This window comes from Staurois parvus, unplaced genomic scaffold, assembly GCF_062004578.1.
Source record: "Staurois parvus isolate SC_StPar_1 unplaced genomic scaffold, SC_StPar_1.0 ptg000132l, whole genome shotgun sequence".
Lineage (NCBI taxonomy): Eukaryota > Metazoa > Chordata > Amphibia > Anura > Ranidae > Staurois > Staurois parvus.
Window position 1 is genome coordinate 7,232,264 of NW_028317928.1, and position 144,179 is coordinate 7,376,442.

The 144,179-nt window shown below is 45.1% G+C and overlaps 4 protein-coding genes across 4 annotated transcripts; all 4 read right to left on the bottom strand.

Moving 5' to 3' along the window:
• Positions 1 to 5,582: 5,582 nt before the first annotated feature.
• On the bottom strand, positions 5,583 to 74,149 carry LOC149466264 (uncharacterized). Its single transcript, XM_089672722.1, is given in 20 exon segments — positions 5,583 to 8,415; positions 25,590 to 25,636; positions 30,337 to 31,227; positions 40,859 to 40,954; positions 41,238 to 41,342; positions 41,617 to 41,731; positions 41,937 to 42,034; positions 42,483 to 42,606; positions 42,693 to 42,848; positions 43,128 to 43,219; positions 52,619 to 52,795; positions 59,918 to 60,044; positions 62,449 to 63,539; positions 69,482 to 69,580; positions 71,736 to 71,856; positions 72,151 to 72,248; positions 72,358 to 72,481; positions 72,568 to 72,723; positions 73,164 to 73,308; positions 73,855 to 74,149. Coding segments are annotated over 19 exon segments (4,449 nt in total). The 5' UTR covers positions 73,242 to 73,308; positions 73,855 to 74,149; the 3' UTR covers positions 5,583 to 7,761.
• Positions 74,150 to 93,341: 19,192 nt separating this feature from the next.
• Positions 93,342 to 100,449, bottom strand: LOC149466265 (uncharacterized). Its single transcript, XM_089672963.1, has 8 exons — positions 100,238 to 100,449; positions 99,612 to 99,748; positions 98,264 to 98,419; positions 98,054 to 98,177; positions 97,853 to 97,950; positions 97,396 to 97,507; positions 97,022 to 97,120; positions 93,342 to 95,683 (listed from the first exon to the last, which is right to left on the bottom strand). The coding sequence occupies exons 2-8, from the start codon at positions 99,687 to 99,689 to the stop codon at positions 94,851 to 94,853; spliced, it is 1,500 nt and encodes a 499-aa protein (XP_089529089.1). The 5' UTR covers positions 99,690 to 99,748; positions 100,238 to 100,449; the 3' UTR covers positions 93,342 to 94,850.
• A 5,855-nt stretch (positions 100,450 to 106,304) lies between these two features.
• Positions 106,305 to 118,246, bottom strand: LOC149466266 (uncharacterized). The gene is made up of 8 exons (XM_089672956.1): positions 118,189 to 118,246; positions 116,749 to 116,909; positions 115,305 to 115,460; positions 115,095 to 115,218; positions 114,772 to 114,869; positions 112,164 to 112,284; positions 111,759 to 111,878; positions 106,305 to 108,689 (listed from the first exon to the last, which is right to left on the bottom strand). The coding sequence occupies exons 2-8, from the start codon at positions 116,824 to 116,826 to the stop codon at positions 107,806 to 107,808; spliced, it is 1,581 nt and encodes a 526-aa protein (XP_089529082.1). The 5' UTR covers positions 116,827 to 116,909; positions 118,189 to 118,246; the 3' UTR covers positions 106,305 to 107,805.
• A 4,152-nt stretch (positions 118,247 to 122,398) lies between these two features.
• On the bottom strand, positions 122,399 to 134,402 carry LOC149466267 (uncharacterized). Its single transcript, XM_089672977.1, has 6 exons — positions 134,353 to 134,402; positions 131,907 to 132,068; positions 131,185 to 131,340; positions 130,825 to 130,942; positions 130,453 to 130,548; positions 122,399 to 123,622 (listed from the first exon to the last, which is right to left on the bottom strand). Exons 2-6 carry the CDS (start codon positions 131,982 to 131,984, stop codon positions 122,685 to 122,687), a joined length of 1,386 nt encoding a protein of 461 aa, XP_089529103.1. The 5' UTR covers positions 131,985 to 132,068; positions 134,353 to 134,402; the 3' UTR covers positions 122,399 to 122,684.
• Positions 134,403 to 144,179: the final 9,777 nt, after the last annotated feature.

The window sequence follows — 144,179 nt, forward strand, 5'->3', positions numbered from 1 at the left end:
AGGGTCTATTTAAAAAAATTTTTCATGGGCAGTCTACTTGGTGTCAGGTTTATATAGTAGTGAGTGCTCATAGACAGCCAACTCGGGGTTCCATGAGGTACCAAGTCTAAGCCCCAGCCTGCTTCTCCACCAGGGCCCCTAATGGTGGGGATAGACTTGCAGCAAATCTGGAACCAGGTCATGCTCCCCCAGGTAAGCCCAGCTGATGATGCAGAGACCACTCACATGTTCAGAGTATAGATGGCAGGAGACAGAAGAAGATCCAGAAAACAAGTTATGGCGGGTGGCAGGTAGTCGAAAATGGTAGATGAAGCCAGGGTTGGTACACGGGAAGTCAGACACAGAATACAAGTAACAAGCAAGAGCATAGAGAAACTAGGATGTTCCTTAGGCAATGCAGGCTGCACTGAGCGTGTCTATATGTAGAGAAGAAGACTGGGAGGCAGGCCAGGAAGTGATAGAAGGGAAAGGGATATACAGGTGAAACTCAAAAAATTAGAATATCGTGCAAAAGTTCATTTATTTCAGTAATGCAACTTGAAAGGTGAAACTAATATATTAGATAGACTCATTACATGCAAAGTAAGATAGTTCAAGCCGTGATTTGTCATAATTGTGATGATTATGGCTTACAGCTCTTGAATACCCCAAATCCACAATCTCAGAAAATGAGAATATTGTGAAAAGGTGCAATATTATCGGCTCAAAGTGTCCCACTCTAATCAGCTAATTAAGCCATAACACCTGCAAAGGGTTCCTGAGCCTTTAAATGGTCTCTCAGTTTGGTTCAGTAGGAATCACAATCATGGGAAAGACTGCTGACCTGACACTTGTGAAGAAAACCATCATTGACACCCTCCATAAGGAGGGAAAGCCTCAAAAGGTAATTGCAAAAGAAGTTGGATGCTCCCAAAGTGCTGTATAAAAGCACATTAATAGAAAGTTATGTGGAAGGGAAAAGTGTGGAAGAAAAAGGTGCACAAGCAGCAGGGATGACGGCAGCCTGGAGAGGATTGTCAGAGGATTGGAGAGGAGTCAGTGCATCAAGAGCCACCACACACAGACGGATCCTGGACATGGGCTTCAAATGTCGTATTCCTCTTGTCAAGCCGCTCCTGAACAACAAACAGCGTCAGAAGCGTCTTACCTGGGCTAAAGAAAAACAGACCTGGTCTGTTGCTCAGCGGTCCAAAGTCCTCTTTTCTGATGAGAGCAACTTTTGCATCCCATTTGGAAACCAAGGACCCCGAGTATGGAGGAAGAATGGAGAGGCACACACTGCAAGATGCTTGAAGTCCAGTGTGAAGTTTCCACAGTCTGTGTTGATTTGGGGAGCCATGTCATCTGCTGGTGTTGGTCCACTGTGCTTCATTAAGTCCAGGGTCAACGCAGCCGTCTACCAGGAGATTTTGGAGCACTTCATGCTTCCTTCTGCAGACGAGCTTTATGGGGATGCTGACTTCATTTTCCAGCAGGACTTGGCACCTGCCCACAAAGCACCAAAACCTGGTTCAATGACCGTGGGATTACTGTGCTTGATTGGCCAGCAAACTCGCCTGACCTGAACCCCATAGAGAATCTATGGGGTATTGCCAAGAGAAAGATGAGAGACATGAGACCGAACAATGCAGAAGAGCTGAAGGCCACTATTGAAGCATCCTGGTCTTCCATAACACCTCAGCAGTGCCACAGGCTGATAGCTTCCACGCCACGCCACATTGAGGCAGTCATTGCTGCAAAAGGAACCCAAACCAAGTACTGAGTACATATGCATGCTTATACTTTTCAGAGGTCCGATATTGTTCTATGTACAATCCTTGTTTTATTGATTGTATGTAATATTCTCATTTTTTGAGATTGTGGATTTGGGGTTTTCATGAGCTGTAAGCCATAATCATCACAATTATGACAAATCATGGCTTGAAATATCTTGCTTTTCATGTAATGAGTCTATCTCATATATTAGTTTCACCTTTTAAGTTGCATTACTGAAATAAATGAACTTTTGTACGATATTCTAATTTTTTGAGTTTCACCTGTAAGTCCACAGTAGACCAGACAACGCCTATAGGTAAACACAGAAGCCAGCATCACATGTGAGTGCAATCACAGGTCTAGCAGAACCACTACCAAACCGCTGGCTTGGAGAGAAAAATCCTTTTCTTGGAGACCATGTCTTATTAGATACCAGAATATTCTCATGTCAATCTTTATAGGTGACAAATGATTTTACCACGGTTGCAGTGTAACATGCTGAATGTTGTGCAAAATCAGGTCTTTGGAATGCCCTGTCCCAATCAGTTCGGCTATCTGATTGCCGAAACATTGTAATTATGATTTGTGACTCACCGTGGGTTCACTAGGGCTTCAGCTTGTGGGAAAGCAGTGTGTACAGCAAGTTTTTGCTCAGCATTTATAAGCACCCTAAGTCAAAGCCTTCAAAGCACTATTGAGCCCCAGTTGGGGGGGGGGGGGGGGGGGGTTAACCACAAATGACCACAAACAAGCTTCTAGCAGGCTTCAGTAGGTTCCAGTGTTTTCTCCTATTAAGATCTATGATTAACATCCCTATACTAGAACTGAAAGTTTCTTCAAAGGCTTTTCCAAAACTGCTCAAAGCTTGCCGAAAACATCACCAAAGTTTTGCAAAAGCGAGCTGTACCCACTGCTCTGGTAAATACTGAAGCATTTGAGAACAAGGCCAAACAGCCCTGGAGGACTGTTTAGGAGATGACCAGGCAATCTATAATAGGTAATGTCTTGCTGGAAGATGACTAAAGTTGACCACAAGCTTAACGGGAGTTGAGTTGCTTCCTTAGCAGCTATATAAAATTTGCCGTTTTTTATCAGAAAAGTGGCTAGCAAATTTTTTGTCCAGTCCTAGCTCCCCTATGTGACGCTTTTATTCTTCGACACTATGTCATGTACCAGAATACATGCCATTTTATGCAAAGTACTCCTTAACCATTTCACTGCTGTACGATGTACAGATCTGACAGCGGGGCGTTTTACACACAATGCAGTGGCTGCAGCCACCGGGATTGTGACTAAAGCTCACAGGCAGACTCCTGCCTGTCAGGTGGAAGCAGTCAGGTAGGTGTGCTGCCGCCCGATTGCTGCCACAGTCCCCAGTAAAACCCCCCCCCACGCTCCCACAATGTATTCTGGGCTCCACTTGCCCATCTGTGAGCCGGGGCCGACATGCCGGTTGCAGGATACTTTAAGTAAACCCTAAAGTTAGTACCATTGGTGTCAATGCCTACCCGGTGCATAATTTAGCAGACACAAATACCCCATTATCAGAGGTTCCTTCAGAGGTACCTTCATCCAAGGTTGAGAATTTCTGCCCTATCAAGTAAAAAATTGGGCTTTGAAGCACTTTGTCTTATGGGTATGTCAGAATGCAGTGATGCTTCCTGGGTTTCTTTAAAGGGAACATATACATTCACCGGCCACTTTATTAGGTCCACCTTGCTAGTGCCAAGAAAATCTCCCCCACAACATGACACCACCACCAGCCTGAACCGTTAATACAAGGCAGGATGGATCCACCACACCATGACACCACCACCACCACCAGTCTGAACCATTGATACAAGGCAGGATGGATCCCCCACACCATGACACCACCACCACCAGCCTGAACCATTGATACAAGGCAGGATGGATCCACCACACCATGACACCACCACCAGTCTGAACCATTGATACAAGGAAGGATGGATCCATGCTTTCATGTTCTTTACGCTAAATTCTGACCCTACCATCTGAATGTTGCAGCAACCAGTCTTCCCATTCTCCTCTGACCTCCGACATCAACAAGGCATTTTCCTCCACATAACTACAGCTCACTGGATATTTTCTCTTTTTTGGACCATTCTCTTTAAACCCTAGAGATGGTTGTGCGTGAAAATCCCAGTAGATCATCGTTTTTTGAAATACTCAGACCAGCCCGTCTGCCACCAACAAACACGCCATGTTCAAAATCACTTCAATCCCTTTTCTTCCCCATTCTGATGCTCGGTTTGAACTTCAGCAAGTCATTATCACCACGTCAACATGTCTAAATGCACTGAGTTGCTGCCATGTGATTGGCTGATTAGCAATTTGTGTTACCAAGAAATTGAACAGGTGTACCTAATAAAGTGGTCGGTGAGTGTAATTGGTTTTGGTCATTTTTATTATTTGACGTTTATAAACTTTTTTTTATTTGATACAGTTTACAGAATATGCTGATGCTGGACTTTTAGTAAAAATAAGAAATCTCAGCATTGCCTACACATTTGTTGGCAGCCAATGTGTGACTAATTCAGGTGGTAATATAATTGCTAGAGGAGGGGGCCCCAGAAGCCAGTGTCTTCCTTTCCTAAGTGCTCACTCAGACCCGATGACAGTCCTCGGCCTAACTGAACACCTGTGGGATGGATCGGAACCCCAACTACAAACCAGGCCTAAATGGTCAACATCAGATCCAGTCAAACTAATGCTATTTTAGTTGTATGGAAGCCAATCCCACCTACAGTCTTGCTACATCTAATGAAAAGCCTTCCCTTACATCATCTCCCATAGTTCTGTCCTGACATGCGTGCAACTGATGCCAATATTTCTGCAAACAAGTTTATCCTGTAATATTATAATGATGCATTTGGGACCACAAGTCAATGCGCCAAAAAATTTATATTGTTAAAGAATGCTAACTTTCATTAAGTTATAGAGTGGCGTGCACTGCGAGTTGAGTTTGTTGCTGAATGCTGATCTAAGAGCTGGAAGTTGATATTTGCATATTGAGAACCCCAGGATCAGAAGCACTCCGGAGGATAAATTATGGTACATGTGAACATCACTTGGTGGATCTCCATCTCTCCTTACCTCTGCTGATGGTCTGCTTCTTTCTGTTCTGGGGACAGGTTGGGGAAACGTGAGGCCATGATGGACCCTGAAGGTCACCAAGGTCCTGCACATTTATTGTTTTTAATATCAGTAGGCTGGATTTATACAGCAATACCAGTAAGCAGGATGTATGTAGCACCAACAGTTACAAAAGGTAATAACTGCAAGGAATGAGTGGATGTAGAATGCAAGGGTTCGTCTTTTAGGAGGTGGGATAGGCTTCGCTGTACAGGTGAGTTTTCTAGGATCACCTAAAGGCAGACAGAACTGGAGATAGCCGGACCGATTGGGGCAGGGCATTCCAGAGGCTTTGAAAGATTCTGGAGAAGTCCTGTAAGTGAGCCAGGAGGAGGTGAGAAGAGGGTTAGAGAGCTGGAGGTCCTGGGAGGAGGAAAGAGGAAGTTTTGGTGATATTTTGAGATGATATTGGTGATGTAACTCAGGGAAGAGTTGTGGATGGGGTATGGAGTTCCAGAGTATGGAATAGGCTCTGGAGAAGTTCTGGAGGTCAGCATGGGAGGAGGTGATAAGGAAGCTAAAAAGCAGGAAGTCTCTAAAGGAGCAACAAAGGGCAGTTTGGGTGATATTTTGGGATAAGTTTGGGTACGTAGCTCTGGGCAGAGTTTTGGATGGCTCTGAAGGTTGTTGTTAGTAGTGCAGATTGGCAGAGAGGGGTGGTGGACACTGAGTAGTTTGTTTTCCATTCATTTTTATTGAGTTCTTGTTTTTTCATTCTTCAACACAGTAATACAAGTTGGTACAAAGCAGTTGCTAAGGTGGATAGGTCTGGCATCAACCTTCGTAACAGACTGAAGAGGGAATAGCCTGTGTGGAGGCAGGCCAATGAGGAGGGAGTTACAACAGTCAAGGGGAGAGATAACAAGTGAGTGAGATAGTAGCTTTGTGTTGTCATTGGTGAAGAAAGTTTGACATTTTATTGGAAACCATTGAAAGGAAGCATTAGATAGTTTTATTATACAAAATAAAACAAAAACCACAGCAAGACCTACATATGTAATAACCAAATACAATATAAGGCCAAAAGTCTTATGGGTTTCCTCTAAATTGGCAAAGAAAACACAACAAAATAAAGCCATATTTCTATTATGTATGTAGATTAAAGAATCGATTTACCACAAAGCATTTTTTTAGGTGGAGCCTTGTGGATTGAGCCAGGTCCTGTTTCCCTTGTTTTTTTGAATACTCCCTTCCATAATTCCAAACTCTTCCTCACCACCTGCAAGTTTTGGGTGTTCCTGCCCAGCCTTGTGTGTTCCACATTCTCCTGTTACATTTTCCCTAACATAAAATATGGAATTTCCACTTCCATACATTTTCCATAAAATAAATACAAATCCAGCAGGGATGGAGGGATCTCTCATAATGGGCAGAACAGGTGTGAAGACCTGGGAATTGGAAACTCAACGCAGAGATCACACCAATAGGATCCCCAAAAAGTATAAGAAACTGTGAGGGGTTTACTTTTCCAGCATCAACCAAACACTAAAATATTTATTCCAGGAAGACTGACCCTTTAATTGTTAAACCCAAGCTTCTTGAAGACCTAAAACATACACATCAACTTATTTTCTGTTGCCCCAAGTTACATAGATATTGGAGTGAGGTTCTCTAATTTATTTCTCTAGTATCTCAATATTCTGTTCCCCAGGATCCCTTGCATTGTCTGTTGGGGGCACTGGACCAAGAACTATTCCAACCAGGAGGGTATATTATATTATCCAGACTTTTATATCTGGCTAGGAATATAAAAGTCTATATAAACGATAACCAGTACCTTGATAGCAAGGTACTGGTTATTGTTGGCTCCTCCAACTAGTAAGCAATGGATAGATTATGTTAATTCTTTACTCCCGCAGGAGAAACTCACGTTCCAACATCACAATGCCTATCATAAGTTCCAGCAAGTATGGTGGGGTTGGCTGGGTACACCTGGGCTCGCCCCTCCTCAATTGATAGAGGACCGACTTTTGCAGGTGTGACATTTTATATCAGGTGCGTGGCTCCACTCCTCCCCCTGGGGGAGTTCATGTGCATCTCCCATTCTTTTGATGAGACGTCTTGGGTGAACCAGTGGTTGTTGTTGATGTGGTTTTTTTTTATTGTTTGAAGACATGTTTTGGGTTTTGTTCCTTTTCCCTATTTCTGTTTACATCTGGTCGGGAAGGAATAAGACATAAAAAGGAAAAATCATGAAATTGTCAAGAAAGTTTTGGATCCTTGTGGTCTCTGTTTTGTTTGATTAACTTTTCTGTTATTCTGTTTATTACGGGATCTGCGTATCCACGTTGTTCTATTTATGTGTAATCCTGCTGTTGCAGTAATGTCATTGTGGATTCTGCAAGTTCTGTTCCATTTTCTCTATTATCTTGACAATAAATGTAGTTTGGATTAAAACTTAATTTCTGAACTTATTTGTTTTGGTTTCTTTGTATGCATGGATTGCATGGGTTGTTACTGACATGTGGTGAAAATTTCATGTCAATAGCACCTTTAGAACTACTGAGAAAAATGGTGACGTGTTCCATACTTATTTTACCACCCGCTGTATATAGCTAACGTACAATCTAAGGTCTCACATTCATACATACAGATACTATGGACAATTTAGAGCTATCAGCATGTCTTTTGAAGTGTGGGAGGAAACCCACGCAGGCACAGGGAGAACATGCAAACTCCAGGCAAGTAGTGCCATGGTTGGGATTTGAACCAACAACCCTAGTGCTGCCAGGTGGAAGTGCCACTGTGTTGTCCAGATTTCATTTGTTTATTTAGCTGTTTGTCTGTAGTTCAGCTTAATAAAAACTGATTGCATGCTTTTCTTTCTCCATATAAGCATGCATATAAACCATTTCACTGAGCCCATGCATGAGGCTCCAAGCTTAGGTGAACCTGCTGATGTTTGATAAGTCTGGCATTGGTGATGAAACCTCTCCCGCACACAGAACAGGAAAATGGATGGATACCGGTGTGAACAACTTGATGTGTGACAAGCCTTGCCCTTTCATTAAAGCGTTTTCCGCATTCGGCACATGAGTACGGCTTCTCCCCGGTGTGAGTCCTCTGATGTATCAAAAGATGGTCACTGCGAGTGAAATGCCTTCCACATTCGGCACATGAATACGGCTTCTCTCCCGTGTGGATCTTCTGGTGCTTACTAAAAGCCGAATACAGCGAAAAACACTTTCCGCATTCCGAGCACGTATATGGTCTTACTCCAGTGTGCGATCTCTGATGCTCAATAAAAGTGGTTCTCCAGGTAAAACATTTCCCGCATTCTGGACACGAGTATGGCTTCACCCCTGTGTGAGTCCTCTGGTGGTTGGTAAGGCTGGTTCTCCGGGTAAAACATTTGCCGCATTCGGAGCATGAAAACGGCGTCAAACCAACATGAATCCTTTGATGTTTGGCGAGGTAGGCTCTTCGGGTGAAACATTTCCCACATTGGGAACAGGAAAAGGGCTTCTCTTCTGTGTGCAGTCTCAGGTTGGAGGTGAGGTCTTCCTTCTGGCTAGGATGTTCACCACAATCAAAAGATGGCAATGCATCATCCCCGCTACAAAACATTTGGTGGGTGATGGGAGGACAGAAATCGGGAAAACTGCCCTCATGTGTAAAACGATCGGATAACAGATCTGTACTTGGAAGCATCAGATTTGGGTTAATGCTGTTTACTTCACACCTTATCACCTCATCATCTTCTGTTTTACCATCTTCAGTGATAAAGGGGAATTTCGCTACTTGATTTCTGTTGTATTGTCCATCTGGAGGAAATAGGAAAATAGAAGTTAAGTCATAAACATTGGCTTATAAAAAAGGGTTTTCAATAGTGTTCAAAAAACGTTTCTATATCTTAAAAAGAGATATTATGGTGGACATGATATTGTTTTCTGACATACAGATGACTTCTGAAGCAATGTATGTCTTTATAGCAGAATATTTCATGTCCTAAGGGGAGAAGGGGCCAAGCTTGTGGAGTAGTCAAAGGATGACGCAAGTGCAGTTTCCCTAGTGTATACATATTGACCATACGTAAATATATGTAACCTTGTATATTCCAATAAAGAGATGAAATAACATCGTCTGAGTTGTACAATGTATTTTCCAGCTTTTCCAGGGACTAAGCTGGACCAATGTAACCATGCAAAAATAGCTATATCAGGAATTCAGCTTTAATGAGATACATTTCAGATGCTAGGACTGTTAAGAGGAAAGATGAAACTCTGATAGTTTCATCTTTGGGGCAATTGGGAAATAAAGCCTGTTTATGACTTTAATAAGATGTGAAATGAGTCTTATTGACAAATAATTACATATGCAAGAGCGCACTCTTCAGCAGTGGTTCTCAAAAATAAAGCATCACAGCTCCCTTAGTGCACTCCACCTCCCATAGTAGCCCACAGTGCTCCCATGCCCCAAGAGCCCTCAGCCTCCACAGTGCCCTCCAACCTCCCACAAGGTCACAGCCTCCCAAAGTACCCCAATCTGTTGCAGAGACTCTAGCCTTCTTTAGTGCCCCAAAACTCCTACAGTGCCCCCCAGCCCTCTCAAGAAACCTCATTGCTAATGGGTCACCAAGTTTGCTACAGAGTGCCCTAACTCATTCGACAACTCCTATCTACCCCACAGAAACACCCGACTCCAACCAGAGCCTTCCAGCATTTCTGGTACCAAAAATAAACCTTATTGCAACAGTAATTACATAATTAGTCTGGCTGAAAAAAAAGACAAAAGTCCATCCAGTTCAACCATTAAAAAAAGAGTTATAATCCTATACCCACAGTTGATCCAGAGGAAGGCAGAAAACCCAGCAAAGCATGATCCAATTTGCTCCTGCAGGGGAACAAATTCCTTCCTGATCCCCTGAGAGGCAATCGGATATTCCCTGGATCAACTTTACCTATACATGTTAATATCCAGTTATATTCTGTATATGCCGATGTTAGTGCATCAATCTCCCCGCTGAGGTATTGTGTTCTGTCAGGGGGACTTCCCCTCCCACCAGAACACAGTGATCAGTGCTGACCGCCATTGGCTGCCAGCACTGATCACATGCTGGTTTGCCAGCATGCTTGTTCGACATAGGCCGGTCATGAGACCTGCTTCCGTCAGTTGAGGAGTTGTACACTCGGGCCAAAAGGTAAGCGGTTCCTGCTGAACCTTTATGGCCCATGTGTACCCAGCCTTAGTCACAGATGTAATCTGACAAAATTGGGTACAGGGTGATTGAGAACTTAACAAGATAGAATGAGCATCACATCCATGCAGGAGCTTTGCACCGTAAACCAAAAGATATAGAATGATAACGTACAGGCCTGTACTAGTCAAGAGTCAAGAGTAATACAGAGAGAAGTTGTGCATGAAGCTTCGTATAATGTTGTCCTTTATGGTCCATAGTAAATTGTGGTCAGTGATGATTGCTTTTAATGGCCTGAGGGTTGAGGAATAAAACAGGTTAAGTTTCAGTCAGGTGGAGTAAGAGGATAGGTTACACAAAGAAAGCCAAAAGTCAGAGAGTTAAGTATAGAATAATGGGGAACTGGAAAAGAAATAGGGAAGAAAGAGATAAGGCAGAAAGTGATGGGGGTCTACCACAGGGGCCACTCTGACACATCCCTAGGAAGGAGGTGAGTAGATGAGTAGAAAGTCTCCTCATGGGTCAGAGTTGGTCTAGTCGCAGAGTAAACCATGAGGTTCGTAATCCAACCAAAAGGACCATATTTAAAAGAACCTATCAAGGTTCCTTTATCTTCCAAGTTTATGACTTTTATAAGACGTGAAATGGGTCTTATAGACAAATAATTACATATGCAAAAGCGCACTCTTCAGTAGTGGTTCTCCATAATGCTTCACAGCTCTCAGAGTGCACCCCACCTCCCATAGTAGCTCACAAGCCCTCTGAGAGCCCTCAGCCTCCACAGTGCCCTCCAACCTCCCACAAGGTCACTCAGCCTCCCAAAGTGCCCCATTCTGCTACAGAGCCTCTAGCCCTCTATAGTGCCCTGAATCTCCTACTCACTCCACAACCCCCATCTACCCCACTGCAACACCCAACTCCAACCAGAGCCTTCCAGCATTTCTGGTACCAAAAATAAACCTTATTGCAACAGTAATTGCATAGTTAGTCTGGCTGAAAAAAAGACAAAAGTCCATCCAGTTCAACCATTAAAAACAAAAGTTATAATCCTACACCCACAGTTGATCCAGAGGAAGGCAAAAAATCCAGCAAAGCATAATCCAATTTGCTCCTGCAGGGGACAAAATTCCTTCCCGATCTCCCAAGAGGCAAGCTGGTCTGGTCGTGGAGTAAACAATGAGGTTTGTAGTCCAACCAAGGGGACCATATTTAAAAGAACCTATCAAGGTTCCTTTATCTTCCAAGACCGCAGTCAGTTTTGCATTAACAAAGGTGCCCTGAAGTCTCAACTTTTCTTCTTCAAGGTTAAGGGACGGTGATCTCCGTGCAGGTGTTATGGTTTGTTTTGTAGCCATGAATATGTGGATAATCAAAAGGGATGTCTTTTATTGGTCCCTGGAGGGGAGCTTCCCATGGATTTTTGTGGATGGAGGTCGATCTGTGTTATTGAATAGTATACAGTGGGGCAAAAAAGTATTTAGTCAGCCACCAATTGTGCAAGTTCTCCCACTTAAAAAGATGAGAGAGGCCTGTACTTGGCATCATAGGTAGACCTCAACTATGAGAGACAAAATGAGAAAAAAAATCCAGACAATCACATTGGCTGATTTGGAAAGAATTTATTTGCAAATTATGTTGGAACATAAGTATTTGGTCAATATCAAAAGTTCATCTCAATACTTTGTTATATATCCTTTGTTGGCAATGACAGAGGTCAAACGTTTCCTGTAAGTCTTCACAAGGTTGGCACACACTGTTCCTGGTATGTTGGCCCATTCCTCCATGCAGATCTCCTCTAGAGCAATGATGTTTTGGGGCTGTCGCTGGGCAACACGGACTTTCAACTCCCTCCAAAGGTTTTCTATGGGGTTGAGATCTGGAGACTGGCTAGGCCACTCCAGGACCTTGAAATGCTTCTTACGAAGCCAATCCTTCGTTGCCCGGGCGGTATGTTTCGGATCATTGTAATGTTGGAAGACCCAGCCACGTTTCATCTTCAATGCCCTTGCTGATGGAAGGAGGTTTGCACTCAAAATCTCACGATACATGGCCCCATTCATTCTGTCCTGTACATGGATCAGTCATCCTGGTCCCTTTGCAGAGAAACAGCCCCAAAGCATGATGTTGCCACCCCCATGCTTCACAGTAGGTATGGTGTTCTTTGGATGCAACTCAGCATTCTCTCTCCTCCAAACACGACGAGTTGTGTTTCTACCAAACAGTTCTATTTTGGTTTCATCTGACCATATGACATTCTCCCAATCCTCTTCTGGATCATCCAAATGCTCTCTAGCAAACTTCAGACGGGCCCAGACATGTACTGGCTTAAGCAGGGGGACACGTCTGGCACTGCAGGATCTGAGTCCCTGGCGGCGTAGTGTGTTACTGATGGTAGCCTTTGTTACGTTGGTCCCAGCTCTCTGCAGGTCATTCACTAGGTCCCCCCGTGTGGTCCTGGGATTTTTGCTCACCGTTCTTGTGATCATTTTGACCCCACGGGGTGAGATCATGCGTGGAGCCCCAGATCGAGGGAGATTATCAGTGGTCTTGTATGTCTTCCATTTTCTAATTATTGCTCCCACAGTTGATTTGTTCACACCAAGCTGCTTGCCTATTGCAGATTCAGTCTTCTCAGCCTGGTGCAGGTCTACAATTTTGTTTCTGGTGTCCTTCGACAGCTCTTTGGTCTTCACCATAGTGGAGTTTGGAGTATGACTGTTTGAGGTTGTGGACAGGTGTGTTTTATACTGATAACAAGTTCAAACAGGTGCCATTGATACAGGTAATGAGTGCAGGACAGAGGAGTCTCTTAAAGAAGAAGGTACAGGTCTGAGAGAGCCAGAAATCTTGCTTGTTTGTAGGTGACCATATACTTATTTTCCACCATAATTTGCAAATAAATTCTTTCCAAATCAGCCAATGTGATTGTCTGGATTTTTTTTCTCATTTTGTCTCTCATAGTTGAGGTCTACCTATGATGCCAATTACAGGGCTCTCTCATCTTTTTAAGTGGAAGAACTTGCACAATTGGTGGCTGACTAAATACTTTTTTGCCCCACTGTATACTCTTATCCATAGACTCAACCTCCGCAACATCTCTAAATTACGCCCCTCCCTAACCTCTTCAGAGAGGCCTACCCTCCCCTCACCTAACAACTGTACTTCTACTTTCTCCATCAGCTCATCTCCCACATTTTTAACCTTTTGTATCTCTTAACCCTCCATTTTAGATTGTAAGCTCTAACGAGTAAGGCTCTTACTGTATTAAATTGGATTGCAAGTGCACTGTCTGCCCTTATGTTGTAAATTGCTGCATAAATTATTAGCACTATATAAATCCTGTATAATAATAATATTAGGAGGGGTTCCTTTGAGCACGACCACCAAATGTAGACCATAGTGATCTCCAAAACACGATGACGGATAGGTGGGCCTTCCAGCATTTTAATACATGTTTTGCATTCCCAAACTTTTATTGTGTGAATCTAAACTTTTATTTGTACTGTTGGGACATGGAAGGTTTTGGAAGGATTTACTGGGCTCTGGATTCAAAAAGGTTGGGAACCACTGGCAGAATCCAAAAGATGATTATCGGTGCTTATAATTTTTTTTCTTTTGGACTGGACTCCTCTTTCTGAAGAGGCTGAACAAAGGGAATCCAAGGACTCTTTTCTGGAGTTAGCATTTATTATTCACCTGTGCTGATTTCTGGAGGAATTTCCTCCACTTTAATCCTCAAATGTTCATCTTCCTCCTCCTCAGCTTTGACATCTCGCTCAGTGTCTCTGGTGTCTGTGAATAAAGATGAGAGTGAAGTTCATTGTACTGAGATGTATGAGAAACCCCAGAGAGTGTGTGTGGGAGGAGACTGGTCACGTCTCAATGACATGATGTGAGGAGGAGAGCCGGAGTCTAATAGAGGCTGATGGCTCCTGACCCCCCCACTGGGCACATACTGTCTGCCCATTACTGTCTACTGACAGAGGAGGGGGGAGAAGAAGAGATGGTTGTAGTGACTGAACAAGGAGGATCTGGGACTCTTCTCTGGATTTAGTGTTTATTCCTCACCTGTGCTGATCTCTGGAGGAAGTTCCTTCTCCTTACATGGATCATAACTCATCACATACTGCTCTTCTGCTTCCTCAGAAAATTCCGTTCTACGATCAGTCAGGTTCACATCCACTGCCACCTATACAAGAACAAGAATGCTGTGTGTAAAAAAAACAGAATACTTACCGAAACTTTAGAGTGTCCTGACACACAAAATGATACAGTCACCATCCAGACACATCCCTTGTCTGTTACTGTAGAATGTCCCAGAATTCCCGGCACCGCTCACCTCTCCCATCAGCAGCTTAATAATCTTGCTGGTGACTTCTTGAACTTTTTTTCTGTTCTTACTCTGCAGGTGAGATAAAGGCTCCACAACAGGGCTTGGGGTCTTCATCACACTCGATGCCACCATGCCATCGGATAACTTGAAAGCTATATAATTCTATATTTAAAGAAGGAATACCAGTTATGATGCTCTAGCAAACAAACATACCAAAGTGAATTTTAATAAATGTCAGGTCTGTGTTTTATTACTAGAGATAAGAGTGATGTCATGTGACCTCCCAGAATCCTCCTCACCTCTCCAGTCAACAGGTAGACGATCTCCAGGGTGAGGTTTAATATCCTTTCCGTCATTTGACTCTGCTCCTTCTCCATCTTTAGTCAGGTGATCTGTCTAGTAATGGTTCTTAGTAAATGTCCATATTGCCTGAATCAACAAAAATACAATTTAAAAATTGCAGACTATCTACCTCCTGAGTGATAATGGGACTCAAATGTCAGATGGTAACAGGTACCCACATTGTTCACACTTGGTGCATCTTACAATTCTGGAAGTGCACCTCAGACAGGGATGGTGGTAAATGAGACTTAACAGCAACCATCACCAACAGGCATAGGGCTTTCATCCAACTTTATAACACTTGAGATGTATTAGTTGCTTCAAGCTGCCATGGCGTTCACAGTACATGCATAAGAAGCTCTATATATCTTGTTATTTATATCCAGTGTTGTGAATTACATAAACAAAACGACCAGTTACAGTAACTGATTACACAATACAATGTCCAGGACTTCTCCAGAGCCTCCCCCATCCTCTGGAACTCTCTACCCAAATCTATCAGACTATCGCCTACTCTGCCCACTTTTAGGCGATCTCTGAAAACTTCCGGAAAGCCTATCCTGCCCTCAGCTAATAACGAAATCTTCTACTCCTCCTACCAGTGCATAACCCACAGTTATTACCTTTTCTACCACCAGCCCCTCCCTCTTAGATTGTAAGCTCCAAGGATCAGGCCCTCCTAACCCTCTTGTATTGAACTGTATTGTTGCTGTATTGTCTCCCTTTATATTGTAAAACGCTGAGCAAACTGTTGGCGCTATATAAATCCTGTATAATAATAATATAATAATGTGTGTTGCTAGCCCCGAGGAAGGGGATCCATGCAACCCCTGAAACAAGTAGGCTCTCTCATTCCCTTATTCCTTTAATTTAAAAAAAATGGCATTCACAGTGACTCTTATGGTGAAGAGTAGCAAAAAGACTACATACAGAGTTGAAGGTATTTGGGGTTCACATACTAAAAAATGGTGAACAGCAAAAGGTCTTCTAGAATAGCTTACTGTTCTAATGCTTGGCAAGTTAGTTCTACCTTCACTTTACCAGGACAGAAGTGATCTTTACAAATGGTCCCACTAGTGTTCAGAAGATGTAAAACAACCTTTTCAACATGGAGGAACCCTTGAAAATACTTTCTGGTATCAGGAAACCCTTGCTAAAAATTTACTATATCAACTCATAATACATTAGTGTAATGGTCAGTGGGAAGAATGCTCCTTACACTTGTGGTCATTGGGACAAGGTTATCTAGCACCCAGGATGAAGATGCCAGGTTTCACCCCCCTTCCCCAAAATGTATGAGCATTGTATTTCAGCAACCCCCCCCAAAAAAAAACAAAAAAACAAGCACTAATCTCCATGATGAGCAATAGGCATATATTCTCCCCAAACACAAATTCCCCCTGCTCCCAGTACAAATCCCTCCTCCCAGCACAGATCTTTGACCCCCAGGGTGGTTTACCTACCCGACCCCATCACCTCTTTGCTAGGAAAAGATGGGGGCAGGTAAGAAAACACTGCACAGTTCCAACCTGACAGTCCCAATGCAAGAGCACTTCAGTGACAGGAGGAGTAGCTGGAGGGGAGAGAGAGCACAGCCTGCACCTCCTCCCAGCTCTTCTGATTCTTCTTGTCACTTACCATGCTAAGCTGACAGGAGTAGTGATGCTGCTGTGCTGTCAATACTCCTGTCAGCTTGTACAGCAGGGACTTTTTAAGTGGCGCCCCCAAACCTAGCAGGATACAACAGTGTCTAGGGCAGCTGCAACTCCTGACACCCCCTGTCCCATCCATGGGAAGTACTACTCCTTTACAGATAGCACAAAGATCGATGGTATCAGTGGGAACCTATTTGAGATACAGAAATTGCTCAATGTACCCCTAGCAACCTCTGGAGGAACCTTAGTTGAGAAACTCTGATCTAAAGCATAAATGAGTAAAGTGGTTATCTACATATTGACAGCTAAGGTTCTCTGCAACTCGACAAGATGGTCCCACAAATCTGAGGTTCATGTACAGTCTATATTTGCAACACCAACTCCCCACCCCGGTCGTCTTTCCCGGTGACCTCTGTCATGGCATATCGTTGTCAAATCAAGGCAGGAGGTCTCTTCTGTCATGGACAGAGCCATCCCTACCACTCTAATGTATTAGGAGCCCCTTACATATCCAAAAGGTCCCATGACTCCTCCACCATTTTAAGAGAGTGCTGAGATTCCCCTGCCTCTCATAATAAGAAGACATTATTACCTCCTCCTCACTGGGCACACACTTTGCATCCTTACACCCCCAAGAGGAGATCCTTTTTTTTCCTTTTGACTACAAGAAAATGGCTGCTGTGCTCACACCCAGAGCAACACCTTTCCTTTATTCAATTCTACTCATAACTAATTTTCTGCAATAAAAAAATTACTTTGGATATTGTTCAGAAAGATTTGACATATTTTAGTCACATATTTTTGCAAATGAGATTTTGAATTGATTAGCCACCCTACAACAAAATGGCTGCCACCTATCCAGCATTGAGGACACTTCCTTCTCCAACAGAGCAATCATTTCCCTCTAGTGTTGGCTTTGGTCCACAGTGGGATAGATGGCTCTGTTATCTACGTGACGATACAGCTTTGTTTGTTGTATCAAAAGGAATACAATTCAGCTCTGTATCTATTGTCCTTGTCACTTGCATTGTGTGTGAGCACTGTGGGGTTTCCACAGCTATTCAGATACTACCTGGTCATTATAGCAAGCAATCTTCTTTTAAAAAGTGCTATAATCCAATGCTTATAAAGGGTGCTTCGTGTTCTTCATGAAATTGTGCAAAAAAAAAATTCTCTCTTTACAGTACAAAAAAGTGTTTCTTCAACATGTTTATATCTCCAATAGCAGCCACAATCCAGAGATTAACCTGGCAGCATGCAGTGGTGAATTGTTAGCAGATTAACGCAGAGTACAGATCTCTTTACCCAGTACCGATCTGTCCCCCCCAGTACAGATCTCTGCCCAATACTTCCAATACAGATCTGTCCCCCCCAGTACAGATCTCTCCCCAATACCTCCAGTACAGATCTGTCCCCCCAGTACAGATATCTCCCCAATACCTCCAATACAGATCTGTCCGTCCCCCCCCCCCCAGTACAGATATCTCCCCATTACCTCCAATACAGATCTGCCCCCCCCCCCCAGTACAGATCTCTCCCCAATACTTCCAATACAGATCTCTCCCCGGTACAGATCTCAACCCATTACCTCCAGTACAGATCTGTCCCCCCCAGTACAGATATCTCCCCAATACCTCCAGTACAGATCTGTCCCCCAAGTACAGATATCTCCCCAATACCTCCAATACAAATCTGTCCCCCCCCTCCAGTACAGATATCTCCCCATTACCTCCAATACAGATCTGTCCCCCCCCCCCAGTACAGATCTCTCCCCAATACTTCCAATACAGATCTCTCCCCAGTACAGATCTCTACCCAATACCTCCAGTACAGATCTGTCCCCCCCAGTACAGATATCTCCCCAATACCTCCAATACAGATCTGCCCCCCCCCCCAGTACAGATCTCTCCCCAATACTTCCAAATACATAAGGGGGAATATGATCTCCATGTATAATACATAAGGGGGGATATGATCTCCATGTATAATACATAAGGGGGAATATGATCTCCATGTATAATACATAAGGGGGGGATATGATCACCTTGTATAATACATAAGGGGGGGATATGATCTCCATGTATAATACATAAGGGGGATATGATCTCCATGTATAATACATAAGGGGGGATATGATCTCCATGCATAATACATAAGGGGGGATATGAGTGTCACGACCCGCGGTCGCCGCCACCAACAGGCGACAATCGCACAGCCGCGACTAACAGTAATACGTCACGCCCACGGCGTCAGACCCCAGACTGGCTGAAGGGCCAGCCGATCCAAAACCGCGGTGTGACGCGCGTAACAAGGCCCCACCCAGCTGCACCCTACACGGCGATTGCCCAGCTAATGGACTACAATCGGTGCCTGCAGCCTGAATGCGCTTGTTACTGGGTCGGGTCAGTTACGCAACTAACCCTCTACTGCCACCACCACTTTTGTCGGAGACTGGGAAACTCCCGTTACCAAATATACACTATAATGATTGAAATATTGATATATATAGCACGGCCCGCAGACCTACTATACAGAGATATATAACAAACAGTAGCGTCTCTTCAAAGGCAGGGATTCGTGAATTGCAAGTAAGCGCTTAGAAACAGTTTAACACTTTCAGAAAGAAAGATTTATTACTAAAAGCGTTGGATGCAAAATAAATATGAACAAAGAGATATCACAAGAATATATATACAGTTGCAAGAAAAAGTATGTGAACCCCTTGGGATTACGTGGAGTTTTGCATGAATTGGGCATAAAATGTGCTCTGAACGTCATCTAAGTCACAACAATAGAAGAACACAGTCTGCTGAACATAATACTACACAAACATTAGATGTTGCCATGGGTTAATTGCACATAACATGTAAACATTCACAGTGCAGGGAGGAAAAAGTATGTGAGGCCCTAGCTTAATGACGTCTCCCAGAGCTAATTGGAGCCAGGAGTGAGCCAACCTTGACTCCAATCAGTGTGATGATATTGGATGTGTTGCTGACAGCTGTCCTGCCCTTAAAAAACACACACCTGTTTTGGGTTTACTGGTTTCAAGAAGCACTGTCTGATGTGAACCATGCCTCGCAGAAAAGAGCTCTCAGAAGACCTACAATCAAGAATTGTTGACTTGCATGAAGCTGGAAAGGGTTACAAAAGTATCTCCAAAAGCCTTGATGTTCATGTGTCCATGGTAAGACAGACTGCCTACAAATGGAGAAAGTTTAGCACTGTTGCTACTCTCCCTAGGCGTGGTCGTCCTGTAAAACTGACTGCAAGAGCACAGCGCAGAATGCTGCATGAGGTAAAGAAGAATCCCAGAGTGTCAGCTAAAGACCTACAGAAATCTCTGGCACATGCTAACATTTTTGTTGACAATCTACAATAAGGAAAACATTAAACAAGAATGGAGTACATGGGAGGACACCACGGAGGAAGCCATTACTGTCCAAAAAGAATATTGCAGCACGTTTGAAATTTGCAAAAGAGCACCTGGATGTTCCACAGCACTACTGGCAAAATATACTGTGGACAGATGAAACCAAGATTGAGTTGTTTGGGAAGAACACACAACACTATGTGTGGAGAAAAAAAGGCACAGCACACCAACATCAAAACCTCATCCCCACTGTAAAACATGGCGGAGGGAACATCATGGTTTGGGGCTGCTTTGCTGCCTCAGGGCTTGGACGGATTGTTGTCATTGATGGGAAAATGAATTCCAGAGTTTATCAAGACATTTTGCAGGAAAACGTACGACCATCTGTCCGCCAACTGAAGCTCCGCAGAGGATGGGTGATGCAACAGGACAATGACCCAAAGCATACAAGTAATTCAACAAAACAATGGCTGCAACAGCACAGAATACACCTTCTGGAGTGGCCCAGTCAGAGTCCTGACCTCAACCCGATTGAAATGCCGTGGCATGACCTTAAGAGAGCGATTCACACCAGACATCCCAAGAATATTGCTACACGGAAACAGTTTTGTGAAGAGGAGTGGTCCAACATGACTCCAGATTGTTGTGCAGGTCTGATCTGCAACTACAGGAAACGTTTGGTTGAGGTTATTGCTGCCAAAGGAGGGTCAACCAGTTATTAAGTCCAAAGGTTCACATACTTTTTCCTCCCTGCACTGTGAATGTTTACATGTTATGTGCAATTAAACCATGGCAACATCTAATGTTTGTGTAGTATTATGTTCAGCAGATTGTGTTCTTCTATTGTTGTGACTTAGATGACGTTCAGAGCACATTTTATGCCCAATTCATGCAAAACTCCACGTAATCCCAAGGGGTTCACATACTTTTTCTTGCAACTGTATATGTATATAAAGACACAGCAAACATAGAATAGCGAGAAAATACAGGGTAAGTTACTTGCCTTGCCTGGTTTTAGCAAATTCAAGTTGTGAGCCGAAAGGTTCTTTGATCTCCTCTGTTACGATGTTGCTCGGAGATCCCTGTGTGTGTGTGTGTGACAGACTCTAACTCTCTTAATAGGTCTCTCAGGGGAAGGGAAGGGGCTCTGACTTGGGAGTGGTCATTGGGAAACCCTACACTAAACTACCAGCTCATATCCCATGATATGAACCATACATTTGATCTGAGGACTGTGCACTTATTCTGGTTGGTTTGATAATGAGTAGGCCTACATAGTTTTGGGTGATAAAAGTGACACCTTTGTAGACTGGCTGGCTCCACTTCTCATGTCTTCCTGGTTGTCCCCCACACCATCTGCCAGAAGATAACCTTTGCCTCACAGGAATGCAGGGGGGATGTGAGGAGTGATTTGAGAAATGCCTCAGATAAACAGATAGAACACGAAAACGAGGGTTGAGGGGGAACTCCGCTCCAATTCTGATGAGCAAGTTTGCCACAATGAGCACCATGTATAATACATAAGGGGGATATAACCTCCATGTATAATACATAAGGGGGGATATGATCTCCATGTATAATACATAAGGGGGGATATGATCTCCATGTATAATGCATAAGGGGGGATATAACCTCCATGTATAATACATAAGGGGGGATATGATCTCCATGTATAATACATAAGGGGGGACATGATCACCATGCATAATACATAAGGGGGGGATATGATCTTCATGTATAATACATAAGGGGGGATATGATCTCCATGTATAATACATAAGGGGGATATGATCACCATGTATAATACATAAGGGGGGATATGATCTCCATGTATGATACATAAGGGGAATATGATCACCATGTATAATACATAAGGAGGGATATGATCACCATGTATAATACATAAGGGGGGATATGATCTCCATGTATAATACATAAGGGGGGATATGATCTCCATGTATAATACATAAGGGGGATATGATCTCCATGTATAATACATAAGGGGGGATATGATGTCCATGTATAATACATAAGGGGGATATGATCACCATGTATAATACATAAGGGGGGATATGATCTCCATGTATAAATACATCAGTGGTTCATATAGTGAACTCGGTGTAGAGTTATTCACCCTGAGGTCATCACAGAGGACAAGGTGGCACTCTTTACATCTGGAGGAAAAGAGATTTAATCTCCAAACACGGAAAGGTTTCTTCACAGTAAGAGCTGTGAAAATGTGGAATAGACTCCCTCAAGAGTTGGTTCTGGCCAGCTCAGTGGATTGCTTTAAAAAAGTCCTGGATTCTTTCTTGGATACACAGAATATAACTGGATACTAACATTTATAGGTAAAGTTGATCCAGGGAATATCCGATTGCCTCTTGGAGGATCAGGAAGGAATTTCTTTTCCCCTGCAGGAGCAAATTGGATCATGCTTTGCTGGGTTTTTTTGCCTTCCTCTGGATCAACTGTGGGTGTAGGATTATAACTTTATTTTTTTTTTTTAATGGTCGAACTGGATGGACTTTTGTCTTTTTTCATCCAGACTAATGCAGGCCATAGACGGGACATTTATCGGCCAAATTGTCGGCCGATAAATGAAAAATTGGTCGGCGCCGTTGCCGATGCTGCCACCATGGTCCACAAAAACGGCCATTTTTCGTGGATTTTGCAGCATGACCGATAAAAGTAAATGAGACGATCCATGAAAAATGACCGACGGGCGGACACCACTAAGGGCATGAATATCGGCTGATTTTTCGTGCGGACGAACAATGGGACAATAAACGACCCGTCTATGGCCTGCATAACTATGTAACTAAGTGTATAAATGTAGCAGGGGAGTATGTTGAAATATAAATGCAGTTTCCACTTCTTGAAATTTGTTCTTTTATTATATAAACACAAAAGTCCTGGTTTGACTTGAACGCCCCTCGTGTAACAGAAAATGGTCTTCCCCAAACTGCTATCAGATGGTTGGAAATTGCACAATTGTCAAAAACGTCTTTGTATACTGTAGCATTAACAGTACACTCCGCGGTACCTTCACTTGTTCATTTGATGGGGTATCTACATACTTTTGGCCATAAAGTTGGTGTGATGGTTAGGTGTCCACAAACTTTTGACTATATAGTGTGTGAGAAACAATTAGGCAACGTTTCAGCCTTTATCAGAAACTATATCAACTTTGGTTTGACTGACCCTTCAAGACTGGAAATAATAGACACTTGAGTGCCCAAACATTTATTAAAGTGGTTATAAAGCCTAAACATTTTTTTTTACCTTAATACATCTCTTGCATTAAGGTAAAAAATGTTTAGGCATCGCTATTGCCCCCTCAGCACCCTTTTATACTGACCTGAGCCCTCATTCGATCCAGTGCTCTGCACATCTGCAGGTCTTCTCGCCCCTCACTCCCTGGTCTTTGCTGAGGCAGTGGGAGCCATTGGCTCCCACTGCTGTCAATCAAGGCCAGTGATGAGGGAGTGGGGGGCGGGGCAGAGTCCCGCTGTCTGTGTCTAAAGACATAGGCAGCGGGGCTCGGGAGCCAGCTCGCTCAAGTTCCCCCATAGGAAGCAACTTCCTATGGGGGCACTCGCTGAAAAGAAGGAGCAGGAAGTGCCAGTGGGGGACCCAAGAAGAAGAGTTTCAAGGCACAAAGCAGGTAAGTATAAACCTGTTTTTTTTTTCAAATTGCATTTACAATCACTTTAATCTTCTACATCCTGACATTGGAAGCCAGTACTGTGAGTAGAGCTGTGGGTAGAACGCAACAGGTCTCCCCCCCACCACTAACACCACTACAAGCTGCCAACAGAAAAACACAGGGGGGCAGATACTAGACCAATTACTCTGCACAAGGTCTGTATTACAGGAGGCTCCTACACCGCTAGGATTGCTTCATGCTGGGATTGCTGCACAAATATGGAAAACAAGACACAATCATCATCAAGATTTATAGAAGATTACACATGACTCATTTAATAAGACAATATTGATTTAGCCTTGGGTTCAGCTTGAAGTAGAACATTTCCTACATTACAAAAGTATTATGGCTACGCCCTCGTCTGACTCTTTTAAAATAGAATAGCTTCTTTGTTTAAAACGTTTCCCATATTCCAAACACGAAAATAGCTTCTCCTTCACAGGGATTCTCTGGTCAACAGAAAGTTCAACTCATGCCAAAACATTTCCCCCGAACGTGGACATGGATTCTCCCTCATGTGCATTCCTTCGTGGTTGGAAAGAACCCATCTCAAAGCACAACGATTCCTGGATTTGGAACAAGAAAATGGCCTTTCCCAATGCGAGTTTACTGAAATGAAATGTTCCTCGTATTGTATCACCTTGTAGAAGCTCACGTGACTCGGTGAGCGAAACGTGTTGACGTCACAGCGCGGTGAAGAACGTGCTTCCGGGTCTATCCACATGGTGAACACCATCTCACCACCTGTGGGATTATCGGGTAGAACAGACACAGACCTACTGACTCATGTTTGCATCATTTGCCAGACTTGGCACTATTGAGCGAATAGCGAGAGTAGACCATCTTGGATGACAGTGAACGGTTGGGTTAGAGGACTCTGTCCAGCACATATGGATAACGGCTCGGTTGAGTCACTGTGATTCATGCTGATATTGCCTTTCTATTGGCTGATGGTGCCACTTCACCATCTCTTTCCTAGCTCACCCACCCGTCGGGACTTTCATGCTACTATCTCAACCCATCTTTGCTACACTTTGAATACTGTTCCTTCTATTCTCCACTGAAGATATTATTCCTGGTGTATTCCTGCATGGGTCATACCCTGGTCTGCTGGGTCACCAACATTTATGTCTACTATTGGTCAATGGACCTAGATTCGATCTGCACGCTATAAGAGCACTGACACTGACTGTTTTTCTCTGCTAAATGGCTGAAGCCGGGTTGTGCTACAAATATAGCCGATTGGGCTGTCATACTGCCCTATACAAGATTATTGTACACTAATACATACCCACTGCCAGAAGTGCCTGTCCTGGGCCATTTGAGGACCATTCCACACATTATTCTGGATCTATTTTTGTATACTGTACCTCTGAATTGGGGACACTTTGGTTTTTGATTTCCTTTTGATTTTTTTGCAATCCAGTTTTTTTCTGTTGATCCTGCCATTTATATTTACCCGGTCCTCTTATGTTATGCCAGTTTCTCTCATTATTTCATGATTACATGACCTTCATGGTCTTTTGCTATTCCATTGTGGCCTGTCTGTTCAGTGTGACTGTGTGTATGTGCACGGATTAACCGGGACCCCAGTACGGGTGTTTTAATTCTCATGGCAACGTTGTCATTGTTTTTACAAGTATCAGGTGGAGGGTGCTCTAGCTGTGTGTTATTTGTTATACAATTTCAATAAACATGATGTTTTAAGCCGCAGCATGCTCTCTTGAGGACTTCTTTTCCACTGGGTTCTATTCACTGGTCATTTTTCTATTGCATGGTTCTAGTCCTGAGAGCACCACCTTCAACTTATGGTGAGTCGGCATTATTAAGGGAACTGGTATTCCTTGTACTTGGGGATCCCAATTTTAGCCGTTTTGTTATTACGTTCCTTGTATTGTACCTGCTTGGCGAGTGTCTTGTTCACCCCTTTTCCTGTTTATCCATGCCAATAAAGGATTTTATCTGCTACATCATTGCAAGTGCGGCCAACCTTTGTTTCTTCACATTGTTCCTGCGATCACGGATCGGGCCGGCACCAATGTGTATGTAGAAGGGCTATATACAGTATCTTCAGCACTCACCTGGAGCGGTCTTGTCTGTCTTCTTCACTGAAATGACACAACAGATCCTACTTGGGTAAAACATTTCCCACACTCAAAACAGGGAAAAGGCTTCTCAGCTGCATTAGTCCGTTGATGGACATTGAGAGCTGGCTTAGGCTAAAACATGAATAAAGGTTCTCTTCTGTGTGAGTTCTTTTGTGTTCAATAAAAAAGGAATTTTGACTTACCTGTAAATTCCATAACTAGGAGTACAGTACAGAACACAAGCAACTTATTTATACCCATGGGTTATAGGTACATACCTTCAGATGACTGGATGCTGGCAAGCTTTTAAGGACAGCCCCCCCCCCCCCCAGCATCTTCCCTGTAACCTCACCCCACTCCGTAAGTCCTCAGCTTTGTAGCAGTAAAGGCTTGACCCTTTGAGAACGTGCATAGCACGAAACGCGTCAGGGGGCTACAGCACCTGGACATCTTACCCCTATTTGCGCACCAAGGTTAAGGAGGGACTCCAGAGATGTATGAGTGCCTTATGTACCATGGAACCTGACCAGGAGGGATGACCAATGAGAACTAGGGAACGCGGCTTCACCAGAGAGTGTGGAGAACCTAGATGCATCTGAAGGGAGGATACTGCTTACATGCGTTTTTTTGACGCACTTCTGGTGAGTGCGCATTTAATTAATATATTCCCTGCTCACACTTGGATCACTCGCCCTGATCTGCAGAGGAGACCGGGTAGAATTGACACATCGTACCCCTTTTGCATGTTCATGGACACTGGATTGAACATCGAACTTTTATGATCGATCTTATGACCTTATGTCTTCTTTCTTGTTTTCTATTCCATATACTGAATTATTGACCTTGCTGATTCCATATGAAATTTTGGAATGTGTAGGGATTTCTTGAGGGATTTTAAGTCCACAACAGGATGGATACCTCCATTGGGTTTTGGTACCATCAACAGGTTTGAGCAGAATCTCTTGAACCTGTCCTGCGGTGAAGCTGGTACAACTCTCTGGGACAAGAGGCGGTTTAGGGCCTTTTGGAAATCTATTTGCCCTTGGCCAGTTTTTGGTTCATGTAACAGAAGAAATCAGTGAGGATGTAGAGCTATCTTTGGTAACCTTTGGAGACCAATGATTGCATTCACAGGTCAGGGATGTATTTTGTTCAGAGAGATGAAAACTGCAACTCTTATTTTCAAATACACTACTTCTTAACCAACGACATCACCAAGCTACTCATACACTCCTTTGATATAAATTGCCTCGAATATTGCAATCCCTTCTCATTGGCTTACCTCTACACAGTCTATCCCCCCTTCAGTGTATCATGAATGCTGCTGGTAGACTCCTCTACTTTACCAACTGCTAAGCGTCTGCCACCCCTTTCACACACTTCTGGACTGCCTGATTAAAATTCCAAACTCTAACAACAGCATACACAGCCATTCACAATTCTGGCCAAGCTACTTCCCCAATATTGTCTCAAAGTATCGCCCAAACTATCCTCTCTACTCCTCCCAAGACCTCGTTCTCTGTATCTCTCTCGTCACCTCCTTCTATTCTCGCATCCAAGATTTCTCCAGAGCTTCTTCCATCCTTCCATGGAACACCCTACCCCAGTTGCTCTTGCTATCTCCTATTTTGTCCATCATTAGGCAATCCCTGAAAACTCACCCCCCCCTTCAAGGAAGTCAATCCTACCTCCACCTAAGAAACTGAACTTTTACCTTCTACATCTGCTCATCCCTCACAGTTAATACCTTTTTGTGCCACTTGCCTATTTCATCGTACGTTCTCATAAGTATGGCCCTCCTAACCCTCTTGTATTGAATGGTATCATAACTGTACTATCTCCTTTTATATTGTAAGTGCTGTGCAAACTGATGGCACTATATAAATCCTATATAATAATTTAATGATTTGGACAGGTGTCCACATACTTTTGGGCATGTAGAAATTGGATGGTTTTGTGGGTTCTCTTCTAATAAGAAAGCTCTCTGGCCAAGCTACTTCCCCAATCTTGTCTCAAAGTATCAACCAAACTATCTTCTCTACTCCTCCCAAGAACTTGTTCTCTGTATCTCTCTGGTCACCTCCTTCTATTCTCGCATCCAGGATTTCTCCAGAGCCTCTTCCATCCTTCCATGGAACACCCTACCCCAATCGCTCTTGCCGTCTCCTATTTTGTCCATCATTAGGCAATCCCTGTAAGTGCTGTGCAAACTGATGGCACTATATAAATCCTATATAATAACTTAATGATTTAGACAGGTGTCCACATACTTTTGGCCATGTAGAAATTTGATGGTTTTGTGAGTTCTCTTCTAAGAAAGCTCTCTGGGTTAGATTGACAGCAGAGGATTACAAAAAGCCAACAATGAAAAATGAAGGTACAGTTTAGAACACATTTTTAATAAATATATAACAAAAAAAACATGTACATCTTTTTATATGCATGTAAGTTCTGCAGTCCTCTCTCACACAATGCATAAAGATAGAGGAACTCCTCTTTTATTTGATCCTTCAGTAAGACATTTTCCACATTCCAATCATCATTCTGGTTTTGGTCCCGTACCAAGTTCTCTGTTGTAAGATCAAATAGGATTTTTGTACTCGCTGTAAAATCCTTTTCTTGGAGTCCATTAACCTCCCCGGCGGTCTGATTATGTAAATATTTTTGAATGTCAAAGCGGTACATTGTTTTGCATGGAAATTTGTTGTTTTATATTGTAGGCCTGTAATTCTTAGGAATAACTCATTTAACCCCCCTGGCGGTATTTCCAAGTGTAGCTCAGGGTAAACTTTCAATACCAAAAGCGGTAACCCCGAGCTACACTCAGGATTACAGTGCAGCGTTGCTCTGGCATCCCTCCAGCACTTACGTTGTCCCACGCTGTCCTCCCGCTGCATCCCCGGCCATGTCCTCCAGCCGATGCCGGCATCCGTCTTCTGTTCCCTGCGAGCGTCGGGACGTACGGGGGACAGAACTGGCGAGAGATTAAAAAATGTCAAAATTTTACATACACACGGAGCCTAAAAGCGCTTTTGACCTAAGCCCCCAGTCACATCAAAGCCGATTTTGCACGATTTCAAAATTGAGTGACCTGCCGATTTCCAAGACATCTGACACAGACGTCTATGCCAATCGCACGATAAGTAGTGCACCGCTGTAATTGTGGACAATAGGGTGTGACTTGGCATACAATTTGCAAATCACCTGGCATGCAAATCGCATCCAATGTGACCAGGGGCTAAAGGGACGCTTTTTGGATGCTGTGGACGTTCTCAAGTTTCCAGGCAGAAAGAACAGTAGGGCACTGGACAAAGCACTGGGGACAAAATTGAGGGGAAATGGTTTGATCCAGTAATGGAATCCTAACAGATTACAATGTATTGTCTGTATGTCACCTTTTTACTTTTTTGAATCTCCCGCCGGTTCCGCCCCCCATGCGTCGCAGCGCTCGCAGGGAAGGGAACCCGAATGACGGATGCTGGCAACAGCCAGAGGACACAGCGGGAGGACGTCGGCTGGAGGACACAGCGGGAGGATGTCGGCTGGAGGACACAGCAGGAGGATGTCGGGTGGAGGACACAGCGGGAGGACGTCGGGGAATCGTGGGCCAAGGAAAGTTACACTACAGAGTAATCCCGAGTGTGGCTCGGGGTTACCACTTTTGGTACTAAAAATTATACCCAAGCTACAACTGGGATTATCGCCAGGGAGGTTAAGGGACACAGGAAGTCATTCATCTTCCAGTCATACTGCCAACCTGGGGAGGAATGGACAAAGCTTGTGAGTGTTCTTGATCTTCCAGCATTAAAGGCTCGTTCACACTTGACTTTATTTCTAACTCTTGCCAAACGCTCCTATAGAGTTTGACAAGCGTTAGACAGGCGTTTGTGAAGCGTTTTTAATGCTCCGCAAACGCTCCCAAAACGCCCTATGCGCGGTTTTGAGGCGGTTGATAAGCGTTTGCCAAGCGTTAAAACCGCACCACAAACTCCTATAATGAAGTTTAAATGGCATTAACGCTCCACAACCGCACCACAAACGCCTGGCACCATAGACCTGAATGGTGGCACCATGGTGCCACCATAGACTTGAATGGGAGGCTTCAACTCCTCCTGACTCAACCAGAGGCATCAGTTTTGCCACGACGCTAACGCTTCCCTGTGAACAGCACTGTGTGCTGCCATGTGCAGAATTTTCAGAGGCATTTGAGAAGCGTTAAAAACGCTTCCCAAATGCCTGTCTGACGCCTGCTGACAGAGTTAGTGTGAACGTAGCCTAAGTGTCAGTATCCAACGCAAGGGTGCCCTCTGGTCTTGTGTTCTGACCTTTATATTTTTTAGTAGGTGGCGGTTTCAGCTTTATCTGATGCCAGATTAAAGTCGTTCAGATGGCTCTTGAGCTGCAGGCAATCCCTAGTAATTTTTGATCATATTGGCCTTGCTAGTCCCGTTAGCTGTGTTGCTCAACCTTTAGTTGGACTTCTTTTGGACATCCTCAAGGTGAAAGACTTCTTGCGTCCTTTAGTAGACTTAAGAAAATAGGATTTTTTGTTCTCACCGTAAAATCCTTCTCTTGGAATCCATCAAGGGACATGGTTACCAACCCTCAATGTTTTTTTATCATGCCCTTGGTACTGCTTTTCTACAAAACTGAGGCATGCTGGTAATGGAAGGGGATATCTTGGGCTGGCCTACAGTTCCAATCGTCTTGAGGGCAGCAGTATCACCGGAAGATGAAAGATTTCTTGTGTCCTCTAGTGACAAAATGTTTCCCTCACTCTGAACATGTATACAGCTTCACCACTTGTGAGTTCTCTGGTGTTTAATAAGACTGCCTGCCCTCGAAAAACATTTCCCACATTCTAAACATGTATACGGCTTCTCTCCTGTATGAAGCTTTTCGTGGGTTATAAGGTGTGATCTCCGAGAAAAACATTTCCCACATTCTAAACATAAATACGGCTTCTCTCCGGTATGGAGTTTTTCATGGGTGATAAGGTGTGACTTCTGAGAGAAACATTTCCCGCATTCTAAACATGAATATGGCTTCTCTCCAGTATGAAGTTTTTCATGGGTGATAAGGTGTGATCTCTGAGAGAAACATTTCCCACACTCGGAACATGAATACGGCTTCTCCCCCGTGTGAATCCTCTGGTGCCTAGAAAGAGCCGAACTCGTTGTAAAACATTTCCCACACTCTGAACACGAATACGGCTTCTCCCCAGTTTGAGTTCTTGGATGTGAGATAAGTGATCCTAGCTCTGTAAAACACTTCCCCCATTCAGAACAGGGATACGGCTTGGCAGCTGTGTGAATTCGTTGATGGAGGACAAGACACGACTTCTGCATAAAACATTTCCCGCACACAGAACACAAATACGACTCCTCTGCTGTATGAATTTTCTGGTGAGAGATGAGCGTCGCCTTCTGGGCGAAAAATCTTCCGCATATGGAACATGAGAACATTTCACCCTCTCCATGATCTATATGGTGGGGGACTGGAGGGTAGTGTTCAGGAAAGCTCCCACCATGTGTAAAGGGATCATATGATAGATCTGCAGTGGAAAGTACTGGATGATGGTAAGAGGTAATTGGATTTTCATCTGAAGAATCCTCAGAGAGGCCATCGTCTTCTATTTCACCATCTGGAGAGATGATAAATTTATGTCCAATGTGTTGTTCATCTGGGGGAATAAGAGATGGAAGGGGATATGAACAGTTAAAGAGTCAGTAAACGAAAATTGCAGTACAGGTGTATCTTGGTTTACAAACGTCTCAGTTTACGCAATTTTTGGTTTACAAATGAAAATTCATTGAAAATAATGCCTCGGTTTACAAATTTTTTTACAAATTTTCTTCGCAATGTGATGTGTACGTTGGTGCTGATTTTTAAATGCAATTGCAAAAAAAGACAGCTAATCTCAACAAATACTGCTCTCTCTGCTTCTGCTCTCTATTTATCTCAAAATGTCTAAATAGTTAATTTTTTACTGTTTTTCAGTGCATTCTGGGCATTTTGGAAGGTCTCCTGAGGTTATCTTTAAAAAACGCTTCTAAAAGCAAACGCTCATAAACGTGCATAAACAAGGTATGCAAACGCGGCTAAACAGATGTTTTTTAACCTACGTTTTCCAGCAGTTTCCGTCGTTCGGAAGTGTCCCGTGTATATGGTGCCTTATCTGTCACTTTCCCCAGAGCTAAAGGAGCTAAAGGAAACTTTGTTTCTGTTAAGAAACTAAAAAGGAAACATTGCTTCTTTTAAGAAACTAAAAGGAAACATTGTTTCTTTTAAGTCGGGGAAATAAACTAAAAGGAAACGTTGTTTCTTTTAGCTGAGGGGGAGTGACAGCTGATTCTCTGAGCTATAGTGAAGAAAAAAAAAAGCAGGTAATTACATTTAAAAACCGGCACTGACCTATATTGACAGCAACTTTTTTTTTACTTTTTTCTGACCTCTGGAATGGATTAATTGATTTTCAGTGCATTTCTGTGGGTTTACGAATTTGTTTCACAATACGAAGTGTATGTCGGTGACGATTTTTAAATGCAATTTCGGGCTTTTTTTTTTTTTCTTCACTAAAGCTCACAGAATTAGCTGCCACTTTCCCCAGAGCTAAATGAAACTTTGTTTCTATTAAGAAACTAAAAGGAAACATTGTTTCTTTTAACTCTGGGGAAATAAACTAAAAGGAAACTTTGTTTCTTTTAGCTGGGGGAAAGTGACAGCTGATTCTCTGAGCTATAGCGAAGAAAAAAAAAAAAGCCGGTAATTATATTTAAAAAACGGCACTGACCTATAGTGACAGCGACTTTTTTTTTACTTTTTTCTGACCTCCGGAACGGATTGATTGATTGGTTTTCAATGCATTCATACGGGAAACTGCATTTCAGTTTACAATTTTGTTTTTAGCAATACGAAGTGTACGTCAGTGTTGATTTTTAAATGCAATTGCCGGCTTTTTCTTCACTATAGCTCACAGAATTCGCAGTCACTTTCCCCGGAGCTAAAGGAAACTTTGTTTCTTTTACAAAACCAAAAGGAAACATTGTTTCTTTTAACTCAGGGGAATAAACTAAAAGAAAACTTTGTTTCTTTTAGCTGGGGGGGAAAGTGACAGCTGATTCTGTGAGCTATAGTGAAGAAAAAAAAGGCAGCAATTGCATTTACAAATCGGCACTGACCTATAGTGACAGCGACTTTTTCTTTTTACTTTTTGCTGACCTCCGGAATGGATTCATTGGTTTTCAATGCATTCCTATGGGAAACTGCGTTTCGGTTTACAAATTTTCGCAAAACGTCCCAGAGAACACATTGAATTCATAAGCCAAGGTACACCTGTATATGTCTGATCATACAAAACAGGTTTCCAGTGACGATCATAAAGGTACTGTGGTGGGAACATTGTTTTCCTGCACACAGATAACTTCCTGTCCAGTAATCCAATCCCTCAATATGATTTGTGGTTCAAAAGGAAGTGCCCTTTGCCTGTGTACTCTCAGTCTACCGACAACCGTACCCACGGTCTACAGGCCAGATTATCGAACGAAATAATCAAAACCTTTGCCTTGACGTTGTTTTCTGTTTCAGTCGTTTTTATTCAGATAATACAACATTGTAAGCGTTTTTATACTGTTGAGACTATCAAGAATGATAAAAGACATACAGTAATTTCAAAGAATACCAATATTTCCCATAATACGCATAACCATTGAGCTATCCAGGAACAGTCAACATTTGCAATATCAACAAATCTTGATTCAAAAGGAAAGGGATTCATGTATATAAAAAGGAGAACTACAATGAGGACCATGTGGGGCACTATGCAGATGAGACATGCTGGCCTGCACCTGTCCTTCCACTGTACAATCCAGCGAGTATGACCCTTTTCCAGGATCCATATAGGAGAAAGGGACTAACCCCGGGGTACAAACCCAGAGCATTCCCATCAGTAACAATTTTAACAATGCAAATTCCAAGATATGATAGATTCCATAGTGTGCTGTAACACATATAGTAATCGACCGATGAGACCGAAAGTCGGGATAGAGGATTATTATCGAGAGCAATTTTGGAAACAAAAGAGCAAAAGAAGAGAAGAAGAAAAAGGGAGACAGGAAGGGGTATTATTTACTAAAACTGGTGCGCTCAGAATCTGGTGCAGCCGTGCATGGTAGCCAATTGGCTTCTAACCTTGCTTTGTACAATGAAACTTTGGCAATAAAACCTGGAAGCAGATTGGTTTGTATGCAGAAGTGAGCCTGATTTTGCACTCTTCAGCTTTAGTAAATAAATCCTAAAGTGTCCATCCAGGGATCCAGGAGTCCAACGTCATCATGTCAAGGAGATCACCTCTAGGTATCTGGTACCTGTAGATAAAAGCCAGGGGTTCCACATTTTTTTCAAATGGTGATTGTTTATTCCATAAGATCAGCAGAAGAGAAAGCAGGGCGCCCTTTTTTCTCTTCTGCTTGTCTTTGAGGGATCCCCCATATCCTTGATGAGGAGCTGCCGGTTCCATCCTAGGTGCCTTGCCTCTCTGGTCCATTCCCTCCTTATTCTGCTCAGCCTCAGGACGCATTGACTGTTTCCACAACTGTCACCACCTCTTTTGCATAGAGTCCTCACCATCCCTGACAAGGATCTGCCAGTTCCATTACACATGCCCTGGTTCCTTGGTCTGCATCCTCCTCCATTGGCCCATCTCATGGACATATTGACTCTGTGACCTACCGTCACCACATCCTTTATACAGTCAGTCCTAACTTTTTCCTTTATTTTTGCCTGCTGTTACCATCCTATTCTATATTGTGTGAGCGCTGAATTTCTGTTCATTATATTGATGATCATTGCATGTACCACCGTGTATCCCATAAGATGTTCACCAGCTTTTCATGAAGCATAATCCAGGTCAGTTTAGGCTTCAGCAAAGCGAGATCCACGACTGCATTTTTCCACGCAGTGGCTATTGAGATTTGTCTTGATGCGGTTTCCAGTTCTACAATGAATGCAGACAGGTAGGAAAATTCTCTCTCATGACATCAATTGTATCTCTATTAATAAAACAACAGATCTAACTGGATAAAAACATTAAATAAATGTCCAGTCAAGGATGGAGAAACAGCGAGGTCACATGTCCGAGAGGTTTTTAAACCTCATCCTGGAGATCATCTACTTGTTGACCGGAGAGGTGAGGAGGATTCTGGGAGGTCCCATGACATCACTCTTATCTCTATTAATAAATACAGACCTGACTAGAGAGGTGAAGAGGATTCTGGGAGGTCACATGATATCACTCCTATCTCTATTAATAAAACACAGATCTCGCTGAAACGCTGATATTGTAATGGCATACACTACAATGCACCAACATGTTTAAGTTTAGCTTTTGCTTCAAATATAGAATTGTATTGCTTTCAAGATATCAGATGGTTGAGTGCAAACTATATGAACAGGATTTCAGTGTCTATTTCTCCACGGAAGTGGGAGAATTTAGAAGGATACAAGGATCTGCATAAGGACGTCATTATGGCGAGCCAACCACCCCTCACATCACCAGGTAAGTGGAGACTTTCATTTCTTGTATTAAGGATCCACCTAGATACACACGTCCTCTGATATTAAGTCATAGAAACAATGTATTCAGTCAGTGTGTGTGTTTCCTACAGATGGATCCAGAAATACCCCAGAGAGATGTTTTAAATTTAAAAACAAGAGTCATATGGCGCCTTGCACCATTACAACAGTGTTAGGGAGTCAGCTAAAACTTCCTTCATTGGTGTGAAAATACACTATATAGCCAAAAGTATTGGGACGAACTTTAATGGCATCCCAGTCTTAGTCCGTAGGGTTCAATATTGAGTTGGCCCACCCTTTGCAGCTATAACAGCTTCAAATCTTCTGGGAAGGCCGTCCACAAGGTTTAGGAGGGTGTCTATGGGAAGGTTTGACCATTCTTCCAGAAGCACATTTGTCAGGTCAGGCACTGATGTCGGGGGAGGAGGCCTGGCTCGCAGTCTCCGCTCCAATTCATCCCAAAGGTGTTCTATGGGGTTGAGGTCAGGACTCTGTGCAGGCCAGTCAAGTTCCTCCACCCCAAACTGGCTCATCGATGTCATTATGGACCTTGCTTTGTGCTCTGGTGTGCAGTCATGTTGAAACAGGAAGGAGCCTGAAATTGGGAGCATGAAATTGTCCAAAATGTCTTGGTATGCGGATGCCTTAAAAGTTCCCTTCACTGGAACAAGGGGGCCAAGCCCAACCCCTGAAAAATAACCCCACACCATAATCCCTCTCCACCAAATTTTACACTTGGCACAATGCAGTCAGGCAAGTTCTCCTGATAACCGCCAAACCCAGGCACGTCCATCAGATTGCCAGACAGAGAAGCATGATTGGTCACTCCAGAGAACACATCTCCACTGCTCTAGAGTCCAGTGGCGGCGTGCTTTACACCACGGCATCCGACGCATTGTATTGCACTTGGTGATGTAAGGCTTGGATGCAGCTGCTCGGCCATGAAAACCCATTCCATGAAGCTCTCTACACACTGGTGTTGAGCTCATCTGAAGGCCAACCAAGTTTGGAGGTCTTTAGCTGTTGACTCTGCAGACAGTTGGCAACTTCTGCGCACTGTGCGCTTCAGCATGCACTGACCCCGCCCTGTCATGTGACGTGGCCTACCACTTGGTGGCTGAGTTGCTGTTGTTCCCAGTTGCTTCCACTTTGCTATAATCCCACTAACAGTTGAGCGTGGAATATTTAGTAGCCAGGAAATGTCACGGATGGACTTATTGCACAGGTGGCCACCTATCACGGTACCACGCTTGGAGTCACTGAGCTCCTGAGAGCGACCCATTCTTTCACCAATGTTTGTAAAAGTAGTCTGCATGCCTATAAAAGTGTATATAGACTGCGCTGCCAAAAATGTGATCCAAAACTACTTAACAATTTACCACATGTGAAAATGCAAAAAAAATAAAAAAATCATATAAATGGAAAACACAAAAAAATACAATTAATGTCCAATGTGTTAGTAAGTCCCATTCAAATAATAGTCACTTGAAAGCCAAAAGATAGGTGAACAGGTGCTGGTGCCATTAGTACCACAGAAAAAACAGGTGACTACTTCCAGGTGCTCCAAATGACCCCACATGGATTTACATTCACCACAATGGATGGACCTACTATTATTAGACAGGTCTCACTGAGCTTTTTTTGCTTGGAACCCCCGGTGTGCTATTGCTATTCTTTGTGGTGCAATTTGCGTCCATCAACGCAAATCACCCCGGAAAGTATTGGTACTTGTAGAAACAGTATCGGTGCATCCGTACTGGAAAGGTTTGTTTCCAGAAGGTAGTATCCAACACACTGCAGACCCAATCTTTTGCTGGCTTTGACAACCTGGCTGTTAAACCCCAGATTCTGAAAGAGGAGCACTGCGGATTCAGTTATCCTGTCCAAGTTTAAAGCTTGTTAATCTTTTTCCTGCAAGTTTTAGCCCTTGGAACACTTATTTTCTCCGGAGGCTTCTCAGGTTGTATTCTCTATCTCCTCCAGTTCGGAGTAGAACAGTTAGCCCTTAGCACCATCAAGTCTCAGGTTCCTGCCCTGTCTTTCTCTCTTGCTCACAGTTCAATAATTCAAACTTTCATTTAAGTGGTTGCACATGTTTTCCCTCCTATTCGGTGCCCTTATTTACACCTACAAGGGGCTGGACAAAAATGTGGAAACTCTACATGATTTGCAGGAGTGAAAGTGATGACATGTTTTGCTGAAAATGGAAGTGACGTAACATTCTTTTGCTGCTGCTGTGTGATGAGACACCTAGCTAACAGGTGGGAAGCCTCACTTTCCGCAGTCACTGAATGCGCTGCTAGTAATACGGAGTCATGTCAGAACTTACTGAGCTTCAAAAAGGGAAAATTGTTGGTGCCGCTTAGCTGGTGTCTCTGTGACTGAAGTCGCCAATTTATTTGCCGTGTCCCGAGGTCCAAAGGTTATGACGGCATATACAGTTTCCTGGAAAATGTCATCTGATATGCACAAGTGTGGTCATTGTGGTCAACTGACCAAGACAAAAGGACATCGTGCAAGATTGTCACCGGAATAAGAAAACAACTGCTCCAAAAGTGACTGTAGAGCTCAATCTCAGTCTTTCGGAGGAACTCCATAAGCAAAACATTCATGGGGCAAGCTGCAATTGCCAAACCACTAAAGACCGATATTAATGCTCAGAAGAAGAGAGAGTGGTGCAACACCCGTAAATCATGGACTATCGATCAATGGAAGTGTGTAATATGGTCCGATGAATCGAGCTTCACACTGTTCCCAACCACCGGACGTGTTTACGCATGGCAAACACCGACCCAAGCTTATGACTAGGACTGTCTTGTGCCAACGGAGAAATCATGGTTTGGGCAGCCATATCTTAGTATTCTGCAGGCCCCATCATCACCTTGAAAGGTAGAGTCACTGCCAGCAACTATGTACAAATTTTGGTCAACTATGTGCACCCCATGGAGCAGACATTGTTTCCCGGAGACAGCGCCATTTACCAAGATGACAATGCTCCGATCCACACAGCTGGTGTTGTGAAATCGTGGTTTGATGAGCATGCAGATGAAGTCTCGCACCTTCCCTGGGTGCAGCAGTTGCCGGACTTCAATAACATAGAGCCACTATGGTCAATTTTGGAGAATAAGGTTCTGGATTGTTTTCTGCGAGACCTGAAATGACTTTTACATGAAGAGTGGGATCAGATTCCATTATCCACCATCCAAGACTTATATTTTTCAATTCCCAGGAGAATTTCCATCCCATTGGATGCCAAAGGCCATCTAACACCATACTAGGTAACAATTTTGTTCTTTTACCTGGTGTTTCCATCATTTTGTCCAACCTCTGTATTTGGAACGTTTCCTTGAGGTGTTATCCCATGGGGTAGTCTTTCTTGTAGCCATTGCTTAGTTTAGAACGATCAGAGTTTAACCCTTTGCGCCGGAGCCTCCCAGCCCTTTAAGAGTTTCAGGATCATGTGACCGGCGTGATTTGCTGTCACGGCGGTCACATGATCAGAAAAGGTCCCGATCGCAAGGGGAGATCGGGACCTTTCTGTAAGTCACGGACTTTTGTGCTGGGAGTGCGCACGCCCTCAGCACATATGTATTTTCTAATGGCACGCAAATATGCGGCAGCTCGGTGTCTGGGGCTTGACGCCGAGCGGCTGCATATTTGCGTGTGATCGGCGTCTAGGGGTTAATCAGCATTCTCCTGTAAGGAACCCCATTTGATCTTTCACAAAAGGTTTTTTTAAGACCAAGACCCTCTTTTTTCCCCAATGTGGTCTCCTCTGTTTTTCACCACAATGAGGATATTTTGTTGTCTTCCCTGTGCCCAGTGTCATTTCACCCCTAGGAGAGGTCTCTCCATTGTCTGGATGAGGTGAAGGCCATCGGGTTTACATCTTGGCTGCTGCTTCTTTTTGGCATATCATCCGTTTTTGATGCTTTATCCACTTGAGCTCCTGGAGGTTTTAACCCTTTTGTGACCAGGCCATTTTTTTGCTATTCAGCACTGAGCTACTTTAACTGGCAATTGTGCAGCCATGCAACACTGTACCCAAATGAAATTTACCTTTTTTTCACACAAATAGAGCCTTTCTTTGGTGGTATTTGATCACCACTGGGTGTTTTACTTTTAATTGTATAAACTAAAAAAGACCAAAAATGTTGAAAAAATATTATCAATATTTTCTACTTTCTGTTATAAAACATACCCAATAAAATCAAATTTCTTCATAAATTTAAGCCAAAATGTATTCTGCTACATGTCTTTGGTAAAAAAATATATAAATCCCAATAGATGTATATTAATTAGTTATAGAGTCTACAAACTATGATATATATATCTGAAAATCTATCAATCCTGATGGCCTCTCTAATTCCTTAAAATGCCAGAACAATACAAATACCCCCCCCAAATGACCCCTTTTTGAAAAGTAGACAGCCTGGGACATTTAGTAAGATGCATGGCAAGTTTCTTGAAGTTGTAATTTTTTTGTCATAATTTTTTGGAAAATGAAGAAATTAAAGTAGAACTATAGGCAAAATGTTTTTTGATATTGGATAGGGAGGGTTATAACCCCAGAAAAGTTCATCTTTGTCCCATTGGGGAGATTGCCCTTCGCTGCCTGTCCCGTAGCCAAGCAGGAAGTGAGAGAAAATCCATGCAAATTAAGGGATTTTTGGGGGGTCACCAGATCTGATGTCCCCATTGGAAGATTCCCCCCTCTATTACTTTTCTGGGGACAACCCAACATTTGGGACTTTTACTTTCACTTTCAATGATGATGGTAAACAGGACAAATAGAGAGGGGGGAATCTTCCTAACGGGGGCACAGACAGCAATAAAAACTGACAGGTATATGGAAAAAAAAGTTTTGACTTTATACTTTAAATAAAATTTGTGTTTTTTTTCACAATTTGTTTTACATACTGTCACCAGTGCAGTACAGCGTCATCATATGACTGGTGTCATGGTGATTAGAGACAATGGTGACAGTATGAAAAAAACAGTAACTAAAACAAATATTAAAATATATATTTTTTTTTTACATACTTTCATCACTATAGTAACACTGTACTACTCTGGGGGGTTGATCAGGGATTTTGTTTTTTTACACTTAGATTACTGTTACAACTATGATCATTGTAACAGCAAATGCTTTGAACTGTCATGAATGAGTTTCATTCATAACATCTGTTATTACTAATTATCTTTTTTTGACATACTTTCATCACTATAGTAACACTGTACTACTCTGGGAGGTTAATCAGGGAATTTTTTTGACACTTAGATTACTGTTACAACTATTATCATTGTAACAGCAATGCTTTGAACTGTCATGAATGAGTTTTATTCATAACGTCTGTGATTACTAATTATCTGTGATTGGCTACAGCTATTCACATGGTACAGTGACTGTCCCGGGTACCATGTGATAGCTGTGGGCAAATCACAACTCATTGGTTTAGGAAGCAGAGCTGTTATGAAAGAGATTAATTCATAACAGCTTTGTTGAGATTGTGATCTTGCGATCGAGCGGCCTGGTACCAGGAGCCGCAATACAAGTCTCTCTCCATTTCCTGATTGGGCTAACTAAAAGGAAAAAAAGACCAAAGCAGAATCAGTCATATATTTCAGGCTCTAGACAAAAGGTTTTTTTTTTATAAGCAGAATCTAAAGTAGACAAGTTTCAAGAAGTTATGTAGGATAATCAGTGAGGTTATTTTTAAGATTTAATCTTTATTCCTCACCTGTGCTGATCTCTACAGGACTGTCCTCCTCTTTAATCCTCACATGTTCTTCTTCCTCTTCATCAGCTTTGACATCTATCTGAGTGCCTCTGGTATCTGTGAATAAAGAGGAGAGTGAAGCCCCCTGTACTGGGATGTATGAGGGACCCCAGAGAGTGTGTGTGGGGGGAGACTGGTCACGTCTCAATGATATGATGTGAGGAGGAGAGCCAGAGTCTAATAGAGGCTGATGGCTCCTGACCCCCCCCCCCCCACTGGGCACATACTGTCCCCTCCATTACTGTCTACTGACAGAGGAGGGGGGAGAAGAAGAGATTGTTGTAGTGACTGAACGAGGAGGATCTGGGACTCTTCTCTGGATTTAGTGCTTATTACTCACCTGTGCTGAGCTCAGGAGGAAATTCCTCTTCTTTAATCATGATATGTACATCTTCTTCCTCCTCAGCATTGATATTTCTCCATGTCTCTCTGGTGTCTCCAGGGTCTGTGAATAAAGAGGAGAGTGAATCCCCCTGTACTGAAATGTATGAGAACCCAGAGAGTGTGTGTGGGGGGAGACTGGTCACGTCTGAATGACTTGATGTGAGGAGGAGAGCCGGAGTCTAATAGAGGCTGATGGCTCCTGACCCCCCCACTGGGCACAAACTGTCCCCCCATTAATGTCTACTGACAGAGGAGGGGGGAGAAGAAGAGATTGTTGTAGTGACTAAACAAGGAGGATCTGGGACTCTTCTCTGGATTTAATGTTGATTACTCACCAGTCTCTGGAGGAATTTCCTCCTCTCTACATGACTCGTCACCTATCACATACGACTCTGGTACTTCCTCTCTAGCTTCTTTTCTTTGATCAGACCGGTTTCCTTCCAATGTTACCTAGACAAGAAGGATGGTTCTCTTAAATAATGCTCTTCAAAATGTTTATATTTTATGACTGTATCCATGAACTTCTACTTGGCAGATATTAAGTAAATTGTACTTGTTAGGGCTCGGGAGGACCTCTGCTTCCATTAAAGAGGTGTTTCATGGGTCTGCTTGTTATAATAGGCTATGTTTAATATTTAGTTTTGCATTGATCTACCTGGTATTCCTGGAGGGTCTTGAAATGTTCTGGTGCCACATTCTGGGAATAAAAAGGACTAGGACTTCTGGCTGGTGTAATTCTGTTACTGGATCCATCTGTAGGAAACACACACACTGACTGAATACATTGTTTCTATGTCTTTATATCAGAGGATGTATGTAACTAGGTGGATCCTCAATACTCTTCTCTCCTTTACAAGAAATGAAGGTCCCCTCTTACTCGGTGATGTGAGGGGCAGCTGATCCTCCATCATGACGTTCTTCTACAGATCCTTGTGTCCATCTATATACTCCCACTCCTCTATTGTTTCTATGTCTTTATATCAGAGGATGTGTCTATCTAGGTGGATGCTCAATACAAGAAATGAAAGTCTCCTCTTACCTGGTGATATGACAGGTGGCCGGTTCTCCATCATGACGTTCTTCTAAAGATCCTTGTGTCCTTCTATATACTCCCACTCCTCTATTGTTTCTATGTCTTTATATCAGAGGATGTGTGTATCTAGGTGGATCCTCAATACAAGAAATTAAAGTCTCCTCTTACCCGGTGATGTGAGAGGTGGCTGGTTCTCCATCATGGCGTCTTTGTACAGGTCCTTGTGTCCTTCTATATACTCCAACTCCTCCATGGAGAAAGGTACATTGCTAAACGGATATCCTATAGGAACCTGACACACACAATGATAAAGTCACCATCCAGACAAATCCCTTGTCTGTTACTGGATAATGTCCCAGAATTCCCGGCACCGCTCACCTTTCCGGTCAGCAGCTCAATGATCTCACTGGTGACTTCTTCAACTTTCTTGTTATTCTTTTTCAGAGACTGAGATGGAGGGTCTGTATTGAAGCTTTGATTCTTCCTCATGTTGGTTGCCACCAAACCATTCGATAATTTGAAGGCTATATAATTCTATATTTGAAGCACAAACACCAAGTTATGCCACCATAAATATTGTAAATGCTTTAAAATGAATGTGATTACAGTATCTAACAGTTCTTCCGTCAGGTCAGTGATGTAATGTGACCCTCCCAGAATCCTCCTCACCTCTCCAGCCAGGTCTGTGTTTTATTAATAGAGTTAAGAGTGATGTCATGTGATCTCCCAGAATCCTCCTCACCTCTTTGGTCAGGTCTGTTTTATTAATAGAGATGAGAGTGATATCATGTGACCTCCCAGAATACTCCTCACCTCTCCAGTCAACAAGTAGATGATCTCCAGGGTGAGGTTTAAAATCCTCTCGGACATGTGACCTCGCTCTTTCTCCATCCTTGACTGGACATCTATTTAATGGTCTTTCCTTGGATATGGTTTTACATTCAATGAAAGTTTAACAATCTTGTTGGCTGAAACAAAAACCATATATATGGAGAAGTCAAGCAGACGTAAGCTTAGATGTCAATGTAGAGTAACCCAGAAGAAAAAAAAAAAAAGTATGGTGAAATCCTTCATACTGAAGAGTATATATTACCAACCGATAAAGCAGGTGATATATTGTTGTAGAGTTATGACACATTAGTGCTAATATGGCCGGACTGGGAGTGGTAAACAATACCCGCTCTCTGTTGACGCCATTGAAAGCTTCTCTGTAGAAGGAATGTAAAAGCCGACACAGAGAGGAGGATCAGCAAATGAGAGGATCTGCAGAGCTGGGGGTTACTACTGAGCGGGGGGTTCTGCAGAGCTGTGGATTACTACTGAGCGGGGGATCAGCAGAGCTGGGGGTTACTACTGAGCGGGGAATCAGCAGAGCTGGGGGTTACTACAGAGCGGGTGATCAGCAGAGCTATGGATTACTACTGAGTGGGGGATTTGCAGAGCTGTGGATTACTACTGAGCGGGGAATCAGCAGAGCTGCGGATTACTACTGACCGGGGGAATCAGCAGAGCTGTGGATTACTGCTGAGCGGGAGGATCAGCAGATCTGGGGGTTACTACTGAGCGGCGGGGGATCAGCAGATCTGGGGATTAGTACTGAGCGGGGGATCAGCAGAGCTGTGGATTACTACTGAGCCAGGGATCAGCAGAGCAGGGGGTTACTACTGAGCGGGGGATCCGCAGGGCTGGATGTTACCAGTGAGCAGGGGATCAGCAGAGCTGGAGGTTACCAGTGAGCAGGGGATCAGCAGAGCTGGAGGTTACCAGTGAGCGGGGTATCAGCAGAGCTGGAGGTTACTAGTAAGCAGGGGATCAGCAGAGCTGGGACTTACTACTGAATGAGGGATCAACAGAGTATGGCGTTACTACTGAGCAGGGGATCAGCCTGTGGGTACTACTGAGTGGGCATCAACAGAGCTGGGGAAACTACTGAGTGATGCATCAACAGAGCTGGGGATACTAAGGAGCGGGGGATCAGAAGACCTGGAGGTTACTACTCAGCGGGGGATCAGCAGAGCTGGCGGTTACCAGTGAGTGGGGGATCAGCAGAGCTGGAGGTTACCAGTCAGTGGGAGATCAGCAGAGATGGAGGTTACCAGTGAGCGGGGGATCAGCAGAGCTGGAGGTTACCAGTGAGCGGGGGAACAGCAGAGCTGGAGGTTACCAGTCAGTGTGGGATGAGCAGAGCTGAAGGTTACCAGTGAGCGGGGGATCAGCAGAGATGGAGGTTACCAGTGAGCGGGGGATCAGCAGAGATGGAGGTTACCAGCAGAGATGGAGGTTACCAGTGAGCGGGGAATCAGCAGAGCTGGAGGTTACCAGTCAGTGGGGGATCAGCAGAGCTGGAGGTTACCGGTCAGTGGGGGATCAGCAGAGCTGGAGGTTACTAATGAGTGGGGGATCAGTAGAGCTGAAGGCAGAGCTGGAGGTTACCAGTGAGCTGGGGATCAGCAGAGCTGGAGGTTACTAGTGAGCGGGGGATCAGCAGAGCTGGAGTTTACTAGTGAGTGGGGGATCAGCAGAGCTGGAGGTTACTAGTGAGCGGGAGATCAGCAGAGCTGGGGGTTACTACTGAGTGGGGGATCAGAAGAGCTGAAGGCAGAGCTGGAGGTTACCAATGAGCTGGGGATCAGCAGAGCTGGAGGTTACTAGTCAGCGGGGGATCAGCAGAGTTAGGACTTACTACTGAGTGGGGGGGTTACTAATGAGTGAGGGATCAACAGAGTATGGGGTTACTACTGAACAGGGGATCGGCAAGCTTGAGGGTACTAATAAGTGGGGCATCAACAGAGCTGAGGGTACTGCCGAACGAGAGTACTGATACTATTAAGGGGTACTACTGAGCCTCTTTAAAACAAATAGAAATCCAACACACGCAGGGCATTTGCCAAGTTTCATTGAAGCTGTAGGCTCTTTAATGTGTGCTGAAGTCGATCCAAGCGTAAATGAAGGTTACACCAAAAAGTGGTCAAAGTTCCGCACACTGCTGTGACCGAGTGTTCTTCACAAGGTCGCGTTTGCATCGCTTCTGCGTGCATTGAGCCAAAATTGATCCAACACATCTTCTTCGGTTGGCTTTATTGCTCCCCAATGTTTATCGCTATCAATGTAAAGTTAATTGCGCCACAAATGGCATTTACAGAGCGTCTGCAATGCGTCTTGAAACCTTTACCTGGCGAGATGATAATACAAGGATCCATACAATAGGAAACCAATCCAGAGGAGGCGCCCGGATTTTAGGAGCTATGTGTACGTGAAACCACCCAGTGCAAACCTTGCTGACCCCTGAGGACACATGACCTGACCCACATCACATGACCCCCCCCCCCATACAGCCCCCACACATAGTGCTGGGACCCTCTTCTCTCATAATAAGAAGATATTCTTACCTTCTCCTCACAGGGAACACACTCACTCCAATCTTACACCCCCACAGGAAATTCCCAATCCTCCAAACCTTTTTGGGATACAACAAAATGGCCGTTTACTATACTAAGGACACTTTTCATTTTCGGTGTCGAAAACACAGAACCTTTAAAACCATTGTAACGTTACCAGGGAGCGGTGAGAGGTGACTGCAAACCGCTGGCCCTTCTTATCTATATCTAGTCCAACAACTGAAATTCTCTGCTTGGAGAACGAGTAAGATACAGGCGACAACAAAATGGGTGCCAAACTACGGCGAGAGACGTTCTCACAGGAGCTGGCGTCACCATAACAACCAGGAAGAGGTCTGGCAGCTGTGAAACGCACACACCGGAAGTGAAAGCCACAGAGCGGAAGTTGGGGAAGAAAGTGATGATAGGATGGGTAGCTGGTCAGGGATGAGGAGATATTGGAGTGGAAGTAGATTCATATGGTAATTGTATAAGGGAAAATATATTTTTATATATATATATATATAAAATACATATATATATATAATATGTAAATATATAATTTTTTATTTATTATATTTATATATATGTAAATAAAATATATATAAAAGATGGAATACTTTCAGATTCACAGAAGGAGCAGTCCAGTTTTTAAGCCCTTGACCTACAGAGAATTTCCCCCCCTTCCTGACCAGGCCTTTTTTTTGTGATACAGCACTGCGTTACTTTAACTGACAATTGCGCGGTCATGCAACGCTGCACCCAAATGGAATTTATGTCCTTTTTTCCCCCACAAATAGAGCTTTCTTTTGGTGGTATTTGATCACCTCTGCAGGTTTTTAATTTTTGTGCTATAAACAAAAAAAAGACCAACAATTTTGAAAAAAAATATATATATATATATTTGGTCTTTTTGCTATAAAACATGTCCAATAAAAAAAAATGACAATATCAAATTTCGTCATAAATTTAGGTCGAAATGTATTCTGCTCCATGTCTTTGCTAAAAAAAATCCCAATACGTGTAAATTGGTTTACATGAAAGTTATAGCGTTTACAAATGGTGGTATATATAATGGAATTTAAATTTTTTTTATACCAGTAATGGGGGGGAACTGACTTGGTGTCACTGACATCCCCAGTGACACCAATACAGTGATCAGTGCTAATAACAACCACTGACACTGTACTAATAGCACTGGGCAAGAAGGGGTTAACATCTGGGGCCATCAAAGGATTACCTGTGTGCTGTGTGTGTTTTACTAGGGAGACATGCTGTGCAGAGAGATACACAGCAGCATGTCCTTGCTGGCAGGAGAGAGACCTGTGTTGATTACACACAGACCTCTCCCCGGTTGGCTTTCCCCGATGATCACCGAATGCTGGCCGGGACCCGGTGACTGACATCTCTAGCCACCAATAGCATCGTGGGTAGGGATATGTACACACCCCCTACCAGTAAATGCAAATTAGAAAAATTTAATTTTGCGCAGCCCTGCCGCCCTGGAGCAGTAGTTCTGCTATATGGTGGAGGGCAAGCAATTAACAAAGGTAGAATGTATGAAGCCCGAAAAAGGAAACCAAAGTGTGATCAGCAGATGCGTCCTTTGAAAAAAGGAGCTTCCAAATGGATCCTTTAGGACGGCAAATGTTCATTGGTCAAATGTACAGGTCAGGACACACCTTCAATGCGTTTTGTTGATCTTTAGTGGCCAGTTCGTCAGGAACAGGCATACAGTACACTTTAATGGGCGAGAACTGTATACATTCATTGTGTACCGTACACTTTTTCCTGATGAAGAGGCCACTAAGGAGCCACAAAACGCTTTATGGTTCAGCTTGTTTTTATGACCAATAAACAACTACTTTCCCGAAGAATCCATTTAGAAGCACCTTCTTATTTAACAGTCGCCTCTGCTAACCATGCATTGGTTCCATTTTGGGGGCTCATCTCTTCCAATATTGTTCACCAGAACGTGATCACAGCCTGGCACAGGGCAGGAATCTCTGGAAAACCCTGCCGAGCATCAAGACGCATATAGTCATTGTCAGGGAGCGAGGAACCAGACACACAAGGAGGTGCAATTAAAGGTAGGTTTATTATACAAAACAAGACAGAGTCTATGCAAGTCCAACAGCAAATGACTTGGTAGAACAGTAGCCAGGAAGGATGGTCGCCAGCGCCGGGGTCAGAAGCCAGGAAGGATGATCGCCAGAGCCGGGGTCAGAAGCCAGGAGCGATGGTCGCCAGAGCCGGGGTCAGAAGCCAGGAAGGATGGTTGCCAGAGCCGGGGTCAGAAGCCAGGAAGGAGTCTTGCCAAAGCCGAGTCGGTATCCAGGAGAGCAATGAGAAACTAAACAGGAGCTTGCTGCTGTGCAACAGACAGGACACGAATGCAATGGACAGCTACAAACAGCAGACTTATATGTGATAAGCCGCCACCTCCTGGGGGAGGAGCTGCAGGGGGCTGAAAGCATACATGATCCCACAATGCTTTGCAGACACATAAGATGGATGCCAGCACATGGAGCAGCACAAGCCCTGAGGAAAGGTAGGACCTTTACAGTACCTCCTCCTCAAGGGCCCCTCCCCCTCCGCGGCTCAACATAAGGCTTCTGGGGAAAGCGGGCGTGAAAAGCGCGGAGGAGGGCAGGAGCATGAACATCCGCGGAAGGAACCCAGGAATGCTCCTCTGGACCATAACCACGCCAATGGACCAGGAACTGCACCCGACCGCGGACCAACCGAGAGTCCAGGATGCGGCTCACCTCATACTCCTCATGACCGTCGACCCGGATAGGATGAGGCCGAGGCGGAGAGGCAGTAAAGGGATTACAGACCAGAGGCTTCAGCAGGGATACGTGGAAGACATTGGAGATACGCATCCCAGGAGGAAGAGCAAGGGCATAGACAACTGGGTTCACCCTACGGAGGATGCGGAAAGGACCAACAAAACGGGGAGCAAGTTTCGGTGCGGGCACCCGAAGATTGACGTTACGAGTGGACAACCACACCCGATCTCGGACCTGGTATGAAGGAGCGGGCAACCGTCTACGATCAGCCTGGAGATTCTGGCGCTGAGCTGAGTCCTTCAAGGACCTCTGGATCTGCCCCCATGAGGAACCCAGGGCAGCAAGATGGTTATCCACAGCCGGAATGTCCTGTGGCGAGAACAACTCAGGCAATACAGCGGGTTGGAACCCATAATTGGCCATGAAGGGAGACATCCCGGAGGTGGAGTTGACAGCCGAGTTCCTCGCAAACTCTGCCCATGGCAGGAGATCGACACAATTGTCTTGATGGTCTGAGATATAGCAGCGAAGGAATTGTTCCAGGGCCTGGTTGGAACGCTCCGCAGCCCCATTGGACTGCGGGTGGTAGGCCGAAGAAAAGGAGAGCTTGATACCCAACTGGGAGCAGAAGGCGCACCAGAACCTGAACACAAACTGGCTCCCACGGCAAGAAATTGCCGACTGTGCAAGAACTGGCTACGGTCAGGGAGATCTTTCGCTTGCATGGGTTACCTAAGGTGATTGTCTCGCAATCACCTTAGGTAACCCATGCAAGCGAAAGATCTCCCTGGCGAAAACCGTAGCCAGTTCTTGCGCAGTCGGCAATTTCTTGAACGGAACACAATGGCACATCTTGGAGAAATGATCAATGACCATAAAAATTAACGTATGGCCTTGAGACGCAGGGAGGTCTACAATAAAAGCCATGCCCAGGTGTGACCAGGGATGCTCCCCATTGGGAATGGGTTGCAGAAGGCCTAATGGAAGATGCCAAGGAGATTTATTCTGGGAACAGACAGAACATGCCACTACATATGAGGCGATGTCGGAACGGAGGGATGGCCACCAGAATAAACGAGAAACGACCCAGGACAACTGGTTCCTCCCTGGATGACCGGCAGTCTTGGAATTATGGTAGGTACGCAGCAAGCGGGTGTGCAATCCCTCAGGTATAAAACCTCTGCCGCTAGGGTACAAAATTCTATGGCGTACTCGGCAACGGTTCGTGAACCTTGATGCATAGACATGAGCAGCTTAGCAGCAGAGGCGGAGCGAGCAGGCACATCGAATACCGTACGGAAGGAGGCAAAACCGGCAAACTCGTGAATCACAGGGTTATCGTTCTCCCATAAGGGATTTGCCCAGGCCAAGGCCTTGTCCGAGAGCAGCGAGATTAGGAAACCCACCTTTGACCTCTCCGTAGGAAAAGCGTGGGGTATCAATTCAAAATTTATGCCCACTTGGTTAAGGAAACCCCGATACTGACTCGGTTCACCCCCAAAGCGCTGTGGAAGGGGGGCTGAACCAGTCATGCCTCTGAGCACCGCAGGTGCGGCAGCAGATGTGGAGGTAGGCGCAACAACTGGAGCAACAGCGGGAGCGACCATAGGAGTGACAACCGGCCTAATAGCACCAGGAGCAAGGTGTGATGTGCGTGCAAGCAGGGTTTGCAACGCCTGAGCGAACTGATCCAACAAGCGATCCTGCTGATCAAGTCTGGCAACCAACATAGGGAGTGAGAGCGTACCTGCACCATCAGAATTCATGGCATTCGTGTAGTGTCAGACACACACATAAAAGGTAGGTTTATTGTACAAAAACAAGACAGAGTCTATGCAAGTACAACAGCAACAGCGGATGACTGGGTAGGACAGTAGCCAGGAAGGATGGTCGCCAGAGCCGGGGTCAAAAGCCAGGAAGGATGATTGCCAGAGCCGGGGTCAGAAGCCAAGAAGGATGATCGCCAGAGCCGGGGTCAGAAGCCAGGAAGGAGTCTTGCCAAAACCGAGTCGATATCCAGGAGAGCACTGAGACACTAACAGGAGCTTGTTGCAATTCAACAGACAGGACACGAATGCAAAGAGCAGCTGCAGACAGCAGGCTTAAATGTGATAAGCCACCACCTCTGTAGGAGAAGCCGCAGAGGCTTGAAAGCATAAAGGATCCCACAATGCTTTGCAGAAACCTAAGATAGATGCCAGCACATGGAGCAGTACAAGCTCTGAGGAAAGGTAGGACCTTGACACATACGCAGAGCAGCATACAGGAGCAAGGTCAGGATCAAGCCGGGGTCATACACAGCACCAGACAGGCGCAAGGTCAGGATCAAACCAGGGTCATACACAGAGCAGCAGACAGGAGCAATGTCAGGATCAAGACGGGGTCATACACAAAGCAGCAGACAGAAGCAAGGTCAGGATCAAGCCTGGGTCACACACAGAGCAGCAGACAGGAGCAAGGTCGGGAGCAAGCCGGGGTCATACACAGCACCAGACAGGCGCAAGGTCAGGATCAAGCCTGGGTCATACACAGAGCAGCAGACAGGAGCAAGGTCGCGATCAAGCTAGGGTCAAACACAGAGCAGCAGACAGGCGCATGGTCAGGATCAAGCCGGAGTCATACACAGAGCAGCAGACAGGAGCAAGGTCAGGATCAAGCCAGGGTCACACACAGAGCAGCAGACAGGAGCAAGGTCAGGGTCAAGCCGGGGTCATACACAGACAGGAGCGAGGTCAGGATCAAGCTGGGGTAGAGAGCCAGGAGGAGAGCCAAAGCAGGTCAGGGTCAAGCCGGGTCGGTAACGAATAATCAGCAGTAGGATAATACACAGGAACAGGAGGCTCATGATAATCCAGCAATTTACTGTGAGGAGTTGCAGTCCTTATAAAGGCCACTAAGTGTCAGCAATTATCGCGCCCTGCGTGTGCCGGTGTGCATGCGCACATTTTTGCACAGCCATATTGGGCATTGGCACATTTGCCAGGGCTTCCTCATCTTTTCCCCTGACACATGTTCCCCATATGACCTGAACTAGGTTGCTTGAACCTAGGACAGGTATCCAGGAACCTTAGGAATAGAAGTATACATGAATGTAAGTATACTATTAGCACACTCTTTGCTGTACTTTCCTTATATGTAATACTGAACACTAAGTCTTAGAAGGATCTTTCTTGTGGCTTCTCTTCTCCCACTTTACCCCTTGACTTTGCCTTCTCTCACTCACCTAGAGCACCACTGACTTATTCCTTTTACCAAAGTCCTTCTCAAGTGACTATAAGCTTGATAGATGACTCTAGCACAGCCTTTCTCAACCAGGGTGCCTTGAGGTTCCTTCAGGGGTTGCCTTGGCCAAATGTCTAATAATTGTCCAAAACTTGTATACAAGCCAGTGGGTGGAACAAGCCTGCCTTTTAGTTACAGAAAGCCAAAGGTTTTCATTGTGCACCATTACAACCTTCTAGCCGCCTGACAATCAATGACATCATCAGTTGATAAGGAGGATGTCAACTGCCTGCACAGCATCCTAGTTTGACCCTCCCCTGCCCTTCTCCATCAGCACTGGGGTCACATTGGCTTAGTGATGGAGAAAAACTGAGGGAGAAGAGAAACACTGCAATACTAGTCACTACCAGGGTGAAAAAGTGTATTTGCTTTGGAAGAATAAATCACCTCTAATGTTGGGTGTCCTATATGTGTGGATGTTGCTGCGTTATATAAAACGGTTTTAGAACGGGGTGCCTCGGGACTGTCCATCATTTTAAAGGGTGCCTTGACTGAAAAAAGGTTGAGAAACACTGCTCTAGCAGAGGCCAAAATTCCAGATAGTCAGGGTCCGGGTCCTCAGAAGGTACACTAGACTACCTCTGGACTGGGAAGAGTTCCATGCTACACTTGGAGGGAGCAGAAGCGAGAAGGTGCTTGCTCAATGCTGAATGACAGAACACACACAACACCCCATCAAGCAGGTGATCCCTGGAACCCTTGCCTTATTCACAGGTAAACCCAATCAAAAAGTGGACATTTTAAATGGCGCTCAGTGGTCCTAGCTGTGAGGTAGCTCCCACTGCTCAGCCTAATCGCAACAGTGACTCTTCACAATCACAAGATAGCACCTGGAGCTGTTCCACAACTCTACCTGGAAAGTGCATCGTGGCTAGCAGCATAGTACACTTTGGTATGAACAGCACCACAATGCAGAGCCCAGTATCATGAAGGTCACATTCCAGGAAATCGTCCAGTCCAAAGTGGTCAAGGTGTGGCACTCCTAAGTTAGGCTGACGAAAGGCCAGGTCAGCAGCGATGCAGCAGAAATCTTTATTGAAGAAAAAGAGATCTTGGCTGCTGGCCAGTGTTGTCCATCTCCATTCTCAATGTAGAATACTAAAGTGGAGTTCCAGTCGTTTTTGTGTTTATTAAAAGTCAACAGCTACAAAAACTGTCCCGGAGTCCAGCTATGTTCTCACCCGCGTGGTCCCTTCTCCCCTTCTTTCCTCCATGGTGCTGGCGTCTCAACTGTGGGCACCAGCCTGTGACAGCTTGCAGTTTCACCGCCTGGTGCCCATTGCGTATTTGCAAGTCGCGCTGCTAATTGGTCCGGCAGTCTCCTGGGACCTGTGAAAGTTTCCAGGAGACTGTGGGAGGGAGGAAGGGGCCGAACTTCTGGCTCACTTCGCCTCGGTGATCTGAGCCGGAAGTGGGAGCAGGGGTACCTGTCAAAACCAGGTACCTGCTCCACCCCCAAAAAAAGTTCCAAATATGGCAGTGGAGGGGGGGGGGAGGAAGCAAATAAGCAGAGCTTTCACTTTGGAGTGGAACTCTGCTTTAAGAATATGCTCCTCTTGCAGCAATTTTTTTTATAACCAATGAGTTGACTGCATACAGTAATTTCTCCACCCAAAAACCACCCTTTCCTTGATGCGTTTAACCACTCCTGGCTTACAAGGATAGGGGAGCTAATGTCTGCACCCAAAAACCACCCTTTCCTTGATGCGTTTAACCAATCCTGGCTTACTCACAAGGATAGGGGAGCTAATGTCTCCACCCAAAAACCAACTTTTCCTTGACGCGTTTAACCACTCCTGGCTTACAAGGATAGGGGAGCTAATGTCTCCACCCAAAAACCAACCTTTCCTTGACATGTTTAACCACTCCTGGCTTACTCACAAGGATAGGAGAGCTAATGTCTCCACCCAAAAACCAACCTTTCTTGATGCATTTAACCACTCCTGGCTTACTCACAAGGATAGGGGAGCTAATGTCTCCACCCGAAAACCACCCTTTCCTTGACGTGTTTAACCACTGCTGGCTTACTCACAAGGATAAGGGAGCTAATGTCTCCTCCCAAAAACCACCCTTGACGTGTTTAACCACTCTTGGCTTACTCACAAGGATAGGGAAGCTAATGTCTCCACCCAAAAACCACCTTTCCTTGATGCGTTTAACCACTCCTGGCTTACTCACAAGGATAAGGGAGCTAATGTCTCCACCAAAAAAACACCCTTTCCTTGACGCGTTTCACCACTCCTGGCTTACAAGGATAGGGAAGCTAATGTCTCCACCAAAAAACCACCCTTTTTTCCTTGATGCGTTTAATCACTCCTGGCTTACTCACAAGGATAGGTGTGCTAATGTCTCCACCCAAAAACCATGATGATTGTTGTTTCTGGTTTTATGACAATATATGTTTTTTTTTTTTTGCCATTGGTCAGCTGGGTGGGAGGGTTTTATCCACTCTCCTTCTGACATTCTATTAGTATATAGGCTTGTGGCCAGCAGGCACATCTCTAGCTCTGAGGAAGGGGGTTCAGCTCCCGAAACGCGTGAGATTATTTTCCAATCAGGCTTCATGAGATGCGTAAATGGCCTACAGCTATAGTTGCCAACGTCCTAGGAGTTTTCCAATCAGGCTTCATGAGATGCGTAAATGGCCTACAGCTATAGTTGCCAACGCCCTAGGAGTTTTCCAATCAGGCTTCACGAGATGCGTAAATGGCCTACAGCTATAGTTGCCAACGCCCTAGGAGTTTTCCAATCAGGCTTCACGAGATATGTAAATGGCCTACAGCTATAGTTACCAACGTCCTAGGAGTTTTCCAATCAAGCTTCACGAGATACATAAATGGCCTACAGCTATAGTTACCAACGTACTAAGAGATTTCCAATCAGGCTTCACAAGATACGTAAATGGTCTACAGCTATAGTTACCAACGTCCTTGGAGATTTCCAATCAGGCTTCACGAGATACGTAAATGGCCTACAGCTATAGTTACCAACGTCCTAGGAGTTTTCCAATCAGGCTTCACGAGATACGTAAATGGCCTACAGCTATAGTTACCAACGTCCTTGGAGTTTTCCAATCAGGCTTCATGAGATACGTAAATGGCCTACAGCTATAGTTACCAACGTTCTGGGTGTTTTCCAATCAGGCTTCATGAGATACGTAAATGGCCTACAGCTATAGTTACCAATGTCCTAGGAGGTTTCCAATCAGGCTTCATGAGATACGTAAATGGCCTACAGCTATAGCAAGGGCAATATTCAACTTTGGTCAGAGCTGCAGAGCTTTTTTTAAAGTATAACTAAAGACAAAACTTTTAGTTTTGGACAGAGTGGAGAGGGATTAGAACACCTATTACTGTAGGTTTTTATTGCTTTCTGTGCTCCCGTTAGGAAGATTTACCCTCTCTTCTTTGCCCTGTTTACACATATCATTGAAAGAAAACAGAAAAACAAATTTTGGGTTGACGCAAGAAAATAGAGGGGAGATCTTCTAATGGGGTCCACTGGTTCTGGTGACCTGTGGGACCCAAGAGATTCTCTTAATTTGTCCCTGGAAGTGAAAGTAAAAGGAAATCCCAAATTTTGGGTTGTCCCCAGAAAAGTAATAGAGGAGGAATATTCCAATGGTGACATCAGATCTGGTGACCCCAAAAAACCCTTAATTTGCAGGGATTTCCTCTCACTTCCTGTTTGGCTATGGGACAAGAAGCGAAGGGAAATCTCCCCAACGAGACAAAAATGGCAACAAAAAAAATTGACAGGGGTAATAACCCTCCCTTAACGTTTCCAAAATTAAAAAAAAAAAAAGTTTAGCCTATAGTTCTACTTTAACTACAAGCATTTCTTATCTGCTAACCCCTATAGTGTGCTCCTCATGAAGGGCCACGTTTAATGCTACAGCATTCAAAGTCATTTATTTTGACTGATATATTGTTATTTTTTTGTCACTGTTTTATATAATATGCCTAAAAATGAGATTTACTAGATGAAGCCTTGTAGGGTGAGCCAGCCCATATAATGTTTATCATTTAACACTACATGACAGAATTTAAATTAAAAAAGGGGATCTAGGATTTCCCTTTTTCTTTTTTTTAATTGGATAATTTTTATTGCTTATTTTTTATCAACAAATAAACAAGTACAAAACCAGACATACATCTCAGGGCCCCCATTTTGCCATTAGGTACAGCGCAGGTTGGTTACATTGGTGTTATATCGAATAATAATAATTTTAATAGAGGTTGCCAATTTGTTTTGGCATAAACGTCTCCTCAGAACTGTACATTGGCTTGTACCTGCAAAATTATCGCTTTTACAGAAATACAGTGCCTTGAAAAAAGTATTCATACCCCTTGAAATTTTCCACATTTTGTCATATAGCAACCAAAAACGTCCATGTATTTTATTGGGATTGGATGTGATAGACCAACACAAAGTGGCACATAATTGTGAAGTGGAAGGGAAATGAGAAATGGTTTTCAACATTTTTTACAAATAAATCTGGGAAAAGTGTGGTGGCATTTGTATTCAGCCCCCCGGAGTCAATACTTTGTAGGACCCCCTTTGGCTGCAATTCCAGCTTCAAGTCTTTTTGGGGATGTCTCTCCCAGCTTTGCACATCTAGAGAGGGACTTTTCTGCCCATTCTTATTTGCAGAATCGCTCAAGCTCTGTCAGATTGGATGGAGAGCGTCTGGGAACAGCGAATTTTAAGTCTTGCCACAGATTCTCCATTGGATTTTGGTCTGGACTGTGACTGGGCCATTCTAACACATGAATATTCTTTGATCTAAACCATTCCATTTTAGCTCTGGCTGGATGTTTCGGGTCGTTGTCCTGCTGGAAGGTGAACCCCAGCCCCGGTCTCAAGTCTTTTGCAGACTCTAACAGGTTTTCTTCTAAGATTGCCCTGTATTTGGCTCCATCCATATTCCCATCAACTCTGACCAGCTTCCCTGTCCCTGCTGAAGAAAATCAACCCCACATGTTATGCTGTCACCACCATATTTCACGGTGTGGATGGTGTGATGTGCAGTGTTAGTTTTCCGCCACACATAGCATTTTGCTTTTAGGCCAAAAAGTTAAATTTTGGTCTCATCTGACCAGAGCCCCTTCTTCCACGTTTGCTGTGTCCCCCACATGGCTTCTGGTAAAGGGGACTTCTTATGGCTTTCTTCCAACAATGGCTTTCTTCTTCCCACTCTTCCATAAAGGCCAGATTTGTGGAGTACACGACTAATAGTTGTCCTGTGGACAGATTCTCCCACCTGAGCTGTGGATCTCTGAAACTCTTCCAGAGTTACTATGGGCCTCTTGGCTGCTTCTCTGATGAAAGCTCTCCTTGCCCAGCCTGTCAATTTAGGTCAGGGGTAGGCAACCTGCAGCTCTCCAGCTGTTGCAGGACTACAAGTTCCATCATGCCTCTGCAAGTCATAGCTGTAACTGTCTGTTTTGTAATGTTGCAATGCCTCATGGGAAATGTAGTTCTACAACAGCTAGAGAGACGCAGGTTGCCTACCCCTGGTTTATGTGGACGGCCATGTCTTGGTAGGTTTGCAGTTGTGCCATACTCTTTCTATTTTCGGATGATGGATTGAACAGTGTTCCATGAGATGTTCAAAGCTTGGGATATTTTTTATAACCCGACCCTGTTTTAAAAGAACCTCTGAGGGCTTCACAGAACAGCTGTATTTATATTGAGATTACATTACACACAGATAGACTCTATTTACTAATTAGGTGGCTTCTGAAGGAAATTGGTTCCACTAAATTTTAGTTAGGGGTATCAGAGGGGGTTGAATGCAAATGCACGCCACACTTTTCAAACATTTATTTGTAAAAATTTTTTAAAACCATTTATAATTTTCCTTCCACTTCACAATGATGTGCCACTTTGTGTTGGTCTACCACATAAAGTCCCAATAAAGTACATTTACGATTTTGGTTGTAACATGACAAAATGTGGAAAATTTCAAGGGGTAAGAATACTTTTTCAAGGCACTGTAAAAGCCCTGGACAACTATATACCGTGTATGAAGATTCTGAGCTACACACAAACTACAAACAGAAACTAGAGCCTGACCTATCCTCCATGAGAACAAAACAAGCACAATTAAACATTTTTATATCTGTATGATAGCTTATTAAGAATTTTTGTAACTAGAGACTAGTTTGACAAACAGTATGAGTGTCCTTGACGTGTAGTGAGTACCAAGGCCCAGAGGATATAGATTTATTGTAACAATATCTTTGTTATTAAAGTAATGGGTGTTGGACCAAAAACGGATGACCATGGATTCCAAAGTTCTCCAAATTTCTAAGGGCAACTGCAAATTGCAAAATCAAATTTTCCATGGAAAAATACATTTTAAAATATTTTGTGCTTCCAATTTGCTGGAAATGCCTCCATGAAGACATAGTTTGACAAATTGCATGTGGAAGAGCTCAATGGAGCCCTGGCCTTAAAGTGTTACTAAACCCAGGGGCCTGCATTCACTATATCCGCTCTCCCCGGACCCCGCATTCCTATATATCTGCTCTCCCCAGACCCCACATTCACTATATCTGGTCTCCCCGGACCCTGCATTCACTATATCCGCTCTCCACGGACCCCGCATTCACTATATCCGCTCTCCCCGGACCCCGCATTCACTATATCCGCTCTCCCCGGACCCCGCAGTCACTATATCTGCTCTCCCCGGACCCCGCAGTCACTATATCCGCTCTCCCCGGACCCCGCATTCACTATATCCGCTCTCCCCGGACCCTGCATTCACTATATCCGCTCTCCCAGGACCCCGCAGTCACTATATCTGCTCTCCCAGGACCCCGCATTTACTATATCTCCTCTCCCAGGACCCTGCATTCACTATATCTGGTCTCCCCAGACCCTGCAGTCACTATATCCGCTCTCCCAGGACCCCGCATTTACTATATCCGCTCTCCCCGGACCCCGCATTCACTATATCCGCTCTCCCCGGACCCTGCAGTCACTATATCCGCTCTCCCAGGACCCCGCATTCACTATATCCGCTCTCCCCCCGAACCCTGTATTCTCTATAACCGCTCTACCTGGATCCTGCATTCCCTATATCCGCTCTCCCCTGACTCAGCATTCCCTATATCCACTCTCCCCGGACCCTGAATTACCTATATCTGCTCTCCCCGGACCCTGCATTCACTATATCTGATCTCCCGGACCCTGCATTCACTATATCTGCTCTCTCACTATATCCGCTCTCCCTGGACCCTGCATTCACTAAATCGCTCTCCCCGAACCCCACATTCACTATATCTGCTCTCCCCGGACCCCACGTTCACTATATCCGCTCTCCCCAGACCCCGCATTCACTATATCCAGTCTCCCCGGACCCTGCATTCACTATATCCGCTCTCCCCGGACCCTGCATTCACTATATCCACTCTCCCCGGACCCTGCATTCACTATATCTGCTCCCCCGGACCCTGAATTCACTATATCAGTTCTCCACAGACCCGGCATTCACTATACTATATCCGCACTCTATGCACCCTGCATTCACTATATCCGCTCTCCCCAGACCCTGCATTCACTATATCCGGTCTCCCACATTACACAGAACATAGAAGTGCAATTATTTTAGTAAATATAAACTGCTAAATACTTTTTCTCATCAGCAGCTAGAGCAGTCTTATGACTTCTATCAGTGTCCAGCAGAACAGTGGTTAAAGCTTGTAGGAGGAGTTTCCATTCTCCCCTATGAGGATGCAGAACCCCTGACCTCTGTCTGGACAGTGCTGATTGGCCCTGTGCTGATCACATGCACCCTCCCAAAAAAAAAGAGAAACACTCTCTAGCAGTACACACCATGCTTTACTGCACATACAGACTGATTTTACTGTTGTGGGTTTAGTAACACTTTAGCCGTACTGAACACCTTTGACGTGAACTAAAATACCAATTATGAACCAGATCTTCTAGTCCAACGTCTCACAAATGATCTTTTGGCTGAATGGAAAATTCTCACAATGGAAAAACCAAATGAAAAGTTGAGATTCTGAATGGTGCTCAGTGGTCCTAGCTGCAACATAGCTCCTTGGCCTCCTCACAACAATGACAAGGCGGCACCTGGGGCTGTGCCCTTGTATAGTGCTCTGTGGCTATTAAAACAGTATACTTTGGTCTGAATAGCACCACAATGCAGAGCCCAGTTCCAGAAGGTCACATTCCAGGCAATCGTCCAGTCCAGAGTGGTCCAGGTGTGGCACTCCAAAGTCAGGCTCAGGAACGGCCAATCCAGATAGCTGCATATAGAGACCAACACAGCAGAGATGTAGCAGAAATCTTGATTGAAGAAAAAAAAAGGAGTAGCTAGTAAAAGGTTAGCCTTTCCCTAAGCAGAGCTGAGAAAAGGAGTCCATCTTCTTATGACAGTGGTCTCCAAACTGTGGCCGGGGGGCCCTTTGCTTGCTTTTATCTAGCCCATGGGGCACTATTACATTCACTGATACCAATTGTGTATAATTCCCCCCACTTACACCAATGAAGGGGACTCAATTCCTTCCAATGACACCAACGATGGGGCACAATTCCTCCCAGTGACAGAATTAATAGGGACCAATGACATCAATGGTGGGGCACAATTCCTCCCAGTGACAAAATTAATAGGGTCCAATGACATCAATGATGGGGCACAATTCCTCCCAGTGACATTAATAGGGTCCAATGACACCAACAATGGGGCACAATTCTTCCCAGTGACAAAATTAATAGGGTCCAATGACATCAATGATGGGGCACAATTCCCCCCCAGTGACACAAATGATAGGGTCCAATGACATGGGGCACAATTCCTCCCAGTGACACAAATGATAGGGTCCAATGACATGGGGCACAATTCCTCCCAGTGACACAAATGATAGGATCCAATGACATCAATGACAAAATTAATAGGGTCCAATGACATCAATGATGGGGCACAATTCCTCCCAGTGACAACATTAATAAAGTCCAATGACATCAATGATGGGGCACAATTCCCCCCAGTGGGGGGGGGGGGGGGCAAAATTCTTCCCAGTGACAAAATTAATAGGGTCCAATGACATCAATGATGGGGCACAATTCCCCCCCAGTGACACAAATGATAGGGTCCAATGACATGGGGCACAATTCCTCCCAGTGACACAAATGATAGGGTCCAATGACATCAATGACAACATTAATAGGGTCCAATGACATCAATGATGGGGCACAATTCCTCCCAGTGACAACATTAATAAGGTCCAATGACATCAATGATGGGGCACAATTCCCCCCAGTGACACAAATGATAGGGTCCAATGACACCAACGATGGGGCACTATTCCTCCCAGTGACACAAATGATAGGGTCCAATGACATCAATGATGGGGCACAATTCCCCCCCCAGTGACACAAATGATAGGGTCTAATGACATGGGGCACAATTCCCCCCAGTGACACAAATGATAGGGTCCAATGACACCAACGATGGGGCACTATTCCTCCCAGTGACACAAATGATAGGGTCCAATGACATCAATGATGGGGCACAATTCCCCCCCAGTGGCACAAATGATAGGGTCCAATGACATGGGGCACAATTCCTCCCAGTGACACAAATGATAGGGTCCAATGACATGGGGCATAATTCCCCCCAGTGACACAAATGATAGGGTCCAATGACATCAATGACAAAATTAATAGGGTCCAATGACATCAATGATGGGGCACAATTCCTCCCAGTGACAACATTAATAAGGTCCAATGACACCAATAATGGGAGCACAATTCTTCCCAGTGACAAAATTAATAGGATACAATGACATCAATGATGGGGCACAATTCCCCCCAGTGACACAAATGATAGGGTCCAATGACATCAATGATGGGGCACAATTCCTCCCAGTGACACATATGATAGGGTCCAATGACATCAATGATAAAATTAACAGGGTCCAATGACATCAATGATGGGGCACATTTCCTCCCAGTGACACAAATGATAGGGTTCAATGACATCAATGAAGGGGGACAATTCCTCCCAGTGACACCAAACAAAAGGACATTATATTTTTTCCCACTAACGTCGGGACCTTTTCTACTCCCACTGGCCGCAGTCCCGCCCTTGTAAAGTCTGAAGGACAGTAAACTGGCCCTTTGTTTAGAAAGTTTGGAGACCCCCTGTCCTATGACACTAGCAAAGAAAGAAAAAAAAAAACTGAGGCATGCTGAGAGCAAAGGGGTTATGCTGGCCTGGCCCACCATTCTTCTGTTTTCCAGTCTCTAATTCTCACAGACACACTCTCATAGCCTTCCCAGAGGAGCAAAGGCTATTAAGGGGAGGGGGGCAACTCCAAATTACCGCCCATAATTTTGCAATGGCATGCCCAATGGGTTCACATAGGTGTGATGGTCAATTGCCAATATATAGTCCACATGTAGTTCCGATTTAACATCTCTATGGATCTTCCTATCTTTGACTGTATTTAAATTTTCTCTGAGAACCCCTCCATCGCACAATACTTCAAGTACCCCTGTTATAAACTAGATGAAGTTCTCCTCTTTCAGAAAAACATTTCCCACATTCTGACGTTGATTACGGTTTCGCACCCGTACGATTCCTCTGGTTTTAGTGACAATTCCTCATTTTGAGCACGAATACAACTTCTCTCCAGTACGAAGCTTTTATTGGGTGATAATGGTGACACCATTGAGAGAAAAAAATCTCCCACATGCAGGTTCTTTCACAGTAAACAAAAGCTCAGCTTCTTGTAAAACAATATATCGGCATTGTGAACGTGAATTTGTCTCCTGCCCGGTGCGAAGACAAAAGCCGTACTTGGAGTTACCAATGAAAAAAAAAATTCTACATTACGAACGTGAATACGGCTTCTTCCCTGCGTGAATTTTCTTATGTAATTTTAGATTGCTCTGCTGACTGAAACATTTCCCGCACTCTGAACACGCGTACGGCTTCTCCCCCGTGTGAGTTCTCATGTGCTTCACAAGACTTGAACTCCTGCTGAAACATTTCTCGCATTCTGAGCATGCGTACGGCTTCTGCCCGGTGTGAATTCTCTTATGTGATTTCAGGTTGCACTGCTGACTAAAACATTTCCCGCACTCCGAACATGTATATGGCTTCTCCCCCGTGTGAGTCCTCATGTGATTAACAAGGTTCGAACTCTTAATGAAACATTTCCCACATTCCAAACATGAATATGGCTTCTTCCCCGTGTGAAGTCTCTGGTGTCTCGAAAGATCCGTTCTCAGTGCATAAGATTTCCCACATTCTGAGCAGGAATACGGCCTTTCCCCAGTGTGGGTTTTCTGATGGGAGAGTAGTGTCCCCATATGGGTAAAACGTTTCCCGCACTCAGGACAAGGGTACGGTTTCTCAGCTGTGTGAATTCTCTGGTGGGTGGAAAGATCCAAACTCGTTGCAAAACATTTGCCGCATACAGAACACAAATATCGTTTTTCGGCTGTATGGATTTGCTGGTGAGAGAGGAGGGTTGCCTTCCGAGCAAAAAATCTTCCACATATGGTACAAGAGAACATTAAACCCCCGCTGTGATCTGCGTGTTTTGTGTCGGGAGGTGAGTGTTGGGTAAGACTCCCCCCATGTGTGGAGGGATCAGCTAACAGATCTGCGCTGGAAAGTTCTGGATGAAGATACTGGGTAATGATATTTTCGTCTGTAGAATTCTCGGTCAGGTTTTCGTTTTCTGTTTCATCACCAGGAGAGAGAACAGAATCATTCCCGATGTATCGTCCATCTAGTACAGAAAAGAGAAAGATGGGGATGAGAACACTTAAAATGTTACTAAACCCCGGAACGCACATTCACTATATCTGCTCTCCCCGGACCCTCCATTCACAATATCTGCTCTCCCCGGACCCTCCATTCACTATATCTGCTCTCCCCGGACCCTCCATTCACTATATTCGCTCTCCCCGGACCCTGCATTCACTCTATCTGCTCTCCCCGGACCCTGCCTTCACTATATCCGCTCTCCCCGGACCCTGCATTCACTATATCCGCTCTCCCCAGACCCTGCATTCACTATATCCGCTCTCCCCGGACCCTATATTCACTATATCTGGTCTCAACGGACCCTGCATTCACTATATCCGCTCTCCCCGGACCCTGCATTCACTATATCCGCTCTCCCTGGACCCTGCATTCACTATATCCACTCTCCCCAGACCCTGCACTCACTATATCCGCTCTCTCCAGACCCTGTATTCACTATATCTGGTCTCAACGGACCCTGCATTCACTATATCCGCTCTCCCCGGACCCTGCATTCACTATATCCACCCTCCCCGGGCCCCACATTTACTATATCCGCTCTCCCCGGGCCCTGCATTCACTATGTCTGCACTCCCCGGGCCCCGCATTCACTATATCCACTCTCCACGGACCCTCCATTCACTATATCTGCTCTCCCCGGACCCTGCATTCACTATATCTGCTCTCCCCGGACCCTCCATTCACTATATCTGCTCTCCCCGGACCCTCCATTCACTATATCTGCTCTCCCCGGACCCTCCATTCACTATATCCGCTCTCCCCGGACCCTCATTCACTATATCCGCTCTCCCCGGACCCTGCATTCACTATATCCGCTCTCCCCGGACCCTGCATTCACTATATCCGCTCTCTCCAGACCCTGTATTCACTATATCTGGTCTCAACGGACCCTGCATTCACTATATCCGCTCTCCCCGGACCCTGCATTCACTATATCCGCCCTCCCCGGGCCCTGCATTCACTATATCCGCCCTCCCCGGGCCCTGCATTCACTATATCTGCCCTCCCCGGGCCCCGCATTCACTATATCCGCTCTCCTCGGGTCTCACACTCACTATATCTGCTCTTCCCGGACCCTCCATTCACTATATCTGCTCTCCCCGGACCCTGAATTCACTATGTCCGCTCTCCCAGGACCCTGCATTCACTATATCCACTCTCCCAGGACCCTGCATTCACTATATCCGCTCTCCCAGGATCCTGCATTCACCATATCTGGTATCCCACAGTACACAGAACATGGAAATGCAATTATTTTAGTAAATATAAATTGCAATATCCCTTTTCTCATCAGCAGTATATAGCAGTCTTGTGACTTCTATCAGTGTCCTGATAGCAGAGCACTGGTTAAAACTTGTAAGAATAGTTTTCATTCTCCTCTGACTGTCCTATGAGACTGCATGACCCTCTGTCTGGGCAGTGCTGATTGGCCCTGTGCCGATCACATGCACCCTCCCAAAGAAAAAAAAAAAAACTCTCTAGCCATACACACTAAACTGAGCACGAGAATTAATGGCACCCGCCCGCGGGTCTGCATTCCTCTGTGCGGGTGGTGCAGCTGCACGGATTTTTGTGCGGATCCACAGCGGCACCAGTGAACATAAATGACGTGTCCAATGATGTAAAATTAGTTTTGAATAATATTTAGTGACAAATATATGGCACTGTGGTGGGAGGGATATTTTTTTGTGCATAGAGCTGATGCCTTTGTCCAGTAATTTCATCCCAGAAGACAATCTGTGGTTTAAAAGGAAATCTCCTGCTTGTGGACTATCAGTGTACCACCAATGTTACGCATCATCCACAGACCATCTGTAAAGATCATCTAAACCCTTGACCTGATGATACACATGTAAAACAGGTGAGGAGGATTCCTATTTCTAATAATAAAGACACAGACCTGACCAGAGGGGTGAAACACCCGGATGAGATGCATGGAGTGAAAAAAATACTTGCTCTACCTCTCCTTAACCCCTAGACAGCGAGCGTATGCAAATATGCGGCCTCTCGGCGCCTGGGCCTTGACGCCGAGTGGCCGCATAATTGTGTACCATTTGAAAATATATATGTGCTGAGAGAGCGCACCCTGCGCACTCCAAGCACGTGACTCACAGAAAGGTCTCAATCTCCCCTTGTGATCAGGACCTTTTCCGTTCATGTGACAGCGAATCACGGCGGTCACATGACCCTAAAACCCCGCCCCGCCTCTCGGCTTCCGAAACTCTTAAAGGGCCAGGAAGCGCCGGCGCAAAGGGGTTAACCGCCTCCCGTCTGGCCACTGTACATACAACGTCTGGACGGGAGCAGCGCCGATGCGGGTGGACAAACACGTACGTCCTCCTGCACTGCCCGCTCTTTTGCGAACTCTCTGGAGTGTGCAGTGGCGGGATATGTGACCCACTGACCAATCACAGTGAGCACATGAACAGTAGTAAACAATGCTGTCATAGTTTAGTACTGTGTGAGCTTTGTGATTGGTCACAGCATCACAGTAGTACACAAGTCTTTTACCGATTGCTTATTACAGTGATCATCACTGTAATAAGCAATCCCAGTGTTAAAAAAAAAAAGTTCTGATCACTCCCCATAGTGGTACAGTGTCACTATGGTGACACTGCACTGCTCTGGTGACAGTACATTAAAAAAAAAAAAATTTAAATAAAATTTGTCCCTAATCACCACCACACCAGTCACAGTTTCCCTGATCGTCGCCACAGTAGTCATATTGTTCTTAATCTCCAACACATCAATACCAGTGTCCCTAATCACTGTGATGCAAGTTACAGTGTCACTGATCACCACCACACCAGTTACAGTGTCCCTGATCACCACCACACCAGTCACAGCGTCCCTAATCACCGCCACACCAGCCACAGTGTCCCTGATCACCACCACACCAGTCCCACTGCCTCTGATCACCGCCACACCAGTCCCACTGCCTCTGATCAGGCTATCTAGGGGCATAAATTACGCATCTAATAGTGATCAGGGACACTGAAACTGGTGTAGTGATGATTATGGGACAATATGACTGGTGTGGCAGTGATCAGGGACATTGTAACTGGTGTGGTGGTGATCAGGGACACTGTAAGTGGTATGGTGGTGATTAGGGACAATATGATTGATCAAGGACACTGTGTCCCTGATCACCGCCACACCAGTCACAGTGTCCCTGATCACCGCCACACCAGTCCCACTGCCTCTGATCAACGCCACACCAGTCACAGGGGTATATTATTTAAAACTGGACCACTCAGAATCTGTTTCAGCTGTGCATGGTAGCTGTTTGTAGAAGTTAGAAGCTGATTGGCTACCAGTCATATTGTCCCATAATCATCACTACACCAGTTTCAGTGTCCCTGATCACTATTAGATGCGTAATTTATGCCCCTAGATAGCCTTAAGGTGCTCCTTGGAATTTGGGCCTCTCTATGTGGCTAGGCTGTGAAAAAGTGTCACGTATGTGGTACTGCCACAAAATGTGTTTTGGGGTGTGATTATAACTATGCCTATTCTGTGTATGAGAAAAAAAAATCATTTTCTTTCCTGTATTTTCCAAAAACCTTTGGTAAAAAGAGACATTTTAAAAAGATTCACTACGCTTTTTAGAAAAAACCTTGGAGTATTTGCTTTCTAAAATGGGGTAATTCTTTGGGTGTTTCCATTGTCCTGGCCTCCAAAAATGTGATAGCTAGTCTAGAAATTAGGTGAAGGTGGTCCTTGGATTTTGAGCCCTTCTCTGTGAAAAGTCTCACATGTGTGGTATCCGCATACTCAGGAGGCATAGCAGAATGTGTTTTTGGGTGTAATTATGAGCATGCCTATGCTGTGTGTGAAAAATAACTTGTTAAAATTATAACTTTGTGAGAGAAAAAAAAGTTTTTAATTTCCAAAACATTGTGACAAATCACAACTTCAAAAAGACTCCCTTGCTAAATACACTGGACTGTCTATTTTCCAAAAAGGGATCATTGGGGGGGGGGGTATTTGTACTGTCCTGACATTTTAGGGCCTGAAGAAATGAGATAGGCAGTCAGTACATCAGAACTGATCAATTTTTAATTTATATAGTAAAAAAAAAAAATTATTAATAATAATAATAATAATAAAATACCTAGTGGTGAATAAATACCTGCAAAAGAAAGCTCTTATCTGTCCTTAAAAATTATAAAAATTTCTCTTAGATACAGTGTTGCATGACTCAGTAATTGTCATTCAAAGTGGACAGCTCTGAAAGCTGAAATATGGCCTGGACTGGAAGGGGGTGAAAGTGTCTGGTCTTGTTAACCACTTACTGCTATAGGGAGTCACGGGTACGCAAAATCACGTATATATACATGACTTTGCATTTCCAGGTAGGGGGAGCGAGTGAGCCACGTGTGCCCTACCCGCGCCGCCATTCGCGGCCGCAGCTGTCAATCACCGGATCCCATCCGGTAATTACTCGCCGGCGCCCGATGATTTATTAACAGTTTTGTTTACTAACAATTCTCCTCCCTGTCAGCTCGGGCACACTGCTCTGCACAGCACAGCCATCCAGAGCAGTGTGATTACAGTGAAGCACCAACACACAGCCCCGCCCCCTAGTAAAACACTCCCAGCACATAAATATACGAAAATGAATGAGCGCCACTAAATATGAATTGATTAAGCAAACTAGAAGCAAGCTGCTGGCAAAAAAAGGTATACCTCGGCACCTCAGTAACAAATACAGTTTTATGGCTTGCAGCGCTAAATAAAGTGATGTCACAAAAAGACAAAGACTGATGCGTGTTCATAAGTAATTCCAATACAGTAAAGTCCCAAATATGATGGTATTCCAATAGCTGTGAATCCAATCAGTGAAATTTGATGTCAAATATTCCATGAAGCAATAGTACAATAATGTACTTACCAGAAGTACATACAAACTGTGCGTTGTATGTATATGATCTGTACGTGCATCTGGGTCTGGTCACCAGTGTGATGTCATCAGGTATAATGGCCTGAGGTGGACCTTGAGTGGGATTAACATCTTCCTGGAGAGTCCGCCATTATACCTGATGACATCACACTGGTGACCAGACCCAGATGCACGTACAGATCATATACATACAATGCGCAGTTTGTATGTACTTCTGGTAAGTACATTACTGTACTATTGCTTCACGGAATATTTGACATCAAATTTCACCGACTGGATTCACAGCTATTGGAATGCCATCATATTTGGGACTTTACTGTATTGGAATTACTTATGAACACTCCCAGCACATAGTTAACCCTTTGAGCACCCTTCGTGTTAACCCCTTCCTTCCCAGTGCCATTAATACAGTGTCAGTGCTTTTTTTTTAGCACTGATCACTGTATTGGTGTCAATGGGGATGTCAGTGACACCAAGTCAGTTCCCCCCAGTGTCAGAATGTCCGCGGCAGTCCCGCTATAATTCGCTGATCGCCGCCATTACTAGTAAAAATAAATCCCAGTATCTATACCGCCATTTGTAAACGCTATAACTTTCACGTAAACCAATTAATTTACACGTATTGGGATTTTTTTTAGCAAAGACACGGAGCAGAATACATTTTGGTGTAAATTTATGACAAAATGTTTTTAATTTTTTACTGGACACGTTTAATAGCAAAAAGTAAAAAATATTGTTATTTTCTCAAAATTAAAGGTCTTTTTTTTTTGTAGTGTAAAAAATAAAATCCAGTAAAATCCATCCAATGATCGGCAATGGAACCGTTCTAATCGGTGTGACTCTGACTAGAAGAATAGTCCCTGCATTACGTTTGCCGATGTGGGGTGCGACTTGCATAGACATCTGTGCATGAAGTCGCACTGCCTTCCGACTTTGAAATCGTGTGACTTCAAGTGAAGTTTTTTTCCAGTGTGAACCAGGGCTTAGTGTTTATTCCGTACCTGTACTGATCTCCACAGGAACTTCCTCCTCTTTAATCCTCACATGTTCTTCCTCCTCCTCCTCCTCAGCTTTGATGTCTTTGTGAGTGGCTCTGGTGTCTGTGAATAAAGATGAAGAGTGAACCCCCCTGTACTGAGATGTATGAGAGACCCCAGAGGGTGCGGGTTCAATTCACAAAGCGGTATGTACTGCTTTACGAACTACGGTCAAATATTTTTTTAGCAATTCACTAAAAATCGTTACTAGAATGTAACCAGAATTGCCGGCATTTGAAAATTAAAAATAGAAAGTGTGGGGGACCCCCTCCAAAGCATCCCAGGCCCATCGGGTCTGATATAGATTTTGAGAGGAACCCCACACATGAAAAAAAAAAAAAAAAAATGGCGTAGGGTCCCTCCCAAAATCCATACCAGACTGAGCATGCAGAAAAGGGGGGGGGGGGAAAATCGAGCTAGCTCCACCTCTTCCCACTGCTAAATAAACTAAGGGGCAGGGCCATGTGATGTCATCGGGTGACCCCACCCCTCTTATGATGCCATCAACCAGTGAGTGGGAGGCTGCAGCGTCCTTAACAACCAATAAACAGCTAGTAGTTAAGGAGCAGGCGGGCGCAGCATCCTTAACAATCACAACTCACCTCCTGTCAGCGGGGTTCCCCCCTAACAGCAGGATGTAAACAAAAGAATTGCCTGCATTTAAAAATTAAAAATAAACAGTGTGTGGGACACCCTTCAAACCCTTCGGGTCTGGTATAAATTTTGAGGGGAACCCCACGCCAAATCTTTTTTTAAAAATGGTGTAGGGTCCCCTCAAAAATCCATACCAGACCATTATCTAAGCATGCAGGAAAGGGAAGGGGGGGGGATCAAGCCAGCTCCCACTGCTAAATAAACTAAGGGGTGGGGCCATCTGATGATGTCATTGGGTGACCCCCCGCCCTCTTATGATGTCATCAACTGGTTGCTGTTTGCTTTTTTCATTTTTAAATGCCGGTAATTCTTTTGTTTACATTCTAGTAGCGTTTTTTTTTAGTAAACAAATGAATTGTCAGCATTTCAAAACTAAAAAAAAAAAAGAAAAAAAAAAAGAAAAAACACCACCTCAACCAGTCGATAACATCATAAGAGGATGGGGGGAGGGGGTAATCACCCAATGACATCATCAGATGGCCCCGCCCCTTCGTTTATTTAGCAGTGGGAGCTGGCTTGATCCCCCCCTTTCCTGCATGCTTAGATAAGGGTCTGGTATGGATTTTGGAGGGGACCCTACGCTATTTTTAAAAAAATATTTGGCGTGGGGTTCCCCTCAAAATTTTTACCAGACCCAAAGGGTTTGGAGGGGGTCCCCCATGCTGTTTATTTTTAATTTTTAAATGCCTGCAATTCTTTTGTTTACATTCTGCTGTCAGGGGGGAACCCCGCTGAGAGAAGGTGAGTCATGGTTGTTAAGGATGCTGTGCCCGCCTGCTCCTTAAACTACCAGCTATTTATTGGTTGTTAAGGACGCCGCAGCCTTCCACTCCTTAACAACCCGCTATTTACCACATACATTTATTTACTTATCTCCTTTAATGAATTGACTCTTCGGTTGGTTCACACCAAATTTGACTTTAAAATCAAGCAACGTCACTTGAAGTCGCACAATTTCAAAGCCGTATGTCAGTGCGATCTCAGCTGTAACTTAGCCGACATCTTCATTTCATACACAAATGTCTATGCAAGTCGCATCTGAAATTGCAAAATTAGTTCAAATTGGTGCGGCACCGCAAAGTCATGAGTCACACCAATTTGACCGATTCCACTGCGGACAATAGGTTGCGACTTGCCATGCGTTTTGAAACTATCAAATCGCATGACAAGTCGCACTGGTGTGAAGCAGGGCTTAACACCATTTTATGCATTATTTACCAAGAATCTTTACTTTTTGAAGTAATTACCGCATATAGGGATAGTGAATTGACATTTTCATGCGGTATTTTGGAAAAATTTATCAGATTACCTAAATACTGCATGCGATCTGCTTTACTGAATGCAGCCCTGTGTGTGGGAGGAGACTGGTCACGTCTCCATGACATGATGTGAGGAGGAGAGCCGGAGTCTAATAGAGGCTGATGGCTCCTGACCCCCCCACTGGGCACAAACTGTCCCCCCATTACTGTCTACTGACAGAGGAGGGGGGAGAAGAAGAGATTGTTGTAGTGATTGAACAAAAAGGATCTGGGACTCTTCTCTGGATTTAGTGTTTATTCCTCACCTGTGCTGATCTCTGGAGGACCTTCCTCCTCTTTACATGACTCATCACCCATCATATAAGGCTCTTCTGTTTCTTCTCTAGCTTCCGTTCTTTGATCAGTCTGGTTAACGTCCAGCGTTACCTACACAAGAAGCATGATTCTCTTAAATATTGCTCTTCAAGAGGGTAACATGACTGTATCCATGAACTGCTATTTAGGAACCTCCTGAAACTACGGACGAACTCTCCCACCAATAAATGTTTCAGAAAGCCTATCTGACCACAAATGAAAAAAGATGTTGTGAGATATCTTCACAACAAACAAGGAAGTATTACCTGACTGCTTAGGGCCATATTAAGTTTCAGCCAAGGGTTCCTCATGGGTTTGCTTGTTGGAATAGGCAATGTTTAATACTCGGGTTTGGATTCCATTTACCTGGTATTCCTGGAGGATCTTGAGATGTTCTGGTGCCGCATTCTGGGAATACAGAGGTCGGGGACATCTCTGTGGTATATTTCTCGTACTGGATCCATCTGTGGGAAACACACACACTGACTGAATACATTGTTTCTATTTCTTTATATCAGAGGATGTGTGTATCTAGGTGGATCCTCAATACAAGAAATTAAAGTCTCCTCTTACCCGGTGATGTGAGGGGTGGCCGGTCCTCCATCATGACGTCCTTGTAGAGATCCTTGTGTCCTTCTATATATTCCCACTCCTCCATGGCAAAAGGCACAGAGCTATCCTGACACCTTGTAGGAACCTGACACACACAATGATACAGTCACCATCCAGACACATCCCTTGTCTGTTACTGAAGAATGTCACAGAATTCCCGGCACCGCTCACCTCTCCCGTCAGCAGCTCAATGATCTCGCTGGTGACTTCTTCAACCTTCTTGTTATTCTTCCTCAGGGATTGAGATGGAGGGTCTATACTGAGACTTTGGATCTTCTTCATGTTGGTTGCCACCAAACCATCCGATAACTTAAAAGCTATATAATTCTATAGTTGAAGCACAAACACCAAGTTATGCCACCATAAACATTGTTGGTGCACTACAAGGTATTCTATTACATTATATCAACAACAGCCCATCAGTCAAGTTTGTTTAATTAATAGATGTCATGTGACCTCCCAGAATCCTCCTCACCTCTCTGGTCAGGTCTGTGTTTTATTAATAGAGATAAGAGCGATGTCATGTGACCTACCAGAATCCTCCTCACCTCTCCGGTCAGGTCTGTGTTTTATTACTAGAGATAAGAGCGATGTCATGTGACCTCCCAGAATCCTCCTCACCTCTCCGGTCAGGTCTGTGTTTTATTAATAGAGATAAGAGTGATGTCATGTGACCTCCCAGAATCCTCCTCACCTCTCTGGTCAGGTCTGTGTTTTATTACTAGAGATAAGAGTGATGTCATGTGACCTCCCAGAATCCTCCTCACCTCTCCGGTCAGCAGGTAGATGATCTCCAGGGTGAGATTTAATATCCTCTCTGTGGTGTGACTCGGCTCCTTCTCCATCCTCAGTCAGGTGAATTATGTATTGGCCTTTCCTTGTAAACGTTTTTTCCTTCAACAATTGTGTTGGCTGAAAAAGAACAAAAAAAATATATAAGAGAAAAAAAACATACTTAAAGCAGAACTAAACCCTCCTCTCCTTTACAACCCAGGAAGCTGCCATCTTGCCTGTTTGATCTGCAGTTACCGTGGTACTGCACATGTGATCGGCTATGCTTTAAAGTGGAACTAAACCCTTCAGTTTAATGGTTTCCCATAACAGTTGCATTCAAGGTAGGCCTGGAAATCTAACTGTCACAGTAGCTTGTGCTCTCAACCAAACTGTCAAGCCATCCAATGACTGGTGTCATAACTGATCACATGTGCGGCACCATGGCAACTGCAGACGAAAACATAGGCCAAGATGGCAGCTTCCTTGGCTGTAAAGGAGAGGAGGGTTTAGTTCTGCTTTCAGTTTATTGTTATTGTAGAGTAAATAACCTAGAAAAGTAAACAATACGATGGAAACCGTCCTAATGAAGAGGACATTTTCACAAAGGATAAAGCGGATGATAAATCGTCACAAAGTAAGGATACAATGGCGCTAATTGGCAGGACTGGGAGTGGCTTATAGTACCTGTTCTCGGTCGGCACCATTGGAAGCACCCAGCATCCCATGTCTGCGCGTCCCTACACTACGCACCTTTTAGGAGACGTGTGCATGAAAAACGGCCATTTATAAGTCAGGAAACGCCATAAATCTCTTTTGTAATTATATTTATCTCTACAGAAACCCCAATACAGCAGAGGAGACCAATTCCCCCCAATACCAAGCCTGCTGACCCCAGACTATAGAGAACATGTGACCTGACCCACAACATCACATGACCACCAGTCCACACAGAGTACTGGGACCCAATTCTCTCATAAAAAGAAGGCATTATTACCTCCTCCTCACCGGGAACACACTCTCCAATCTTACACCCCCCACCCCACAGGAAGTTCCCAATCAGCCAATCTCTTTTGATATACAACAAAATGGCCGCCTACTGTAGTGAGGACACTTTTCTTTTTAGTGTAAAAATCATTGAAGGTTTAAACCTTTGTGCGGTTAACAGAAAAGAATGAGAAGCTATTACAATTCGCTGGTCTTTCTATCTCTTTCTACACCAAGAAGTGAACATCCCGGCCTGGAGAAAGAACAATATGCGGGCGACAACAAAATGGCCCCCAGATTCCGGTAAGAACACGTCTGAAAGAGCGGGCGTCACTATAGCAAACAGGAAGCATTTGGTTAGCTGTGGAACGCACATAGCGGAAGTGTGGAAGCCACAAAGCGGAAGTGGGAGGAGAATGGTGATGTTAGAGAGGAGAGGGGCTGCTAGGGAGGATTGAGGAGGATGGACACAGCTATGGTCTATATGTGCTCAGTGAGGCTGCTAGACTCATAGCAATATACATGTTAATATTATTTCTATTGAATGAGAAATACATATACACCTAGTAATATATATATATATATTTTTTTTTTTTTTACACAATATTTCCCCAAGTATTGGGCCTTCCTTTCCACGCACATGAACTTTAATGGCCTCCTAGTCTTAGTCTGTAGGATTCAATATTGAGTTGGCCCCGCCCTTTGCAGCTATAACAGCTTCAACTCTTCTGGGAAGGCCGTCCACAAGGTTTAGGAGGGTGTCTATGGGAAGGTTGGACCATTCTTCCAGAAGCGCATTTGTCAGGTCTGGCACTGATGTCAGGGGAGGAGGCCTGGCTCACAGTCTCTGCTCTAATTCATCCCAAAGGTGTTCTATGGGGTTGAGGTCAGGACTCTGTGCAGGCCAGTCAAGTTCCTCCACCCCAAACTGGCTCCTTCATGTCTTTATGGACCTTGCTTTGTGCACTGGTGCGCAGTCATGTTGGAACAGGAAGGGGCCATCCCCAAATTCTTCCCACAAAGTTGGGAGCATGAAATTGTCCAAAATGTCACCTTAAGAGTTCCCTTCACTGGAACTAGGGGGCCAAGTCCAACCCCTGAAAAACAACCCCACACCATAATCCCCCTCCACCAAACATTACACTTGGCACAATGCAGTCAGGCAAGTACCGTTCTCCTGGTAACCACCAAACCCAGACACGTCCATCGGATTGACAGACAGAAGCGTGATTGGTCACTCCAGAGAACACGTCTCCACTGCTCTAGAGTCCAGTGGCGGTGTGCTTTACACCACAGCATCCGACGCTTTGCATTGCACTTGGTGATGTAAGGCTTGGATGCAGCTGTTCGGCAATGGAAACCCATCCTATGAAGCTCTCTACACACTGTTGTGCTAATCTGAAGGCCACACCAAGTTTGGAGGTCTTTAGCTATTGACTCTGCAGACAGTTGGTGACTTCTGCACACTGTGTGCTTCAGCATGCGCTGACCCCGCTCTGTCATGTGACGTGGCCTGCCACTTGGTGGCTGAGTTGCTGTTGTTTCCAGTTGCTTCCACTTTGTTATAATCCCACTAACAGTTGAGCGTGGAATATTTAGTAGCCAGGAAATGTCACGGATGGACTTATTGCACAGGTGGCAACCTATCATGGGACCACGCTTGGAGTCACTGAGCTCCTGAGAGCGACCCATTCTTTCACCAATGTTTGTAGAAGCAGTCTGCATGCCTAGGGGCTTGACTGTATACACCTGTGGCCATGGAGGTAGTGGAACACCTGAATCACATGATTTGGCAGGTTGGCCCAATACTTTATATATATATATATATATATATATATATATATATATATATATATATACACACACTAGAGATGAGCGAATCGAACATGGCGAAGTGGAATTCGTTTCGAAGATCAGGAAAAATTCGATTCGCGCCGAATCCGAAAATTAGCAAACTTCGGATGCACGAATCGAATTTGACCAAAAATGGTGGCGACATGTGTGGCGACGGAGCGGGGATCTCTGGGAAGGCACGCAGACAAGGCGCACTGACCCATAATGCATTCATTCATGACGTGATCGCATTAGCCAATCAGCAGCCAGCCCTGTGTAATGGTGGAGCTATAAATTGCGGCCATCTTAGAATTCTCCATTAGCCTCCGGTCATTCAAGAGAGACAGACCTGTCTGTATTAGGGACAGAGTTAGGGCCAGAGACTTTAGGGCCACAGAATCGTTACTCAGGGACACAGAATCGTTACTCAGGGACACAGAATCATTACTCAGGGACACAGAATTGTTACTCAGGGACACAGAATTGTTACTCAGGGACACAGAATCGTTACTCAGGGACAGACACAGAATTGTTACTCAGGGACACAGAATCGTTACTCAGGGACACAGAATCGTTACTCAGGGACACAGAATCGTTACTCAGGGACACAGAATTGTTACTCGGGGACACAGAATCGTTACTCGGGGACACAGAATTGTTACTCAGGGACACAGAATCGTTACTCGGGGACACAGAATTGTTACTCGGGAACACAGAATCGTTACTGAGGGACACAGAATCGTTACTCAGGGACGCAGAATCGTTACTCAGGGACGCAGAATCGTTACTGAGGGACGCAGAATCGTTACTCAGGGACGCAGAATCGTTACTCAGGGACGCAGAATCGTTACTGAGGGACGCAGAATCGTTACTGAGGGACGCAGAATCGTTACTCAGGGACGCAGAATCGTTACTGAGGGACGCAGAATCGTTACTCAGGGACGCAGAATCGTTACTCAGGGACGCAGAATCGTTACTGAGGGACGCAGAATCGTTACTCAGGGACGCAGAATCGTTACTCAGGGACGCAGAATCGTTACTCAGGGACGCAGAATCGTTACTCAGGGACGCAGAATTGTTACTGAGGGACGCAGAATCGTTACTCAGGGACGCAGAATCGTTACTCGGGGACACAGAATTGTTACTCAGGGACACAGAATCGTTACTCGGGGACACAGAATTGTTACTCAGGGACACAGAATCGTTACTTTCTGCTTCACAACCACTATTGAATTAAAGAGTATGTCAGACAACACGCAGAGGAGTGGCAGAGGAGGCAATGTTTCAGGAGCGAGCAGACGAGGCAGCAGAGGAAGGGGTCGAGGCAGCACTAGTCGCAGCCAGAGGCCAGTGCTCCCGGTGTCATCCAGCGGTCGTGTCTCCACCGACAACCCTGCCGTCATCGATTGGTTGACTCGGTCGTCTTCCTCTTCCCAGGTCACCTCTGACACCTACAGCCAACGGTCGGTGGGTACGTCAGACACAACCGTTAGTTGGCATGGCCCGGGAGCAAGCCCACTGAAATCACGTGTCCTCTACCTGCCCCTGTCCTTTGGTGTTCCCTCACCAAGCGAAGTATCGCATGCTGTGGGCTCAGCCCCACTGTACAGTGAGGAAGAGCTAACAGAGGGCGGTCAGGAACGGGGGGAGACATCCGCCTCTTCAGCAGCCAGGCGAAGAAGTACTGGCGAGGAGAGTGGCTCGGTAGCCGGTCTAGAGACAGGTCTGTCTCCTGACCCACACGCAGCCGAGGGGGCTAGTAGTGACGCGGAGACCCTAATTGATGATGATGAGGCTGATCGCACTTGGCAGCCTCGTCGTCATCAGGCTATTGCTTCCGCATCATCAGGAGAAGAGGGTGCCAGCTTGCCAGCGAGCAAAACAGTCGGTGGGTTGCCCAGGAGGCAGCAGGGTCGCAGCAGTGTCAGTGGAGGCAAACGGCCATGGAGTAGAGCACCAGCTCCACTGCAGCCTACCACCACGGCCAGTAGTGGTGCCGGTGTGCACGGAGGAAGTAGCAGTCAGCCAGTGAGGAGTAGCGGGGGCAAAGTTTCCTACTCGGCGGTGTGGCAATTTTTCGTCAAGCCGCCCGAGGAAGTAAACGTAGCCGTATGTCGACTATGTGGCCAGAAAGTCAAGCGTGGCCAGGGGGCCCATGTTGGGACTACAGCGTTGCGTCAGCATATGCAGCGTCGCCATTCGGTGGCCTGGGAAAACCGTGATAAAGATACGGCGGTTCTGCCTGCCCCAGCCCCCGCTCCATCACCCGCTCCGTTACTTGCTCCGTCACCCGACGTCAATCGCCCTCTATCAGCCAGTCAAGGCTCCAACACCTCTGCTGAGGGGAGTTGTCACTCGTTGGCATCTTCCGCTCGTTCAGATGCTCCTTCTCCTGCTACTCCTCTTCACAGATTCCGTCAGCAGTCTTTCTTGGAATCCGTTTCCAAGAGACAACAGTTTGCGAGCACGCACCCGACGGTGCAGAAGCTGAACGTCCTCCTGTCCAAGTTGCTGGTGCTGCAGTCCTTCCCTTTCCAAGTGGTGGACTCAGCACCTTTCCGAGAAATGATGGCTTGTGCCGAGCCGCGGTGGAGAGTGCCAAGCCGGCATTTCTTCGCCAAAAAGGCAGTGCCAGCCCTGCATTCACATGTAGAAGAGATGGTGGGCCAGTCTTTGAGCATGTCGGTCTCTGCCAAAGTGCACGGCAGCGCCGACGTGTGGAGCTGTAACTACGGTCAGGGACAGTACATGTCATTTACGGCCCACTGGGTGAACGTGGTGCTGGCACAGCCGCACCAGCAACTTGGACAGGTCACGCCGCTTTTGCCTCCACGTTTGCACGTCCTTGGTCCAGCAAAGATGTCCGCCTCTACCACCTCTTCTTCCGCCGTGTCCTCAGCCGCCACCCCCGTGCCAAGTCCCATTACCCGACCGGCATATCACATGTGCAGGGCGCAACGGTGTCACGCTGTGCTGCACCTGGTATGCCTTGGCGAACGTAGTCACACAGGGGAGGAACTTCTGAGTGTAATGAACAGAGAAATCGACAGATGGCTGTCTCCGCGCAAACTGAAAATCGGAACCATGTTGACCGACAACGGAAAGAACATGGTGTCTGCTCTGCGTCAAGGAAGGTTGTGCCATGCGCCATGCATGGCTCACGTGTTCAATCTGGTTGTCAAGCGGTTCCTAAAATCCACCATCCCACTGCAAGACATCCTTAAAATGTCACGTAAACTTTGCATGCATTTCAGCCATTCCTACATAGCAAAGCACACCCTCCTTGAGCTGCAGCGGCAGAACGGAATTCCACAGCATCGCCTGATCTGCGACGTTGCAACAAGGTGGAATTCAACCCTACATATGTTAGACCGCCTTTACGAACAGCGAAAGGCCATCACCGATTTCCTGATGTTACAAGCGGATAAAGGTACTCCCCTGTGTAACTTAGATGTCAGCCATTGGCAGCTCATGCGTAACACCTGCCGCTTGCTCAGGCCCTTTGAGGAGGCCACGCTATTCGTGAGTCGGCAGGACTATGGGATGAACGACGTCGTTCCTCTGTTGCACGTCCTGGAACAAATGCTGTTAACAATGGCTGGTCAGGGTGCGGTAGACGTGGCGCACAGATCTCAACGCCACATGACCCCTGTGGGGGCAGGACAGGAAGAAGAGGAGGAGGTAGAGGAGGACATTGGTGCTCAGGAATTATTGAGTGAAATGGGTGGTTTTTCCACTCAGCGGACAGGAGTGGAGGAGCAGGAGCATCTGGTAGAGGAGGAGGAGGAGGAGACAGAGGACCCAGACGCACTGTGGCAGTATGCTATGGAGATGGAGGCAAGGAGTCCCTCGCATTCCTTGGCACAAATGGCCCATAGCATGCTCGCTTGCTTGCGTAGCGACAGCCGAATAATAACCATCAGACAGAGGGATGACTTTTAGCTGTCCACCTTGTTGGACCCTCGCCACCGTTCAAAAATGGTGGCCTTTTTCACACCTGCTGAGAGGGAGGCCAAAATAAAGTACTATAAAAACCACCTATGTAGTCAGTTGGTCTCTGCTTTCTGCGCCAACGTCCATCCTCAGACACTGTGGGCCCTGTGCGCTCGCGTTCCGCTGCCATGGCAGCAGGGGAGGGGTGGGGTGGTAGGAGCAGTGGCAGCTCCACCAGCAGCGGCTGCCTCAGTCTGCAGTCGATGATGAGTAGCTTTCTTCACCAGCGCAGTGAGGAAACTACTAACCAGCCGCAGCAGCAGCAGCATCAGGTGGACCTGGAGCAGGACCTCAAACAACAGGCTCGGGCCTACTTGGACAGCACCCTGCCAACCGAGGTAGACAATCCCCTTGACTACTGGGCAACGAAACTTGACCTTTGGCCCCAACTAGCTGAATTTGCCCTTGAAAGGCTGTCATGCCCGGCCAGTAGCGTGGCATCGGAGCGCGTGTTTAGTGCGGCAGGAGGTATTGTAACTCCGCGGAGGACACGACTGTCCACCCAAAGTGTGGAGAGACTCACGTTTGTGAAAATGAATCAGGCGTGGATTAGTCTGGATTTCAAACCACCAGTTCCTGACACAACTGACTAAATCCGCCATGAATCATGCCCCAAACATGTTATTATTTTTAACATAGGCCTCTGTACGGCCTTCAATTTAAGCTGCTTACGCTTCGCCACTCTGCCATGGGCCCCTGTACCGCCTCCTCTTGCTGCTGCCAGGTCCAGAGTGTGTCATGGGTCCCTGTACGGCCTCCCATTGCTGCTGACTTCATCGCCAGACTCTGCCATGTGCCACTTTCAGGTCTCCTTACACTGTTGGTGGGTTCCATTTTGTGATAGGGTGCTGTATGGCCTTCCATTGCTGCTGCCTCCACCGCCACCCTGCGCCATGTGCCTCTGTCGTCTGCTCACGCTGCTCACGGCTTCCGCTTTTTAACCAAGGCCTGTGTTTGGCTTCCGAATACTGCTGCATCCACCGCCACCCTGCGCCATGTGCCTCTGTCGTCTGCTCACGCTGCTGACGGCTTCCGCTTTTTAACCTAGGCCTGTGTATGGCTTCAGAATAATGCTGCCTACACCGCCACCCTGCGCCATGTGCCTCTGTCGTCTGCTCACGCTGCTGCCAGGTCCATACTGATTCATGGCCCCCTGTACCGGCTCCTCATGAACGCGGTTCAGCGGGTTTGCATCACTTAACGGCAAATCGTTGACAAACGCTGGGACGTTCAGTGTTGTGCGCATTAAGCCAGACACCAAAGGGCAGCACAGACCTGTTATTACTCGCTCAAGCATGGCTGAACAAAACCAGTCTCTACCACAAATTGGACCCAGACCTGCCCAGGGTCTCGTAAGTAGATTGCACGGAGGAGTAGAGTTCGTTATTGGAATTAACTGTGAGGGACTTTTAAACCTAGGCCTGTGTATGGCCTTCAATTGAAGCTGCTTCTGCTCCGCCACTCTGCCATTGGACTCTTGATAGTCGACGACTATCAAGAGTCCAATGGCAGAGTGGCGGAGCAGAAGCAGCTTCAATTGAAGGCCATACACAGGCCTAGGTTTAAAAGTCCCTCACAGTTAATTCCAATAACGAACTCTACTCCTCCGTGCAATCTACTTACGAGACCCTGGGCAGGTCTGGGTCCAATTTGTGGTAGAGACTGGTTTTGTTCAGCCATGCTTGAGCGAGTAATAACAGGTCTGTGCTGCCCTTTGGTGTCTGGCTTAATGCGCACAACACTGAACGTCCCAGCGTTTGTCAACGATTTGCCGTTAAGTGATGCAAACCCGCTGAACCACGTTCATGAGGAGCCGGTACAGGGGGCCATGAATCAGTATGGACCTGGCAGCAGCGTGAGCAGACGACAGAGGCACATGGCGCAGGGTGGCGGTGTAGGCAGCATTATTCTGAAGCCATACATAGGCCTAGGTTAAAAAGCGGAAGCCGTCAGCAGCGTGAGCAGACGACAGAGGCACATGGCGCAGGGTGGCGGTGGATGCAGCAGTATTCGGAAGCCAAACACAGGCCTCGGTTAAAAAGCGGAAGCCATCAGCAGCGTGAGCAGACGACAGAGGCACATGGCGCAGGGTGGCGGTGGAGGCAGCAGCAATGGAAGGCCATACAGCACCCTATCACAAAATGGAACCCACCAACAGTGTAAGGAGACCTGAAAGTGGCACATGGCAGAGTCTGGCGATGAAGTCAGCAGCAATGGGAGGCCGTACAGGGACCCATGACACACTCTGGACCTGGCAGCAGCAAGAGGAGGCGGTACAGGGGCCCATGGCAGAGTGGCGAAGCGTAAGCAGCTTTAATTGAAGGCCATACAGAGGCCTATGTTAAAAAGTCCCCCCAGCAGCAGCGTGGGGAGACGACTATTAGTCGTCTCCCCACGCTGCTGCTGGGGGGACTTTTTAACATAGGCCTCTGTATGGCCTTCAATTTTAGCTGCTTACGCTCCGCCACTCTGCCATGGGCCCTTGTACCGCCTCCTCATGCTGCTGCCAGGCCCGTAATCTGCCATGGGCCCCCGTACCGACTCCTCATGCTGCTGCCAGGCCCGTAATCTGTCATGGGCCCCTGTACCGCCTCCTCATGCTGCTGCCAGGTCCAGAGTGTGTCATGGGTCCCTGTACGGCCTCCCATTGCTGCTGCATCCACCGCCACCCTGCGCCATGTGCCACTTTCAGGTCTCCTCACACTGCTGGTGGGTTCCATTTTGTCATAGGGTGCTGTATGGCCTCCCATTGCTGCTGCCAGGCCCGTAATCTGCCATGGGCCCCCATACCGACTCCTCATGCTGCTGCCAGGCCCGTAATCTGTCATGGGCCCCTGTACTGCCTCCTCATGCTGCTGCCAGGTCCAGAGTGTGTCATGGGTCCCTGTACGGCCTCCCATTGCTGCTGTCTCCATCGCCACACTCTGCCATGTGCCACTTTCAGGTCTCCTCACACTGCTGGTGGGTTCCATTTTGTCATAGGGTGCTGTATGGCCTCCCATTGCTGCTGCCAGGCCCGTAATCTGCCATGGGTCCCCGTACCGACTCCTCATGCTGCTGCCAGGCCCGTAATCTGTCATGGGCCCCTGTACCGCCTCCTCATGCTGCTGCCAGGTCCAGAGTGTGTCATGGGTCCCTGTACGGCCTCCCATTGCTGCTGTCTCCATCGCCACACTCTGCCATGTGCCACTTTCAGGTCTCCTCACACTGCTGGTGGGTTCCATTTTGTCATAGGGTGCTGTATGGCCTCCCATTGCTGCTGCCAGGCCCTTAATCTGCCATGGGCCCCCGTACCGACTCCTCATGCTGCTGCCAGGCCCGTAATCTGTCATGGGCCCCTGTACCGCCTCCTCATGCTGCTGCCAGGTCCAGAGTGTGTCATGGGTCCCTGTACGGCCTCCCATTGCTGCTGTCTCCATCGCCACACTCTGCCATGTGCCACTTTCAGGTCTCCTCACACTGCTGGTGGGTTCCATTTTGTCATAGGGTGCTGTATGGCCTCCCATTGCTGCTGCCAGGCCCGTAATCTGCCATGGGCCCCCGTACCGACTCCTCATGCTGCTGCCAGGCCCGTAATCTGTCATGGGCCCCTGTACCGCCTCCTCATGCTGCTGCCAGGTCCAGAGTGTGTCATGGGTCCCTGTACGGCCTCCCATTGCTGCTGTCTCCATCGCCACACTCTGCCTTGTGCCACTTTCAGGTCTCCTCACACTGCTGGTGGGTTCCATTTTGTCATAGGGTGCTGTATGGCCTCCCATTGCTTCTGCCTCCACCGCCACACTGTGGCTCCACACTCTGGTTTTGGCCCCGTGACTGCCCAAATGAGTGAAGTGTGCGGTGATTCTAAGATCGACGGCACTCATCTGCATGTCATACTGACTGACAGTATTATTTCTCTTCCCCAGCAGACTCCAAGGGCATTTAAATTAAAGGTACAGTGTTCTGCACTAATATAAAGGCTCTCTGAAGCCTAGAAACACCCTTTTTACACGTTAAATTCGCAGCGAATATATTCGCCTTGAATCGAATTTATTCTGCGAATTCGGCGAATCAGCCGAATTGAATTTTTGAATAATTCGCTCATCTCTAATACACACACACACGTTGGACAAAAAAATTGGAAACACTACTTGATTTGCAGATGTGAAAGTGACGACATGTTTCGCGTTGACAGCAGAAGTGATGTAACATTCTTTTGCTTCCGCTGGGTGATGAGAGACCAACCAACAGGCGGGAAGCCTCACTTTCATCATTTACTGCTAGTAATGTGGAGTTGTGTCAGAGCTTACTGAGCCACAAAGTGGGCAAATTGTTGGTGCCGCTTAACTGGTGCCTCTGTGACTGAAGTTGCCAATTTTTTTGCCCTGTCATGAGGTACGGTATGAAAGATTTATGACGACATATACAGTTTCTGGGAAAATGGTGTCCGATAAGTGAGGTCAACATGGTCAACTGATCAAAAGAGACAAAAGGACATTGTGTAGGATTGTGTCCCGGAATAAGAAAACAACTGCTGCAAAAGTGACTGCAGAGCTCAATCTCAGTCCCATGAAGACTGAGTCCAGTTAAGACTGAGATTGAGCTCTGCAGTCATGCATTATTTCCATACTTTTGTCTAACCCCTGTATATACACTCGCCAGCCACTTTATTAGTTACACCTGTTCAATTGCTTGGTAACACAAATTGATAATCAGCCAATCACATGGCAGTAACTCAATGAATTTAGGTATCTAGACGTGGTGAAGACGACTTGCTGAAGTTCAAACCGAGTATCAGAATGGGAAATAAAGGGGATTTAAGTGCCTTTGAACATTGAATGGTTGTTGGTGCCAGACGGGCTGGTCTGAGTATTTAAAAAACTGCTGATCTAATGGGATTTTCACGCACAACCATCTCTAGGGTTTACAGAGAATGGTCTGAAAAAGAAAATATCCAGTGGGTGGCAGTTGTGTGGATGGAAATGGCTTCTTGAGGTCAGAGGAGGATAGGTAGACATTCAGATGGTAGGGTCAGAATGTGGCGTAAAGAACATGAAAGAATGGATCCATCCTGCCTTATAACAATGGTTCAGGCTGGTGGTGGTGTCATGGTGTGGTGGATCCATTCTGCCTTGTATCAACGGTCCAGGCTGGTGGTGGTGGTGTCATGGTGTGGGGGATCCATCCTGCCTTGTATCAACGGTTCAGGCTGGTGGTGGTGTCATGGTGTGGTGGATCCATTCTGCCTTGTATCAACGGTCCAGGCTGGTGGTGGTGGTGTCATGGTGTGGTGGATCCATCCTGCCTTGTATCAATGGTTCAGGCTGGTGGTTTCATGATGTGGTGGATCCATCCTGCCTTGTATCAACGGTTCAGGCTGGTGGTGGTGGTGTCATGGTGTGGGGGATATTTTCTTGGCCAGGTGGACCTAATAAAGTGGCTAGTGAGTGTTTTTACATCCATCAGGTAATTAGTAACATTTTAAGCCACACCTTAGACTGGATTATTGGTCAAGTCATTTCTGTCAACACCCCCTTGAGGTCCAGAAAAGACCTCGACGCTGTAGACACTTCTCGTTTTAGCATCAAACCAAGGAACTCCTGTCGAGTTGTATGAGTGCCATCTTGCTTCTTGATTTAGGCTCTGCAAAACCAGGACAATGGTAAGCATTTTCACCCTCAACTCCTTTTTATTTTTCTGTTGCATTATTGTCTCTTTGTTTCTTGGTAATACCTTTTTTTGTAAATATTTTATTTGCACCCTTTTTGCCTTTTCTTTATCAAACCCTATTTTGAAAAGTGTTAAAATTGTCTCTAATGTGCTAATGCAGAACCTAAAGAGTCCCCGTCTCTTGAAGACCGCTACTTTAGTGTAAATGTTTGGACATACCTGTTTGTGGTGATGTTCGTGTAAAGTCATAATTGTCATAGCTGTTATTGTGAAGGGTTGATAGGCCCAAAGCTATCTGGTGGCAATTGGGGTTTAACCACTTTACCTCTGCCCTATAGCAGTTTTACTCCTACAGGTTGGCATGCCTGTGCAAAATCACATACAGTTGCAAGAAAAAGTATGTGAACCCCTTGGGATTACGTGGAGTTTTGCATGAATTGGGCATAAAATGTGTTCTGAACGTCATCTAAGTCACAACAATAGAAGAACACAGTCTGCTGAACATAATACTACACAAACATGAGATGTTGCCATGGTTTAATTGCACATAACATGTAAACATTCACGGTGCAGGGAGGAAAAAGTATGTGAACCTTTGGACTTAATAACGGTTGACCCTCCTTTGGCAGCAATAACCTCAACCAAACGTTTCCTGTAGTTGCAGATCAGACCTGCACAACGATCTGGAGTAAATTTGGACCACTCCTCTTCACAAAACTGTTTCAGTGTAGCAATATTCTTGGGATGTCTGGTGTGAATCGCTCTCTTAAGGTCATGCCACAGCATTTCAATCGTGTTGAGGTCAGGACTCTGACTGGGCCACTCCAGAAGGCGTTTTCTGTGCTGTTGCAGCCATTGTTTTCTTGAATTACTTGTATGCTTTGGGTCATTGTCCTGTTGCATCACCCATCCTCTGCGGAGCTTCAGTTGGCGGACAGATGGTCGTACGTTTTCCTGCAAAATGTCTTGATAAACGCTGGAATTCATTTTCCCATCAATGACAACAATCTGTCCAGGCCCTGAGGCAGCAAACCAGCCCCAAACCATGATGCTCCCTCTGCCATGTTTTACAGTGGGGATGAGGTTTTGATGTTGGTGTGCTGTGCCTTTTTTTCTCCACACATAGTGTTGTGTGTTCTTCCCAAACAACTCAATCTTGGTTTCATCTGTCCACAGTATATTTTGCCAGTAGTGCTGTGGAACATCCAGGTGCTCTTTTGCAAACTTCAAACGTGCTGCAATATTCTTTTTGGACAGCAATGGCTTCCTCCGTGGTGTCCTCTCATGTACTCCATTCTTGTTTAATGTTTTCCTTATTGTAGATGTGTCAACAAAAATGTTAGCACGTGCCAGAGATTTCTGTAAGTCTTTAGCTGACACTCTGGGATTCTTCTTTACCTCATGCAGCATTCTGCGCTGTGCTCTTGCAGTCATTTTTACAGGACAACCACGCCTAGGGAGAGTAGCAACAGTGCTAAACTTTCTCCATTTGTAGACAGTCTGTCTTACCGTGGACACATGAACATCAAGGCTTTTGGAGATACTTTTGTAACCCTTTCCAGCTTCATGCAAGTCAACAATTCTTTTTCATAGGTCTTCTGAGAGCTCTTTTCTGCGAAGCATGGTTCACATCAGACAGTGCTTCTTGAAACCAGTAAACCCAAAACAGGTGTGTGTTTTTTAAGGGCAGGACAGCTGTCAGCAACACATCCAATATCATCACACTGATTGGAGTCAAGGTTGGCTCACTCCTGGCTCCAATTAGCTCTGGGAGAAGTCATTAGGCTAGGGCCTCACATACTTTTTCCTCCCTGCACTGTGAATGTTTACATGTTATGTGCAATTAAACCATGGCAACATCTAATGTTTGTGTAGTATTATGTTCAGCAGACTGTGTTCTTCTATTTTTGTGACTTAGATGATGTTCAGAGCACATTTTATGCCCAATTCATCCAAAACTCCACGTAATCCCAAGGGGTTCACAGACTTTTTCTTGCAACTGTACAGTATATATACGAGATTTTGCACTTCCGCCACACGAGGGGTGCGCGCACACCACCGGAGAATCACTTTTGCTATGAAATATCACAGTACAAAGCGATCTACAAGACCTGGCGAGCAGTCGGTCAGGGAGGAAGAACAGAGCTGTATCTATGTTTACATTGGCACAGCCCTGTTGTGACAGGGGGGAGTGATGGATCGTGTGTCTCTGCAGAGCTGAGAACACGATCCATCACTTCCCATAGTAAAAGCACCACCTAGTGTACACCAAGCACATAGCTAGGCACACACTTAACCCTTTGATCTCCCTAGATGTTAACCCCTTCCATGCCAGTGCCATTAGTACAGTGTCAGTGCATATTTTTAGCACAGATCACTGTATTAGTGTCACTGGTTCCCACAAAGTGTCAGTGTAAAAATATATCACAATCCCACTATAAGCTGCTGATCGCCACCATTACTAGTATATATATTTAAAAAAAAAAATTCCAGTCTATGTACCATAGTTTGTCGATGCTATAACTTTTGCACAAACTAATCAATATACACTTATTGTGATTTTTTTTTTAACCACAAATATGAAGCAGAATACATTTTGGTCTACATTTATAAAGAAATTAGATTTTTTTTCAAAACATTTTATTAGATGTTTTACAGCTGAAAATAAAAAACTTTTTTTTTAAACTTGTCAGTCTTTCTTTGTTTATAGCGCAAAAAATAAAAACCGCAGAGGCGATCAAATACCGCCAAAAGAAAACTGTATTTGTGGGAAAAAAGGACATAAATTCCATTTGGGTGCAGCATCGCATGACCGCGCAATTGTCAGTTAAAGTGAGGCAGCGCCGTATCGCAAAAAGTGACCTGGTCATGAAGGAGGGGTATATCTTCCAGAGGGCAAGTGGTTATTAAAGGGTTAATTGCTTAATTAACTAAACCCATCCAAATTATTCCAAATTTCGATTCAGAACAAAGCAAACTGCACATATCTAAGTGTTTCCACCTGAAGCTTTGCACCAAACAGGTCCTAGGAGAAAACGAGGCCTAACGGGAAAAAGCATCAGAGATTCGATCAGACCCCCACACTCATGGGAATCCATTTCTACCTCACCCCCGAGCCTCAATCCATTCTACACAATTTCAAGCATACTTGGTTCTGGCTCATACCTCTTCAGCAACCACCAGCAAAGAGCAATGGGGTTCCACAGTATTCTCCCCTCTTCACTCATCTATGTATTAGGAAGAACAGATGGGCTCTTTCTCAACAACATTCCTAATACCCAGTCTGCACTGGCATCTTTAGTTGTCAGAATCGTAATCCTGCCGTTCCTCACACCTTTCACACTGGACAGAAGAATTATGAGTTCAGAGATGTCTTGCACTCCATCCCTACTAAACATGATACAGTGGTGATGGCACATTCGGGGGACCCTATCCAAAGAAAATGCATGAACTGACTGATATCAACTCAAGGGTGTACACTCTGGAGGAGGATAAAAACAGCATTCACACTCGCCTATGTGCTCCAGAAGCATTTCAGGCAGTCTCACAGCAACAATTAATTTCACAACACCTCCATATGGAGGAGAAATAAAATCAGAGCAGAAGAAATAATCTTCAGATCAAGGTGATACTCAAGGTCATTATAGGTCCAGACTTAAAATCTACAGTGCAAGCAATCTGCAACACCCTGCTAGACAAACCTCCCACCATAGGTCTTAAGCTGGAAAGAGTGTATGGTTTGCCGCTAACGAAAAGCTGTACGCAATCCGCAACCCACAATGGATTTCTACTGGATCAAGGAGATCCTGAGGTAGACTTAGCAGTGGTGCCAGTTTAGTTTCCATGGAGTGACTATTTATGTGCTGCCTGATCTCTCCAACACTTGGATGAGAAGACTGGTATGGCCCCTATTAGTCCTTATCAAAGATGCAGGTGCCAATTACAAGTTGGGGCCCCCTTTCCATCTGCAGTTATGAAGAGAATAGATCCTTCTTTCTGTATAACCCCTCCCAAATACCAGTGCTTTTTCCAATTTCTCGAAGTGAATAATATCCATTTGCGTACATAGTTAGAACTCCCTGATGAGCAACCTCCAGCCTCAAGTCTTCCACCCAGATCCCAGAGAGTGAAAGTGTTGTCACTTCAACCAGCTGCTAAATGTTGCTTTAGTGCTGCACAATTATCAATAGCTTATCACATCCTGAATCCTCATATATTGTACGCATTAACCTCTGATGAAGAGGGTGATGTCTAGCCACCAGAACGTGTTGGATTATAGATCTACTTTACGCATGGAATCCATGTCATTTTGGACTCAAACCTTCTGATGCGGCGGACATTTTCTACAAAACTCAAGGTGACTGTGGTGACCGTTTTGGTGAGCAGAGGCTGCCTACTTATCATGTTGATGCTCCACAACGAGATCATCATTACACTGTTGACAACATAAATTTACTGTCAATATCCAGTGTTATTTCAGGATTCCAGCACCACAATCCACTTGATAAAGTACACAGAGTAAAGGGTGAAATACCGTTCATCACACTCTGCCCAAAACTCAACACCTTTTCATCTGGTCCCTGTGGATCATAGTGGGCTGTCCTATGTTTGATGTTGCATCCTCCACATCATGCCTAATCCCGTTTTTGGACTTCACAGTTGACTCTATTATCATACCCTATTGCTACCTTGTTCTGTATTGTTTAGTAGTGGATTGGACTGCCATTTTAGCAGTCGATCTAATGGCTTTGCTCATCACAGCTGTTGGACTTCTGGCCCCATTTACAAAGCTGCATATTTTGATGCACATTTAATAATTTATATGTCTTTTTTCTGTTATTACGTTTGATGGGTTGTGTTACCATGCTTATCATAAAGACAATCCATCATACACCCTTGGACATTTCCCCCCTCTTCTTCTTTTGAATCTCCATTGTGCTAACATCTCCTGTCTAACCAGTTCCATTCGTTATATCCTTTGAAGGATTTCATTTCATTTCATCCCACACCTTTACCTCAACATATGTTGCTCCTGTCCCTACTAGACCAAAAGTGCAAGCATCATAACTAGAGATGAGCGAATTTCTCAAAAATTCGATTCGGCTGATTCGGCGAATTCCAGTATGAAATTCGATTCGATGCGAATTAATTCGCTACGAATTTAACTTATTAAAAGGGTTTCTAGGCTTCAGAGAGCCTTTAAATTAGTGCAGAACACTGTACCTTTAATTTAAATGCCCTTGGAGATGAAAACAAATGGAAACAAATAGATACAATGTTTCAACCGCTGTATGGAGTGAGTGTCCCAGAACTGTCAGAAATAGTCTATTTCTGACAGTTCTATGACATTCCCTCCATACAGCGGTTTCAACCGCTGTATGGAGTGAATGTCCCAGAACTGTCATAAATAGTTTATTTCTGACAGTTATGGGACATTCACTCCATACAGCGGTTGAAACATTGTATCTATTTTTTTCCATAAATGACATTCTGCAGATACACTTAGAGGAGCGCTGCAGATACACTTTTTGCCGGCTTGGAATTATTCTTATTTTCATCCTACTTCTTCTTCTTCTTCATCCTCATCCTCTTCTTCTTCTTATGAGGATGAGGATGAAGAAGAAGAAGAAGAAGTAGGATGAAAATAAGATTAATTCCAAGCTGGCAAAAAGTGTATCTGCAGCGCTCCTCTAAGTGTATCTGCAGAATGTCATTTATGGAAACAAATAGATACAATGTTTCAACCGCTGTATGGAGTGAATGTCCCAGAACTGTCATAAATAGTCTATTTCTGACAGTTCTATGACATTCCCTCCATACAGCGGTTTCAACCGCTGTATGGAGTGAATGTCCCAGAACTGTCATAAATAGTCTATTTCTGACAGTTATGGAACATTCACTCCATACAGCGGTTGAAACATTGTATCTATTTTTTTCCATAAATGACATTCTGCAGATAGACTTAGAGGAGCGCTGCAGATACACTTTTTGCCGGCTTGGAATTATTCTTATTTTCATCCTACTTCTTCTTCTTCTTCATCCTCATCCTCTTCTTCTTCTTATGAGGATGAGGATGAAGAAGAAGAAGTAGGATGAAAATAAGATTAATTCCAAGCTGGCAAAAAGTGTATCTGCAGCGCTCCTCTAAGTGTATCTGCAGAATGTCATTTATGGAAAAAAATAGATACAATGTTTTAACCGCTGTATGGAGTGAATGTCCCAGAACTGTCAGAAATAGTCTATTTCTGACAGTTATGGGACATTCACTCCATACAGCGGTTTCAACCGCTGTATGGAGGGAATGTCATAGAACTGTCAGAAATAGACTATTTATGACAGTTCTGGGACATTCCTTCCATACAGCGGTTGAAACATTGTATCTATTTGTTTCCATAAATGGATCCATTTATGGAAACCAATAGATACAATGTTTCAACCGCTGTATGGAAGGAATGTCCCAGAACTGTTAGAAATAGTCTATTTCTGACAGTTCTATGACATTCCCTCCATACAGCGGTTGAAACCGCTGTATGGAGTGAATGTCCCAGAACTGTCAGAAATAGTCTATTTCTGTCAGAGCTCCTCTAAGTGTATCTGCAGAATAGAGGAACTCTGCACATACACTTTTTGCCGGCTTGGAATTATTCTTATTTTCATCCTACTTCTTCTTCTTCTTCTTCTTCTTCATCCTCATCCTCAGAAGAAGAGGATGAGGATGAGGATGAAGAAGAAGAAGAAGAAGAAGTAGGATGAAAATAAGAATAATTCCAAGCCGGCAAAAAGTGTATGTGCAGAGTTCCTCTATTTCTGACAGTTCTCTGACAGCTTCTTCACATGTACAGCGGTTGAAACATCTGTATCCTAAATGGAAACTAATAGATACAATGTTTCAACCGCTAAACATGTGTTCCTTCTGTCAGAGAACTGTCAGAAATAGCGGAGCTCACTGCAGGGACACTTTTGCCGGCTGATCGGGAAATATTCGATTCGCGCACCCGAAGTAGGCAAAATTTCGGATTTGACGCGAATCGAATATTTCCTGAAATTCGACTCGAATTCCGGTTCGCCTGGTTCGATTCGCTCATCTCTAATCATAACCTCTCCCACTGCCCTTGCCTGATATAGACTACCTGCCTCATAAAGACAATCCATCATACGCCCTTGGACATCTCCCCCTTCTTCTTTTGAATCTCCATTGTGCTAACATCTCCAGTCTGACCAGTTCCATCCGTTATATCCTTTGAAGGATTTCATTTCATTTCATCCCACACCTTTACCCCAACATATGTTGCTCCTGTCCCTACTGGACCAAAAGTGCAAGCATCATAACCTCTCCCACTACCCTTGCCTGATCTTTACTGTCTTTCCTTCCCTCTCTTCAACTCTCTTCTGTCCTCCTCTTTGAGGCCACCATCTGTCTTGCCCAGCGCTCATATTACAGTGATCTCCTAGATTGTAAGCTCTAAGGAGCAGGGCCCTGTTTCCTCTTGTACCAAATTGTATTGTAACTGTAATGTCTACCTTCAGTTTGTAAAGCGCTGCACACAGTGTTGATGCTATATAAACCCTGTATAATAATAATAATCCCTAAAGCAGAAAAGGATCGAACCCAATGTGACAGTTACAGATCAATCGTCCTAAATGTACATCTTAAACTTTTTTTCCAAGATCCTCGCCAACAAACTCCTCCATTATATACCACAAATTATCCATATGGACCAGGGCAGTTTTATTCCATGAAGAGAAGTCCAGGACAGAACCATAAGGGTCATTGACCTAATTAACTCCACACGGTTGAAGGCCTTGCCTTAAAGTAGATCTATAGGCAAAATGGTTTTTTTTTCTATCTTTGATAGAGCAAGGGAGGCTTATAACCCGTCAGATTTTATTTTTTTGCCATCTGTATCCCATTGCAGAGATTTCCCTTCACTTCCTGTCCCATAGCCAAACAAGATGTGAGAGGAAAACCCTGCAAGTTAAGGGAATTCCTTGGGGCCCCCCAGGTCACCAGAACTAGTGACCCCATTGGCAGCTTTCCCCTCTATTACTTTTATGGGGACAACCCAAAATTTGGGATCTTCTTTTACTTTCATTTCCAATGATAATGGTAAACTGGACAAATAGAGAGGGGGGGATCTCCCCTGAAACTGACAGCGGTTCTAATCTCTCTCCACTCTAGAACCTCTGCAGCACACAATACATAAAGATGAATGTACTAGGGATGCACCAAAATTTCGGTGGCCGAAAACACCCCGAAAAAAAGCCCAAATAAAAGTGCTGAAAAAACCCTGCCGTACGCTGCTACCACTGGCCGCCACTCAGTAGTTCAGCCTTCCCTGAGACACCATCGATCCTGGCGCTGGGCATAGAGATGAGAGAAGGAAAGATGGCCTCCTCTCATCTCTATGCCTTTGGAGGACCGGAGCGATGTCACTTCACTTCCGGCCATTTTTTTTTTTTGTTTAAAGCACTAGATCAATGCTTTTTTTGATCCATTGCTCTACATTGCAGAGGAGAGATGTGGGGTCTTACTTACCCCATATCTCTCCATAAAGAGGACCTGTCACTAACTATTTCTATCACAGGGGATGCATGCATTTCTTGAGATAAGAATAAAAGTGATTACAATTTTTTTAAAGGAACAGTGGAAAAAAAAATTAAATACATTTTTTTTTAAAAGTTTAAAGTGCCCTCATCCCCCCGTGCTCGCATGTAGTGGTGAACGCATACATAGGCCACGCCCATACATGTAAATGTTGTTCAAACCACACATGTGAGGTATTGCCACGAACGTCGGAGCAAGAGCAATAATTCTTGCACTAGACCTCCTCAGTAACTTTGCTAACCTGTAGACATTTTTAAAGCATCACCCATTAAGTACTGCAGTTTCATGCCATTCCACGAGCGTGCGCAGTTTTAAAGCGTGACATGTTGGGTATCTATTTACTCGCTGTAACATCCTCTTTCACATTTTACAAAAAAATTTTCCAAAAAATATATATTAATTTTTAAAAACTGTGCATTTCGGTTTCGGTTTTCGGCCAAGTGCATTTTGAATTTTTGGTTTCGGCACCAGAGTTTTCATTTCGGTGCACCACTAGAATGTACCCTTTTTATAAACTATTTGAAGTTTTGGTTCTTCAGAAAGAAATCCCACATTCTGGTTTCACTTCAGTTCTCGTATGTAACATAAGATCATTATTAGTGACAAAACATGTCCCTCATTCTGAGCATGCATAGGGCTTCTCTCCTGTGTGAAGCTTTTCATGGGAGATAAGGTGTGCCCTCCGAGAAAAACATTTCCCACATTCTGAACATGAGTACGGCTTCTCTCCCGTGTGCGTTCTCTTATGTCTAGTAAGAACTGAATTCACCGAGAAGCATTTCCCGCATTCTGAGCATGAAAACGGTTTCACTCCGGTGTGAATCCTCTGGTGTATATTAAGATCAGCCCTCCGTGCAAAGCATTTGCCACATTCTAAACATGAATACGGCTTCTCCCCAGTGTGGATTCTCTTGTGGTTAGTGAGAACTGAACTAACAGCAAAACATTTCCCACATTCTGAACATGAATACGGCTTCTCCCCGGTGTGAATTCTCTGGTGCGAAATAAGAGTTCCTATCTGGGTAAAACATTTCCCACACTCAGAACAAGGATACGGCTTCTTAGCTGTGTGAATTCGTTGATGAAGGGTAAGACACGACCTCTGTGTAAAACCTTTCCCACATACAGAACACAAATACGGCTTTTCTGCTGCATGAGTTTTCTGGTGAGAGACAAGTGTCACCTTCTGGACAAAGAACCTTCCACATATGGAACATGGGAACATTTCACCTTCTCTATGATCTGTGTGTCGTGTGTCCAGAGGGGAGTATTGGAGAAAGCTCACCCCTTGGGTAGAGGGATCGGCTAATAGATCTGCACTGGAAAGCACTGGGTGAAGATATGAGGTGATTACATTTTCTTCTGAAGAATCTTCTGTGAGGTCACCATCTTCTATGTCAAAATCTGGAGGGTCAATGGAATTATTCCCCAATTGTCCGTGTTGTCCACCTGGGAATAATCAGAGATGAAAGGCAGCAGAAACAGTTAAAAGTCTATTAAACATAAAATATGTCTTTAAAATTGTTTATTCATAATGTTCTGTGACAATGTATGATAATATGGTGGGAACAATATTTTCCCACAGACCACTGGCTTCTTGCCTGCTAGTCCCATATCAGAACAGGATCTGTGGTTCAGGTAGCACACAGAGTTCAGGCATGTTTCTGGAGGTATGAGGATGTATATGAGAATTTAAGAGTCTTTTCTGTATTTAGGGTTTAGAGAACGTGTCAAACACAAGGCCCACAGTCCGATTCCCAGCTTGTCAGGCCATTTCACCTCTGCAGCTGCAGTACCACCCTCCTATCTGCCCCAACATTTTCTCAGCAGTAGGCAGCAGATAGGATGACAGTACTTCTGCACCAGATCTTGCACCTCTCTGTGCAGCATCTCCTCATTCAGCTCTCTGGTCCTCCTCCAGACCCTGCACCTTCTGCTTCCCATCTCCATCCCCACCTTCTTCCCAGCAGTAGCACAAGGTAAGAGGGTTTCACTGTGATGTAAGGAAGGGTGGGGGACTCTTTACTTCTGATGTAAGGGGTGGTGGGTGCTCTAGACCAGTGTTTCTCAACCTTTTTTCAGTCAAGGCACCCTTTAACATTACGGACAGTCCCAAGGCACTCTTTAAAATTATGGACAGTCTTGAGGCACCCCATTGTAAAACGGGGTGCCTCAAGAGTGTCCATAATTTTAAAGAGGCACCCCATTTTAAAATGTGAAAAACTATTCTAATAGTTTTATATAACACAGCAACATCCACACATGTAGGACACCCAACATTAGAGGGGATTTATTCTTCCAAAGCAAATACACTTTTGCACACTGGTACTGACTAGTATTCCAGTGTTTCTCTTCCCCCTCAGTTTTTCTCTATCACTGAGCTAATGTGACCCCAGCACTGATGGAAATGGGCACGGGAGGGTCAAACTAGGATGCTGTACAGGCAGCTGACATTCTCCTTAACTGATGATGTCATTGGTTGTCAGGACACTGGTGGCTAGAAGGTCGTAATGGTGCACAATGAAAACCTGTGGCTTTGTGTAACTAAAAGGCAAGTTTGTTCCACCTGCTGGCTTGTATACACGTTTTGGGCAATTTTTAGACATTTTGCCAAGGCACCCCTGAAGAAACCTCAAGGCACCCAAGGGTGCCTGGGCACCCTGATTGAGAAAGACTACTCTAGACATCTAGTCTTACAGATACAACTGGCCCTATGAGGGCAGCCATAGTGCTGATGTGGTCCGCAATTAAAATGAGTTTGACACCCCTGGTTTAGAGATTACTCACCTGTGCTGATCTCTGTAAGAATGTCCTCTTCTTTTATCTTCATTTCTATTTCTTCCTCATCTTTGACGTCTCTCTGAGTCTGTCTGGTGTCTCCGGGGTCTGTGAATAAAGATGAGAGTGAAGCCTCCTGTACTGAGATGTGTGAGAGACCCCAGAGAGTGTGTGTGGGAGGAGACTGGTCACGTCTCAATGACATGATGTAAGGAAGAGAGCCGGAGTCTAATAGAAGCTGATGGCTCCTGACCCCCCCACTGGGCACATACTGTTCCCCCATTACTGTCTACTGACAGAGCAGGGGGAGAAGAAGAGATTGTTGTAGTGACTGAACAAGGAGGATCTGGGACTCTTCTCTGGATTTAGTGTTTATTCCTCACCTGTGCTGATCTCTGGAGATAACTCCACTTTACATGGCTTATCACCCCTCTCGTGAAGCTCTTCTGCTTCTTCTCTAGTTTTCCTATCAGTCCGGGTTACTTCCAGCATTACCTACACAAGAATGATAATTTAAATAATGTGGTTCAAAATGTCATGACTGTATTCTCAAACTGCTGTCTAAGAGAAATGGGGTGAAGAATACCTCTTGGGACTGGGGAGGAACTCTACTCCCAATAAGCCCCACAGGAAGCCCATCTGAGCAGCGCAATTGAACCAGCATCTTTGTTCCTCAGACAGACTTTTCATAAATGGAGGAAGTGTTACCTGACAGCTTTGTGCTGCAGTAAAGTTGCCAGGGGCCATATTATTCTCTTTTTAAGTTTGAACAGTAGATGTATTATGGGTCTACCTGCTAGAATAGGTGATATTTAATATTCCATTTTGGACTCCATATACCTGATCCTCCTGAGGGATCTCCTGATGTTCCTGTGTGGAATCCTGGGAATACAGAGGACGGGGACATCTCTCTGGTGGGTTCCCATTACTGGATCCATCTGTAGGAAACACTGACTGAATACATTGTTTCTATGTCTTTATATCAAAGGATGTGTGTATCTAGGTGGATCCTCTAAACAAGAAATTAAAGTCTCCTCTTACCCAGTGATGTTAGGGGTGGCCGGTTCTCCATCATGACATCCTTGTAGAGATCCTTGTATCCTTCTATATACTCCCACTTCTCCATTGAGAAATAGACAGTGACATCCTGACACCTTTTTGAAACCTGACACACACAATGGCACAGTCACCATCCAGACACATCCATTGCCTGTTACTGGAGAATGTCCCAGAATTCCCAGCACCGCTCACCTCTCCTGTCAGCAGATCAATGATCTTCTGGGTGACTTCTAGGATCTCCTTGTTGTTCTTTCTCAGGGAGTGAGATGGAGGCTCTATAATGGGGTTTTGGGTCTTCCTCAAGTTGGATGCCACCAAACCATTTGATAATTTGAAAGCTATGTAACTCTTTATTTAAAGCAAAAGTACAAAGTTATGATAAATAAACAGTGTCAGTTCATTACGGTGTATGACATTAAAATATCTTACAGTTCTCCAGTTAGTTCAGTTGTTATGTAATCCTCCCAGAATCCTTCTCAGCTCTGTGGCCAGGTCTGCAATTTAGTAAAGCTGGACTCCAGGAAAATGAAAATTCATCCCTTGTAGTGGGGCTGTATCTCGTTTTGCAGCTCGTTTCTATCTAGGGGACTGGGTAAAACACTTATGTACGTGATCTTCTGCTCTCAAGGATCCTGAATGCTTCTAGACCAGTTCCTGCCGCCTCTTCTCCAGTCTGGCAGTTTAAAGTCCTCTCACATCATCAAGACAGATGCAGGGACCATATTCCTGCAGTGAATGTGAGAACGTTAAGGCACAGTCCACTGCCAGAGCGTAGGTGAGTGCCATTTGCTGGGTCAGGTAAGTAGATGCAATTTTCCCATCCAATAGACAAAAAGTTGAGCTTTAATATAGATGTCACTGATATCATGTGAACTCAAAGAATCCTCCTCACCTCTCCGTTCAGGTCTGTGTTTTATTAATAGAGGTAATAATGAGGTTATGTGACCTCCAATAATCCTCCTCACCTATTCAGTCAGATCTGTGTTTTATTACTAGAGATGAGTGATGTCATGTGGCCTACCAGACTCCTCATCATCTCACCAGTCAGGTCTGTGTTTAATTAATAGAGATAGGAGTGATGCCATGTGACCTCCCAGAATCCTCCTCACCTCTCCTGTCGGGTCTGTGTTTAATTAATAGAGATAAGAGTGATGACATGTGATCTCCCAGACTCTTCCTCATCTCTCCATTAACGTCTGTGTTTAATTAATAGAGATAAAAGTGATGTCATGTGACCTCCCAGAATCCTCGTCACCTCTCCGGTCAGACCTGTTTTATTAATAGAGATAACAGCGATGTCATGTGACCTCCCAGAATCCTCCTTACCTCTCCGGTCAGGTCTGTGTTTTATTACTAGAGATAAAAGTGATGTCATATGACCTCCCAGAATTCTCCTCTCTGGTCAGGTATGCGTTTTATTAATAGAGATAAGAGTGATGTCATGTGACCTCCCAGAATCCACCTCACCTCACCCGTCAGGTCTGCGTTTTATTAATAGAGATAAGAGTGATGTCATGTGATCTCCCAGAATCCTCCTCACCTCTCCGGTCAGTAGGTAGATGATCTCCAGGGTGAGATTTAATATCCTCTCTGTAGTGTGACTCTGCTCCTTCTCCATCCTTTGCCAGGTGATCAGTTTAGTAGCTTTTCCTTGTAAACAGTTTCGCCCTAATATATCTATATAAACAAATGTAACATGAATGTAAGAGGAAAGAATATGAAGAACATTCTTCTGTCCACAGCAGATAATCCAGGGGATGTAGTGGTGACACAATGGCACTTATATGCTGAGGTCGGAGGCTACAATTAAGATCCAGCGCCTGCCGATGCCATTGGAAGATTTAGCCGAGAGGGGCTGAACTTGCTCTTGTACTGATGAGTGAACGCTTTCTGTGCCGTGTCAGAGCATTCATGTATTATGCTGCTTTTCGGCACCTGGCATGCAACAACCTAACATTTTGCAGCGTCTGACAGGAAAAACAAACATCACCACTATAATAATATTTATTTATATGAAAACCCCATAACACCAGATGAGAATAATCCCCCCAGTGCAAATCTTGCTACTGACTGTGCTGTATGGAGGACAGTGACCCACAACATCGTATAACCACCCCATACAGTTCATAGTAAGGGCCTTCACCCATAATAAGAAGACATTATTACCTTTGCATCACCGAGTGCAAACCTCCAGGACCTCCTCCTGGACCTCTAGGTCCTAATCATAAAAGCCTTTGGGCTACAAGAAAATGGCTGCTGAATCTCCTGTAGTTTGAAGATGTTCGCCATCTAGTGTATACTCTGGGTTAGGCAGGGAGTTCTCCACAATGGAACACTATACACTATATTGCCAAAGTATTGGTCTGTCTGCCTTTACACGCACATGAACTTTAATGGCCTCCCAGTCTTAGTCCGTAGGGTTCAATATTGAGTTGGCCCACCCTTTGCAACTATAACAGCTTCAACTCTTCTGGGAAGGCCGTCCACAAGGTTTAGGAGGGTGTCTATGGGAAGGTTGGACCATTCTTCCAGAAGCACATTTGTGAGGTCAGGCACTGATGTCGGGGGAGGAGGCCTGTGTCACAGTCTCCACTCTAATTCATCCCAAAGGTGTTCTATGGGGTTGAGGTCAGGACTCTGTGCAGGCCAGTCAAGTTCCTCTACCCCAAACTGGCTCCTCCATGTCTTTATGGACCTTGCTTTGTGCACTGGTGTGCAGTCATGTTGGAACAGGAAGGGGCCATCCCCAAACTGTTCCAACAGAGTTGGGAGCATGAAATTGTCCAAAATGTCTTGGTATGCTGACGCCTTAAGAGTTTCCTTCATCGGAACTAGGGGGCCAAGCCCAACCCCTGGAAAACAACCCCACACCATAATCCTCCCTCCACCAAACTTTACACTTGGCACAATGCAGTCAGACAAGTACCGTTCTCCTGGCAACTGCCAAACCCAGACACGTCCATCGGATTGCCAGAGAAGTGTGATTGGTCACTCCAGAGAACACGTCTCCACTGCTCTAGAGTCCAGTGGTGGCGTGCTTTACACCACGGCATCCGATGCTTTGCATTGCACTTGGTGATGTAAAGCTTGGATGCAGCTGCTCGGCCATGGAAACCCATTCGTGGCTGAGTTGCTGTTGTTCCCATTTGCTTCCACTTTGTTATAATATCACTAACAGGCAACCGTGGAATATTTGGTAGCAAGGAATTGTCATGGGTGGACTTATTGAACAGGTGGCACCACGGGACCACGCTTGAATTCACTGAGATCCCGAGAGCGACCCATTCTTTCACAAATGTTTGTAGAAGCAGTCTGCGTGCCTGTAAAAGTGTATATAGACTGCACTGCCAAAAATGTGAACCAAAATTTCTTAATTTGCCACATGTGAAAATGCAAAAAAATATAAAAAAAAGTCATATAAATGGACAACACAAAAAAATACAAATAATGTCCAATGTGTTAGTATTCAAATAATAGTTGCTTGAAAGCCAAAACATAGGTGAACAGGTGCTGGTGCCATTAGTAACAGAAAAAACAGGTGACCACTTCCAGGTGCTCCAGGTGACCCCATATGGATTTACACTCACAATGGATGGACCTGCTGTTACTAGACAGGTCTCACTGTGCTTTTTTTGGTTGTGCCTACTGTGTGCTATTGCTATTCTTTGTGGTGAAATTTGCGTCCATTAACACAAATCATACTGGAAAGTATTGGTACTCGTACTCACTGATAAAGAAATGGTATTTGTGCATCCATACTGGAAAGGTTTGCTCCTCCACCCCTCCTGGCAGCCGCCAAAACCAGACACGTCCATTAGATTGCCAGACAGAGAAGTGTGATTGGTCACTCCAGAGAACATACCTTCACTGCTGTAGAGTCCAGTGGCGAAGTGCTTTACACCACGGCATCCGATGCTTTGCATTGCACTTGGTGATGTAAGGCTTGGATGCAGCTGCTCGGCCATGGAAACCCATTCCATTAAGCTCTCTACACACTGTTGTTGTGCTGATCTGAAGGCCACACCAAGTTTGGAGGTCTTTAGCTATTGACTCTGCAGACAGTTGGTGACTTCTGCGCACTGTGCGCTTCATCATGTACTGACCCGTCATTTTACGTGGCCTACCACTTGGTGGCTGAGTTGCTGTTGTTCCCAGTTGCTCCCACTTTGTTATAATACCACTAACAGTTGAGCATGGAATATTTAGTAGCCAGAAAAATGTCACAGATGGACTTATTGCACAGGTGGCCACCTATCACAGGACCACGCTTGGAGTCACTGAGCTCCTGAGAGCGACCCATTCTTTCACCAATGTTTGTAGAAGCAGTCTGCATGCCTAGGGGCTTGATTTTATACACTTGTGGCAGAATATACTTAAAGAATATAAGTATAAACTTTGAAGGAAAGGGAAAAAATAAAGAAATAAACTTACTAAACTTTTACCAAACCAGTATGGTTTATCATGATAGTGGGAGCACCCCGAAGTTCCAGCAATCTGCTTTGTTCAGAACAGGCTCTCTATGAATTACATTTATTTCTCATGCTCCTCAATTTATTGAGAAATAGATGTGGGCTGGACTCTAACCACTTGGCCAATCACCTCCGGAGGGTGTTTCCTCCTCAACCCCGAGGATGGTTTCTGCTTCCTGAAGTTGTCATGGGTTATATGGATCTACCCGTTCTCATGGCTAGGTCAAGGAATAGCATTTCCAAAACCAGCACATTAACCTGACTGTAACAATCCCAATCGCCACATGGCTTTCACGAGCAAGCCCCATACAACAGTTTTGTCTCTAGGTTATTTTGTACTATGGAAGCGCACCATTTTATTGGTGCATGTAGCCCAATATCTGTATTATCAGAAGGAATCATTTTTATCTCAGACAGTGGAGTCTTGGGTATGGGACATTGGTCCTGTGCGTCTTGGATATGGATCTCGATGCCCTGCTGGGTTGAAGTTGACAGTTGTTTGCCATTATCTGTACTCAAATCTGCCTGACATGTATTGGGATCTAGGTGCGAATTTTTTTTTTTTTGTTTCTTTTATTTAACCAATTTCTGCCTGTAGGTCATATGACATCCTAAGTGGCCATACCAGGATGATGCACCTGCAGGCATCATCCTTGTATGAAAATTTTCTGCCCGCAATTCTCTTTTAGGTAGAAGTGATTTGAGTGGCCGAACAGCCACCTGCTCAATTCTGTGGGTGGCAGAATGGTGTTCCCCCTTCTCCTTCTCGCTGCCGCCTTTCCTGGGCATTTCCATCTAATTGAAAAGCCCAGGACCACTGTGACTGGTGGCAACAGCAGCACTAGGCAGAGAGGAACTGATGTTGTTCCTCTATGTGACCCTGGAAACTAGAAGCGATGAAGCTTTCATCACTTCCGATTTTCTGTTTACCTAGCTATTAATGGTCAGGTAAGCAGCTGATCAGACCAATCTGTGTCTAATCAGCTGCATTGGAGACCAGAGGAGAAATTTAGGGTCTAATAGAACCCCAATCACTCCATAAAGAGGATCTGTCAAGGGCCATGCCTTGTTGTTCATCCCTTGTGAAAGCAATAAAGTTGATCAAAAACAAGAAAATGAAAGAAACAAAAAGAAAAAAGTTTCAAAACAAAATAAATAAAAAAATTCCCCTCATGCTTGTGAACACATAAGTAAGTCCCGCAGGCATATGTAAACGGTGATGGCACCACACTTGTGAGGTATCGAAGCGAACATCAGAGCAAGAGCAATCATTTTAGCTCCAGACCGCCAGTGTAACGCTAACCTGGTAAACCTGTAAAGGCTTCTAAAGTGTTGCCTACTGAGATTTTTAGGTACTGTAGTTTGGCACAGGTCTATTGGCATACGCAATTTAAAGCGTGACATGTTAGGCATCTATTTACTTGGCATGGAGAAGATATAGAGGGAGGGCATAGACCACACAATCTAAGGTTTATATATCACATAAAATAATATTGTACAAAAAGGGGGGATTACAAACATATTTCTCTCAAATGCACAGATAGTTACTGCATATCTTGTGATGAAGCACAGGTCCACAGATGGTCCTCACTAGCCAAGTGACAGACCCAACCGTAACAGGGTCTTTTGGAGGTGACTGCAGGCTACCCTCTTGCCTACTGACTATGGGCCGTGGCGTTTGAGGTGGTTCTATTCTTTGGGAAGTGTGTGCCTGGGGGACCTTTTGGAGTAGTTTTACTTTGGATTCAAGTCCATGTCTCCCCAAAACACAAAGACTCTGAGAACTGGAGGACCAGGATACAGATTTTGGGGTATCTGTGCCCAAACCAGCATTTACTGCATCAACCCCCCTCCTAGACTCGAGACTCTAAGCAGATGTTAACCCCTTTGCGCTGGCCGCACACAAATGTGCGGCCGCCCGGCGTCTGGGCCTAGACGCCGAGCGGCCGCACATTTGCGTCCATGTAACTAAATACATATGTGCTGAGAGCGTGCACCCTGCACGCTCCCAGCACACATGTGTGGTACTCACGGAAAGGTCCCGGTCCGCTCTTTCGATCGGGACCTTTCCCTATCATGTGACCGCTGTGACGCGTCATCACGGCGGTCACATGATTCCTAAAACCACGCCCCAACCGCCCTGCCTCCCGGCGTCTGAATCTCTTAAAGGGCCGGGAGGCGTCGGCGGGAAGGGGTTAATATAATCAGCTCAAAACAACCTGATGCTAAGGTCTCTTGCTGTAATCTGTTTATTAAGGTGTGTTTACTGTTGTCTCTTTGTCCCAGTGTTAATTTAGTTAATTGAGTCACCTATTGTTTCTGTCTGTTGGCTAGTCCTCCTGGAGTTTCCTAAATGATGGGAGTAGTCTTGTATCAAAGACCTCATTACCTAATTAGGGTGGGATGTTTCTCCCAATGTGTAATATTTGTTTTATTGTTCATGTGGAGACTACCCCTATTTAATGAACCTGTATTTCTGTTCAAATAGAGAGTTCTATTTGCACCAAAGGTAGTGTTGTTTAGTCCTTGGGTGCAATGTCCAGCTATAATACCTTGATCCTGTATCCCAGTGGCCAGGAAGCAGTTCTCAAAAGGAAAAACCCAGGTGGGGTGCCAGGTGGTCCGTCACACCAAGCAATAGCAACTATGGCCTCCCTCTATATCATATATCTCTATATCAAAAGAGTTTTAGCCCTACTTTTTCTTTAAAGCGGAGTTCCACCTGAAAAAAAAAAAACTGTAGCTGCTGACTTTTAAATTACAGACACTTACCTGTCCCCCGGTCCAGTGGTGTCCTCACCATGGCTAGTTTCACCGGCCGTCTTCTCTCCCTTGTGCTGGCATCTTCAGTGTCGGCACCCGGTTGTGACAGCTTGCAGCTTCACAGCCGGGAGCCCACTGCGCATGCGTGAGAAGTACTGCGCTATGTGAATGGCTCCGTAGTCTTCTGGGACCCGTCCCGAGTCCCAGAAGACTACAGGGAAGGGAGGAGGGACAACTTCCGCTTCCGCTCGCCTAGGCGATCACAGCGGAAGTGGGGGCAGGTACTTGTCAAATTCGGGTACCTGCTCCCCAAAGGTGCCAATCCTTAATGGAGAGCAGGGCGACAAAGGTTTAAAGTGGAACTTCCCCTTTTGGGTGGAGCTCCAATTTAAGGCTGGAGTTCAGCTTTAAAGTGGGTCCACCTCTACTGTTTGTCCTATTAATGATCGGCACTAAGAGCAGTGATAGGAAATCATACATTTTATAGCTTAATTGAAACGGGGAAAATTTCCCAATGGGGAAAATGGTTCCTTGTTAAAATGTGCCCTCATTTTTGGGGAGATTTCCACTCACTTAAGCCGGCCATAGACAGTTCGAATCTTGGCTGGTACAGGGCAGTCTGAATGTACCCAAGTGGTGGATCAATCAACTTGGCTACAACCAGCCTGCCGGATTTTACATGCGATTATCGATAGCAGCTTCTTTAGCAACTAGCAATACTCACTGTGTTCTCCTGGAGGGGACGGCTCACCCCACCGGGAGAACACAATGGTTGGGCAGGAGGGATTCCCCTGTCAACACTATCTGGAACGCATGGTTGGAGGAAAGAATATTGCACCATCTATAGCCTGCCTTACTGTTGTGCCTGTGGCTCAGGGGCACAGTCATCAAAACACTTCCCCGCCTTATCCAAGACTCAGAAAAAACGTTTGGCTTGAGTTCCACATTAAATTTAACAGAAAATCAAAATTTTAGGAAACAGAAAAATAAGAACCAACAGGACCAAAGCTGCAGTTTTTAATCAGGAAAGAAAACACAAGGGGATAAAACCATATTTCTGTCATTCAAGTGGACTAATAGACATACAAAACAAACAATACAGTGTTGGTGTACTGCTTCAGGTAAATTAAGATAACTAATGGAAGTAAAGATACCAGCGTGCAGCTCTTCCATATCTTGACACAGGATCCTTTGATGCCAAGTGGAAACTGAGATACACTATACAACCAAAGATACATGCCTGACCATCACACCAACTATATGGCCTAAACTATGTGATCACCCCTCTAAATGATTGAGTTCAGGTTTTTCCTGTGAAGGGTACAGTTATTGCTACTGTGGGACAGGGACATATTAGACAACTGTGTGGCAACAGTTTGGTGAAGGCTCTTTTCTATTTCATCATGACTCTGCCCCTTTGCACAAAGCTAGTTCCATAAAGACATTGTTTGGTGGGTTTGATGTGGAGAAACTTGAGTGGCCTGCACAGAGCCCTGACCCCAGCCCTGGGATGGATTGGAACACCGATTGTGAGCCAAGTCATCTCTTGAGCAGCTTTGGGATGGACCGGAACATGGATTGTGAGCCAGGTCATCTCTTCTGCGGCTTTGGGATGGACTGGAACACCAATTGTGAGGCAGGTCATCACTTGAGCAGCTTTGGGATGGACTGGAACACCGATTGTGAGCCAGGTCATCTCTTGAGCAGCTTTGGGATGGACTGGAACAGCGATTGTGAGCCAGGTCATCGCTTGAGCAGCTTTGGGATAGACTGAAACCGATTGTGAGCTAGGGGTCATCTTTTGAGCAGCTTTGGGATGGACTGGAACACTTATTGTGAGCCAGGTCATCACTTAAACAGCTTTGGGATGGACTGGAACACTGATTGTGAGCCAAGTCATCTCTTGAGCTGCTTTTGGATGGACTGGGACACCGACTGTGAGCGAGGTCATCTCTTGAGCAGCTTCTGGATGGACTGAAACACCGAATGTGAGCCAAGTCATCTCTTGAGCAGCTTTGTGATAGACTCGAACACTTATTGTGAGCCAGGTCATCACTTAAACTGTTTTGAGATGGGCTGGAACACAGATTGTGAGCCAGGTCATCTCTTGAGCTGCTTTGGGATGGACTGGGACACCGACTGTGAGCGAGGTCACCACTTCAGCAGCTTTGGGATGGACTGGAACACCAATTGTTCACAGGTACACTTCAGAATCTTGTGGAAAGCCGTACCAGAAAAAGTGGAGGCTGTTAAAGCTACAAGGGGAAAAGGTAGAGGATGCAACTACATATCAATGCCCATGGTTTTGGAATGAGATGTCCATCAAGCTCATATACAGCAGGTATAATGTCAGGTGTCCACAGTCATTTTCTCTGAAGACAGTTCAATGCTACAGTGAACCTACCAATGTCTAACCAGATAAGTTTACTGATACAAACCTCCTTGGCAATCAGAAACAAGTGAGTTCTTTTCAGTCAATAGTTTCCCACATTCCAAATGTGATTATGGCTTCACCCCCATGTGAGTCCTCTGATGTTCGATAAGTTTGGCCTTCCGACTAAAACATCTTCCACATTCAGAGCATGAAAAGGGCTTCTCACCAGTATGTGTCTTCTGATGGTCGGTAAGGTAGGTTCTCCGGGTAAAACACTTTCCACAGTCCGAACATGAATACGGTTTCTCCCCAGTATGAATTCTCTGATGCGTAATAAGAGTTCCCAGCTGAGAAAAACATTTCCCGCACTCTGAACACGGATATCGCTTCTCTCCTGTGTGAATTCGTTGATGGGTGGCAAGTGACGACCTCTGATTGAAACATTTCCCACATTCCGAACAGGAATATGGCTTCTCCCCAGTGTGCGTCCTCTGGTGTATAATAAGATGGGCTTTCTGGGTAAAACATCTACCACACTCAGTGCAGGGGTACGGCTTCTCGGCTGTGTGAATCCGCTGATGGGTGGCAAGAGCTGACTTCTGATTGAAACATTTTCCACATACAGAACAAGAATAGGGCCTCTCCCCAGTGTGAGTTCTTTCATGGTCAATAAAATATGCTTTCCTGGAAAAACATTTTCCACATACTGAACAAAGAAAGGGTCCCTCCAGGGTGTGATTTCTCTGGTGAGAGATGAGTATTGCCCTTTGGGTAAAAAATCTCCCGCAGACAAAACACGGGAACATTTCACTACCTCTGTGATCCATATGCGGTGTGATGGGATAAGAGTGACCAGGAAGACTGGTCCTGAGTTTTGAGGGATCAGAACTGGGAAGGACTGGATGGAGATTGTGACTAATGGGGTGTTCTCCTGAAGGATCTCTGATGTAATTTTCTATTTCTGGAGAGACAGTTGGATGTTTCTCTGGCTTATTCACCTTGTGTTGTCCATCTGCAGAAAGTAAGTCGCGGGTGAAGAATAGGAACAGTGTTAAGGTCACATGACACCACTCTCGTCTCTGTTAATAAAATTAATAAAACACTGTCTGAAGACTTCAATAAGGCATTTATGATGTACTAGGGTCCCAACCACGGCACCACCTGCCTGGAGTTTGCATGTTCTCCTGTGCCTGTGAGAGGTTTCCGCCAGGTACTCCGGTTTCCTCCCACACTACAAAGACATGCAGTAGATGAACTGGCTCCTGTATAAATTGGACCTAGTATGTGTATGTATGAATGTGACTTAGGGACAGTGGCGTCCCTAGGGGGGTGCGGGCCACACCATCACAAGGGGTGCAGGAGCAGGATGCCAAAACAGTGACAGCTGCCCCACCCAGGTGTAGTGGTAAAATGAGTATCCTCTGAAGCAACTGCGCATGTCCTGGTTTCAGGCCGAAGAAGCCGATCGCCGGCTCTGTGCTAAAGTCGGAGATCGGCTTCTTCGGCTTGAAACCAGTACATGCGCGCAGTAGCTTCAGGGGATACATGTCTTCAACGGATACTCATTTTACTGCTACACCGGCACTGCTCCTTCCTGTCTGGAGGGGTGACACCACGTGTTACCGCACCAGGTGACACCAACCCTAGGGACGCTTCTGCTTAGGGACCTTAGATTGTATGCTCCTTGAAGGCAGGGACTGATGTGAATGTACAATATATGTAAATGCTGCATAAATGGACAGTGCTAGGTAAGTACCTGTAATAAATACCTAAATAAAATGCCAATTTTCTTAAAACCGCCTACACCTATTCCAATCAAGCATTTGTGCCAATTTCGGTAATATCACTGACACCTGCGACAAATTTAAATAGTTCTTACCACTGACACCTACAAAAACCTGTTGCTATGGCTGCCAGTTCACGGATTAGGGAATTTGGGGTAATAAAGACCATCTCTGAATTGGTGTACATTGGGATGTCAGAGATCAGGGTTGGGCATGTCTGTGTTGGGAAGGTGTCACGAATGTGGCAGCAACCCACACAAGGCTCTATTGCCAGCCCCATTCAGCTGTCAACTAGGCGATTCCTTGGCTGATAGCTGAATGTATACAAATGGGCCGGGAATGCTTGTGATGTCATTTCGCAGATTGGGCAATGACCATATATGGGTAATGATGAGCCACGGGAGAGGCACACCTGATAAGTCTCCTGTTGGGTGGGCGGAGTCTGATGGAAAATGAATGGCAGTGGGTGGATTTCATATCTGCAGCTATTGAATCTGCCAGCTGTTGAGCACTGTCAAAGGCAAGGCAGACCTAATGGGAATCTGGTCTCTTGGTTCCCCAACATGGGTGGGTGGAGTCTGAAGGAGAATGATTGGCAGTGGGTGGATTTTATATCTGCAGCTATTGAATCTGCCAGCTGTCATGCACTGTCAATCAAAGGCAAGGCAGACCTAATGGGAATCTGGTCTCTTGGTTCCCCAACATGGGTGGGCGGAGTCTGATGGAGAATGAATGGCAGCGGGTGGATTTCATATCTGCAGCTATTGAATCTGCCAACTGCCATGCACTGTCAATCAAAGGTAAGGCAGACCTAATGGGAATCTGGTCTCTTGGTTCCCCAACATGGGTGGGTGGAGTCTGATGGAGAATGAATGGTAGCAGGTGGATTTCATATCTGCAGCTATTGAATTTGCCAGCTGCCATGCACTGTCAATCAAAGGCAAAGCAGACCTAATGGGAATCTGGTCTCTTGGTTCTCCAACATGGGTGGGTGGAGTCTGATGGAGAATGAATGGTAGCGGGTGGATTTCATATCTGCAGTTACTGAATCTGCCAGCTGCCATGCGCTGTCAATCAAAGGCAAGGCAGACCTAATGGGAATCTGGTCTCTTGGTTCCCCAACATGGGTGGGTGGAGTCTGATGGAGAATGAATGGTAGCGGGTGGATTTCATATCTGCAGTTATTGAATCTGCCAGCTGCCATGCACTGTCAATCAAAGGCGAGGCAGACCTAATGGGAATCTGGTCTCTTGGTTCCCCAACATGAGTGGGTGGAGTCTGATGGAGAATGAATGGTAGCAGGTGGATTTCATATCTGCAGTTACTGAATCTGCCAGCTGCCATGCGCTGTCAATCAAAGACAAGGCAGACCTAATGGGAATCTGGTCTCTTGGTTCCCCAACATGGGTGGGTGGAGTCTGATGGAGAATGAATGGTAGCGGGTGGATTTCATATCTGCAGTTATTGAATCTGCCAGCTGCCATGCACTGTCAATCAAAGGCGAGGCAGACCTAATGGGAATCTGGTCTCTTGGTTCCCCAACATGAGTGGGTGGAGTCTGATGGAGAATGAATGGTAGCAGGTGGATTTCATATCTGCAGCTATTGAATTTGCCAGCTGCCATGCACTGTCAATCAAAGGCAAGGCAGACCTAATGCCATATGCCTGCCTGTGCGAAGGGTGTAGTGGTCAGGGAGGGAGCACACCGAGGAATGAATGTCCAGTATGGACCCTCCAACCTGAGTGCTGGCCTCTAACAGATTCATGTACCCGTTTCTGATAGGAACACAAATCTGACGAAAGAACCTCCAATTTCCATGCGGACATAATCTAAAGGGTGTTTACAACACACTTCATGAATTCCTCCACCCGTATGTTTAGTACATGGAGTAACACTCTTCCAAAAATGGACTCCATATGGTACAATGGACCATAATGTTTGGTCTAAACATGCTTGCCAACAAAAAGTAGGTTCTTCAGGTAAATACCGCAGCTCTGAAATTAGTCAAAAATACTGATTAGCTGTTTTGGTTGGGTTCCTCTGGTTTTGATGCTATACTATGACTCTGTATGATGTATTGTATGTCTATGTGTCATAACAATTTTTCACAAATAAAAATTTGTACTCTTAATATTTCTGGTACTATTTAAGCCTTTAAAGTTCCAAGTCCTAGGGGGTCCTTCCTTCTTCATCTAATTGTTATTTTGGGGATGGCGGCTTACAATCAGGAATTTTCCCCCTTTTCCAAGGCAGAGAATATGTTCATTTATTTCTGTATTTAGTGATTGTAACTCACCCATGCCAATCTCCAAAGGGATTTCCTCATCTTCAATCTTGATTTGTCTTACATCCTCCTCCTCTTCCTCCTCCTCCTCAGCCTTGATGTTCCACTGAAAAGCTCTGGTGTCTCCAGGGTCTGGAAATAAAGCTGAGAGTGAAGCCCCCTGTGCTGAGATGTATGAGAGACCCCCAGAGAGTGTGTGTGGGGGGAGACTGGTCACATCTCAATGACATGATGTGAGGAGGAGAGCCGGAGTCTAATAGAGGCTGATGGCTCCTATCCCCCCCCCCCCCCCACTGGGCACATACTGTCCCCCCATTACTGTCTACTGACAGAGGAGGGGGGAGAAGAAGAGATGGTTGTAGTGACTGAACAAGGAGGATCTGGGACTCTTCTCTGGATTTAGTGTTTATTACTCACCTGTGCTGATCTCTGGAGGGAGTTCCCCTTCCTTATATGGCTCATCACCCATCACATACAGCTCTTCTGCTTCTTCTTTAGCTTCTGCTCTACAATCAGTCTGGTTTACATACAACTCCACCTAAAAAATAAGAATTTCTTTAATAATTGTCCTATTATTCCGAACATAAGAGCTGTGTGGCTTATAGGAATGCCTTGATCACAAATTAATTTATCACGCCTTAAAGAGCAACTTCCTCACTCAGCTTTATATTTTACATCATGCATACCTTACTCCGCTACAGGTCTCCTGATACCGTCCCGGTCAGAGCTCCCTATGCCCATGCTGTCAACATACACCTGGCACCTTCTTTCACCTTATATAGTCCTGCCCAATTGTCCAAACCTTCATCAAATTCCTACATGACCATATGGGTTCACCCCTGCATTTGAGCCCTAGGGTGTGCCTTCTGGGCTCTTTTCCGGATATACCTGAGGATAAATTTCTTGTTATTCTACTCCATGAAACTCCTTTTAGTGCATGCAAACTCCTGAAACGCCACTGGATGCAGACAACCATTTCCATCCTACAGATGTAGCTGGTGAAGGTCAATTCCATCCTGCTGTATAAGAAACTTATTTATATGCATAGGGGATGCTCAATGATGTATAATAAAGTATAGGATAGATGGCTTAGTTCCTCCGACACTTGGTTAGACGAGATGGTAACTATCGTAAGGGTGAACTACCGGTATCCCTTCTTAAATCCTGCGTTCTGGTCACATTTCCCCGGTGATTTTGGTACCTTACCCATTACTTCTGCCTCTTGGCAACTTGTTATTGTGACACATTTGTATTATCCGTCATGCCTTTGTACCACTGTCCTAGCGACTCATGTGTGCTGAGATAATGTTCTGATATGCCAGTTTTTTTCAGTGTACCATGTGATCTGTGTTAATGTTAGCATGCCCTAAGCTGGGGGCAATGCTAATATTAACCAATGCGCATTATGATTGCGCTTCTGGTGAGTTTGCAATCCCACTAGTCTATCGCACACTACCGGATGATTATCACCTTCCACTTTATGGCTGATTCCTGATTTTCAGAATATATGTGCACAGCCTGCTGGAGCTTCACTTTTGAATAGAACTTTCACGTCATAGAATTTATACATTGGGACTCACCTATGTGCTCACATGTGATATTTTACTGTTCTTCTTGAGTGATGACTGTTTTTATTTTGATTGAGAGACATATATGGTCTAGATCACCTCAGTTATTCATTGGTTTATTTTATGCGCTGCACTTATTCTTGATACATTTGATTTCTGAGAGGACCTGTAGTTCCTTTTTGCTGCATTTAGCTGCTAAGCTTTGTTAGCGCTCGCTTACTTTCTGTGTACTTGGGGGCAATGCATTGTTATTCTATTTCTCTCCTTTCTCCCCCCTCTTTTTTTTTCAATCTCTTTCCCCTTTTTCTTGTTATTTATATGTTTTATGTTGTACCCTTGTTGTTTTTGTTTCAATAAAGTTGCTTTAAAAAGTAAAAAAAAAAAAAAGGAGCAACTTCAGACCCCTTACTGCTGTCTCCTAATACTGTCATCTTTAATGGTTTGACACATGCACAGATGTGCCAAAGCACTCTGCCCACCCTTCAGGACCTCACAGAGCCCTACGGCAGATCTACGCAAACACAGATGTCCAAATGCAGCATAATTAGAAGGGTAAAGGGGTCTTCAGCGCATGTGCAGAAAGCCCTGTAACTCCCTAATTGCGTTGTGTCCACGTAGGTGCAAGGGCATACCCGCACATGTGCTGAAGGTTTATGCCAGCTATGCAAGGCCAGGCAGAGTCCATCAGCACACATGCACACGTGTGGATCTGGCACAATGTAAGTCTCTCCTAGGTGAAAAAAGGAGGATGTGCTGCCCTACAGCACAAAGAAGTTAAGAAGATATGGTTAAAAATGTTAGCACTTCCGCCTGGCAGTACTAGGATCATTGGTTCGAATCCCAACCACGGCACCACCTGCCTGGCGTTTGCATGTTCCCCTGTGCTGGTTTTCTCCAACACTCCAAAGACATGTTGGTAGGTTAATTGGCTCCTGTCTAATGTATGCATGAATGTAAGTTAGGGACCTTAGATTGTACGCCCCTTGAAGGTTAGGGACTGATGTGAATGTACAATATTTATGTAAAGTGCTGCGTAAATTGACGGCGGTATATAAGTACCTGAAATAAATAAATGCATACATACATAAATAAATTAAATATAAATATCCAATTGTGGGAGAGGGAAAGGGCTGAAGCCAGATACAAACAATTCATTTTATGGGATGAAGGCCCACTTTAGGCTAGGTACCAGTTCGGGTGGTGGACAAAGGCCAACATTTTACTCATTTGAAATTTTAGGCAGTGGTGCTTCCTAGATGTGGTTTTTAGTTGAAGGTTATTTTCATGCAGCCAATCCTGATCTTGGCAACAACTCACCAGCGTCAAGATTGCTGAGAGACTGTTTACCAGTCTCCATTGCTTCCTCAATAGCTGGGCCAGTAGAAAGGTCTCCAGCATGATTTGCCCACATGGTATCAGCCTTAGAGTACTTTAATAAGCAAATTTTTTGATGTTACCTGATCCTCCTGAGGGATCTCCTGATTTTCCTGTGTGGAGTCCCGGGAATACAGAGGATGGGGACATCTCTCTGGGGTATTTCTGTTACTGGATCCATCTGTAGGAAACACACACACTGACTTAAAACACACAGACAGGGTGTAGAACACAGAGCAGATCATTTCTGATTAACACAGGGGCTTCTAACAGTTTAGAAGAGTGGTGCAGGCTTTGTGCCGGTGCCACTCTTTGTTCATTCCCCCCATTGTTCCTATGTCTTTATATCAGAGGATGTGTATATCTAGGTGGATCCTCAATACAAGAAATTAAAGTCTCCTCTTACCCGGTGATGTGAGGGGCGGCCGGTTCTCCATCATGACGTCCTTGTAGAGATCCTTGTGTCCTTCTATATACTCCCACTCCTCCATGGAGAAATAGCTAGCGGCATCCTGACACCCTTTAGGAACCTGACACACACAAAGATACAGTCACCATCCAGACACATCCCTTGTCTGTTACTGGAGAATGTCCCAGAATTCCCAGCACTGCTCACCTCTCCCATCAGTAGCTCAATGATCTTACAGGTAACGTCTTGAACCTTTTTGTAGTTTTTTCTCACGGCATGACATAATGGATTTATATGAGGACTTTTCTTCTTCATTATGTCGGAAGCAACCAAGCCATCAGATAACTTGAAAGCTATATAATTCTTTATTTATAAAAAGAAAAAACACGTTATGGCACTAAACAAAAATAGACATGGCCAGTACATTACAATATCTACACTCAGGGGCGGACTGACCATTTGGAAACTTGGGCACTGCCCGAGGTCAGTAGGGGGCCCCATGAGATGCCCCTGGTACCTTTTTCATAGGCTTTTTTGAGTTTGGGCAAGGACACAGGGGCTCCATGATCCCCTATTGCCCAGGGGCCCCATGAGTTGTCAGTCCGCCCCTGTCTACACTTTATACCATAGGTATATGGACATTCCTCCAAATGATTGAGTTCAGGTGTCTCCATTGAAGGTTACTGTTAATGCTACAGCATACAAAGTCAGTTGAGGCAATGGTGTGCCTTTTCTGTTCCAGCATGACCATGCCCTCTGCACAAAGCCAGATCTATAAAGTCATGGTTTCCCATGTTTGGTGTGGAGGAACCCAATTGGCCTTTACAGAGCCTTTGCCTCAACCATACTGACTGCCTATTGCATGCCAGGTCTTCTTATACCCAACCTTACAAATTCTCTTGGATGGAACAGGGACAAGTTCCTACAGGCACACTCAAAAATCTTGTGGAAAGTCTCCCCAGAAAAGCTAAGGATATTGTAGCTCCAAATGGAGGCAAACTTTTGATTAATGCCCATAGCTTTGGAATAGTACATCCAGAGAGCTCATATAAGGTCTGGTCAGGGGTCCACAAACTTTTTTTTCTCCACTTAGGTCTTGTTTTATATAGTTAATAGTGATTTCAGATGGCTCTCCCAGAGTTCTCCACATTTCTCTGGTTAGCTGTGTTAAATTAATGGAAATAAGAGTGATGTCATGTGACCTTCCAGAATCCTCCTCACCTCTCCGGTCAGGTCTGTGTTTTATTAATAGAGATAAGAGTGATGTCATGTGACCTCCCAGAATCCTCCTCACCTCTCCGGTCATGTTGGTTTTATTAATAGCGATAAGAGTGATGTCATGTGACCTCCCAGAATCCTCCTCATCTCTTTGGTCAGATCTGTGTTTTATTAATAGAGATAAGAGTGATGTCATGTGACCTCCCAGAATCCTCCTCACCTCTCTGGTCATGTCTGTTTTATTAATAGAGATAAGAGTGATGTCATGTGACCTCCCAGAATCCTCCTCACCTCTCTGGTCATGTCTGTTTTATTAATAGAGATAAGAGTGATGTCATGTGACCTCCCAGAATCCTCCTCACCTCTCCGGTCAGGTCTGTGTTTTATTAATAGAGATAAGTGATGTTATGTGACCTCCCAGAATCCTCCTTACCTCTCCATTCAGCAGGTAGATGATCTCCAGGGTGAGGTCTAATATCTTCACAGTCATGTGACTCCGCTCCTTCTCCATCCTTGGGTGGTCTATTAGATGTGTTCCTCATAAAACGTCTCTACCTTCCATAAATGTTTGTTTGTCCATGGCACCAAAAATGCCTACGATAAGAAAAATGTTATTTATATATGTAAGGGCGCAGAAAATAAACTTAGATGTCTTGGTTTTAGAAATTATCTAGTGGAAGAGAGGAAGGGCACAGTATAGCCGGTGTTGCAGATAGCACATACATATACTTGACTGCCAAGGTCAGAAGACCGTATCTGAGAACTCCAGAAATTTCCATGTGAAGGTGATTGTGGTGAATTACCTGGTGGCAACAGGAATGGTATGACCCTCAACAACCAATTGTAAAATGCCTCTAATCCTTAGGAACCTGAAAACAGGTTTTGAGTATTCTAAGGCCCCTGGGGGACATTTTATAGGAAATATATTTGAACAGAAAATATTTATCCCACCATTGGTGGTTAGCTGAGGCAATTAGATATTCAAATTTTCTAAATTTGGCACAAAGGTTCTAATTTTCTAAATTTGGCACAAAGGTTGTGCCTAACTGGGTAAGAAATATTGACACCTTGTAACAGGGGTGGACTGACAACTCATGGGGCCCCCGGGCAATAGGGGATCATGGGGCCCCTGTGTCCTTGCCCAAACTCAAAAAAGCCTATGAAAAAGGTACCAGGGGCATCTCATGGGGCCCCCTACTGACCCCGGGCCTCGGGCAGTGTCCGAGTTTCCAAATGGTCAGTCCGCCCCTGCCTTGTAAGAGTAGCTGCTCTTCCAGAAGCCGAGGATGGAACTCTTATGGACGGTGGTTGGAGATGTAGAAGAGAAGTTCATGGTGACGAGATGGGTAGGTGGCAGTTGTTGGGCGCATGGTGAAGGACTAAAAAAAATGGCTTGAGGGAAATACAAGGGAAACCTGTCGTGTGGGGCCTGTCTCTTATAGCAACTTGTCCTCAGTTGGAGCGAGGGCCAAAGCGCAATATGGAAGTTGAGGAGGAGCAGGTTACGCTATCTTTTCCTTATCCCCTCATTGGTGGAATGCTCAGATGGGGAAGCCAATGCAGCCAATGGCATTGAATAGACTGAAGGTCCGGTAACCATGGCAATCACCCAAAGACTCAGGTGAAAAACTGAAGACTTGCTAACCATGCCCATCACTAGGTGTATTTCTATAAGATGCAGGTTGTGGCTTTTCTTAGAATACGCCCCCCATTATCATCATCCCCCTCCCCAGCGGAGCTCCCCATCCAATGTTCTACCCATCAGAGGGCTTGCAGGAAGATGAGGATGTGTGGAGGTGACATGATCCCCCCCATCCAGTCCACACACAGAGTGCTGGGACCCCCTTCTCTCATAATAAGAAGACATTATTACCTCCTCCTCACTGGACACACACTCTCCAGACTCACACCCCCTCCCTAGCAGATGGATTGTAGCAATAACAGAGCTCCTCCTCTATTTCATAGGACTACAACAAAATGGCTACTGTGCACCTAAAACAAGACCATAACTACAAGTTTTACTACTTCTTTGCTGCACTTAGTAACACATGACTGTAAATGGTATCTATCCAATGTAACGCTGTTGTTTCTTAATACTATATTTTGGGTGGGTTTTAAATAGTAGCATGTGCTCTACAACAAAATGGCCGCCATCCCTGCTGCACCGAGAACACTTCCTCCCCTCACAAGGCAGACGGGCGCCCTCTAGTGCTGGCTCTACACTGGATTGAAGGGCTCTCTGTCACTGGCCACTGGAAGACTGGCCAGTCAGCTCGCTTGGCGTCACTATGGCAACCAGGAAGCGGCCAAGCCGCCGTGAAACGCACAGAGCGGAAGTGGAGGAGCCACAGTGCGGAAGTGGGGTGAGGAATACATTAGAGTAGGGGGTTTTCCATTTATCCAGCTGGAACTGTTGTCACAATAAGAATATCATCAGTCCTGTATACCTATGATCGTTAGAATTATTATATTGACATATAAAAGCAGCCAATCAAATTGCAGCTGGCATTGATTAAAGGTTAGTCAGCAATTGAAATCAAATGTCTGGTTGCTACAAACAACACCCCAAACTCCTTCCATACCCAAGCCTGTTGCTATAACCATCCCTATAATGGTCCTTTCACACAGGGCGTTCCGATCTTTCTTCAGTCACGTTTTTTTTATCCATTTACATTGGTTTACATCCCTTTTTCATCTGTTTACATCTGTTTTTCATCCGTTGGCATTGGTTTACATCCGTTTTTTCATCCATTTACATCCATTTTCATTGGCTTACATCTGTTTTTTCATCAGTTTACATCCATTTTTCATCTGTTTACATCCGTTTTTTCATCCGTTTGCATTGGTTTACATCCGTTTTTACCAGTTTACATCCGTTTTTCATCCATATTTTAATCTTTTTCATCCGTTAACATTGGTTTACATCCATTTTTTCATATTTTTCATCTGTTTAAATCTGTTTTTTCATCTGTGTTCATCCGTTTATATTGGTTTAACGGATGTAAAAACAGATGTAAACGGATAAAAAAGGATGTAAACGGATGAAAAAAGAGATGTAAACAGATTAAAAAAGCGATGAAAAAAATGGATGTAAAAACGGATGTAAACGGATGAAAAAATGGATGTAAACGGCCGAAAAACAAACAAAAAAAAGGATGCAAATATATGAAAAAAAGGATGTAAACGGATGAAAAAATGGATGTAAAAACGGATGAAAAAAAACATGAAAAAATCGGATGTAAACAGATGTAAAAACGGAGAATTAGCAGAGTGTTCAGCAGGTAATAGTCCTGGTATCCTTGGGGTGATGCAGAGTGCTCAGCGGGTAATGATCCTGCAATCCCAGTCTTAGCAGAGTGGCTGCAGGGGTCACGCCTCAGTGCAGACCTCCCAGCAGCTTGCAGCGGACAGAACAACCAGGAGAGCCCTGCATCTGCCTTCTTAAGGCTTTGCAGGACACTCCCGGTTGCCCTGGCAACATCGAGCGGTGTGCCGCGTTGCCCGGGCAACGAGGCACGCCCCCTTGACACGGGCCGCGCTCTCGAGAGCACGGCCTTTGTCTCCGGCGGGTGCAGGTGCGGGAAGCCTCATGCCCACACTGCACCCGCCGGGGGGAGCGTGGCTTCAAGCCTTCGGCCCTGTCCCGGAACCTCCCCACGGGAGGTCACCCCTCTCCGGGCCCTATGCCCAGGAGCGGTGTGAATTTCACCGCAGGGGGTCATCTTTGAAGGGGACCGTGGCAGGGGTGAAAAGTAACACTTCTCATCCTGTGTGGCCCGGCTTCAAAGGGCCGCTACAGGATGAGAAGGGGGGGTGTGAAGGGACACAGGACACAGGCACTAGAAAAGGGGTGGGGGGAAGCTCCCTGGCAGGCACACCGTGACAGGATGTAAAAGATGAAAAAAACAGATGTAAACGGATGAAAAAAAGATGAAAAATGGATGTAAATGGACAAAAAAACTAACAAAAAAAACGGATGTACGCGAATAAAAAAATGGATGTAAAAGATGAAAAAACGGATGTAAAGGATAAAAAACGGATGTAAAGGGATGAAAAAAACGGATGTAATGGATGAAAAAATGGATGTAAATGGATGAAAAATAGGATGAAAAAATGGATGTAAAAATAGATGTAAACGGATGAAAAAAAGGATGCAAACGGATGTAAACAGATGTAAACGGATGAAAAAAGGATGTAAACGGATGAAAAAAGGATGTAAACAGATGAAAAAAACGGATGAAAAAAACGGATGTAAAAACGGATGAAAAAAAACAGATCTGAACGGATGAAAAAAACAGATGAAAATACGGATGTAAACTTATCTTTTTCTTTGAAAAACATGAGTGAATGGAAGAAACAATCTGCATGGCGGTGTGGAAGGACCCGAACACACAATGGTCTTAGAATGGCACCCAATACACGGACACGGTAGTTGCCAATGCAGGGCAGATGCCAAGTGGTGCAAGGTCCATTTTTGGTGCATTGGGGTGCGTTGATAGAACATGGAATATGAATGATCTGTCTTGGCACAATGTGCCCCAACACACTATAACATGTAACACAGGACACACAGAACATTGTACAACAACATGACCCTCAGGTACTGTACGGATCACAGAGCTTTGTATGATGATCATTTCAGCAGAGATCCCTCGTGGGTGTGTCTTGTGTCTCGTGGGTGTGTCTTGTGGTTGTGACATCTGTAGCAGCCATGACCATGTTTTGAATCAGCTATCCAAGCTGTAAGGAATCATTACATGTGGGGTTTCCGTCCACGTTTAGTCTTTTTTTTTAACCCACGTGATCCATCCATGTGACAACTTCCACATCCTAGCACAGAAGCCTCCTGCTTCACCTGGGAGACTGAGATGTGACTTTGCTGAGTCAGTTGTTTGACTATCACAGATGGCCTGAAAAAAGGCAATTCTTGGAGCTCCACTTTGACCGGTTCCCGAAGGACGGCGACAGCGCGGTTCTGTAATCCTGGGACAATGTCCATGGACGTGATTCCAGAACAATCCCCCCTGCGCCGTCGGTGATCACTGTGTCCTACGGACACAGCTGATCACGTCATACGGTAAACAGCCAATCACGGTGGCCTTTTACCACGTGATCAGCTGTGTCCAATCAGCAGATCACCAGGAAAATACAGTTGCCGTTTATCGGCTGCACTTTCCTCAGTGTGAGGTAAGTACTGCTGAGAACCGGCAATTGTCAGCGAAAGGAGAGGCACTGATTATCAGTGCCACCCACCTGTGCCCTGCAGTGCCACCCATCAGTGCCTCTTATCAGTGCCCTTCAGTGCTATTAGTGCAGCCTCATCAACGCACATCAGTGATGGAGAAAAATTACCTGAACCAGCAATTGTCAGCGAAGGGATCGGCACTGATGTTCAGTGCCACCCACCTGTGCCCCTCAGTGCCAACCACCTATGCCCTGCAGTGCCACCCACCTGTGCTCTGCAGTGCCTCCCATCAGTGCAGCATCATCAGTGCCACCTATGAGTGCAGCATCATTAGTGCCGTCTATCAATGCCACCTATCAGTGCCTCCTATAAGTGCCCATCAGTGCTGCCTATCCATGCCACCTCATCAGTGCTGCCTATCCATGCCACCTCACCAGTGCCCATCAGTGCTGTCTATCCGTGCCACCTCATCAGTGCTGCCTATCTGTGCCTCCTCATCAGGGCCACCGCATCAGTGCCCATCAGTGCTGCCTATCCATGCCACCTCATTCGTGCCCATCAGTGCTGCCTATCCGTGCCACCTCATCAGTGCCCATCAATGCTGCCTATCCGTGCCACCTCATCAGTACCCATCAGTGCTGCCTATCCGTGCCTCATCAGTGCTGCCTATCTGTGCCTCCTCATCAGTGCTGCCTATCCGTGCCACCTCATCAGTGCCCATCAGTGCTGCCTATCCGTGCCACCTCATCAGTGCCCATCAGTGCTGCCTATCCGTGCCACCTCATCAGTGCCCATCAGTGATGCCTATTCGTGCCACCTCATCAGTGCCCATCAGTGATGCCTATCTGTGCCTCCTCATCAGTGCCTATCAGTGCAGCCTCATCAAGAAGGAGAAAAATTACCTGTTTGCAAAATTTTATAATAGAAACGAAGAAAAACTTTTTTTTAAAATTTTTTTGCTCTTTTTTTGTTTATAGTGCAAAAAATAAAACACCCAGCGGCAAGTAAATACCACTAAAAGAAAACTCTATTTGTGTGAAAAAAATTATAAAAATGTCATATGGGTACAGTGTGGCATGACGGCGCAATTGTCACTCAAAGTGCGACAGCGCTGAAAGCTGAAAATTGTCCTGGGCAGGAAGGGGGTAGAAGCGCCCGGTAGGCAAGGGGTTAAGCACCAGTGGTTAGGAATAGGACTGCACATTTTGCCCTGTGTGAGTTCTCAGGTGGAGAAGAAGAGGGTCGATCTCAGAGAAAAATTGTCCACATTCCGAGCATGCGAAGCGCTTCTCCACCCTGTGGCTGGACTGGTGTATCGTAAGTTGGTCTCTGGAAGGGAAACATTTTCCGCACTCTGCACATGAATAAGGCTTTATTCTTGCATGGACCTTTTCATGTGACACCAGGTTTGATCTCAGAGTGAACCTTTTCCCACACTGCGCGCAGGAATGTGGCTTCTCCCCGGTGTGAATCCTTACATGCCCGATCAGTAGAGATTTCTGGGCAAACCCTCTCCCGCACTCCATACATGAATACGGCTTTTCTCCCGTGTGGCTCCTCTCATGTAACGTAAGATGGTATTTCTTGGAGAAACGTCTTCCGCATTCCAAGCACGAGAACGGCTTCTCCCCCGTGTGAATCTTTCTATGCGCATAAAAAGTTGATTTCTGGCTAAAGCTTTTCCCGCAGTCCAAACACGAAAACGGCTTCATCCCTGTGTGAATTCTCTGGTGTTCAATGAGAGTGCCTCTCCGGGTAAAACATCTCCCGCATTCCGAACATGAAAAGGACTTCATAGCTGTGTGAGTTCTCTGGTGTCCAATGAGTTCCTGTTTCCGAGGGAAACACTTCCCACATTCTGAACAGGAGTATGGCTTCTCCCTTTCGCGACCTCGCTCGTGTGAAGGAAGGTCCTCCCTCTGGGTAAAAGAATCACCAGAACATGGGAATGTTTCATTCCTACTAAGAGATGTAGGATAAGCAACAGGAGGTGAGTGATTGGAGAAACGTCTGCTGTGTGTAGAGGGATCAGATGATAGGCCTACTGCTGGATGGAGATTTAGGGCAACGGGGTTTTCTCCTAAAGAACCAGATGTGTCACCTTTATCTTCAGTTCCACAATCTACAAGAAAACAGAATTAAGGACAGGTTATCATTTCAGTTTAGGTTTGCTTCAATGCATGAGCCTAATATAAAACCCATCAAGGCACTACTCATGCTTGCATGAGTTAAAAATAGGCACCTCATCAGGTTCTAAGCCTTGTGGGAGACCTAAGCATTCTGAGCAATCAATACGTAAATATTAATGTCAAGTTTGGATGTCAGAGCTCTGCCCAACCTTACTTGGGGTCTACAAGGATAATGAAGAACATAAAAGAAGGCATGAATATGGTTTTAAATCACTATGTCATCCTGAGTAGTGTATACCACCAACAGTCTTGTTTGAAACCTAGCCCAGAAACCCTAGTCCAGAGGCTTGGACTTGGAGACTTGGGGTCTTCAAGGGCATAGAAGAACATAAAAAAGGTGTGACTGTGGTTTTAAGTCACTATGTCATCCTGAGTAGTGTATACCACCAACAGTCTTGTTTGAAACCTAGCCCAGGAGCCCAGAAACCCTAGACCAAAGGCTTGGACTTGGAGACTTGGGGTCTCCAAGGGCATCGAAGAACATAAAGAAGGTGTAAATGTGGTTTTCAGCCACTATGTCATTCTAAATAGTGTATACCATCAACAGTCCTGCTTGAAACCTAGCCCATGAGCCTAAATGCCCTAGTCTAGAAGCCCTAGACTTGGAGACTTGGGGTCTCCAAGGGGACAGAAGAACATAAAAAAGGTGTGACGGTGGTTTTCAGTCACTATGTAATTATGAACAGTGTATGCCATCAACAGTCTTGCTTAAAACCAAGCCCATGAGCCTAGAGGCCCTAGTCTAGAAGTGCAAGACTTGGGGTCTCCAAGGGCATAGAACATAAAAAAGGCGTGACTGTGGTTTTAAGTCACTATGTCATTCTGAATAGTGTATACCATCAACAGTCCTGCTTAAAACCTAGCCCATGAGCCTAGAGGCCCTAGTCTAGAAGCCCTAGACTTGGGGTCTCCAAGGGCATAGAAGAACATAAAAGAAGGTGTGAATGTGGTTTTCAGTCATAATGTCATTCTGAAAAGTAAATACCATCAACAGTCCTGCTTGAAACCTAGCCCATGAACCTAGAAGCCCTAGCCTTGGAGACTTGGGTTCTCCAATAACATCAAAGAACATAAAATAAGGTGGAAATGTGGTTTTAAGTCACTATGTCATCCTGAACAGTGTATGCCATCAACAGTCTTGCTTGAAACCTAGACCATGAGCCCAGAAGCCCTAGACTTGGGTTCTCCAAGGGCATCAAAGTACATAAAAGAAGGTGTAAATGTGTTTTTAAGTCACTATGTCATCCTGAACAGTGTATGCCATCAGCAGTCTTGCTTGAAACCTAGACCATGAGCCCAGAAGCCCTAGACTTGGGTTCTCCAAGGGCATCAAAGAACATAAAAGAAGGTGTGAATGTGGTTTTAAAACACTATGGCATCCTGTATACCAACAGTCTTGCTTGAAACCTAGCCCAGGAGCCCAGAATCCCTAGACCTGGGGTCTCCAAGGGCATCGAAGAACCTAAAAAGTGAGAATGTGGTTTTAAGTCACTATGGCATCTCGAATAGTGTATAACCATCAACAGTCTTGAGCCCAGAAGCCTTGACTTGGAGATTGGGTTCTTTCCAAGGGCATCAAAGAACATAAAAGATGGTGTGAATGTGGTTTCCAGTCACTATGTCATTCTGAATAGTGATTGACTGACCACCAAGTGTCTACCATATTGGTTTTCTCTCTGGACCATAAAATTGCGAGATTGTTCTTTGCCTACAGCAACAATTCATTTTGAGGGAGAAATGTGTCAGGGAGCGAGAAGCCAGACACACAAGGAGGTGCAATTAAAGGTAGGTTTATTAATATAACAATAAGACAAGAGTCTATGCAAGTCCAACAGCGGAAATTGTAGCCAAAGCCGGGGTCAAGAGCCAGGAAGAATCGTCGCCAGAGCCGGGATCAGGAGCCAGGAACAATGGTCGCCAGAGCTGGGATCAGGAGCCAGGAACAATGGTCGCCAGAGCCGGGATCAGGAGCTAGGAACAATGGTCGCCAGAGCTGGGATCAGGAGCCAGGAACAATGGTCGCCAGAGCCGGGATCAGGAGCCAGGAATAATGGTCACCAGAGCCGAGGTCAGAAGCCAGGAGGAGTCTTAGCCAAAACCGAGTCGGAATCCAGGAAAGCAATGAGTAGCTAAACAGGAGCTTGCTGTTGTGCAACAGACAGGACACGAATGCAATGGACAGCCACAAACAGCAGACTTATATGTGATAAGCCGCCACCTCCTTGGGGAGGAGCCGCAGAGGGCTGAAAGCATAAAGGATCCCACAATGCTTTGCAGACACCGAAGATGGATGCCAGCACATGGAGCAGCACAAGGTCTGAGGAAAGGTAGGACCTTGACAGTACCTCCTCCTCAAGGACCCCTCCCCCTCCGCGGCTCAACATAAGGCTTCTGTGGAAAGTGGGCGTGAAAAGCGCGGAGGAAGGCAGGAGCATGAACATCCGCGGAAGGAACCCAGGAACGCTCCTCTGGACCATAACCACGCCAATGGACCAGGAACTGCACCCGACCGCGGACCAACCGAGAGTCCAGGATGCGGCTCACCTCATACTCCTCATGACCGTCAACCCGGACAGCACGAGGCCGAGAGGCAGTAAAGCGATTACAGACCAGAGGCTTCAACAGGGATACGTGGAAGACATTGGAGATACGCATCCCAGGAGGAAGAGCAAGGGCATAGGCAACCGGGTTCACCCTGCGGAGGATGCGGAAAGGACCAACAAAACGGGGAGCCGGTTTTGGTGCGGGCACCCGAAGATTGAGGTTACGAGTGGACAACCACACCCGATCTCCAACCTGGTATGAAGGAGCGGGCAACCGTCTACGATCAGCCTGGAGCTTCTGGCGCTGAGCTGAGTCCTTCAAGGACCTCTGGATCTGCCCCCACGAGGAACACAGGGCAGCAAGATGGTTATCCACAGCCGGAATGTCCTGTGGCGTGAACAACTCAGGCAATACAGCGGGTTGGAACCCATAGTTGGCCATGGAGACATCCCGGAGGAGGAGTTGACAGCCGAGTTCCTCGCAAACTCTGCCCATGGCAGGAGATCGACCCAATTGTCTTGATGGTCAGAGATATAGCAGCGAAGGAATTGTTCCAGGGCCTGGTTGAAACGCTCTGCAGCCCCATTGGACTGCGGGTGGTAGGCCGAAGAGGAGAGCTTGATACCCAACTGGGAGCAGAAGGCGCGCCAGCACCTGGACACAAACTGGCTCCCACGGTCCGAGACAATCACCTTCGTTCTTGCGCAGTCGGCAATTTCTTGAATGGAACACAATGGCACACCTTGGAGAAACGATCAATGACCATAAGAATGACCGTATGGCCTAGAGACGCAGGGAGGTCTACAATAAAATCCATGCCCAGGTGTGACCAGGGACGCTCCCCATTGGGAATGGGTTGCAGAAGGCCCAATGGAAGATGCCGAGGAGATTTATTCTGGGCACAGACAGAACATGCCGCTACATATGAGGCGATGTCGGAACGGAGAGATGGCCACCAGAATAAACGAGAAACGACCCAGGACAACTGGTTCCTCCCTGGATGACCGGCGGTCTTGGAACTATGGTAGGTACGCAGCAAGTGGATGCGCAATCCCTCAGGTACGAAACATCTACCAGCCGGTCTCTCAGAGGGAGCATTAGTTTGAGCCGCCAAAATCTGCTCCCCAAGGGGAGAAGTCAGGCTGGTACCAATGGCATCCAGGATCTGATCCGGAGGTATGACCGAGGTCGGCTTAGAGTCCTCCCTGGACAGCTCAGAGTATTGCCGCCACAAGGCATCAGCCCTGACATTCTTGGAGCCAGGCAAATAGGAGACCACATAGTTAAAACGCGACAAGAACAGAGCCCATCTGGCCTGACGGGGCGTCAACCTCTTAGCCTCTGAGAGATACGTCAGGTTCTTGTGGTCAGTGAGAATGAGAACCGGAACCGCAGAACCCTCGAGCAGGTGCCTCCATTCCTTGAGGACCTGAATAATGGCCAACAACTCCCTGTCTCCAATCTGGTAGTTGCATTCTGCGGAGGAAAGCTTCCTGGAGTAGAACCCACAGAGAAGTAGGGGTCCATCGGGCGACCGACGCTGAGACAGGAGGGCGCCTACTCCCGTCTCAGATGCATCAACCTCGAGGACAAAAGGAATTGGGTAAGCATTCTTAATCGTGATTTGATTGAGACCCCTAAAATCAATGCAAGGCCTCAATTCACCGCCCTTCTCTTTCACGAAGAAAAAGCCAGCTCCTGTTGGAGAAGTAGACTTGCGAATGTGCCCCCGGGAAAGCGCATCTGCAACGTACTCCTCCATGGCCTGATTTTCCACAACCGAAAGAGGATACACTCTGCCATGCGGAGGAGTGGCACCGGGTTGTAAGGTTATGGCACAATCGTATGGACGATGAGGAGGCAGAGCACCGGCGCGCACCTTGTCAAACACCTCCAGGTACTCCCTATAGTCAGTAGGCAACACAGAGTCCGAGGAGGCACACAACACCTTAACAGGTCCACGGATGCAACTGCCCCCCACACTGTGGAGACCACGAGAGAATGTCGGCCGACCGCCAATCAAAGGTCAGATTGTGCTTCTGAAGCCAGGGATATCCCAAAACCACGGAGTAGTGCAGGGGAAGAAATTACCTGGAAACAGGCCAACTCCCTGTGAACAACCCCAATAGCTACTTCCACCGGCAGGGTCTCGTGGGTAACTTGCGACGATTGCAGGGGCCTGCCATCTATCGCCTCGAGAACCAATGGAGTAACTCAAGCCTGCAGAGGAATGGAGTACTGGGCAGCAAATGAACTGTCCATAAACAACCCGCCAGCACCAGAGTCTACCAATGCCTGGGCCGTCACCGAGCCTTCCGCCCAAGAGAGGACAACGGTGATTAGCGGTTTATTTTTGCGGGAAACTGGGGACGAGGAAATTCCACCCAAGATCTGCCCCCGACAGGATCTCAGGTGCGAGCATTTCCCGGACGGACCGGACTGGCGAAAATGCCCACCGAGACCACATTACAGGCAGCGACCCTCCTGACGCCGAGAGGCCCGCTCCCCCTCGGAAAGACAAGTAAACCCCAGCTGCATGAGCTCACCACCAGACAAGCCATCCCCAGTAGGCGTGGGAGGAGAGGGAGGAGCGGGTGGGACAGAAAACGTAGGCGCCAATCGGTTAGGAGGCCTCCGCAGACACTCCTTAAGTGAAGGCCTCTCCCTGAGCCTGGTGTCAATCAGGATTAGGAAGGAAATGAGTGCTTCGAGCTCCACAGGCAGTTCTTTGGCTGCAATCTTGTCCTTCAACGCATCTAGGAGAACATGAGAGAAAGCAGCCACCAGAGCCTCATTGTTCCAACCCACCTCTGCCGCCAGGGTACGAGATTCTATGGCGTACTCGGCAACGGTTCGTGAACCCTGATGCATGGACATGAGCAGCTTAGCAGCAGAGGCGGAGCGAGCAGGCACATCAAATACCGTATGGAAGGAGGCAACAAAACCGGCAAACTCGTGAATCACAGGGTTATTGTTCTCCCATAAAGGATTTGCTCAGGCCAAGGCCTTGTCCGCGAGCAGTGAGATTAGGAAGCCTACCTTTGACCTCTCAGTAGGAAAAGCGTGGGGTATCAATTCAAAATATATGCCCACTTGGTTAAGGAAACCCCGACACTGACTCGGTTCACCCCCAAAGCACTGAGGAAGAGGGGCTGAGCCAGTCATACCTCTGGGCACCGCAAGTGCGGCAGCAGATGCGAAGGTCGGAGCAACAACCGGAGCGACCACAGGAGTGACAACCGGCCTAACAGCACCAGGAGCAAGGTGCGCTGTGCGTGCAAGCAGCGTCTGCAACGCCTGAGCGAACTGAGCCAACAAGAGATCCTGCTGATCAAGTCTGGCAACCAACATAGGGAACGGGGGGCGTACCTGCACCGTCAGGATTCATGGCATTCATGTAGTGTCATGGAGCAAGGAGCCAGACACACAAGGAGGTGCAATTAAAGGTAGGTTTATTAATATAAAAATAAGACAAGAGTCTATGCAAGTCCAACAGCGGAAATCGTAGCCAAAGCCGGGGTCAAGAGCCAGGAAGAATCGTAGCCAGAGCCGGGATCAGGAGCCAGGAAGAATCGTCTCCAGAGCCGGGATCAGGAGCCAGGAAGAATGGTCGCCAGAGCCGGGGTCAGAAGCCAGGAGGAGTCTTAGCCAAAGCCGAGTCGGTATCCAGGAAAGCAATGAGTAGCTAAACAGGAGCTTGCTGTTGTGCAACAGACAGGACACGAATGCAATGGACAGCCACAAACAGCAGACTTATATGTGATAAGCCGCCACCTCCTGGGGGAGGAGCTGCAGAGGGCTGAAAGCATAAAAGGATCCCACAATGCTTTGCAGACACCTAAGATGGATGCCAGCACATGGAGCAGCACAAGGTCTGAGGAAAGGTAGGACCTTGACAAAATGTCTGTTGGAGGATTGGAAGTGTTAAGCCACCATGGGATAGAGAGCACTACAGCTGATGGAAGGAGAGTCATCTTATCAAAAACAAAAGGGCTTAGCAAGCCAAGTGCAGCAGGACCGTCATTAGAGAAGACAGTGATGAACATAAAAACTTAGTGGTATTTAAGACCCCAGATCATAAAGACTAAGGTGCAGAGCCATAGTCCTTCTGTAAATATGATATTCACCATCTTTCTTGCCAAGTACTCCTATATTCTACACGTCTATATACTCTCAAAAGACACACACTGCCACATCTGGCTGAGACGTTATTCCTCACCTGTGCTGATCTCTGGAGGAACTTCCTCCTCTTTAATCCTCACATGTCCTTCTTCCTCTTCATCAGCTTTGTCATCTATCTGAGTGCCTCTGGTATCTGTGAATAAAGAGGAGAGTGAAGCCCCCTGTACTGGGATGTATGAGAGACCCCAGAGAGTGTGTGTGGGGGGAGACTGGTCACATCTCAATGACATGATGTGAGGAGGAGAGACGGAGTCTAATAGAGGCTGATGGCTCCTGACCCCCCCACTGGACACATACTGTCCCCCCATTACTGTCTACTGACAGAGGAGGGGGGAGAAGAAGAGATTGTTGTAGTGACTGAACAAGGAGGATCTGGGACTCTTCTCTGGATTTAGTGTTTATTACTCACCTGTACTGATCTCTGGAGGGAGTTCCCCTTCCTTATATGGATCATCTCCCCTCACATATGGCTCTTCTTCCTCCATTGGTTCAGCTCTACAGTCAGTCTGGTTTACATCCAACATCACCTATATAACAACGATTCCTTTAAAAGTTGTCCCATTACCGCTACCATTATTTCACCGATTCAGTTTTTAGTTAAAGTGTGCTTTAATATTCAGTTTTAATACTCCCACTCCTCCATGGAGAAATGACAGTGACATCCTCTGACACCTTGTAGGAACCTGACACACACAATGATACAGTCACTATCCAGACACATCCCTTGTCTGTTACTGGAGAATGTCCCAGAATTCCCGACACCGCTCACCTCTCCTGTCAGCAGCTCAATGATCTTCTGCGCGACTTCTAGAATCTTCTTGTTGTCTTTTCTCAAAGAGTGAGATTGAGGCTCTGTAAAGGAACTCAATGTCTTCTTCACGTTGGAAGGAGCCAAGACTTTAGATAACTTAAAACCTATATAATTCTATGTATAAAGAAAAAATACTAAGTTATGCAACTATCTGAACTAGGTTTTGGCGTTTCAAAAATACATTTCATAAAAACATCCTTTTTCCTCTTAAGTTAGAGATGAGTGCTGTCATGTGACCTCCCAGAATCCTCCTCACCTCTCCGGTCAGGTCTGTGTTTTATTAATAGAGATAAGAGTGATGTCATGTGACCTCCCAGAATCCTCCTCACCTCTCCGGTCAGGTCTGTGTTTTATTACCAGAGATGAGTGATGTCATGTGACCTCCCAGAATCCTCCTCACCTCACCGGTCAGGTCTGTGTTTTATTACAAGAGATGAGTGATGTCATGTGACCTCCCAGAATCCTCCTCACTTCTTCAGTCAGGTCTGTATTTTATTAATAGAGATAAGAGTGATGTCATGTGACCTCCCAGAATCCTCCTCACCTCTCCGGTCAGGTCTGTTTTATTAATAGAGGTGAGAGTGATGTCATGTGACCTCCCAGAATCCTCACCTCTCCAGTCAGGTCTGTTTTATTAATAGAGATGAGAGTGATGTCATGTGACCTCCCAGAATCCTCACCTCTCCATTCAGCAGGTAGATGATCTCCAGGGTGAGGTCCAATATCCTCTCAGTCATGTGATTGCGCTCTGTCTCCATCCTTGGGTGGTCTATTTAGTGATTGGTAAACCTTTTTTTACTTTTCATTAAGCTTTGTTTGTCATATTTAAAAAAATTGGATCCCTGTAATGAGAAATAAACATGCATATATGACATTAGAAAGTTTTATATATAACCTAGTGAAAAGAGGGAGGGACAGTGGTGGGAAGAGGAAGTGCATAATATGGAGGTGTCACAGATTGCTCATAGCCCCACCCATATGGAAGAAAAATATATTTGAAATGCTACAATATTGGCTATACATGGGCAGCACAGTGGCTAAATGGTTAGCACTTCCGCCTGGCAGTACTGGGGTCGCTGGTTCAAATCCCAACTATGGCACCACCTGCCTGGAGTTTGCATGTTCTCCCTGTGCGGGTTTCCTCCGGGTACTCCGGTTTCCTTTCACACTCCAAAGACATTTGGGTAGGTTAACTGGCTCCTGTCCCTATAGTGAATGTGGGGTCCGGGGAAAGCGGAAATAGTGAATGCAGGGTCCGGGGAGAGCGGACATAGTGAATGCAGGGTGTGGGGAGACCAGGTATAGTGAATGCAGGGTCCGGGGAGAGCGGATATAGTGAATGCAGGGTCCGGGGAGAGCGGATATAGTGAATGCAGGGTCCGGGGAGACCGGATAAAGTGAATGCGGGGTCCGGGTAGATCGGATATAGTGAATGCGGGGTCCGGGGAGAGCGGATATAGTGAATGAGGGGTCCGGGGAAAGCGGATATAGTGAATGAGGGGTCCGGGGAGAGCGGATATAGTGAATGAGGGGTCCGGGGAGAGCGGATATAGTGAATGCGGGTCCGGGGAGAGCGGATATAGTGAATGCGGGGTCCGGGGAGAGCGGATATAGTGAATGCTGGGTCCGGGGAGAGCGGATATAGTGAATGCCGGGTCCGGGGAGAGTGGATATAGTGAATGCAGGGTCCGGGGAGACCGGATATAGTGAATTCAGGGTCCGGGGAGACCGGATATAGTGAATGCTAGGTCCGGGGAGAACGGATATAGTGAATGCCGGGTCCGGGGAGAGTGGATATAGTAAATGCAGGGTCCGGGGAGAGCGGATGTAGTGAATGCAGGGTCCGGCCAGACCAGATATAGTGAATGCAGGGTCCGGGAAGAGCGGATATAGTGAATGCAGGGTGCGGGGAGACCAGATATAGTGAATGCATGGTCCGGGGTTTAGTATCACTTTAATGACACCTGAAACAAATCGCAAAATGCCTCAAATTGTATAGCATGGGTGAGCACACCCATGCGATGCGATTCAGGTGTGACATTAAAAAAAAAAGGGCCCTTGCACCTTTGTGCTGCTGACGTGATGCGATTTGAGCCGTACAAAATGTATGGCTCAAATCACACCGCACAGACATCTGTGTAGTGTGAACCCGGACTTAAACCATTAAATTGATGGGTTTAGTCACGCTTTAGGTTTCGGGGTAGTGGAATTTTCTAGAACACTTACCTCATGCTTCCATCATTCTCCTCTTCTTTCGGACGCTCCAGGTTGGGGGTTGGACCCTCACAGATAATTCAGGACTACTGCACTGGTCCAGCATGCAATGACATCAGAGTGAGAGCGCCAAAGAGAGGAGGCTTGAGGGGACGGGTCGCACAGAGTGGAGGAAGCATGCCAGAGCAAGCTGACAGGAGCATCTAACCCTTGCACCCCCCGGCTGGGTAGGGGAGCCTATTTTGGCTAATTTTTTCCAAAAACCCAAACATTCAGATTGAATGCAAACCAGGTGGGACCTTTAAGAAATGGCCATCAGTCGGACTCTGCGTGAACACAGGATATCCATTCAGTAAATGGAGACGCACAGACTGGAGCTTGGTAACTGAACTCATCAATATGCGGATTTCAATGAGACACGGAATACGACCCCACCCCCGCTTGCAGCAGAGCCCCCCATCCAAAGGACCTGCAGGAGGATGAGGATTGGTGGAGGGGACATGACCGACCCGCATCCAGTCCACACACAGTGTTGGGACCCCCTTCTCTCATAATAAGAAGACATTATTATTATTATGGGCAGCACAGTGGCTAAATGGTTAGCACTTCTGCCTGGCAATACTAGAGTCGCTGGTTTGAATCCCAACCATGGCACCACCTGCCTGGACTTTGCATGTTCTCCCTGTGCCTGCGTGGGTTTCCTCCAGGTACTCCAGTTTCCTTCCACACTTCAAAGACATGCTGGTAGGTTACTTGGATCCTGTCTAAATTGGCCCTAGTATATGTATGTGTAAATGTACATTAGGGACCTTAGATTGTACACCCCTTGAGGGTTAGGGACTGATGTGAATGTACAATATATATGTAAATTGACAGTGCTATGTAATATAAGTACCTGTAATAAATAATTACCTCTTCCTGGGCACACACTTTGCAGCCTCACAGCCCCACCAGGAAGTTTCTTTAACCAAAAAACACTCCTCTCCACCCGTGTAGGCTACAAGAAAATGGTGGAGGATTGTTTGGGGTACAATGATTAAAAAAAAAAAACTACATCCAATATTTAACATGACGTTTAATCAGTAGAAAATGATTTTGAACTTTGCAAGTTAAAAAAAATATCCGACATAACTAGTGAATGAAGTAGATATATTTGATCTACAACAAAATGGCCGCAGCCTTTCCTGTCTTGAGGACGCTTCCTCATTTATCACAGTGGATAGTCGCCCTCTAGTGGTGGCTCTGGCTTCACACTACCTGGCCTCTGGAGGATGTCTGGTCACCCCTCTGTTCGTCACTCTGGTAACCAGGAAGCAGCTAGGTGTCCGTGGAACGCACGCAATGGAAGTAGAGGGACCCACAGGGAGGAAGTGGGGGAGAATAATGATGATAGGAGACAGGCAGCTGAGGGGGTTGTTCATGTATGCAGCCTGAGATGGTCTTACAAAATGTTAACAATATATGATCATTATAATTATAAAGATAACATATAAAATAGTATATAATAATATATAACAATGATAATATATAAAGATAACATATAAAATAGTATATAATAATATATAAAGATAATAACATATAAAATAGTATATAATAATATATAACAATGATAATATATAAATGTAACATATAAAATAGTATATAATAATATATAACAATGATAAAATATAAAGATAATAACATATAAAATAGTATATAATATATAACAATGATAATATATAAAGATAATAACATAGTATATAATAATATATAACAATGATAATATATAAATGTAACATATAAAATAGTATATAATAATATATAACAATGATAATATATAACGATAATAACATATACAATAGTATATAATATATAACAATGATAATATATAAAGATAATAACATATAAAATAGTATATAATATATAACAATGATAATATATAAATATTATAAGATAGTATATAATAATATATAACAATGATAATATATAAATATTATAAGATAGTATATAATAATATATAACAATGATAATATATAAAGATAACATATATAATAGTATAAAATAATATATAACAATGATAATATATAAAGATAATAACATATAAATAGTATATAATAATATATAACAATGTTAATATATAAAGATAATAACATATAAAATAGTATATAATAATATATAACAATGATAAAATATAAAGATAACATATAAAATAGTATATAATATATAACAATGATAATATATAAAGATAATAACATATAACATAGTATATAATAATATATAAAGATAATAACATATAAATAGTATATAATAATATATAACAATGTTAATATATAAAGATAATAACATATAAAATAGTATATAATAAAATATAACAATGATAATATATAAAGGTAACATATAAAATAGTATATAATAATATATAACAATGATGATATATAAAGGTAACATATAAAATAGTATATAATAATATATAACAATGATAATATATAAAGATAACATATAAAATAGTATATAATAATATGTAATAATGATAATATATAAAGATAAAAACATATAAAATATGTATTCAGTTGATTAATGCCATTGTTCTAGGTGTTGGCAATTTATGTACCTCCTGAAGCGTGGCTGAGAACCCCCCCAGAGAGGCCATCATCCCATCCTGCTTGTTGCTGGGGTGTAGATCATTGAAGGTTGGGGGACACAGTAGGCCATTGGGTAAATGACATGTCTGTAGGAGGTTGGGGGACACAATAAACCATTTGGTATATGCCATGTCACTAGGAGGTTGGGGGACACAGTAGGCTGTTGGGTATATGCAATGTCACTAGGAGGTTGGGGGACACAGTAGGCTGTTGGGTATATGCCATGTCACTAGGAGGTTGGAGGACACAGTAGAATGTTGGGTATATGCCATGTCTGTAGGAGGTTGGGGGACACAGTAAGCCATTCGCTATATGCCACCTCATCCCTTCAAAACCAAACACATATTAATGACACGGGTTCTGAGGCTTATTAAGGAGGCAATTAAACTCACTTAGTGCCTTATCTGCATTAAATTAGCCTCAGAACCTGTGTCATTATTATATGTTCGGTTTTAAAGAGATGAGGTGGCAACCCTAAGTAGGCCGTTGGGTATATGCCATGTCACTAGGAGGCTGGAGAGCACAGTAGGCTGTTGGGTATATGCCATGTCACTAGGAGGCTGGAGAGCACAGTAGGCTGTTGGGTATATGCCATGTCACTAGGAGGCTGGAGAACACAGTAGGCCGTTGGGTATATGCCATGTCACTAGGAGGTTGGGGGACACAGTAGGCTGCTGGGTATATGCCATGTCACTAGGAGGTTGGGGGACACAGTAGGCTGTTGGGTATATGACATGTTACTAGGAGGCTGGGGGACACAGTAGGCTGCTGGGTATATGTCATGTCACTTGGAGGCTGGGGAACACAGTAGGCTGTTGGGTATATGTCATGTCACTAGGAGGCTGGAGAACACAGTAGGCTGTTGGGTATATGTCATGTCACTAGGAGGTTGGGGGACACAGTAGGCCGTTGAGTATATGCCATGTCACTAGGAGGTTGGGGGACACAGTAGGCAGTTGGGTATATGCCATGTCACTAGAAGGCTGGGGAACACAGTAGACCGTTGGGTATATGCCATGTTACTAGGAGGCTGGGGAACACAGTAGGCCGTTGGGTATATGCCATGTCACTAGGAGGCCAGTGAACACCGTAGGCTGTTGGGTTTATGCCATGCCACTAAGAGTTTTGGGGACGCAGTAGCCCATTGGGTATATGCCATGTCACTAGGAGGTTGGTGAACACAGTAGGCCGTTAGGTACATGCAATGCCACTAGGAGGTTGAGGGACACAGAAGGCCATTAGATATATGCCATGTCACTAGGAGGTTGGAGAACCCAGTAGGCCATTGGGTATATGCCATACTAGGAGGTTGGGGAACACAGTAGGCTGTTGGGTATGTGACATGTCACTAAGAGGTTAGGGGGCACAGTAGAACATTGGGTATGCCATGCCTGTAGTACAGGGGTGGGCAATTAATGTTCCCACGGGGCTTCATGAGAAGCTGATGCCGCTGTGGAGGGCTGAACCCAATTGTGCTCAGTGGAAACTTTGGACCCCAGAAGGTCCATATCAAGTAAACATTTAGAAAACAAACACCTGACACTAGGAATAACAGGTACAACTGCTAATGAAATAGGTCTCTTTCAGATAAGCGGTTGGAGGGGTTGTAAAAATGAGTGGCTGAACTGCAGTTTTACTACCAATGGCCACCCACTTGAAATGTGAAATAACAGGGCTGTTTGCACGCCACAGCATTTTAGCTTGGGTTGCAGAGTTTGACAAGTGTCACCACTTGTCAAACTCGCCTATTGAGTTCAATGGGGCCATACTGCATCCACATGCAATGCACACAATTTAGAAAACAAACACCAACTCCCTCAAGAATTGGTTCTGGCCAGCTCAGTGGATTGCTTCACAAAAGTCCTCGATTCTTTCTTGGATACACAGAATATAACTGGATACTCACATTTATAGATAAGGTTGATCCAGGGAATATCCGATTGCCTCTCAGGGGATCAGGAGGGAATTTTTTTCCCTGCAGGAGCAAATTGGATCATGCTTTGCTGTTTTTTTTGGCTTCCTCTGGATCAACTGTGAGTATAGGATTATAACTTTTTTTTTTTTCTACTGGATGGACTTTTGTCTTTTTTCAGCCAGACTAACTATGTAACTATGCTCTATTACAAGTCAGACATTTCCCAAAAGGTCAATGGAATACAAACACATTGGATGTATGTGGCCAAATTTCAGTAGCACCGAAGCATCAAAGATACTGATTTGTACTTGAAATGGCCAGAGGTGGCTAGAGGAGAAGTCATGACCACTAAAGCTCTCACCACTGCCTTGGAGGGATGGTTCTCAAGATGGAGACTACTACTGGAAATTATTACCGAAAAAGATCCACAGTTTATTTCAAAAGAGTTTAAGACCTTCCTTAAATCAAAGGAAATAAAGCACATTCTAACACCACAATACCATTCAGAGGCCAAAGGAGGTGTAGAGCATTTTGACCGGATATTTAAAATTTGCCCAAAGACATATCTGCATGAGGGACTCATCGGCAGCGAAGCAATAACTACTGTTCTACAGCACTACAGTTCAGCTCCTCATAGCACCACTGGGGAATCGTCTGCAAACCTGATGTCTGGTCATGATCTACGAATCCTACTCATAAGTTTGAAACCAACAAATAAAGTATCAGAATCCTTAAACCTGCAAATTAGTACGGGGAGGTTCGAGGTCAAAGCAAAAACTTAGTATGATGCAAAAATTAACACCAAGGTAACTACCCTCATTCCTGGCCAGTGGGTGAGGATAAGGAAGACATCAACCAAGTCAAAGCTTAGCCCCAGTCTATCTAACCCTGAAAAAATCCACAGTAGGTTGGGGTCAATAATCTATAGGCCGAAGGATGGATCAACTTGGCATCTGAGCAGGTTAGTACCTTTGCTTGGGCAGGACATTGCTCCTAATTGGTTTACTTGGGATGTTGCATCTAGCCCTAGCACACAGCCACAAACATCTGGAAGTCTGAAAAATAACTCCCACTCTCTATCTCTACCCCAAAATTTCCCTCTTTCTTAAGTTATGAGATATATGATTTTTTGAGGTGGCACCATCCAGTCCAGACAGACCCACATGGATGAAAAATATATTTGAAATATATTTTAAAAATATTCTTCCCATATATATTGACATATATTTGAAAATACTACAATTTTGGCCATATTCAATATATTTAAAATTATATTTCAATAAATTTATATATATACACACACATTACAAAATGACATGCTGTTAGGTTAATTGGGCCTAGTACATGGCTGAGTTTCTGCCCTTAGATTATAAAATCCTTAACATTTATGAACGTTAAAAAAATGGAGATCAATTTTCTGGGTTGTGTCAGTGCCAGGAATATTGATCAATCAATTATTATTTTGCCTAATGACTAGAAAGTGGATGAATCTTCCCTGCGTCCTGTTATTCTGAAAAGTTGGAAATGTGCAAGTTTCATGCTGTGTATATTTCATTGTAACTTTTTTTATCTTCTTTTAAATCTGTCTCCTTCTGCAACTTGACCCCTCCCCCACCCCATCATCACCTGTCCCATATGCAAATCTATGGATCACCGCCCCACTCTTTTTAACTATTTATTTACTGATCAATCTGAATGTGTCTCATTTTCTATCATATACAGCTCAGATCTCACATTATTATACGATTGCTGATTGTATCTCACCACTAGTCTGATTGAATTCACAATTCCTGGTCAGTCCCATTCCCTTCTAATAATCTTTAGGGCCAGTTCACACTACATGTGTTTCAGTTGCTTTTTCGGAATCACAAAGAAGGTTATATGGTTGTCAATGTCATAGTTCACATCAGCACTTGCATTTTCAGTGTATTGCAGGTGCTGTAAACAAAGTTGACCATGTTGCATTGTTTATGCACAGAACTGTACTGGAACGCATTGAAACGCCCTTGAATGTACTAAAACGCACATATCCCTAATTAAATTGAATAAAAAGAAAGTAGAAAAAACTAACTGGAAGGGATACAAAAATGCATTGCAACGTGTCCAAAACGGATCCAAAATGTACTGGAACACACTAAACATGCATGCCAAAAGGGCATGCAAAAACGCATCAGGAACACATCTAGACTGTTTCTATAGTGTGAACTGGCCCTTAGGACTTGTTCACACCATTGGTGGTGCAGAAACACATGCAAGAACACACATTTTCCTAAAAAAGAAAAAAATCAGGGGGAGGAGCCTGAGCATAGCGGCTGTGGGGAGCATGCGGCAATAGCTCCCTGCTAAGCGCCGCTACTCGACCTCCCTAGTGACCAGCTGGAGCAGGACTCGGGGATCTGACTCACCGGAGTCTGTCGGACGGTGGAGGAGAGGAGAGATAGCCGGAGATGGGACCAGGGCGGAGGTGGCACTGACGCGCTGGTCCGCCCGGCGCCTTACGGGGGAGAGATCCAGGAGGCTGAGGGGCGAGGTGACGTGGTGGGAACACGTGACCAGCCCCGGAGGATCTCTGGGAGAAGGAAGAAACCAGCCGGCGTCCCGATGTAAGAGGGAGCCGCCGGCTTACATATGTTCAAACCCCCCGGCCAGCTGATCGATCCTGGGTCTGAGTGACCCAATAGAGTGAAGAGAGCTACCCCGCTTTCTTGTGAAGATCTTGGACAAAAGGCAGGAGGAGAGGAGTGAAACCCAGAGGAATCCCCCCTAGGACTGAGCTGCTGTGAAAGCCCTACACCTTAAGCTCGGAGCCACTGCTTGGAGAAGAAGAAGGGTGAGTGAGAGCTGTTGGGGGCTTATCGTATGGGGGAACCCCCGAGTGATATGGGAAATCCAGGGGTGAAGGAGAGGAGGGGAGGATTCCCTGGGCTAAGAAAGAGAAGATGAGAAGAGCTCCAGGTGTCCTAGGAGAGTAAAAATATAAGGGAAAACTGCAGGTTTTGTCTGGTGTACAAATTAAAGGACTGATATAATTTCATCTTGAGAATAAGAGAAGAAATCAGAGATTTAGAGGAAATGAAGAACAAAGGTCCTAAGGGAACAGGGCCCAAAGGGTCTCAAACAGGTACGATAAAGAAATTTACATTGCAAGGAAATATTACGCCAGAAAGGGCCCAAGGCGCAAGCGCAAAAGGGGAAATGGACATTTCTCTGGGAAATAGTCCTAGATTATCAATGGGTATGAATAGTAGCTGTAGCCATCTAACAACAGAGGGCTTGGAAAAAAAAGAATTAGATGGTGAACTACAAGCACCAAATAAAAAGGAGATGATAGAAATGTTTAAAAATTTGGAAAAAATTATAAAACACGAAATGACAGTTGTGCGGAATGATTTAGGGCACCTGCTATCGAGAGTGGAAGAAACAGAGGAAAAAGTTAAAAACCAGGCCCAAACCATAGATAATCTAGAGAAAAAAATAACTTACTTGGAGAATACCCAGAAAAAATTGCTCTATAGGATGGAAGTTCAAGAAAATAAAGAAAGAAGATGTAACCTTAGAGTTCGAGGAATTCCAGAGCAAGTAAAAGGGGAATCACTATATGACCTAGTTGTAAAAATTCTAAACTCCATAAGAGACAGACCTGAAACAGACAGGATTAAACTGGATGGAGTGTTTAGAATAGGAAAGTTTAATCAAGCTGCGGAGAAGGAAAGATCAAGAGATACAGTGGTCCAGTTCCAAAAATTTGGGGTCAAAGATGAGATATGGAGGAAGATTAAAGGAAGATCATTAATTAAGTATGGAGACTTAAATATCCAAATTTATGCGGACCTAACACCAGAGACCCTATGGAGAAGGAGATCCCTGAGACCCTTGTTGGAACAAATGAGAAAACAGAACGTCCAGTATAGATGGGGTACCCCAGCTTGTTTAATTGGCTGGAAAAATGGCGTAACAGCATATTTGAGATACCCGGAGGAACTGAGGGATTTCTGTGACAGACTGAAACTGCAAAGAATGGCGATAGTGGGGTGGGAAGAAGAAGAAAAAGAAAGAAGGGAAACAGAAGATACAAGAAAAGAGGACTGGCAGCGGGTCGGGGGGAGGGGAGGCCCGGGGGTGGGGAGAGAGGGGAGGGAAAATTGAGAAAAATATATATATATATATTTTTTTATTTTTTATTTTTTTTCCTCTCTTCTATCTCTCTCGACCCCCCAGGCCCCACCTTTGTTGAAATGGTAATCCCTCGGGAGCTTCGGTTGAGGGGGGAAGTAAAGATTTTTTTATTCTCCTGTGGATAGAGAGAGGGGATCTGGGGAGGTCGAAGGAGAGGCTAGCCGGCCATGGGTGGAGCTTACGCCCAAAGCATTAAATCAGTGGTGGAAATAGATCCACAAATGATTTATAGGCAGTATTCAAGCCTAAAAATGGGTAGTGGGAAAAAAAAAAACAAGGGATGGGGGGAGGGGGGGATGGGAGTTGGGTTGGAGGGAGGGAGGGGAGGAGGTATTGGGTTAACACTCTGCATGACAGTAGGGATAAAGAGGAAGAGGCAATTTGGAAGAGCGATGGAGCGAACTGGGAAGGATGGAAGAAATACAGTTTATAACCTATAATGTGAATGGGTTGAGTTGTCCAGGGAAGAGATTTAAGTTGTTTAAGGAGTTACATCATAGGGCAACGTCAGTGGTAGTTTTACAGGAGACGCACTTTGAGATAGAGGCAAATGTGAAATTGAAATCTAAATACTATCCAATATGGTATTACGCAGACTCTCCAATTAAAAGAGCAAAAGGGGTTGCAATAGGATTGGCAAAGAATATGAGATTTGAGCTAGAGGACAGAAGGACTGATCCAGAGGGGAGATTTTGATTCTTAAAAGGTAAACTTCAGGGGATTGAGTGTACTTTAACCAATATATACTGCCCTAATAAAAACCCGGAGATGTATATGAAGGGTCTGTTGAAAAAATTAATGGAATTTAAAAAAGGGCGTTTGATAGTTGCAGGAGATTTAAATTTCTGTATGGACCCACAAAAGGATAATACCTCTTCTGTGCAAAGAGAGGGGAGTAGGTCTCTGAGAGCTTGGAAAAAAGTGATGCACGAGTATCAACTAGTGGACATCTGGAGAATAATGCACATGCAAGACAGAGACTATACCTTCTTCTCTAATGCACACGAGACATACTCGAGATTAGATTACATCTTAATAGACCATCAACTTATAGAACATCTGGTTAAAATTGAAATAGAGACAAGAACGTTCTCGGATCATGCCCCGGTCGTAATGAAAATGGGATGGGGAAGAAGGTGGACTGGAGGATTAAGGTGGAGGTTAAATGAGGCTCTTCTTCTGGATGAGGATTTAGCTCAGAAAATCGAGAAAGAGATTAAGGTATATTTTAAGGAGAACGAAACAGAGGAAGTATCGATAGCTACAGTTTGGGAAAGTCACAAGGTATTTATAAGAGGAATCTTGATTGCGGCAGGAGCAAGGAAGAAAAAAGAAAGAAGAGAGAGGGTCAGTGGGCTTCTAAAAGAAATACTGGACCTGGAGCAGATCCATAAGAAGAAAATAACAAAAGATACAAGACAGAAGATAATGGATAAAAAAGATGAGCTGGAGAGGTTGATGGATGAGGAGAAGAGAAGAGTATACAACAGGGTTTTAAATGAGAGATATAGATGGGGAGATAGACCAGGAAAATATCTAATGAGAGCTTTGAATAAAAAGAAAAATAGGAACTATATAGAAAAGATAAAAAGTCCTAAGGGGGAGTTGGCCCACTCAACTAAAGAGATTATTAAAGTGTTTACGGAGTATTACAGAAAGCTATATAATATTAGTCCCCAAGGTTCTCTAAAAGAAGCTCAAGAGGGAATCACTGAAAAAAAGATGATATATTTAAAAAACGCGGGATTACCAAAACTAAGTGAAGCACAGTTGAACTCCTTGGACGTGGAAATTTCCCAGGAAGAAATTAAAACAGCATTAAGAAGCACGGGGGGGGGGGGGGGAAGCCCAGGCCCGGATGGCTATACAGTTAAGTACTATAAGAAATTTAGTGAAGTGCTGTTACCCAAGCTGGAGAAGTATATGAATGCTCTGGGAGGTGGGATGGAGGTGAGGAGAGAATCTTTACAGGCCCATGTAGTACTTATTCACAAGGAGGGAAAAGACCCATCTCAGTGCTCCAGCTA

Coding starts and splice junctions, on each gene's coding strand:
- LOC149466265 (XM_089672963.1), bottom strand. CDS start 99,689: ATGGAGAAGGAGCAGAGTCACACTACAGAGAGGATATTAAATCTCACC. Junction 98,420..99,611: donor TCTACCTACTGACCGGAGAG/GTGAGGAGGATT, acceptor CTTTAAATAAAG/AGTTACATAGCTTTCAAATT. Junction 97,951..98,053: donor GCCACCCCTAACATCACTGG/GTAAGAGGAGAC, acceptor TGTTTCCTACAG/ATGGATCCAGTAATGGGAAC.
- LOC149466266 (XM_089672956.1), bottom strand. CDS start 116,826: ATGGAGAAGGAGCGGAGTCACATGACTGTGAAGATATTAGACCTCACC. Junction 115,461..116,748: donor TCTACCTGCTGAATGGAGAG/GTAAGGAGGATT, acceptor TTATAAATAAAG/AATTATATAGCTTTCAAGTT. Junction 112,285..114,771: donor AGATCCCTCAGGAGGATCAG/GTAACATCAAAA, acceptor CTTATTTTTTAG/GTGGAGTTGTATGTAAACCA.
- LOC149466267 (XM_089672977.1), bottom strand. CDS start 131,984: ATGGAGACAGAGCGCAATCACATGACTGAGAGGATATTGGACCTCACC. Junction 131,341..131,906: donor TCTACCTGCTGAATGGAGAG/GTGAGGATTCTG, acceptor CTTTATACATAG/AATTATATAGGTTTTAAGTT. Junction 130,549..130,824: donor CCCTCCAGAGATCAGTACAG/GTGAGTAATAAA, acceptor CTTTATTCACAG/ATACCAGAGGCACTCAGATA.